Source organism: Coturnix japonica, chromosome 24 (genome assembly GCF_054131305.1).
Source record: "Coturnix japonica strain WE chromosome 24, WE-NBRP24, whole genome shotgun sequence".
NCBI lineage: Eukaryota > Metazoa > Chordata > Aves > Galliformes > Phasianidae > Coturnix > Coturnix japonica.
This window is the reverse complement of record NC_140686.1, coordinates 4,464,743-4,595,000: the sequence shown is the minus strand read 5'-3', so window position 1 is coordinate 4,595,000 and position 130,258 is coordinate 4,464,743. Positions and strand designations below refer to the sequence as shown.

General features: G+C 45.4%; 5 protein-coding genes, 2 long non-coding RNA genes and 2 pseudogenes across 16 annotated transcripts in view; 7 read left to right on the top strand and 2 right to left on the bottom strand.

The window, feature by feature from the left end:
• The window catches only part of LOC146757107 (uncharacterized), a 12,751-nt gene extending 12,349 nt beyond the window's left edge, over nucleotides 1–402 (top strand). Inside the window, exon 9 of the mRNA XM_085523459.1 lies at nucleotides 271–402. The gene's annotated coding sequence lies outside the window, so the exon portion shown is untranslated. The remainder of the gene's footprint in view (nucleotides 1–270) is intronic.
• An 8,452-nt stretch (nucleotides 403–8,854) lies between these two features.
• Nucleotides 8,855–9,963, top strand: LOC146757106 (zinc finger CCCH domain-containing protein 11A-like). The gene is made up of 2 exons (XM_085523323.1): nucleotides 8,855–9,125; nucleotides 9,718–9,963. Exons 1-2 carry the CDS (start codon nucleotides 8,855–8,857, stop codon nucleotides 9,804–9,806), a joined length of 360 nt encoding a protein of 119 aa, XP_085379449.1. The 3' UTR covers nucleotides 9,807–9,963.
• A 4,904-nt stretch (nucleotides 9,964–14,867) lies between these two features.
• On the top strand, nucleotides 14,868–28,736 carry LOC146757105 (class I histocompatibility antigen, F10 alpha chain-like; annotated as a pseudogene).
• An 864-nt stretch (nucleotides 28,737–29,600) lies between these two features.
• Nucleotides 29,601–31,433, top strand: LOC146757104 (uncharacterized). Of its 2 annotated transcripts, XR_014937030.1 has the most exons (4): nucleotides 29,601–29,736; nucleotides 29,923–30,019; nucleotides 30,478–30,550; nucleotides 31,226–31,433. It is a non-coding gene; the product is annotated as an uncharacterized LOC146757104 (long non-coding RNA). The 2 variants fall into 2 exon arrangements; XR_014937031.1 differs by lacking the exon at nucleotides 29,923–30,019 and having other exon boundaries at nucleotides 29,629–29,736.
• A 7,873-nt stretch (nucleotides 31,434–39,306) lies between these two features.
• On the bottom strand, nucleotides 39,307–53,553 carry LOC146757103 (protein MANBAL-like). Of its 7 annotated transcripts, XM_085523455.1 has the most exons (8): nucleotides 52,659–53,553; nucleotides 50,457–51,776; nucleotides 47,419–47,526; nucleotides 46,985–47,044; nucleotides 40,837–40,935; nucleotides 40,681–40,720; nucleotides 40,104–40,297; nucleotides 39,307–39,664 (listed from the first exon to the last, which is right to left on the bottom strand). In XM_085523455.1, exons 5-8 carry the CDS (start codon nucleotides 40,900–40,902, stop codon nucleotides 39,563–39,565), a joined length of 402 nt encoding a protein of 133 aa, XP_085379581.1. In that variant the 5' UTR covers nucleotides 40,903–40,935; nucleotides 46,985–47,044; nucleotides 47,419–47,526; nucleotides 50,457–51,776; nucleotides 52,659–53,553; the 3' UTR covers nucleotides 39,307–39,562. The 7 variants fall into 7 exon arrangements, 5 of the variants coding, with proteins under 5 accessions (XP_085379581.1, XP_085379584.1, XP_085379582.1 ...); XM_085523458.1 differs by lacking the exon at nucleotides 40,681–40,720; XM_085523456.1 differs by lacking the exons at nucleotides 47,419–47,526; nucleotides 50,457–51,776; nucleotides 52,659–53,553 and having other exon boundaries at nucleotides 46,985–47,412.
• On the top strand, nucleotides 52,039–58,284 carry LOC146757102 (uncharacterized). The gene is made up of 12 exons (XM_085523322.1): nucleotides 52,039–52,240; nucleotides 52,473–52,492; nucleotides 52,569–52,727; nucleotides 53,504–53,583; nucleotides 53,655–53,707; nucleotides 54,301–54,369; nucleotides 54,709–54,768; nucleotides 55,559–55,630; nucleotides 55,990–56,082; nucleotides 56,216–56,326; nucleotides 56,634–56,781; nucleotides 57,071–58,284. Exons 1-12 carry the CDS (start codon nucleotides 52,039–52,041, stop codon nucleotides 57,291–57,293), a joined length of 1,290 nt encoding a protein of 429 aa, XP_085379448.1. The 3' UTR covers nucleotides 57,294–58,284.
• Nucleotides 58,285–60,861: 2,577 nt separating this feature from the next.
• Nucleotides 60,862–62,753, top strand: LOC146757101 (uncharacterized). 2 transcript variants are annotated; one of them, XM_085523453.1, is made up of 4 exons: nucleotides 60,862–61,036; nucleotides 61,111–61,192; nucleotides 61,579–61,773; nucleotides 62,154–62,753. In XM_085523453.1, the coding sequence occupies exons 1-4, from the start codon at nucleotides 60,956–60,958 to the stop codon at nucleotides 62,174–62,176; spliced, it is 381 nt and encodes a 126-aa protein (XP_085379579.1). In that variant the 5' UTR covers nucleotides 60,862–60,955; the 3' UTR covers nucleotides 62,177–62,753. The 2 variants fall into 2 exon arrangements, with proteins under 2 accessions (XP_085379579.1, XP_085379578.1); XM_085523452.1 differs by having other exon boundaries at nucleotides 61,579–62,187.
• Nucleotides 62,754–63,506: 753 nt separating this feature from the next.
• LOC146757100 (uncharacterized) lies at nucleotides 63,507–65,703 on the top strand. Its single transcript, XR_014937108.1, has 2 exons — nucleotides 63,507–64,256; nucleotides 65,441–65,703. It is a non-coding gene; the product is annotated as an uncharacterized LOC146757100 (long non-coding RNA).
• A 4,889-nt stretch (nucleotides 65,704–70,592) lies between these two features.
• LOC146757099 (uncharacterized) lies at nucleotides 70,593–118,067 on the bottom strand (annotated as a pseudogene). Its single transcript, XR_014936947.1, has 41 exons — nucleotides 117,816–118,067; nucleotides 116,753–116,867; nucleotides 116,320–116,493; nucleotides 116,102–116,208; nucleotides 115,544–115,681; nucleotides 114,624–114,772; nucleotides 111,733–111,783; nucleotides 109,373–109,406; nucleotides 109,223–109,292; nucleotides 107,930–107,990; nucleotides 107,380–107,564; nucleotides 106,454–106,601; nucleotides 105,511–105,572; nucleotides 104,670–104,772; nucleotides 102,927–102,988; nucleotides 101,805–101,907; nucleotides 100,001–100,119; nucleotides 98,937–99,087; nucleotides 97,190–97,251; nucleotides 96,069–96,171; nucleotides 94,462–94,490; nucleotides 94,297–94,360; nucleotides 94,173–94,208; nucleotides 91,269–91,354; nucleotides 89,012–90,020; nucleotides 88,596–88,599; nucleotides 88,032–88,249; nucleotides 86,264–86,447; nucleotides 84,496–84,642; nucleotides 82,955–83,911; nucleotides 82,563–82,715; nucleotides 81,119–81,294; nucleotides 80,857–80,923; nucleotides 79,252–79,386; nucleotides 78,220–78,332; nucleotides 77,671–77,812; nucleotides 76,629–76,922; nucleotides 75,709–75,941; nucleotides 75,075–75,321; nucleotides 73,100–73,145; nucleotides 70,593–71,584 (listed from the first exon to the last, which is right to left on the bottom strand). The product of XR_014936947.1 is annotated as an uncharacterized LOC146757099 (transcript).
• Nucleotides 118,068–130,258: the final 12,191 nt, after the last annotated feature.

Here is a 130,258-nt window from a genome sequence, read left to right as displayed (position 1 = left end):
GGAATTTCACCTTTTGAAATGCTGTATGGTATGCCCTATAATCTTGAAATACCTCTTGGTCACCCCCATTTACAAGATGATCAATTAAAATCTTATACAATTAATGAGTGGGTGCAAGGAACTACAAGAAGGATCTGATTGCACAGCAGTCCCCATTGGAGATAGCAATCCATAGGATACAGCCGGGGGATGGGGTCCTAATAAAAACTTGGAAAGAAGCTACACTAACACCACAAGGGGAAGGTCCCTATGTTGTTTTATTTACTGCAGAAACAGCTATTCGAACCGCAGAGAGAGGATGGACTCATGCCAGCCGTGTTAAAGGACCCATCGGTGACGAGAAGTGGGAGGTAGCTCCCGGGAGTGACGACCTGAAACTCACAATGCGACAAGCCCAATGGGTATTCCAGGTAAAGGCTTCCCCTGAAGAACACTACTGCTGCTGAGAAGAACTAAAAAAACCCCTCGTAGCTGGTTGCAACCCAGTTGACGAGTGAGGCAGAGGAGTGAATTGTGGGGAAAGACGGGCCTTAGGGGTATCCATTGGTACTTGGGATTCTCACAGTGATCACATTTTGTATAGCAGCACAACGCCACCCACACCAAGCTTCCTTACATCCCTGTGTGACCTGGTACCTATACAGCCCAGTCTAAACCAAAAGGGTTACTATTTTTGCCTAAGCTCAAACCTAGGGAGGGGATACTGTAACCACCCAGGCTCATATTACTGTGCCTATTAGGGATGTGCAACTATTGCCTCAAATTGGGCACCTGGGGCTGGGCAGGATAAAAATCTACAAGTAGGGCATGGACCCTATGGGTGCATACCTCCTAACCGAAACCCACAGTTGGGAAGATGGGCTGTGTGGGGATTAAAGACAGAGAGAGAGAGAGAAACATCTGCCAGCAACAATGGATAAATGTAACGAATCCAGATAACCCAGTGTGGCTGTTAGGGAAAATATGGGGTGTAAGTGACTTGCGGAATCAAACTCTATATCACATAGATGGGTTATAAAGCAGGTATGTTTATTCCAGTGCTGGGTGCAAGGGGGATAGCTCCACCAAACTTGCACATGGACTTGTAAAATCGTGACACAGATATAGGTACATCTCATACATAGTCAATGATTTCTCGGAATTCTGATACATATTCAATAGTTGTTTAGCATGCAGACCCCCTCTTGTTCTTATCAGGGGGATGCAACTCCTCTTCTGGTATTTACAACATCTATTCTCCTCCTTGCCTGATGACTTCCGTGAGGTCTCACTCCTTATCTGCATCCTTCCTGCTCTCCCAGGCCCCTTGTTTCCCTGTGCGGAAGGGAGAGAATAGTGTTGTGAAGGAATCCCTGGCTTTAATTGCATCCTGCGACCTTGTGGCTGAAGGGATGCTCAGTAGCAGTTGCTTTGTCCTGTGTTCATTTGCAGATTTGACTAGAGGAGTTGATCCAGCTTCCTCTCTGAGATCTGGAACTGAAACTCTGTCGGATCGCGCAGGTACGTCATAGCTTTGAAATTCTTTAGAGAGCTTTTGCTGCCCGTTTCAGTGCCATTTCATGGCACAGTCCCCTGTATGCTCTGCTACTCAGTTGATGCTGTAGTGTGTGGCTGAAACTTTTCATGGGTCTTTGGTTGCAGAAGTGCCCCCAGTGTGGGCCCTGCCCGGTCATCGGTTTCCTCCTGTGCTGGAGCCCAGCTGGAATCCCAGCAGTGAGTACTCTGTCTTCACTGACTTGGCTGATTCGCCGCTGATCTTCAAAACTTCATGCACGTGATATTTAACTTCATACATTCTGTTAAGGTCCGGAAAGAGAAGAGGATGAATACAAACAAGGAAAATACTCTCAGGGCTCATCCCGTCTCCTGAAGCGACTGCTGAAGGAAATGGAGAAGGCAGAGCGTGGTGGGTATACTTCAGTCTGTTCACTGTGGGACCTGGGAAGCTGAGGTGTGATATGCAGGTGTGGGCAGGCTGTAGCCTGCACAGCAGGAAGGAATGGGTCAGAGCCGTGCTGCAGCCGTGTTCCATGTATCACCTTGCAGGTGCTGTCAAGCACCAGAGCTGGTCTGCTGCCAGATGGTCTGCATCCAGCCAAGACCCAGAGGCAGCTGCTCCCCCAGCACAACCATTACTTGTCAGAGCTGCTTTGTGCAGTCATTGGCACCCAGATGGCAGCAAGTGGCAAAGTGGCAAGCGCTGTGCTTCTGTTCATCCAAAGCCCTCCGTGCAGCTGAGCAAGTTCAAGGCAGGAGAAGCATCCCGAGCAGGGTTGGCTGTCTTTGCTAATGCTGGAAATGAGGTGGAGATGCTAATTCTGAAGGCTTGGACTGTGTGTTAGAGCTTGGATTTCAGCCTGCAGCTACCTGGCTGTGATGGGCTGGTGACAGCACAGAATGTGAGGGCCTTGCACAGGAGCTGATTCCTCAAGAGGTGTGAGGGAGTCAGCATTGTCCAATAGCTGGGAGGGCCCAAATGCCTTTGGGTAACAGAGGGGCTCACAGTGTACTTGGGGGTGGGGGGCCTGGACTTTACCTGAGCTCGGGATTGGTGAAGCTCAGTTTTTGATGAGGGCACGTGACATCCCACTCCTACTGCCCTGCTTTCTTTCTAAAGGAACGGACCAACAAAGTGAGCGGGATGCACTCCAGGAAGGTGGATATCCCACACTGCCGGTCCCGGATGCACTCCAGGAAGGTGGATATCCCACACTGCCCATCCCGGACAGAGGAATGCAGGCAGCACCAACCGGCATGCCAGGTAATTTCTGTCCCATGATCATACGGTGTCACAAACCAGAGTCACTGCGTGCCTGCAGGCTCTTGCTGCCAGCTCTTGCACACCAGGTCAGCAGCCAGACCTGAGCGTGTGAGCATAGAGCACATGTAAAAGAAGCAGGAGTGTTTCTCCCCTGGGCTGGCTCTGGCTGTGCCCTGTGCTGGCTGAAGCCTGACCTTCAGCCTGGGGGGCGTCCCACAGGAGAGCTCAGGACACGCATGCCGGGAAAAGCATGAGGGATTCTGCTCTGTAGCTCTCCCCACAGACCAAGCCCAGACCCCAGAGTACAGCCCCAGCTCTCGGCCCAGAGGAGGACACGGGTAGTGCCTGTGCAGCCTCTTCGTACCCAACGAGAGGTGGAAGCAATCCTTCTTGTCCTCCGGTGCTTCGGCACCAGAGACGGAGGCACCCACTGACAAAATGACCTCTTGGGTCCATGAAGCACACTGAGAGATTATCTGTAGCGCAGCTGAAGGTAACGTGGGACATTGTCTCATTTCTTCCAGGGATGAACACAGGCAAAAGCACAGAGGCTGCTGCTCACACATCTGTGCGGAAGCGCCGCATTCTGGTGACGGTCTCAGCAATGCTGCTGCCTGCGCTGGTGCTGGCCGTTGGTACTGTGATATGGGTGCTCAAAAACTACCTGTGAGTTGGCCTTTCCCCAGAACACCTTATTGCTGCATTTGGCAATGAAGCATTTGTGGTGCCAGGATCCTGGACGGCCAAATCAGCCGCTGGCAGTACACTGCCAGGACTCAGGTTGCAAAGTCTTTCAAGTTTCCCCTTATTTCCTGTCAGTGAGTAGTGCTTTCTGAAACTCATTCTCACAGAGCGCGCAAGAGGGAAAAGAGAGCAGCAGAAGCAGCAGATAGAGCTGGGGAAGGCAACGAGACAGACTCTGACCCAGTCAAACAAGAGTCTCCGTAATAGCTCCAGTCCGTTCCATTCTGCCATTGAAGAGGCCAGAAGTCTTCAAGGTCATCTGGAAGACCTGGAGCTTGAACTCAAAGCCATGAAAGAGATCCTTGGAAACAGTCCTGAGTGCTGCCTTCTGTCAGAGGATGGCCCTGAATGTGAGAGCAGAGCTTTTGTCCTTCATCCTGCATTCTCCAGGACAGGTATCACCAGCAGTTTGAAGATTCTTAGCTCGACACAGCTACATTCCTGTTGAGGGTCCTAATGAGGACCCAGAAAACGAGCTTCCTCTGACTGCCGGACAATGCGTAATGTCTTTGGAGATGTGGGTGAGAATGGCTGGTTTCAGGGAGAGCTGACAGATGGCACAAGAGGACTGGTCCCTTCCAATTTGGTTGCGGAGCTTTCAGATGATGAACTGGATACACCTGGAGATCCTGTCAGAATTCCTGCATTGCTCCATCTGCAAGACTACCATTGTTCCACTCAATGGAACAACTCTTTGGTATGTTATTATGACAGTTTCATTGTTTTTCGCATATGTTTAATGATTGATTCATTTGCGGAATAGCCTTAAATGTGCAAATCACCTTTGGGGTAACAGGGAGTACGTGGGGGAACCTTTACAGGGGCTGGAGATGATAAAGAGGGGGGAGATGTTGGGTATTGGGCAGGTGGTGCCTGCGTGCACCAGGGCTGGAGTCATGGAGGTCACGGGTATCTGATAGGGGCGGTCACCTGCACCACTATATAGGGTTTGTGGCGCGGCATTAAACTGGTACTTTCAGCGTTACACACTGTGTGTTCTGGTTAGCATTTGGGCTGCTGTGCTAACAGATGTGTCTGGGCTTATCTTGTTTTAAAATGGAAGGGCTTGTAAGGAGCAGAGGGATGTGAGGTATTTCTAGTCCGCTTCATGCTCCCAATTCCAGAACCCTTCCAATTGTGAGGAAACAGAAGTGCTGAGCTCTGTGCGTGTTCCACGGTGCAGAGTCCAGTGACAGTTGGTGCCCGGTGTCTGTGCTGAGCAGCATTGAGGTCTTTAGGAACGTAGGAATCTGCCAATCCGTTGTGAAGGTACTAAAGGTAAAAAGGCAGCATTTCTATCAGTATTGGAGGAGGGAAGGGAACTTTGTCCTTAAGTGCTGTTTTTGTTCCCTTTGTCATGCAGTCAATCCAGCAACTAACTTGAGAACCCGAAAAAAAAAATTTTCCTCGAAAATTCACTAGTGTCTGTGTGAGTAAAAGGTTCCAACCTTTATTGACTATCGGAAATGCTTAGCTCAGAAATGTGCAGCACTTTAATGAAAGAGTTCTGAATCACTTGAATTTGATCTTCTGTCTGGCCTGGTTGCAGGTTTTACTGCATTTGGTACCTTAAAAAATAGAACAACAAAACAAATCTAAAATATCAAAATATTTGATTTTTACATCAGAAAAGAAAAAAAAAAATGAACCAACCCAAACCCTTGTTGTGGCTGAGCAGATCGTGCTGCAGCTCCATGCAGTGCTGAGTTACAGTATACAGGCACATGTGTGTGGATTTGTGTATTGATACGCACTGTCATGCTTTTGCTGTACAGGTAATAAAGACGGAGGATGGTTTTTGTGGATTCTTCAAAGGTGAAGAATCCTTGAAGACCAGAAATTCCAACTTACAGAATTTGACATAGGCAAAGTGAGGAGGAAAATTCTTCCTAACCTGTTATAATTAATTAATTCACGGATTCAGTGTTGGTTCGGCCTACAGGAGAAGTGAACTGCAAAGCTTTGAAGATCACTGTATTTGCTGAGGTTGTCCAGGTGGTTGAGCTTGAAGACCTGCAGCGGTCAGACAAATGTGTTGGGGTTACTCACTGCTGTCACTCGTGATGTTGAAGGAGGGGCTCCATTGGAGGGCTTGCAGCCGTGCAGCCCAGGGACTCCGTGCTGAGTCAGGGTGATGTTACTAGAGTTTGACCAGTGTTGAGGAGGGCAATGTTTTGAAACAACTGCTCCTGAGAGACTGATTGAATGAAGAGAACAAAGCTGGGAAGACGGGTGGGCATTCCTCATCCTTTTCTGCTTTTTGGTGTTTTGCTTAGGGTTCCTTTTCAAAAGAAGATTTCACTGATCAAGACTGTAGAAGACTTTCAGTCCAAGGAAGCACGAGCCAGCTCTTTGAGAAGCACAGGAAGAGCTGCACAGAGATCCCCGAGACCAGAACTGCTTCTGTGCGCTGGTCCAGCATGTCGATTAAAGGAAATGATTGCTATTTCTACTTCTATTCCACTTGTAAAAAGGTCTGCTTGGGTTTTTTCCTTCATTTTTTCTTTCTTTCAGTTCTGAAGTTAAGAGGAATGGGTAGAATAAGTAGAAGTATTACTGGTCTTCAGCAAACTTCATAACTAATTGCATTGTACAATAGAGCAACTCGCTAAAAATGAGCTCAAAGCATGGCCAGTTCTCAGGCTGTACTATTTCATTTTCCTCTCTTGGTTTCCATTGGGTTACAGGGAGACAACTGTCCCTTCAGGCACTGTGAAGCCGCTTTGGGCAATGAAACCATCTGCACGCTGTGGAAGGAGGGCCGCTGCTTCAGGAATGTCTGCAGGTTCAGGCACATGGAGATCACTGTGAGTGTTGGCTCCTCAGAGTTTATCACCAAACCCACTTCTCATTTCTTTAGGTGGGCTGAATGTGCTTTTGCAGATTAGGTTCATTTGCTTTGAAATGATGATGGTTCCTACGGTTAAGAATAGGGGAGGAAGCAGAGGGAAGAGAGCTCAATGGCATTGGTATATCATAGCAGAATATTCTTGTAGTTGATACCAACAGTGTTCTATCAACAGATACTAAAGAACCACATCATTCAGACAAGCATTCTGCAAGGTGTGTTAGTTTAACCCCTTCTAAACTGGTTTCCTCACCCACAGAATGCTAGGAAAGCTCAGTGAGCCTGGTGCTCCCAGCCTGCGCACTCTTCAGAGTGGTGTTTGAGTGCTGCTTTGTGGCAGTCTGCTCACTGGCACCATCTGGAGCTCAGACTCCCTTTGCAGATCTTAGGTCCACGTTACCATCAGCTCTTCTTCCTTTCTGTCTTCAGAAAAAACGCAGCATGATTTCCTGCTACTGGGAGAACCAGCCAGGAGGCTGCCAGAAATCCAACTGTGCCTTCCATCACACCAAGGGACGTTACCTCAATGGGGTTTTCTTTCCACCAAGCCAAAGTGAGTTTGTCTTTTTTAGGTACGAAAGATTAACTCTATTACTCACAGGTGGGTATAGTGTCATAAAGAACGCCAGGTAACGTTCACTTGTGAGCTGATAGATAGGTTCAGAGCTGAACTTTGTGTGCTTCTGATACCTCAGTTTTATCTTGCATGCTCAGCTTCTCTCTGCTCCTGTGGCCTTTGCCTTGCAGGTTGTTCTCCTGCTTTTAAGCTTTTACTGGGTGTCAGGGAGATGAATGTTGTGTAGGGGGGGATTTCTTTGTTCACAGAGAAGCCATTTGGATGGGCAAGTGGAGACTCAGCATTTATCTGTGTGGGTTTTCAGCCTTGCCTGCCATCTTTGTGCAGTGGATAATCTGATTGAATTCCTACCGCATAACTGAAGAGACTGATTTTTTCTTTGCTTGTACAGACCAGCTTTCTAAGGAGGGAGAAGAAACAAAAACACCTGTCCAGCAATCAGCTGAAGAAAACCATCTTGGATTGCAGATAATTTCCACTACAAAATCTGATGCTGATACAAAACAAGGTATTCCAGGATTAATCAGAAGCACTTGCCAATTAACTCCAAAGCAATTCATTGTACAAACACAACAGAACATAGGGTTGCTGAATGGAATCAGCTATTTCCATGATCTTGTTCCTACCTTGTAACTTCATGTGCCTTTCAGATTAGGAAGGTAAACTCCTTTGTTTACATCATTAGAGCAAGACGAGGCCACAGCATGGAGTTTAAGTGCCTGTATGTGCATCTTTTCAACCAGTGGTGAAAGCCACATTTGCTGATAGAGGAATCTAATGTCATATGGATGGGATAAAGTAAGGGATAAAGCCTACTTTTAATATCCAGAAGGATGAAAGGAGGGCAGCAGACAGACATCAGGTCCATGGTGCTCTTAGCTGTGGGGAGAGCTGACAGGGTTTGTTCTGCATGCTTCTGAGCAGGAGGCAGTTTGCAGAGCTGTGGTCCTCAGCGTGTGCCTCTGTCCTTCAGTCTCATTTACTGCTCTGTGTTCCCAGATGACAGTTTGAATGCTGGAATAAAAACACTTGGATCAGAAGGACCTTCAGGAGCTCCTGCTCATCGGCTCAAATCTCAGATTGTTCGTGTGCCTAAGAAGGAGAATGTGCGGACACTGGTCAGCACTGTGATGCTGCCTGCAAAGCAGGGTAATGATGAGTACCTTTGCTTCCATTTGGTGGCTCCTAAGTGGAATGGAGAAATTACAATTGGGACTTACCCTGAGTGCATTACAGTTGCAATATTATTTTGTGTCAGGGCTGTCAAAGTGGTGTCTTTTGGTTGTATTTGTTTTGGGTGGGAAATGGGCTCACAAGACAGTAATTCTGTTGGTTTCTGTCAAATAAGCACTTTGTTTTTCTTTGTTTTAGGGGAGGTGCCTGTGATTCAACCGAATACTGCTGATAAACCTGGAAAACGGAAATCCTCTGTAGGTAAGGGCTGCTTGTGAGCTGCTGTTTGGCTGCCTCCACGTAAATGGGAGGGCACTGCTGAAGCAGGAGGGAGGAAAGTGTGTCGTGGGTCTGTGATGACTCCAAGTGGCACACAAGTGTAGCAGCTGAAAGGTGAATTTGAGAACATACACTTGGAGAAACCAAAGTTTGTGGTTGACTTGTAAAAATCTTTCTCCAAAGGAATTATCTTAGGAATGTTGTTGTTTTCTCTCTGTAGCTGATGTCAGTGGCCTTCCACTGAAGCGCAGCCTCGTAGAAAGGCTGGGGAAGAAGATCGAGGTTGACAGAGCACCAAGGAGAGGTAAATGGTCATCGGTGTTTGCTGCACAGATTCTCTAGGCTTTCTGCTTATTCTTTCTCAGGAGCGTTGTTGTTGGGAACACGTATATTCTGTAATATTATGACAAATCTGGAAACTTGAGCTCTCGTTGGAATTTCTTGTAATCCTTGTGCTTCTCCTTTCTTGATGATGACAGAGAAGGGTGCCAAGCCAGCAGGGGAGATCTGGAAGAAGAGACGACTGGAAGAAGAGAAGCAAAAAGTAGAAGAGGTTCTTACTGAGAAGAGATCTAAGGATAAGCGCAAGAAGAAGAGAATTTTCCCTCCACCTGAGCCTGGTAACGTGAAACTGGAAGAGCCACCGCGTAAAATCAAGCGATTGGAAGAATTGCATATTAAAAGCTTGGAAGAAATCAAGCAGGAGAAAGCCCTGCGGATGCAGCAGATCGCAAAGCCAGCAGGTAACGAGGTGTTTCACTGTCTGCTCTGCTGAAGTGCTTCCCCTGTCAAGCAAATGGAGTTTGCTTAGAATTTCCTGGGCTGTTTCTTACCAAATGCAAAGGCAGGAAGTGCCAGGATGTCCATCCATGTGTTTTTCCATTGAATCCGTGGTGTCTGCCTGCTTCATTCTGGAGAATTCATTCGCTGTGAGGTTTTGTAATTCAGTTTCTCCTGTACTTTCTTTCTGCCGTGTTTTTGGTGTGGCATGTTCTGTGTGTTGACACCAAGGTTATCTTCATCTTTGGCGTGTTGCTTGTTTTAATATGTAAATGTGTTTGTAAAGCATGGATTGAGTTTTTAACATGGGGGCCAACCTCTGTCAGAAAGGTCAGGGGGGTGAGTTATTCATTGGGCAGGTGAGAGAGGCTTTGTGAAGAGACAGCATGTGAAGGAGGGAAGAGCTTGGATACTGTATGGACTGCGAGATGTCGCCTCTCTCGTGTTCTTTGTTATTGAATGTGAGGAAATAAGCACATGGAGGAAACGCTGGCACTCAGGTTTCTTTCTATGCTTGCTGTTGACCAAGTGATTTTCTTTTTCCTTGTTTTAAAGCACCTGGAAGAGAAGAGGAAAAGACTGTGGAATGGAACAGGGCTGCTCCCAAAGCTGTCTCTGCACCCGCAGAGGTGAGTCCCTTCTGAAGATGGACACAGTGACACAATTTCTTCACATGTTCTCATGTCTCACTGCTCACCATGTGCCACCATCATGAGTGCATTCCTACCTTCCTGCCTTTGGTGAAGAGCTGCAGCCATGTTTCACAATCCTGGTACTTTCAATGGCTTTCCCAGACAGCTTTGCACTCCTCAAACTCAGAATTGATCTGATTGTATCTGGCAGTGAGGCAGTAACCCTGCTGGCACCAGGTACAACTTGTGAGGTTAACGTGGGAGCACTGGATACAAAAAGGTCACGATGGCTTCGTGTTCAATGAAATCAGACTGTGGGTGGATGTTGTGTAGGGGAACAGGAATGACTTTCTGTTGCTCAAATAGAATGTGGTATGTAACAGCTCTAGCACTGTGCTGATTTAAACGAGCACTGAAGAAGAGGAGCCTCCAGCTAAAAAAGCAGCTTTGGTAAGGAGGGGAAGAAGTGTCAGTGCTGTCCTCGTCAGGCTGATACTGAGATACAACTGCTGCAGAAAGTGTGGAGAACTGAAATGTTCTGCAGGTTTCCTTTCAAAGTAGTCACTGTGTGCAGGATGCTGGATGAATGGCAGTGTGTGCACAATGCTCTGCAGCCCTGTGATTCCTCTGTAGTGTGAAGGAATTTGTCCATTACTGCTGCATTGTTAAAAAGACCTGAGGTGCTCTGCAGCCTTCACGTGGTTGTTAACATCCTTCAGGAGCCCCTTAGCCCGCGTGTTGGGTTAAGGCTCAGCAGTGCTGAAGGAGAAGCGCTGCAGAGGAAGGATCTCCTGAGCAATCATTGACTTTGTCTTCCTTCTTCCCAGACTGCTGCTCCAGCCCTGCCGGAGGTCAGCCTGCTCACCAAGGCTGTAGAAGATGACACTGAAAAGTTCATCTCGGAAATCTCAGGAGGGGAAATGGAAGCAGAAATTGACTTGGACCTGGAGAAGGATGAGGATGATTTCCTTCGTGAACTTTCTGAGATGACTGACTGTTGAACTGCGTAGTAGTTATTATAGTATGTTAAAAAAAAAAAACAAAAAACACAAACAAACAAACAAAAAACCAAAAAAACAACAAAACAACAACAACAAAAAAAAACCCTTTAATTTAATAAAAACCTTTTCTTTTTGGTTGGATACCCCAGGGTGATACTTTACTAAAGGAGGCTTCACAATAATGAGTCTTAAAGCACAGCTGAACTGGTAAAAGATTGGCAGACTACATTCCATTGTCCTGAGTTTTCCTGCTGGTCAGAGTTGAGGCCCTGTGCAGCCATTCCCTGATCCTGGTTGGCTCCTTTCAGCAGCAAGAGGACAAAGCAGTTCTGTGACAGCCCAGAAGGACGTCCATCTGTGTGCTGCAGTGCCTGGCAATTGATCTCCTGATTCAGTGACGCTCTGAAGGCTTCAACCTCAAGCTCCTTCCTCCTCCCTTGGCCATGCTCAGCGTTGGGTGCAGCTGGAAGCTTCTTCGGTGCTTCTCGGGCAGTCCCCATGTCTAGCCTGGAGTTCTGCCAGCTCTTGAGTATTTTTGGTGTATGCTTTTGTTTATGACTTGAATCCTTTAAGGCAACTTAATGACAATGTGGGGGTGGGAGGGAGCAGAATTATTCTTTTGTTTTGGACCAAATGTGCCACCAAGGCGGGGGGTGCTCCCTGCCTTCCAGTTATCAGCAGTGATGCAGCAGCAGTGTGAGAAGCGGGAGCTGCATGCCACTGCTGCGTTATTCCCTCCTTTCCCTTTTGCTGGATTTCCAGTGCTGTTTGCTGGCAGAGCTTGATGCTGTGCTGATGATTTCTGGAAGCCAACACGTGTGCGCTTCGCTTGTATCAGTTCAGAGTGCAGCCATCCCAGCCCTGCTGTGGGCACAGTGCAGCCCTGGCCCTGCTGGAGGACGCCGTGGTGACTCTGTGCTTCAGCAGGGCATTGAGTGGTTTTCTGCTGACTCTGGGTGGGACTGTGCCCATGTCGTGTCTGCCACTGTTACTGTAAATATTTTATCTTTTCCTTTTGTATTTGCCTTCTATTTAAGATATTGTATGAACGTAGTCAGGCTCCTCTGTTTATGCCAGCGGCTCTCAGCTGTGTTTTTAAATAAACCTGGCACAGGACAGCAGTGCTGTACGTCTGCCTGCAGCTCTTGGAGGGAGCAGGAGGGGAGCCAGGAGTGCTGCTCCAGCAACATCCTGGTGCTGCTGCCACCAGGGTTACTGCTGTGCTGCTGTTATGAGCTCCATGGAAGAGATGAGCTCCAGCACGGCCTCCTCACACTTATTTGGCTCTGAAGCCTTCAGTTGCTATTGGCCGTGGCACATTCCATGCAGTGTGAATCTCTCTAACAGACATAACTGTATCAGTGGAATTGTGGGGGCTGGGAGGGAGGACACAGTGCTGCTGAGAGCAGGGCCAGGCAGCCCAGCATGCTCAGCACCACAGCCAGGTGAGGCTGGCAGTTCAGTTACAGGTGTGTGTGCAGCTGGTCACCACTCAGCCTCCCCCATTGCAGCTCCCCATGTCCCACAGTTCCCCCATCCCCGTTCTCCCGCTGTCCCATTGTCACCCTGCCACACCACTGCTGTGTGCACTAAACCTTTATTGCCCCCCGAAGAGGTCCTCATTGTACACCACCTGCGCCCGCTTGTCGCGGTGTGAGCCCTTGGCACTGTTCTTTACGGCTGTTGGGGCACAGGATGGGGGCAGGGACTCAGCACTGCTGGCACCCCCACACCGTCCCTGTGCCCCCCCAGTGCCCCCCAGCTCACCCAGGGATCCCCAGAGCCTGGTCAGCTGATTCCATCTTCTTGTAGGTGACAAAGGCACAGCTGTGGGGGGGTGAGGTCAGCACAGCTTCCACCCCATTCAGCACCACCCCACAACAGATGCACCCATACATCACTGACTCACCCACAGCTTTGCCCACGCCCCCTGCCCCTCTGCCCATCCTGCTCTCGCCTCCCCCGCTCCTCAGCCTCCGGCTCCTGCTCCCAGTCCAAGCGGCTGTCGTGCTCTCCCCTCTCAGGGGGGTCCCCACGTCCCCCACCAGCTTCAGGGTCCCGCAGGTGCTTGCTGGTGCAGATGAAGCTGGTTTGAAAAAATTGCGGGGGCGGAGGGGGGGTGAGCAAAATAAACACAGAGTGAGGGCACAAATATGGGGGAGAGAACAAAATAAAGGGATAGGAACCACAAATAATGAGGTGGGGGCAATAAAGAACTGTGGGGGGGGGGGGGGATGGCACTCACCTCTCATCGGGGTACCATCCCGTTCTCTGCCATCCACGATGTTGTGGGAAGCTGTGGAGGAACTGCTCAAATGTATTCTCTCTAAGACAGGGGAGCAGGTATCTCCTAAATGCATATCCGAGCTGGTAAAATGGGCTCATATGAATGGACACCTTCAGGAGGTGGCACTGATGTTCACTGTAGCCGAATGTCGAGAAATAGTCGACCATATGTAGGACTTTGTTATCTCCAAAAATAAGGAATACAAAATATATACACTGAAGAATATGCAAGCCGAGCGGCAGATTGCTGCTGCTGTGGTACAAGCTCTATCCGGACCTAGTGCTCAGTCAAGGTCAGAGCTTGACTCCCTGTTACCAGGAGCTTCGTACTCTGTTTGCTCATCAGCCTCACAAGTCAGGGCTGCCGCAGAAGCCCCGAATAATCCCCCGTCCTCGACCTCTTCAACGTCTCTGGCAGATCCGGTTTTGGCTGGTGAGGAAGGTGCGGTGGGGGGGGGCTGAGGGGTGTGCAGAGCAGCAAGAAGCTCCTGAGAGTGAAAGCGACTCGGATAATGGTGGGAATGAGAAAGCGTTGGAGGAACATAATAAAACATTAACTGAGGAGCTGCAGGACTTAGAACTGCGTACGAAGGAGGCATCAGTCTCTTCGAGCGTTTCACCGATGTCTTTACAGCCCCTGTCTATGCGATTCCCCCCCACACGTAGCGATCCTCCACCTTTGCGTTGGTCTGGAGTCATTAGAGACATGATATTGGAGGGACCGTGTCAAGCTGTGTTTCAGCTCGCTTGCCCGCTGATAGACGATCAGCAGGGAGCTGCTCGGTGGGAAGTGCATCATTGGAAATTGTTACAGCAGGCTGGTAAGACTGTGACTGACTATGGGAAACGATCTGAAGCTTCTAAGCAAATCATTCAATGGATTTTCACTGAGGATACTCATATGACACTAGACACTTCTAATCTTGTGCGGTTGTTACTAACACCACCAGAATACGTTGTTGGTCTCATCTCAAGGCAGAAAATAGCATCCAGCCTTTATAGTAACTGTGTTTGTGTGTTTCTTTCCTAGTGGAATTGCTTTGTAACTTGCGGTGTTATAAATAATATTAGTAATGGTTTGACATAGTGTGTGATTTTCAGTGTTACCAATGCAGTCTCAAGAATTAGAATTTTAGGCATTATCCATAGATCAAATGTGTGTTAAAGAAAGGATTTGATGTAATCAGTGCTGTAATCTATGGGAATAGCTCTTTTAGTATGTTAGTACTGCTCACTCATGATGTTATTAGCCTATTAATTAGCTTTTCTTAATTTGCAAAGACAAAACCTGGAAAGGAATCCCAGGCAAAGGGATGACCCTGTATCGTAGAATGGATACGTCTCTTACACCCAACTAATTGGGATTTTAAAAATATGACCATGCATCACTTGAGACAAAAGTGCATACTAATAGAACTAAATTTGATAGTTTATTCTGTTTTCCAGGCAGCTGTTCCACTTGGGCTCTGTATCACGCACTGGCCATGCGGATATGGTGTACAACTGGAAGAAATCCTTCAGACCCTGAATGCAGGAGAGAATCTGTGATGGGTGAGAGAGGAAAGGTGCACTTTGAAGCAGGGAAGGCCCTGCTGGCACCGCCTGTCGCAACCACCACCAACACGGTTTGCTGTTTCTCAAGGGTCAATAAGTAATAATGCCCCTAGTGATACTCCAGCACATTTGTCCTCTAAAACTGGTTCTATCTGACATGCAACTTCATAAAGTTCAATTATCAATTATTAGCTCAAAGGCATGGTTATGAGCATCCTAAAAGCATTTGTTGCACAATAGTTAGTGGCCATTAAAAATCAATATATCAGAGTATATGAAAGTTGAAGACTTTTCCTAACTAGTTACATGTGAACACAATGGGACCCTCATGGATTTATTTCCAGGTTGCAGAAACTTAGGTTGCAGAGCAAACGTGTTTGTTCTTTTTAGTAGGTTTAACAGTAATGTTGTTATGCTGTGTTTGACTTGTCTCTTTTTTCACATCTAGAGTATTGTCAATCGAGGCCTTGATTGAGTTATAATGGTTATGTTATTAATATAAGTAGTGTTGTTATTCTATAGGCAGTAGCTTGCTAATTAATAAAAAAGGGGGGGTCGCCGCGCTCCGACCCCGCAGAGCTCCACTCCATGCGGTACTTGGAAATAGGGATGACGGATTCCGGCCCCGAGCAGCCCTGGTTCTTTGAAGTGGGGTACGTGGATGGCGAAATCTTCGTGCACTACAACAGCTCTGGTCGGAGCTACGTGCCCTGCACCGAGTGGATGAAGGCACCTGGAGCTGTGGATCCCGAGTACTGGGACAGGAACACCCAGAGAGCACTGAGCAATGAGCAGAATAGCCGCGTGAGCCTGGTCAATGCGGCACGGCGCCACAAGCAGAGCGGCGGTGAGCACAGCTGGCACCGCGGCTCCATGCTGTGGGATGGGGCTCCATGGTGCATTGCCGCCCGCACCCCCCAGGGCTGGTCCTGCCCGGCGGCACCGTCCCGGGGCTGCCCGTCACAGCCCCACCGAGCTCGACCCTGGGGGACCCCAACCCCATCCCCAGTACAGTGGGTCCCCTGGAGCTGGAGGGGCCCATCAACCCCTGCCTGGCTGTGTTTCAGGGTCTCACACATGGCAGCGGATGTTGGGCTGTGACATCCTCGAGGACGGCACCACCCGGGGCTATCATCAGTATGGCTATGATGGGAGAGACTTCATTGCCTTCGACAAAGACACGATGATGTTTACTGCAGCGGTTCCAGAGGCAGTTCCTACCAAGAGAGCGTGGGAGGAACCTGGTTATGCTGAGAGACGGAAACATTACCTGGAGCAAACCTGTGTGCAGTGGCTGCAGAGACATGTAGAGAACGGGAAGGCAGAGCTGGGGAGGACAGGTGAGGGGGGGCCTGCGGTGTGAGACTGCAGGTGGGGCGGGGGCTCAGCGTGGGGAGCTCAGCCCGGCCCTCACTGCCGCCCACCTTCAGAGCAACCCGAAGTGTGAGTGTGGGGGAAGAAGGCCGACGGGATCCTGACCTTGTCCTGCCACGCTCACGGCTTCTACCCACAGCCTATCGCCGTCAGTTGGATGAAGGACAGCATGGTGCTGGGCCAGGACACCCACTCGGGGGGCATCGTGCCCAACAGCTACGGCACCTACCACACCTTGGTCACCATCGACACGGTGCCTGGGGACGGGGACAAGTACCAGTGCTGCGTGGAGCACGCCAGCCTGCCCCAACCCAGCCTCTACTCATAGGGTGAGTGAGGGGATGTGGGGCTGGGGGGCTCTGGGCTGCCCCTTCCCCTGCTGACAGCTCTGCCTTCCCCCAGAGCGGTCACAGTCCAGCCTGGTGCCCAACGTGGTGGGGGTGGTTGTCGCCGTTGTGGCCATTGCCATCATGGCTGGCGTTGGATTCATCATCTACAGACGCCATGCAGGTAAAAGTGGAGGGGTGTAGGAGGACAGTGGGGGCTGTGGGGGGATTTGAGGCTCCCTCAGGAGCCCTCAGCCTGGCTGTGATGTGAACCTGTGCTGATGCATCTCTCTGTCTGCAGGGAAGAAGGAGAAAGGCTACAACACGGCACCCAGTGAGTGATGAGGGCAGCGCTGTCCCCCACCTCTGCCCAGTGCCAGGGCAGCATTGAGGTCCCCGATTTCTCCCAGGGTTCCCCTTCCTGGTGCTCAAAGCTGCTCCATGCCCCACAGCATGAACAGGGCTGGGGCTCATGGCTGTGAGAGTCCTTCCTTGTTTTCTGGCTCCAAGCTTGCTTCCTGAGGTGTTTCTTGTGAGAAGACTCTCAATGATTTATTGAAGTGGCAAGTAATGGGTGCTACCGTGTGACAATCAATATCGCTTTTTGGGTATTTGAATATTTGAAAGCACCTTCCTTGAGAGCTGTTTGCCTCCAGAAGAGTGCTCAGGACTGTTTATGAGTGGAAGATCTGGCCCGGGACTAAATAGCTCCAGCTTGGTGTGGGAAAACTGGGTAATGAAGCCATCGTGCCCTGTGAAAAACAGGATGTGGATGGGTATCCCTGCTCCCTCTTATCTGCTGGCAAGGCTCAGAAGATGGGAACAAAGGAATTTCTGCTAAGATCCCAGAGCCAGAAGCTTCCATTCCAAGGAGTGCTGACTCAACTACTTTGGATTCGAGCTGTCACTCCAAAGAGAGCTGACTTGACCACTTTGGACATATAAATAAGTTGGTGCTACCATTGGAAATTGTCATCGTGGTCACCATTAACAGAACAACGCCTGACGACCCACCACGACTGAAGACCAATGACTGAACTACAAACCTCGATGGATCCATGGTGGTGAATATCTCCCTCTTGCTTCCTACAGAGACTCCTTGCTTCTATTTCATATTTTTACTGCATTCCCTTCCCCATCACCCTACACCATAATAGTGTCCGTCCTCCCCTTCCCCATCTCCCTGATAAAGTCTTGTAATAAACTGGTCGGACCAATGTTTGAACCGTTGTTTCTTAATCCCGCACCAGGTATACGTATATCAAAGAACCTTGCCTCCCTCCTACAAACTGGGCTGAGACAATGGCTCTTCTTACCTTACAGGCCAGGAAGGTGGAACCAGCAACTCGAGCACAGCTGCGGTGTGGGGCTGGGGGTTGGAAGGGGTCCCTGTGCTCCTTGTGCTCCTTGTGGTGCTGCACCAGGGCTGGGCTGGGACTCTGCAGGGAGCTGAGGGTTGGGATGTGAACGTGGCCCTATGGGACACCATCTCTTCTTCTTCACACAGGAAGTAACCAAACCGTCTGAGTGCTGTGCTTCAGCCTGCAAGGGGCCAACTGGCCACATGAGCATTTGGGGTCGGTGATGAACACAGCCCCATCCCCTCTACCTCTCACATCTCCCTCTGCTTCCTATGCTGTTATGCTTTTCCTGTGCTGCTTCTTGTGAAATAAAGTGTTGGGCTGTTCTGTGCTCAGCCTGCCTGCATTCTGCTCTGTGCCGTGCTCAGGGTTGGGGTGGATGAGGGGACCTCTCCTCATCCCTCCTCCCCCCACCCCACACTCTTTGCCCATTGCTCCATTTCACACTGCTGCTCTCCTCCTCCCCTTTGCACTCCCTGTGCTGTCTGCAACGCTTTGGCATGAAGACGTGACTGGAAAGTTCATCCAGTATTGGGCTGAGCTGTGCTTCCCCCCCATAACCCACAGTGCTGCCACAGCCACATTCTGAGGGCAGACACCCAGCTTCCATAACCAACCATGCACTGAGGCTGAGCTGCCCACCCCCCACATCCCAACCTGCTCCTCTACAAAACATCTCCACTTTATTCCATACAAATCCCAGAGCATCCCACTCTTCCCATCCTGCAGCGGGGAGCGGAGACAGCCACAGCTCCCCATGTCCCATCGCATCCCACTCCAGCTGCCCTGTGGTCCTCAGTGCTGCAGCAGCCGGCTGTAGGGTCCACCGCGGGTCCTCAGTTCGGTGGGTGTCCCCATCTCAGCCATGGTGTCATGCTCCAGCACCACAACATGGTCTGCCTTCTCCAGCATCCGGGGTTGATGGCGGATGAGCAGCATTGACTGGTCCCCCCTGTTGGGCATTGGGTAGGTTTGTGGCGTGGCATTAAGCTGGTACATTCGGTGTTACACACTGTGTGTGAGTCCCGTCCGTTCCCGTGTGCGGAGGCACGGTACTTTCACACAGCAGCCTTGATTTGTCGCCAGATTGGGAGGCGACAGCCTTCATGTCAGAAATGTGGACAAATGCTTCTGTTGTCTGAATCGTCTCTTGGCCCTCAGCACAATGATGCGCTGCCTTTCCAACCCTTCACAGCACTGCTAGGTGCCAAGTGCTGTGCTTTAAGTCTGTTGTACGATGAGTGGCAGCAGAGACTTTCCAAGGGAAATGCTTTACGCTGTAGATAAACAACAACAACAAATACAGCTGGGTTAATGTGGTCGTCTTCCTGTGGCATATTAGTTGAAGCAAAAAAGAGAATCCCCATCCCTTCTGGCTGGTGCTCTTGGCCACCCCCAGGATGTGCTGAAAAGCTCTTCCAGATCCTTTCCTTTGAGCCTTTGCTGCAGAGGGTCCCCACAGATTCCATTCCAAGATCTCCCTAAGCCTCCCTGTTTCCTACAGCTGTAGGAACTGATCCTAAAACAGCTGGGCTCTGTTTCCAGCCTGTGGGACCCCAGGAGTTCCTCACACCATCTTCTGCAAAGACAGAGCTGCTCACAGTCCCCCACAGCCACTCTTTCCACTACATACATCAGGGTGCGGATGCAGCGCGCTGAGTCCCGGATGTCCCAAACTTTGATGTACGACGTGGTGAACACCAACCCCGTGTGGCTGCAGTATTTGATGGAAACAACATTATTTGGGTGGTTGCTGAGAGCAGAGCACCCATCAGCACCAGAGGTGCTCCTAAAGGGCAAAGAGAAGGTTGTCCTTGCACTGGGACAAACTCAGGAGCACATTCACCCCGAGGCTGAGCTCTGCACAGCAGTGACTTGGCTTCTGGGGCAGAGAACTCTGCTCACACAGGACCCAGCACTGCAGAGATACAGCCAAGAGTGGGGAACGCCTGCACGTATTTCCCTGGAAGATGCTTGCAAGAAAAACACACTGACAGTGCCCAGTGTTGCTCACCCCAGCATTACAGTCCTGCTGGAGAGCCAGGGATGCGACAGGACATGCTGACAAGAAATGACACAGAGTGTGTGATGAGGACCTCAATCTGCTTATTATGTGGATAATGCGGAGAGGTCTGGCTGACGGAGCTTCTCACTGTGTGAGTTGGTCAGCATTAGAGAAAGCCAACATGGAGTTCTGTGAGCTTTTGCAGGGGACGAAGAGGCACAGAAGCTGCTACCCACCCTTGGCACCCTTGGTGCTCTTAGAAAGTTAACTGAATCGGCCAAGGAGGAGCGGGAGTTACGGCTAACCTGTTTCCTGCAGGGGTGAACCCCAGAGGTTTGAGACCAAATGAGGTTTGGCAGATGAATGTCACAGACTTCCCAGAGTTTGGGTGTTTCCGTCACTTGCATGTCACAACTGACACATGCAGTGGTTTTCTCTGGGCTGTGGCACAATCTGGACAGACCGCCATGCATTACATAAAAGCGTTGTGCACGGCCATCGCTGTCATGGGTGCACCTCATTAGTTAAAGACTGACAATGACCCAGCATATAGAAATGCATGTTTTGGACGCTGGTGCACAGCTTGGGGCATTAAGCATATCTTCAGCATTCTCGGCAGCAGCACCTGCCAGGCTATTATGGAGTGTGCACATCAGACCTTGAAGGGGCGTCTTTGTGCGCTTAAAGAGGGGGGAGGGCTGGAGGGGCCTGAGCTGTGCCCACACGCTCTCCTCCTGCGTAAGAGAATCGGATGGGAGACCATCAGCTGACCAAATGGACACCAATAGGTCAGGTCCTGATCAGACCCGACGGAGGGCCATGGCTCCCAGACCCTATGCCACTCCTTGTCAAGGGCAGGAAACACGTCTGTGTCGGGACCCCAAGTGGGCCCTGCTGGCTGCCGGCACGTTGGGTTAAGCCGGCACCAAACAACGAGCCATCCTGTGCACCGTGAGGATCTGAACATCTCAGCACCAGTTTTGGTCAACAACTCCTTGGTTAATGTCTCCAGTGCAGCCAGTGATTTGACGTCAGCACTGGGCAGCGGCTGCTGGTAACGGCACATGAGACAGCGTTGCTCCCAATGTGCCTGAAGGTCCAAACTGGGAATCCAGCCTTCATGCCGGACTGATAGTTCGTGAGCGGGGGAGACCTTGTTCCTGGATAATCCCCCAGTGGTGGACATTCAGAACGATTCTGCACAGCCAATATGTTTTTGTCTTCTTATTTGGTTATGGAGTATGACATTATAATGCACACTGGACAGAACTGGATTGCCATGAAGATTCTGTACAATAGTGTTACATTGAACTTGGAGAAGTTGTAACTCCATTGTGTACTGTGCTGTTATCTTGAACTTGAATGCACCGTTCTCTACAAGTTGACTAAGTGTTGCCATACAGCATTTCACAATTTTTAGGCAGATTGCTGTTGTGTGCTTTCAGGTTTGTAGTCACTGCAGCTGCATCTCTTTGGTATGTTATTATGACAGTTTCATTGTTTTTTGCATATGTTCAATGATTGATTCATTTGCGGAATAGCCTTAAATGTGCAAATCACCTTTGGGGTAACAGGGAGTACGTGGGGGAACCTTTACAGGGGCTGGAGATGATAAAGAGGGGGGAGATGTTGGGTATTGGGCAGGTGGTGCCTGCGTGCACCAGGGCTGGAGTCAGGGAGGTCACGGGTATCTGATAGGGGCGGTCACCTGCACCACTATATAGGGTTTGTGGCGCGGCATTAAACTGGTACTTTCAGCGTTACACACTGTGTGTTCTGGTTAGCATTTGGGCTGCTGTGCTAACAGATGTGTCTGGGCTTATCTTGTTTTAAAATGGAAGGGCTTGTAAGGAGCAGAGGGATGTGAGGTATTTCTAGTCCGCTTCATGCTCCCAATTCCAGAACCCTTCCAATTGTGAGGAAACAGAAGTGCTGAGCTGTGTGCGTGTTCCACGGTGCAGAGTCCAGTGACAGTTGGTGCCCGGTGTCTGTGCTGAGCAGCATTGAGGTCTTTAGGAACGTAGGAATCTGCCAATCCGTTGTGAAGGTACTAAAGGTAAAAAGGCAGCATTTCTATCAGTATTGGAGGAGGGAAGGGAACTTTGTCCTTAAGTGCTGTTTTTGTTCCCTTTGTCATGCAGTCAATCCAGCAACTAACTTGAGAACCCGAAAAAAAAATTTCCTCGAAAATTCACTAGTGTCTGTGTGAGTAAAAGGTTCCAACTTTTATTGACTATCGGAAATGCTTAGCTCAGAAACGTGCAGCACTTTAATGAAAGAGTTCTGAATCACTTGAATTTGATCTTCTGTCTGGCCTGGTTGCAGGTTTTACTGCATTTGGTACCTTAAAAAATACAACAACAAAACAAATCTAAAATATCAAAATATTTGATTTTTACATCAGAAAAGAAAAAAAAAAAATGAACCAACCCAAACCCTTGTTGTGGCTGAGCAGATCGTGCTGCAGCTCCATGCAGTGCTGAGTTACAGTATACAGGCACATGTGTGTGGATTTGTGTATTGATACGCACTGTCATGCTTTTGCTGTACAGGTAATAAAGACGGAGGATGGTTTTTGTGGATTCTTCAAAGGTGAAGAATCCTTGAAGACCAGAAATTCCAACTTACAGAATTTGACATAGGCAAAGTGAGGAGGAAAATTCTTCCTAACCTGTTATAATTAATTAATTCACGGATTCAGTGTTGGTTCGGCCTACAGGAGAAGTGAACTGCAAAGCTTTGAAGATCACTGTATTTGCTGAGGTTGTCCAGGTGGTTGAGCTTGAAGACCTGCAGCGGTCAGACAAATGTGTTGGGGTTACTCACTGCTGTCACTCGTGATGCTGAAGGAGGGGCTCCATTGGAGGGCTTGCAGCCGTGCAGCCCAGGGACTCCGTGCTGAGTCAGGGTGATGTTACTAGAGTTTGACCAGTGTTGAGGAGGGCAATGTTTTGAAACAACTGCTCCTGAGAGACTGATTGAATGAAGAGAACAAAGCTGGGAAGACGGGTGGGCATTCCTCATCCTTTTCTGCTTTTTGGTGTTTTGCTTAGGGTTCCTTTTCAAAAGATTTCACTGATCAAGACTGTAGAAGACTTTCAGTCCAAGGAAGCACGAGCCAGCTCTTTGAGAAGCACAGTAAGAGCTGCACAGAGATCCTCGAGACCAGAACTGCTTCTGTGCGCTGGTCCAGCATGTCGATTAAAGGAAATGATTGCTATTTCTACTTCTATTCCACTTGTAAAAAGGTCTGCTTGGGTTTTTTCCTTCATTTTTTCTTTCTTTCAGTTCTGAAGTTAAGAGGAATGGGTAGAATAAGTAGAAGTATTACTGGTCTTCAGCAAACTTCATAACTAATTGCATTGTACAATAGAGCAACTCGCTAAAAATGAGCTCAAAGCATGGCCAGTTCTCAGGCTGTACTATTTCATTTTCCTCTCTTGGTTTCCATTGGGTTACAGGGAGACAACTGTCCCTTCAGGCACTGTGAAGCCGCTTTGGGCAATGAAACCATCTGCACGCTGTGGAAGGAGGGCCGCTGCTTCAGGAATGTCTGCAGGTTCAGGCACATGGAGATCACTGTGAGTGTTGGCTCCTCAGAGTTTATCACCAAACCCACTTCTCATTTCTTTAGGTGGGCTGAATGTGCTTTTGCAGATTAGGTTCATTTGCTTTGAAATGATGATGGTTCCTACGGTTAAGAATAGGGGAGGAAGCAGAGGGAAGAGAGCTCAATGGCATTGGTATATCATAGCAGAATATTCTTGTAGTTGATACCAACAGTGTTCTATCAACAGATACTAAAGAACCACATCATTCAGACAAGCATTCTGCAAGGTGTGTTAGTTTAACCCCTTCTAAACTGGTGTCCTCACCCACAGAATGCTAGGAAAGCTCAGTGAGCCTGGTGCTCCCAGCCTGCGCACTCTTCAGAGTGGTGTTTGAGTGCTGCTTTGTGGCAGTCTGCTCACTGGCACCATCTGGAGCTCAGTCTCCCTTTGCAGATCTTAGGTCCACGTTACCATCAGCTCTTCTTCCTTTCTGTCTTCAGAAAAAACGCAGCATGATTTCCTGCTACTGGGAGAACCAGCCAGGAGGCTGCCAGAAATCCAACTGTGCCTTCCATCACACCAAGGGACGTTACCTCAATGGGGTTTTCTTTCCACCAAGCCAAAGTGAGTTTGTCTTTTTTAGGTACGAAAGATTAACTCTATTACTCACAGGTGGGTATAGTGTCATAAAGAACGCCAGGTAACGTTCACTTGTGTACTGATAGATAGGTGCACAGCTGAACTTTGTGCGCTTCTGATACCTCAGTTTTATCTTGCATGCTCAGCTTCTCTCTGCTCCTGTGGCCTTTGCCTTGCAGGTTGTTCTCCTGCATTTAAGCTTTTACTGGGTGTCAGGGAGATGAATGTTGTGTAGGGGGGGATTTCTTTGTTCACAGAGAAGCCATTTGGATGGGCAAGTGGAGACTCAGCATTTATCTGTGTGGGTTTTCAGCCTTGCCTGCCATCTTTGTGCAGTGGATAATCTGATTGAATTCCTACCGCATAACTAAAGAGACTGATTTTTTCTTTGCTTGTACAGACCAGCTTTCTAAGGAGGGAGAAGAAACAAAAACACCTGTCCAGCAACCAGCTGAAGAAAACCATCTTGGATTGCAGATAATTTCCACTACAAAATCTGATGCTGATACAAAACAAGGTATTCCAGGATTAATCAGAAGCACTTGCCAATTAACTCCAAAGCAATTCATTGTACAAACACAACAGAACATAGGGTTGCTGAATGGAATCAGCTATTTCCATGATCTTGTTCCTACCTTGTAACTTCATGTGACTTTCAGATTAGGAAGGTAAACTCCTTTGTTTACATCATTAGAGCAAGACGAGGCCACAGCATGGAGTTTAAGTGCCTGTATGTGCATCTTTTCAACCAGTGGTGAAAGCCACATTTGCTGATAGAGGAATCTAATGTCATATGGATGGGATAAAGTAAGGGATAAAGCCTACTTTTAATATCCAGAAGGATGAAAGGAGGGCAGCAGACAGACATCAGGTCCATGGTGCTCTTAGCTGTGGGGAGAGCTGACAGGGTTTGTTCTGCATGCTTCTGAGCAGGAGGCAGTTTGCAGAGCTGTGGTCCTCAGCGTGTGCCTCTGTCCCTCAGTCTCATTTACTGCTCTGTGTTCCCAGATGACAGTTTGAATGCTGGAATAAAAACACTTGGATCAGAAGGACCTTCAGGAGCTCCTGCTCATCGGCTCAAATCTCAGATTGTTCGTGTGCCTAAGAAGGAGAATGTGCGGACACTGGTCAGCACTGTGATGCTGCCTGCAAAGCAGGGTAATGATGAGTACCTTTGCTTCCATTTGGTGGCTCCTAAGTGGAATGGATAAATTACAATTGGGACTTACCCTGAGTGCATTACAGTTGCAATATTATTTTGTGTCAGGGCTGTCAAAGTGGTGTCTTTTGGTTGTATTTGTTTTGGGTGGGAAATGGGCTCACAAGACAGTAATTCTGTTGGTTTCTGTCAAATAAGCACTTTGTTTTTCTTTGTTTTAGGGGAGGTGCCTGTGAGTCAACCGAATACTGCTAATAAACCTGGAAAACGGAAATCCTCTGTAGGTAAGGGCTGCTTGTGAGCTGCTGTTTGGCTGCCTCCACGTAAATGGGAGGGCACTGCTGAAGCAGGAGGGAGGAAAGTGTGTCGTGGGTCTGTGATGACTCCAAGTGGCACACAAGTGTAGCAGCTGAAAGGTGAATTTGAGAACATACACTTGGAGAAACCAAAGTTTGTGGTTGACTTGTAAAAATCTTTCTCCAAAGGAATTATCTTAGGAATGTTGTTGTTTTCTCTCTGTAGCTGATGTCAGTGGCCTTCCGCTGAAGCGCAGCCTCGTAGAAAGGCTGGGGAAGAAGATCGAGGTTGACAGAGCACCAAGGAGAGGTAAATGGTCATCGGTGTTTGCTGCACAGATTCTCTAGGCTTTCTGCTTATTCTTTCTCAGGAGCGTTGTTGTTGGGAACACGTATATTCTGTAATATTATGACAAATCTGGAAACTTGAGCTCTCGTTGGAATTTCTTGTAATCCTTACGCTTCTCCTTTCTTGATGATGACAGAGAAGGGTGCCAAGCCAGCAGGGGAGATCTGGAAGAAGAGACGACTGGAAGAAGAGAAGCAAAAAGTAGAAGAGGTTCTTACTGAGAAGAGATCTAAGGATAAGCTCAAGAAGAAGAGAATTTTCCCTCCACCTGAGCCTGGTAACGAGAAACTGGAAGAGCCACCGCGTAAAATCAAGCGATTGGAAGAAATGCATATTAAAAGCTTGGAAGAAATCAAGCAGGAGAAAGCCCTGCGGATGCAGCAGATGGCAAAGCCAGCAGGTAACGAGGTGTTTCACTGTCTGCTCTGCTGAAGTGCTTCCCCTGTCAAGCAAATGGAGTTTGCTTAGAATTGCCTGGGCTATTTCTTACCAAATGCAAAGGCAGGTAGTGCCAGATGTCCATCCATGTGTTTTTCCATTGAATCCGTGGTGTCTGCCTGCTTCATTCTGGAAAATTCATTCGCTGTGAGGTTTTGTAATTCAGTTTCTCCTGTACTTTCTTTCTGCCATGTTTTTGGTGTGGCATGTTCTGTGTGTTGACGCCAAGGTTATCTTCATCTTTGGCGTGTTGCTTGTTTTAATATGTAAACGTGTTTGTAAAGCCTGGATTGAGTTTTTAACATGGGGGCCAACCTCTGTCAGAAAGGTCAGGGGGGTGAGTTATTCATTGGGCAGGTGAGAGAGGCTTTGTGAAGAGACAGCATGTGAAGGAGGGAAGAGCTTGGATACTGTATGGACTGCGAGATGTCGCCTCTCTCGTGTTCTTTGTTATTGAATGTGAGGAAATAAGCACATGGAGGAAACACTGGCACTCAGGTTTCTTTCTATGCTTGCTGTTGACCAAGTGATTTTCTTTTTCCTTGTTTTAAAGCACCTGGAAGAGAAGAGGAAAAGACTGTGGAATGGAGTAGGGCTGCTCCCAAAGCTGTCTCTGCACCCGCAGAGGTGAGTCCCTTCTGAAGATGGACACAGTGACACAATTTCTTCACATGTTCTCATGTCTCACTGCTCACCATGTGCCACCATCATGAGTGCATTCCTACCTTCCTGCCTTTGGTGAAGAGCTGCAGCCATGTTTCACAATCCTGGTACTTTCAATGGCTTTCCCAGACAGCTTTGCACTCCTCAAACTCAGAATTGATCTGATTGTATCTGGCAGTGAGGCAGTAACCCTGCTGGCACCAGGTACAACTTGTGAGGTTAACGTGGGAGCACTGGATACAAAAAGGTCACGATGGCTTCGTGTTCAGTGAAATCAGACTGTGGGTGGATGTTGTGTAGGGGAACAGGAATGACTTTCTGTTGCTCAAATAGAATGTGGTATGTAACAGCTCTAGCACTGTGCTGATTTAAACGAGCACTGAAGAAGAGGAGCCTCCAGCTAAAAAAGCAGCTTTGGTAAGGAGGGGAAGAAGTGTCAGTGCTGTCCTCGTCAGGCTGATACTGAGATACAACTGCTGCAGAAAGTGTGGAGAACTGAAATGTTCTGCAGGTTTCCTTTCAAAGTAGTCACTGTGTGCAGGATGCTGGATGAATGACAGTGTGTACACAATGCTCTGCAGCCCTGTGATTCCTCTGTAGTGTGAAGGAATTTGTCCATTATTGCTGCATTGTTAAAAAGACCTGAGGTGCTCTGCAGACTTCCCGTGGTTGTTAACATCCTTCAGGAGCCCCTTAGCCCCCATGTTGGGTTCAGGATCAGCAGTGCTGAAGGAGAAGCACTGCAGAGGAAGGATCTCCTGAGCAATCATTGACTTTGTCTTCCTTCTTCCCAGACTGCTGCTCCAGCCCTGCCGGAGGTCAGCCTGCTCACCAAGGCTGTAGAAGATGACACTGAAAAGTTCATCTTGGAAATCTCAGGAGGGGAAATGGAAGCAGAAATTGACTTGGACCTGGAGAAGGATGAGGATGATCTCCTTCGTGAACTTTCTGGGATGATTGACAGTTGAACTTCATAGTAGTTATTATAGTATGTTTAAAAAAACAAAAAAAAAAAAAAAAAAAAAAAACAAACAAAAAAAACCCCTTTAATTTAATAAAAACCTTTTCTTTTTGGTTGGATACCCCAGGGTGGTACTTTACTAAAAGAGTCTTTGCAATAATGAGTCATAAAGCACAGCTGAACTGGTAAAAGATTGGCAGACTGCATTCCATTGTCCTGAGTTTTCCTGCTGGTCAGAGTTGAGGTCCTGTCCCTGATCCTGGTTGGCTCCTTTCAGCAGCAAGAGAAGAAAGCAGTGGGGATCTGTGCCCTGGGATGTGCCCAAGCCTCCAGCCTGGCACCCACCTGCCTGGTGCTGCCCCTGGCACGTGTGGTGCTGGGATGAGGGGGGAGCCCAGCGGGTTCTCCCTGCTGCTCCCTTCAAACCAGTGTGCGAGGTATGACCCACTGACGCCATCACCCCGGAGTGGGGCACAACGCGGTGCCAGCATCATCATCTCTGCGGGCACTGCAGCGCAGTCAGCGCGGCTCGGGGGGGGGGGGGGGCAGAAAGGAGTTGGGAGGGAGGGAGGAACCTCACAACATCCCGCAAACGGCCCCGGTGCCAACACCGCCCACCGCCCGCCGTCCCCGCACCGCAGCCCGCGCTGCCACCTGGCGGCTGTCCCCGCAGCGCTGCCGGGGGTTCCAGCAGCCGGGCCGCCCCCAGGATGGGACAAATGCGGGGGCAATTAAATTGGATGGAGGAGCCGGAAGGGACCGAGCGGGTCCTGAGCGCTTCAGGGCTGCCCTGAAGTTAAGCACCACATTCGGGGCATTGTCCAAACGCCACTCGGTCAGTGACGGGCTCGGGGCATCCACCACCCCCCAGAAGGGCCCGTGCCTGCGTTGGACCACCCCCACGGCAAAGACGCGTTTCTCAGCCCTCCCCCGCTTCCTTCATCAGTTACGGGCAGCTCTGTGCCATTCCCCTGCTTAGGAAGCCACAACGAGCAACGGGACGGATTCTCAGCCCCATCTCCTGCAGCTCGGACGAGCCGGGGGTCCTCAGCCTCTCCTACAGGATGAACCTCGTAGCCCTTACCAGCTTTGTCGCCTCCTTGCGATGCTTTCAAGGACCTTTTTGTAGGGTGGAGTGCCCCAAAATGCACTTTGCTCCCTGAGCTGGCTCACTGAGCCCAGGCAGCTGCTCAGGTACATCCCAGAGCCACGGGGACATCCCTGCAGTCCCTGAGGACCCTGTTCCCATGTGCTCACTTCCTCACAGCACCCACGGCACAGAAGGACAGGATGCACATCAGGACGGGCGGCTCCCAGCTCTGTTCTTCCCCATAACAGTCAGCACTGCTTTGTCTCTTCCTTTCAGTAACGCTTTATTTGTGAAGACAAATTTACAGGAGAGATGAAATTAAACAGGATAATGCAAGATTAAGCTAAGACAACTAGTTTGTGTTCTGCATAATGATTTATGATTCACGTAGGGAAGAGTGAGTGACTGGAAAGCAAGGGAGATAAGAACCAAATATCAGCGGATGGTCAAATTACAGAGTGGAGCAGGTTTTAGCTGCTTTTGGTCTCTCCAAATTATACTCTGCAGCAGAACATCGTATTTCTAGCACAGAATGGTATGGTTAGGCAATGAGAAAGTATGGTTTATAAGTCTAAATGCATTCGTTTTCATGACTGGTGTATCTTCTTTGTTGCCACGGATGTTATTATTTGCTGTGGAAGTTTAAGAGTTTAATATTAAAACCAAGCGTACTGTGATTGTGGGTGCTTTGAAGTACAGTAGTATTTCAGTACAATAGTCTTGCTGTAGAAGCAAAGTAGTAGCTCGTAGTTTCCATGTTTATGAAATTTTTCTTCCCTAAAGGTGCTCCTGTGTGGAATTCAAGAAATTGATCTGAATGACTGGCAGAGGCAATACCATCTACCGGCATGATAGCAGAACCTGCAGACAGATATTGTGGTTCTGGCAGGTTTGTAGACTTCTTTTTTCCACACAAGAACACAGCAACAGCTTAGTGAGCAATAGTCAGAATTACTCAACAGATACATTGCATGTAAATGTACATGATAACTGCTAATCCAGCTGTCCCATGGGGGATGGGGAAGTGAACATTTCAATATTAAACTTGACATCAGTGTTAATTATTATTTTTCAGTTTGGGAAATAAATAGATAATGAGAAGAGAATGAGATTTCTACAGTTCGTTACTGGAACGTGCAGATTACCAGTGGGAGGATTTGCTGACCTCACGGGTAACGAGCCCTCTTTAATGCATTTTATGCTCAAGTTATTTCCTTTTTTCTTAATAAGGACCAAGCTGTGTGTTTAAGGGTATTTTTTAATGAATTTATATGGAATCTGAGTCTTGCATATTGGTAGAGCGGTGATAGAAAAAGGGATGGATGGAATGTGAACACGCCTTGCATCAGTGACTTGATCCATGGTTTGGACATGGCAGGACTAGGTAAACTCCAGAGATCCCTTCCAGTACCAAACCAACGATGTCATTCAGTGGTTGAGTTTCTTTGAAAACCGCTTCATATTTATGCATTTCACTACGTGGATTTCTTCAGAGGGATGTAGTGAGAGACAAATGTCTTTGTGCTCTGCAAGTAGTTATAGTCTTGTTTTCACGCGCTGTTGTCACGTATTACCTACTGGTATACACAGGCAGTTAGACCTAAGAATTCATTGTTTGATTTTTGTACAGGGAGCAACAGACCCCAAAAATTTTGCATTGAGAAAGTTGGAAAGGAAAACTGGTTACCTGGAAGTCACACCTGGTAAGTACGAAGGATCAAACTCTGCTGTGGTTCTGTTCTTATGGATGGAAATCTACTTTGAGATTTTAGGAAGTGGGTGTGATATGGAAGTGTCTGAGACTGTGTGAAAGCAAAGCACTGGGCTATGGCAGTAAGCTCTGCTGAGTAATAGTTGAACTTCTGAAAAGCAGTTTTGTTGTGGAGCTGATTCCATTGTAAACGCCATGGATCTGCACATCACTAAAAACATAAAGCTACTTTTAGTACTTAAGGTTGTCCTTTTTTTAAAGAGTTTGGGATTGATCTTTCATTATCACCACGCTCGATCTTGGCAATGAAAATAAATAGCCATGCTCATGCTCCCTCTTGGCTGGAGAAAATGTAGCTTCTGCTCAGTTTCTCAGTTACGCTGGTGCTTTGTGAAGATGCTCAGATTTTAAGTTTCCGATACAGAAGAGAGATTAGGTGAGACTTGTTACTAAATACATTGCCAGTTCTGGAAAGTTATCGCTGCTCAGGTGCTTGTTGTGCTTTAACTCTCACTTTCATAGACAAGTGCATGTCAAGATACAGGTGTTTTAGAGGGTACAAATGCAGTTTTCCTTCTGAACAGGACAGTTCATATGCCTGTGTTCCTAATGGATATTTGGTGGTTTAAACTGTTGTTCAATACTTAAGGTTTCTCTTTGTTTTCAGTTTCAATCGCTTGGACCTTCCAGCCTATAAGAATTATGAGCAGCTGAAGGAAAAGCTGTTATTTGCAACTGAAGAAACAGAAGGTTTTGGGCAGGAATAGCTGGGATTTGCACCTTGAAGAATGTGAACTCAGCGTGATGTTCTTCGCTTCTTCTGCTTGTTGCACACTTCATAGTAAAGTAGACTTGACTTGGATTATTTAACAATAGTTGCGTGTAAGTAAATGGATGTTATCCTGAGGTTTTATCCACGTAAACTCTGGATTTCTACCGAGCACTTTCAGAAACCTTCTCGCTGGCGGTGAAAGCTATCCTTGCTTCACAGTTTTACTAGGAGGAAGATCTGCCTATTCCAAAGCACTGGATGGGTATTTTACCGTATACAGCTCAGAAGGAGAAGAAAAAAGCCTTATGAATATTCTGTTTATGTTAATTCTGACAGTGAAATCTAGTTATCTAACATATTTACAGGAGAGATGAAATTAAACAGGATAATGCAAGATTAAGCTAAGACAACTAGTTTGTGTTCTGCATAATGATTTATGATTCACGTAGGGAACCTAGACATGCCGTGGATGTATAAGTATCACCCAAAAGGCTTTCAGCCCTATATTTTTAAAACACAAAGCAGTTCTAATTGAAATAGCCTTAGCCCTAGTTCTATAGGGTACAGCTGTTGAATATTTTTATGGCTGAAATGTTTAGTTCAGGAAAAAGATAAATGCTTGTATATATTTTTGCAGTCTCGGATTCCACTTACTCCATGTTTTCTTTCTTTAATTTAAGTGGCGTGTTTGTGTCTTTCCTGCTGTATTGGATGAGGAAAGTGGGCTGGATATCCCAAGCACCAGAACTTACTTTAATGTACCGCAAACAAAGAGTCAGCTGGGAAAAGCAGTCTGTGAAATGCTGCATTTGGCCAAAGAGGAAAGTAAAACTGCCAGTGTGTTCAATTGGCGACGTTCTTGAAGTCTGAAATAATGTTTACTTAAACGTTTTGCTTTGTAAGCCAACAAGTCTGTTGGTTTTTCTATAGCATGTTCTGTAGAAATAAAACGTTGTTCCTATGAACCATTGGTGCACTTTGCTGTTCCTTATGGGGATGCGGAGGAAACATCCCGTGGATGCTGTGGATAACCCCACAGCATCTGCTACCGCAGGTAATATTGGACTTCCAGCTGAGATGAATGACTTTACTGCTCCCAGCACTGCTTGAGCAACCTGGTCTGTGTGAATTCATACTGCATAACAAATACATACTCGTATGTAGCTGCCAACTAATCCCAATTCTCAAACATGAAAGTAACTTCTGTTTCGTTGTTTGCCTTATGAAAATGACATGAAAAACTGAATGAGATGCTGAGCTGCTGATGGATGAATTAACAAAGCCTTATTGCTCCAGGTAGCTCAGGTGTTCCTATATGAAGCTGCACAGTAAATGCGTCATGTCTTCGTCTGATCAAGCAGCGGGAGCTGATATTTTAATGTGTTTCTATTCCAGAAAAAGAAAAAAAACTTGAAAAAGAAAAGCCTGTTAAAGTTGTCTTGTTTGCATCATTCTGACATGCTGTGCTCTGTCTGTGAATTCAGCTCATGGTTCTGTTGGTATCTCCAGCCCCTGATTCTTGTGGTGTCTTCATTTTCTTCCAGCATCACTGTTTGTGTATTGCTCCATTGAACAAGGACATGAACAGGGATCAGCAGCACTGGATGGTAAAATACTGTATGAAGTTAATTGTGGAAATTTCCTTGTATTGTAATTTCCAGTACTCAGGAAACTGTAACAATATCTCTGTAAGTCAAATACTTTTATAAAATGACTCAAAGAGATGCTCATCCTGTCGTTATTGGTTTGGTGTTACAAAGCACAAGTGTAGAAATGAAGGATTGAACTGCTGCTGGGGGTTGCAGGTAGGCTGGGTTTCTGTCGTGTGCTATTTCTGCCTGCTGGGGATGTGAGCGGGCGTTGGGCCCGAGCCCCGCTCATGTTGGTCACAGCACAGGGGCTGCGGGAAACACTGGGAGAGCAGAGCAGGGAGAGCCGGGCTGTGTGCAGGCCGGGGCATGACATGGAACCTCGGCAGCTGCGCAGCTGCTGAGCTTTTCCCCCAAGTCTGCAGACTCTCAGGTGATAAGGCTGTGCAGCAAAGCCAGCTGGGCACTGCTGATACTGCGGGCTTAGGGGATGAAGCCCCGCAGCACCTGCATGGCACTCCCTGTAGTCTGCCATCTTTATGTGCACAGCTGCTGTAGGTGTTGTTGGAGCAGTGGAGCGGCAGTGCGGTGCTGCAGGGCAGCTACACACCCCAGGGGCTCTCCATAGGCTGCAGTGATGTGACCCAAGTCCCACACTCACTTTCTTTCCCATTCCCAAGAATGACATACCAGTAGCAAAATGTTTTCCCCTTTTCCCAGTGTCCAAAGACAAAGATGAGGTGTCTTAGCAAGTGCACCAGCAATGTGTGGAGCAGAACCGCCTTGGGAGCCACTGTCACACCTGAGTTGATCCGTTTTAGGCTTCCCATGGAAATGTAGCATTTTGACTCTTCGTTAGTAAATCTTTGAGGTTGCATTTGACCTGCTGTTGCAATGTCTGCTGCTTGCTCTTCATGCAGCTAGTCCATGTATTTGTTTATGTAGTCAGTGCTAGGGTTTGATTTAGACAGCTCCGTCATCTTTTCAAGAGCTGCACCATGGTCGGCTGTGGAGAGAGGGTGAGTGGGAGGGGACACCTGTGTCCCACAGTGGCTCCTCCAGTCAGTGAAGGTCCTGAAATTGGTCTCTTCAGCTAATAGGGAGCTTTCCTCAGCTACCGTGTGTTTGGAGAGAAGAAGAGCAGTCCCAGGACCTTCAGCTGTGAGACTCTTCAGACGGACCTTGTGGAGACATCTGTAGGTGTAGTCTGGGATGGAACGGCTCCTGTTTGGCTCTTGTTACCCACATGCAGCATGTGGTTATTGAGCTTATAAGGGAGCAACATAGGAAAGAATCCTGTTCTCATCTACTACCTAATGCTAAGTCATTCCTCCTCACGGGGAAGTGACTAAGCATTGGTCCTGGGTGCTAGGAGAGGAATGTCAGATCTGAAAGCAGTGTGAATGATGGACAGCCTTGTTAAACACAGGGCTGCTCTGCAGTGCAGAGGTGCTTGTGAGTTCAGAAGATACCTGCTGAAGGAGAACTGCTTTGCTGTTGGATGTCATCAAGCTGCAATCTGCCCGGGCAACAGCAAAACAGGCAGAGGTGTGTGCTCCAGACTGTGCCAGCCTTTGATTCAGTTCCTGAGGTGAGCTGTGCTTTGCTCGCTGCAAATTCCAACTATATTTGTAGGAATTATTATTATGAATAACACAGTGGTGGTGTTTGAGTCGCAGACAGATGCAGCAGAGCCTTTGCTCTGATCTTTTCAGGAACTCAAGCAGCTTTTTGCCATCCCCACCTGGAGCCATTGAAGCGTGCAGCCAGGAGCTGGACTCAGTGGTCCTCGCAGGGACCCTCCAGCTCAGGAATTCTATCATTTTACAATCACTGAGCTTGGCAGACATGCAAAGAGTGTGGGTGTGACAGCAAGCAATTAGCATGGCCAGCATCAGGAACCCATGGTTATGAGCTTAGGGCTGGTTAAGGTTTGCCAAGCGGGGGGACTAATGCTGGGATCCTTCTCTCCGGCCTGGAGGCTCTCACACAGCAGCATGGTTCTGTGTTTGGCAGGTGGGTTGGACCCAGGCTGTGCAGGAATCAACTGGGCTCTGCTTCAGCTGCAGTCTGAGGGCCTTTGGCTGCAGCCAGCTGCTGTTCACACAGGGTACAGAAAGCTCCAGAGCCACACAAGGGCCTTCAGGCTCCGAGTGAAACCCCACAAGCTGAGGGGAAGGAAGTGAACATCACCAGAGGTGGGGACTGCACAGCACTGATGTGTGGTGACAGACCGGGGTGGGCGGTGAAGTTGGGAGACCAAGAATGAAAGATGAGAAAAGCAGCTGAATTTAAAGGAAGAGATGTGAAACCAGCAGGATCATCACCCTGTAATTGCCAGCCCAAACAAGGGACGTTTTGACCAGCGACTGCTCTGATCCACTTAACAAAAGCCACAAAACCACTCCATAAACTTAGAAGAACTGCTCAAAGCCACAAGCTACAGGTACTGGAGGAGAGCAGGACCTTTGCCCTGCAGTCAGCAGCAGTTTCAGACACACCAAAGCCGACACTGGTTTGCTTCCGTATCTCTTGTGGGACGGCCCCAGCCAAATCATCCCTTCTGGTCTGAGGATGAGGAGGGTCAGATCCTTTCAGAGCACCAAACCTGGCAGCCAACCTCATCACCAAACAAGCAGCCAGGATCCAAACGCCAGCACTCTCCATTCATCATCCCACTTCCTTGCTGCAGTCAGTCCAATGCTTCATGAGATTCAGAAGCAAACAAAATCAATACAGCCATCTTGATCCCTGCAGGAACACGCTGTGAGCAACAGAACACCTTCCTGGAAGAACTACCTCCATGAACAGAGGCAGCGACCACCTCCTCCCCTCCTACAGCCTCATTGCTTTCTCCTTAAGTATCACCACACGGAGCCTTGACACTCCCTGGCACCCAGACAACAAAGGGCTCTTTTCATGTTTTTTACACCAGGCTGGGAAAGAATCTTGGCTTCAAAACTTCCAGAGCAGCAAGAAGGAAGTATTGGTTCTCTTCACAGACAGCCTTGGCTCTTCCGCTGCTGCCAGTGGGGAACATCAGCAGAGAGCATCTCTAAAGCAGAGAGAAGCACATGTATGAGAATGAAAGTCAATTAGGTCTGAGCAGGATTAATAGGGATTTAATTGAACGATGTGAACTGGAACTCGGGTCATGAGCTGCTTATTAACCTGCCTCAAGGGATCATGCAGCTTGCACTGGAAGAGCACAAGGATGCACTGTGAGCGGGACAGCATGTGGTCAGAGAGGGAGACCTGCTTGAACAGTCAAAAATGGAAGAGAAAAACTGCTTGAGATAGATGCCTGGGAATTTGAGGACTTACCGCACAGTCTTTCCTTCCTTTCCTCTTCTGGGGAGGGAACCAAGTAACACCAGCCAGAGCTCACCCAGCTCACCGCTCCTCCTGCAGTCCAAGTGGCTGCCAGGCAGCTCCCTGCTACAGCTACACTTGCCATGGGGCCTACAGAAATCCCCATTATCAATTGACTGAATCCCCATCTAATCCCCCGATCCTATTAACAAACACTGCCTTTATTTTGCTACCTCCGTGGGGGCTCTTGGAGCCAACATCCCTCATGAGAGGCAAATTAATTAAGACATTGCACCGTTTCCTCTTTCCAGGAAGGTGGAGGTGTTCTGGCAGACATTTTGCTGCTTCCAAGTCAAGCACAGACTCACGCATGCCTGAAAGTTTGAGCCAACCACCCTCACACAGATCGAAGGAGCTGAAAGGCCTCCCCTAAACGCGTCACTCTCGTGAACAGGCCATGGATGTCCCTGTGTTTCTACAGAGCTCAAGAAGCTTTCATAGTAAACAGAAAGAGGCAGCATGACTTTTAAAAAGTTACTTTTGTTTTAATTTGAAACAAAGATTATATGTAATTGGTGTCAGATATTTTTGTCATGTTTCTTTGTCCTGAGATCTCCAAGCAACTTCGGAGTGCTTTTGTCTCGCATGCTTTGTTCTGTTCTCCTCATGCTGCCCACCTGACTCATCCACCAACAGCAAGGGAGAGAAGCAAACGCGGTCCTTTTCACACTGATGGTTCCAGCAAATGTGCTGCTAGTCTTCTGGTAGAGAACAGACACAGCACAGCACTGCTGCTGGACCTGGGCTCACAATGCTTTTGTCAATTGAGGATGGCAGTCTGTGTATGCAAAAGGATGGCAGACTTGCAGCCCCACCACAGAACCCTTTTCTTCAAAGCCACTGTAAGCTCTGGGGCACCTAACACATCAGGTTCTCCTCCCGTTGACTCATTTGTGATCAAACAAAGCAAGCAGTGAGCTGGCATCAGGAAGCTCCAGATGCCTTACAGAGACTCTGTGGCTACGACACCACCTCTCTCCAGACCCTTCTAGCCATATTTCAGGCTAACACTAGACCGTCCCTGGCCCTGAAGAGACAGACCCTAAAGGAATGCAGTGTCTTCAGCTCTTGCCATATATCAAGTCCCAAATAGGTGAAGTCCTCTTTGCTGCTAATTCATTGGAAGCCCTTCCCTTCCAGCTTCCTTAGTTCCAATCCGCAGTCCGCGAAAGGGAAATCACAGCCATGCCTGAAAAACAGACCACGCAGTCCGTTGCCTTTGGTGCACTTCTGAGGAAGCATTCCAGGCGATTCTGCTGTCCTTTGTGCCTTCCTGCTCAAGCCCTTATCGCTTCTTTTTGCTTTCCTTGGCTTTCTTGCTCAGCTGAGCAGCACTTGACTTGGGTTTCTTCACCATCTCCCAGGTCTTAGACTCAAAGCCCTCCAAGTCCTACAAGAATCAATTGGGAAACAGTCAGGGAGCTTTCTAACAACGTGCTGATGCCCAGCTCATTTCGGGCATTTATGTGAAAGCAAAAGTACGTAAGTGCTGGGTATCTCCGCTGGAATGCATCTACATCAGGCTGAGCCTACATTTAGTAAGACCTGAGCAGCACCATCCCTGCTTCCTCTGCATGTGTTTCTGGATGAGTGTGAATCCACACACAGCCTGTTACCACAGAGGTTGTTCTAAGCTTAAGTGCCTAAATCAGGCTTTGTAGAGAAAAAACACCCCCATTTTAACAGCAGGACAAAAACCAACACTAAACAACAATTACTCACACCAGAAAAAGATATCACAGAATCACCAGCATGTATTGAACCACTGAAAAGGTATTTCTGCTAAATTTTCATCCTTATCACGTGCGAGACAAAAGGTAAGCCTCAAAACAGCAGTCAGAATGTCACAATCAGAGCCTTTACACCAAGACCAAAATCCAGGCAGGGCACCGAAGGCAAAGCTTTCTTCACCTGGACAGATGACAGATCATATTTCAGCCATGGGAAATAAAGTCTAGTTATCTGGTAAAGACACGAGGGAACAGTGCCAGTCTCATTGGAGAAAGCGCACACACACAGATTGCCTCCTTTCATTAAATGCATTTGAGTCTAAATATTGCTTTAGCATCTTGGGTTCTAGCAGTCAGAGCTTGCCAACTGGAAAAGGACACACAGAAAACAGCAGAGCAAGATGTGCTAGCTTCAAGCTTCCAACACAGAGCACCAGATAATAGAGGGGCAGACACGCATCTGACAGTATCCTTTAATCAAAGAGTCCTGTTCAATCATCTCTAAAGTCAATGGGCTATTACGGTTCACATCTGTGTGGCTTCCCAAGGAAAGTGAGTTGGCTGCCTTTCCAAAGGCTGTAATCAGTGCATGGGGAGCTGCGAGGCTCTGCAGAAACAGAGCAACAAGCAGCTATTACTCAGGTTTGTAGATTGGTGCTGCTGAGAAGTGAACACTGATGCCTTCTGCTGTTCAAACCAAGGTAGTCTCCAAAGCCTGAAGCCTCTAAAACTAAGAAGCTCATCTGTTCGTGAACCTAAGCATCATTCCTAAGAAATGGAGAGTGTCTCTTCTGTTTATTGTCATGTGAATAAATCACATGCACAGGAAATCGTGGGGACAGTGCATATACGGAGAAAATAAGAAATAGAGCATACAAACAACCTAAACACAAACATGTTTGTCAGTTCTATCGCATTAATAGGACGAATGAGGGCCAGAAACTACACATCAAACAAAGCAGTCATCATTCTCAAAGAACAAGCTCTAGATATACAGTATCTACAGAAGTACAGAATAGAGACAAGCTCAAGGCGCAGGGACACCTTTCTTCCTCCCACGCTGCTTTTGTTTCTCTCAGCCCTCAGAGAACAAGGGATGCTCACAGTTCATCGCCAGCAGTTCCAGATGGGCTGAAAGGCCACCAGTTGGGAACACCAACACGGAAACGTGGGACAAGCAGCTCCATTTCCAGGAGGGACGTGAAGCCGACCACATCAGGACCCTGCGATTGCCAGCCTGAGCCAGGCACATTTTGAGCAGCTAATGAAAGAGGCAGCACCACCATTCAAATGTTTGTTTCACTTTTATTTGCAATAGAGAGATGCAAAATGCATCAAAAATACATTTCAATATGAAATCAAATAGGCGGGATACTGGTAATGACTAAAGACAAAGCTTCCTTAGTTCCTCTCCGCAGTCCATGAAAGGGAAAGCACGACCAGGCCTGAAAACCAGACCATGCAGTGTGTGTCCTTTGGTGCACCTCTGAGGAAGCATTCCAGGTGATTCTGCTGTCCTTTGTGCCTTCCTGCTCAAGCCCTTATTGTTTCTTTTTGCTTTCCTTCTTGCTTCTCAGCTGAGCAGCACTTGCCTTGGGTTTCTTCACCATCTCCCACATCTTAGACTCAAAACCCTCTGAGTCCTGCAAGAAGCAATTGGGAAACAGTCAGGGAACTTTCTAACAACTGGCTGACAGCTGCTTTGGGAGCTCAAGTCACCTGACCGAGCAGCTTTGGGAGACCAGCACAGGAAATTGCCTTCCTGACCTCAGGGCACATTAGAAACTCCACATCTGTCAAGTTCCCAAAAATCCCATGCAAACCAGAGCCTAAAGTCCTCTCTAGCAAGGCGGTCCGTGCTGGGAGGGTGGACCCTCTGCCTGGCAGCTCATAGGGCGCAGCAGCAGCTGCAGGATAGGATGAACTGGCAGCTCAAGGCTGCTGGCGTGCGGAAGGAAGGACAGAACCAAGTGCGGCACTCTCAGCAGTGCCGGGGCACACTGCCATAGGCAACAGCTACAGACAGTTCCCTCCCAGCCGACTGCCTGAGCATTCCTATCAGTCTCACACAGCGCTACTTACTGCCTTTGGGGACTTGAAAGCTGGCAGGATGATGGCCAGCACACACAGGAGCTGGAAAAGGGCTCCAAACAAGAGTCCGTAGCGCAGCATGTTCTCCAATATCGTGGGCTCAGGGATCTCAGGTGGTGAGAAATGCAGTTCAGCAGCCATAGCGCAGACAGCTGCTGCTCCACTGCTCTCACAGAGGCTGCGTGCTGTAAGGGGGGAAAAAGGCATCATTAGTCTCAGGCACTGCAATGGGGTTACTTCCTGCGAGCAAACACTTCCAGGCTGACATAGAGAGGTGCTGGGAAGATATCCAGGGCCTACTGACCCGAGAACAAAGAGGGACAGCAAACTTGCATTTCAGTTGCCTTTGCCCGCCTGCCTAGGAAAAGAGCCCTCAGCTTTCAGTACTGCTGCACTTGCAGGTGGGGGGAAGAGAAGCAAGAGAGGACGGGTGGACGTCAAATAAGGGAAGAGCTTAACAAACAAGAATAAACCTATCCCTGAGCTCCATCACACATGCGTGACCACTGCCTTATTAATATTAATACCAGTATTATTCACAGAATTAAAGTTTCCCATGTTCACGTACCTGGTTGTGGACGTGTTTGCTGTCTTGCTGCTGCTGTGCTCTACAACGCCAGACACAGAAATAAAGTGCGCAGAAAGCTGATCTGTTGAAGACAGAGGAGTGAGCTGTGCTTAACCAACACTGCTTCAGCACACGCTTACAGTAAGGCACACCTACCTTACAATGGCCACGCAGGAAGCTCCAGACACAGCTCCGGACTGTTTCCATGAAGCCCAATTGCATTTCACAGCCACTCACGCTCTGCTCCTCGACAATCTGCAACAGAGAAGTCACAAGATGCAAATCCCATCCATCGGAGATGTCACAGACCTCTGCACTCATGAAGCAGCACTCATGTCATTGGGTGAGAAAGCAGACGAGTGCTTACCGAGTGAGCGCTGTTTGCTGCCATCTGCTGGTAGGACCCCACCTAACTCTAAGTACGAACAGTAACCTATGCCTAACTCTAAAACAGGAACAGAAACCTACACCTAACACTAAAACATGAACAGTAACCTACAACTAGCTCTTGTTGTCCCACAGCGGCTGCCCCAGCCCCACAGCCCCGCAGCCTCCTGCAGGCAGCACAGCCCAGGGCACCGGGCTCGGCCCCAGCCCCGAGGTGCTGCTGCACGGGCTGAGCCCAGACCCACAGCTGAGATGCAATGACCACTCATCAATCTTTGGTTTCCCTCCTTCACATCCAGGTCCTTTGCTGCACACAGCCCAACAATCCTCTCTTTCACCTCCGGCAGCGCAGGCAGCAGGAGGCAGTGCCTTGTAGCTCATTGTACCGAGTCCACTGTGCAGGCTGGTGGAAGAAGGAAGACGCCAAGGCGCCAATTGAAAATGGCCACCAGACACTCCTGGCATCCAGCCTCTCCTCTTTGGGCTCTGGCTCAGCAACGTGCCCTCGCAGCACCCTGGCACTAAACACGCAGCGCTGCCCATCGCGTGCTTGAAGCCATTGGAGCTGAAGCAGCGCCGCGCGGCTCAGGGCCCTCCCGGCTCCCGGCTCAGCTCTGTGCCCGAGGCGCGTTCACCTGCAGCCCTCCAGCTGCCCTGTCCTCCTCCATGCGTGCAGCTGGGCTTCCCGGGGCAAACAGCAACACACGGTGCATCAGAAGGCTGAAAGAGCCAGCCGGGAAGACAGACAAGCTCAAGAGGCTGAGTGCAGGGACACCCTTCTTCCTCCCGCCCTGCTTCCTCTCCCTTGCTTTCCTCTCAGCCCTCGCAGAGCAAGGGGATGCTCACAGTCTGTTGCTAGCAGTTCCAGTTGGGCTGAAAGGCCACAGGTGCAGAACACCAACAGGGAAACGGGGGAAAAGCAGCTGCATTTCCATGGAGGGACCTGAAGCCGACCGCTTCATCGCCCTACGATGGCCAGCCCAAGCCAGGCACATTTTGCGCAGCTACTGAAAGAGACAGCACCAGTTTTAAAAAGTTTGGTTGGCTTTTATTTGAAATGAAGAGATGCAAAATGCAACTAAAATACATTTCAACACAAAATTAAGTAGGTAAGATACTAACAATGACTAAAGACATGCTATAAGGTCAGCTAATAATCAATATGTTGAAACAGGGATCGAGCTGAAGCACCCTGAAGGAATGCAGCGTCTCCAGCTCTTGCCATACATCAAGTCCTGCACAGGTGAAGCCCTCTTCTAATGCAGCACAAGCCCTTCCCTTCCAGCTTCCTTCCTTCCTCTCCATTGTCCACAAAAGGGAAACACGGCCGTGCCTGCAATCCGGACCATACTGACCGTTGACTTTGGTGCCACCTCCGAGGAAGCGTTGCAGGTGGTTCTGCTGTCCTTTGTGGCTTCTTGCTCAAGCCCTCATCGTTGCTTTCTGCTTTCCATCTCGGCCTTCTTCCCCAGCTGAGCAGCGCTTCCCTTGCCTCAGGTTTCTTCACTCTCTCCTAAGTCTCAGTCCCCAAACTCTCCGAGTCCTGTGCCCTGTGCCCTTTCCTGTGCCCTGGCTTGTGTCTCTGAACATTGGGAGAGGGCTCCTAAGCTCTGTCCCTACGCTGGATCAACTCCAGCTCTTCCTCCAGCCAGCCCATAACCCTTCCATGCCTCATTTTTCTTTCACTTGCAGGGAGTCTGGATTCCCACCATGGGAATGAATGGAAGAAAGTACGCTTGAGGAGCAGAAGTTTGTGTTTGGCTGTGCTCAGATCTTCCTCCCAAGAGATGCTCTTCACGTCTTTCTTGTTTCCTTTCTGCTAGAAGCTGAAGCAAACAGGCTTGCAGTGAAGCATGGCCTTGCAGGAAGGCAGGACACTGGTGTGGAGTGTGGCCCAGCTGTGAAGAGAGCTACAGACACACAGCAGGCATCTGGGTTCTGGGTCCTGTCTTTCTAGTCAGGCTTGCTGTCTGTCCTTTCTTGCGACTGTTGTCATTGCATGTTGCTTGAGGTCTTGCAGTTGGAGGGATTGACAGTGCCCTTTCCTGTCCAGGATTGGAAAATCAAGCCCACAGTTCACCCAAGAGCCTAAGATCCATTGCAGTCAACACTGGAGATGAGATTTCTCCGTATTGTGGCCCAGTTGGGCCTTTGGTCTTGATGAGGGGGGTTGGTCTCGATGATCTCTGGATGTCCCTTCCAACACCTCTAATTCTGTGATTCTGTGCCAGTTTGCAGACTGAAGGTAGTGCTGGACTCATTAAATCTTGCAGCTTCCCCTTTCTTGGTTCTAACAGGGAGAGGTGCTGAGCCAAATGGCAAGATCTATGTGAAAGCTGCTCTCCAGGCTGGAGGGCTTCCTGGAACAGCAGGTCCCAGGACAGGGGGACGACCTTCCCCTGCAGTTGACAACCACTCCTTCTGCAGGACGGTGGCTGCAAGAAAGCGCAAGGGAGTGGAGGAAGAGGAGCAAAAAGCAGAGCTGTGGCCTGCCAAAAAACACGCGAAGGTGGAGCGCAGTGTGGCAAAGGCCCAGAGCCCACATCAGAGCAGAGGCAGTGTGCCAGCTCCAGAAGCACATCCTGGGCTAGAAGTAAGAAGATGCTGTTGTAGCTGCCTTGGTGAAGCACTTCCCTTATCAAGTGCATGGAGTTTGCTTGGGGTTTGCTTTGCTTTTTCCTTCTCTGGACAGAGAAGGGAAAAGAGTTGAAGGCTACCCAGTCCATGTCCTTGACCATGACCATGCCACAGTGCGTGACCCCCTCTTTTCCCTTTAACTCCACGTCCCACTAGAAACCTCCTTCCCTGAGAGGCTTCCTGGCCTGTTTTCATGGTACCCATGTTTCCGCAGTTTTGCTGTTGACAAAATGAATTTCTCTTTTCTTGCACTACACCCAGGGTTCATTCCTTCTGATATCTTTTCCTATAGAGCCCGTTTCTCAAATAAAGGCTCTTTCATTTGCCCATCGGGGGGGAACAGACCCTTTTGTCTGAAGTGGAACTACTTAATCTATCCCATGCTCTCTGTTACTTTTGGTACTGCATGTGTTTCCCAGGCAGCATTTCACCACGTGCAGACTGGTGTACGTTTATGTGCCTGAGTGATTCATCCACAGCGTAACTGGGGAGGTGAAAGTCAGTGTGAGAAAGTGAATGTGATTCACACTCTCTCAAGTATTGCTTTAAGATGTTTTAAGATGATCTTTACTTGTGAGGTACAAAGTGCTCTCTGAGGCCTCTTCTAAAATGGTCCAGCTAGCAGTTACAGGTTATTGTCTTGTGTTTTTAATTCAGCGCTGCTTTTCTTAGATGCCTGTTTCTGCCCTGGTATCCTTTGCAGAAGCTCTGGAGGTTGGATACAGCAAATACAAGAGTCCTTATCACCAGCAAATGCGAGCAACAGGTGTGACACAGGCAGTCCGTTGCCTCCTTTTCAGTACAGGCGCAGTGGTAGGTCCAGGAGTTGGCATCCTTAATACACAGTGGGATTACAGCCATCTTTGTTCAGTAAGGAGGTTATCATTACCTACAATAGAGCCCATCTGTACTACAGGAATGTTTATGTGGAATGACTGTGCTGATGAAGGTAAGATTTTCGCTTTTGGATTCTCAGTCCAGCCCACAAAGCAAAATGAAATGGAGGAGGGAGAAAATGTGCTCATAGTTCTTGCTTAGTTCTAATTGCAAAGCAAATGACTGCCTGCTGGTCAGAGCAGGATGGTGCCTGCTGTCTGGGAAACCTCCTGCAGAAGCACTGGAGCTTTTGCATCATGTGCAAAACCTGCCTGAGACGGGCCATAGGGCACCCACAGCCTCTGGGCAGCCTGGGCCAGGGCCTCACTGCCTCTGGGGGAGGAATTTCCTCCACCCATCTACCTCCATTTCCACTATTGGAGTTTAAAGCCATTCCCACTCGTATGATCGCTGTCTGCCAATGCCAAGTGACATGCAAGGTCTGGTAGTGGGTCAGGTAATGACACGACAACAGTACACGGACAACTGTGCTATTACTGTCAATTTCTTGGTAGTGTGGGGCCTGGAAAACTCTGGTTGATGACAGCAGTGGTTCTGTGGATGTCAGATGGTGCCCCAAACCAACCCACTGGGGGTGCTCCCACCTCCTGATGGATGGTGGAGAGGAGCAGGAGGGCAGAGGTGGTGCTGGGGAAGGGCTGGGGGCTGCTGGGCCTGGTCTGTTTCCCCCTGGCAGTGGTTTTCCAGGTGTCTGATGCCCCTAAGCTGACACGGTGGGGGGGGGCGCTTCTACCTAATAAAGGATGGTGGAGATATATAAATAAAGGAGAGGGAGGGTGGTGACGGTGCCTGGGGAGGTGGGGGGCTGCTGGGCTGGTTGTGCTTCCCCCAGGCAGTGGTTGTCTGTCTCTTGGACTGTTTCCCCACCTCTGCACTCTGCGTCCCCTGATGGATGCTGGAGGGGAGGAAGAGGGCAGAGTTGGTGCCGGGGAGGAGGGGGCTGGGGGCTGCCGGGCCTCTCAGGCTTCCCCAAGGCAGCAGTTGTCCGGGTGCTGGGTGATGCTCCGGAGCTGAGGGGACCGCTCCCGCCCCCTGAAGGATGGCGGTGGGGGGGCAGGGGGGGGGCAGCATTGATGCCCGATGGGGCCGGGGGCTGATGGGCCTGTTGCTCATCTGCCAGTCAGACGTTGTTTCAGTGCTGGCCGATGACCCCACCCCAGGTGGCTTCTTTCTGTCCCCCGAAGGATGGTGGTGGGGAACAGGGGGGGGGCGGCATTGATGCCCGTTGGGACCGGGGGCTGCTGGGCTTGTCAGAAACCCCCAGTTAGGAAGCTTGACTGTGAGCTGTAGATGCTGGTATTGTCCTGGACTTGTTTAGCCCATTTTTTAGCTTCAGCGCGGCGCCTGCAAAGAGAGGAACGTGCTGAGGGCACAGGAGAGCCCCTGCTCTGCTTTCTCACAGCGCATGGCAAAGAGCCACCCTCAGCTCCCAGCCTGTCTCTGGCCCAGCAGTAAGGATAGGCTGAAGCCAATGACAACATCTAACTGCGTCAATCACAGACCGTGTGAGCCAACAATTAACTGGTCTCTTTACGCTGCTTTAACTAGAAACGCCTCCTGGCCCACAGCAGCCCTACAGAAAAGAGTTGGGCAGGATGGGGATGGGGGTCAACAACTCACTTTCTGTTCCTGTACCAGTAAATAAGAAGCCAGCACAGAAGCATCCCCAGCAATAGGGAACCCAAGGAAGCTCCAGCAAGTATCAGGTAGAACTTCCAACCAACTTTAACTTGCTCGGCGTTTGCACGCCCTGCACCAGGCACACCTGGAGGAACAACATGGTTATTGCTTTGTCTCGTGCCCTAATGGAAATCTCAAGGAGGTCTGACATTGCTACACAATTGTTTTCCATTTTGTTGGCCTCCTGGAACAAGTGAAAATCCTCAGGCTGCAATGCTTCCCCGATTCCAGGGGATGCAAAGGGAACTCCCAAAGGCACCACGCATCGAGGCACTCTGGAGCCTCTATTTTGCCTCTCAGCTTTGGGTACGCTCTGGCTCTGCCAGATTTGCTCCTTCTTCTCCTACCCTTGCCTTGTGAGGCTGGGTAGTGCTGCCGCAGGCCGGCACACCGTGACCCTTTGGGACACGTCGTCTGACTAAACAAAACTCATTAGAGCAGAAGGAGAGTGTGTGCATCTGTTTAATCAGTTGCTGCTAAGAGTGATGTGGACAAGAACCACTGTCGTGTTGTGCAGGGAGTGCTGCCCTGAGCTCTCCCCTCCCACTCAGACCCCACTCCTCAGGGGCAGAGTCAGGGCCCCTCAGCAGCACCTGAACCTGTTTCTCCCCTTTTCCTTCCCCCTGGCATGGGCACAACTTGCACGCTCCTGGTTTTCAGGATGTTTCTCCTGCTTATAAACTCCTGCCAGATCGCTGCTTACCTGGATTCCTCAGAAAACGATAGACCCAGTTGTGGTGGGCTTCCCCAGGATTGGACAGCGCTGTGAAGAATGAGAGAAAGGCAAAGTCTGGGCATGGTGCAGGCACAGAGGAGGCAGAAGGACGAGGAGGCTCCCTCTATGCCATTGCACCATCTGTGAGTCAGTGCATCTCTCTGGACCTCAGTTTGCAGGAGGGACCCCGCTCCAGGCTGCTGGTGTGCCTGGAGCCTCAAGGGAGGCACAGCAAGCTCCGGAATGCAGGGACTGTGGGAGGGAGGTACGTTGAAGGGTTCTATTCCATCCCATCTCTGCTGAATTTGGTTTTGGTGGCCTTGTTCCCAAAAGGACAAAGTTCCTAAGTCCCTGGGAACTGGGTGCAGTGGGAGGGGAGCAACCTCTAACCACAGCCACGGAGCTCTACCGCCGGCCCTTACCTGGCGTGCCAGCTGCTTGCCAAGCCTCTCTTTCTCCCAGAGGGATGGGCAGTGTGCGACGGATGCCTTGCTGAAATGCATCCCTGTGAGCAGACTCTGCGTCAGTCCCTTTAGAAAGGAGGTAAAAGAGTAGGGCTGTAAGTAACTGCTTCTCATCAGGAAGATGGTATCTTCAGGAGGAAGGTGATGCCGCAAGCCAGTGCAGACACAGGGGCATCACCACAGCAAGGCTCTGATCCGTCTTTTCCTGCTGTGCACACTGCAGATGCTCCATGGATATACATCTAGAAACTCAGCTTCCCAAGACTTTCACGGTTCCCACGGAAGGGGCCTCTCCTGTGCTCCTGCCCCCAGGCACAGCAGTGGGGCAGTGCTGGCAGGCGGCTGAGTGCCACCACGTTGGATTTGTTGGAAATCAGTCTGGACTGTCATCGGGAGTCGCTGTCAAACAACAAACCTCTGATGGCCCATCAGACTGAAGATCCGCACCCAACAGCAGAACGTGAATGGATCTACCAGCGCTGAACCGCCTCGCTTTGCTGCCTCTCTGTCCCTCCTTCCCTTTCTTCTGTCTTTACTCTTGGTCGTCTTTCATTCTATGGCTCATCAGAGCAGCCATGGCCTATAAGAACGGCCTCTAATTGTAATTAGCCCATATTAACCCATTAACCAATGTTACCCCCAATTGGTTGTTGTTAGTTGTTAAGAAAGCCCTCAGTAAAATCCATATCTATTATTCCCCTCACTTTGGAGTTTGGGACCCTTTGCATTGGAGATGGGGAAAGATTTCCCCCTTGAAAAGCACAGAGTGAGAGCAGACGTAGATAGGAAGAGAGATGGGATGGGCAGCATCCATTCTGCACTCAGACGCTGCTTGGTCTGCATGCTTCTCTTCTGCTTTTATATGAAGTTCATACATGAAGATTATATATGAAGTTTATATATGAAGGCTGCAGCAAAGTGTCTCTGCTATGGAGCCCTGGAGGGGGATAGAGATGGAAAACGGGGGAGAAAGGGCAACTAAAAGCAGAACCCTGATGCCAAATGGGTCAGAAAAGTGTATAACCCCAAGGAATAAAAGGGTGAACCCCTTTCAAAGGCCTGAACCCAAGGACCAAAGATTGAAGCCCTTTTAGATGCACCCCAATGCCCAATGATGCATCCCTGTCACCAAGCCCTGAGCCCAGGGCTGGTAGTTGTGGCTTTAAGGCTCCTTCCAGCAGTGTATGGGGAGAGCAGCTTCAGGGAAGCAAAGGCTGCAGTGGGTAAGGGATGTGAAGGGAAAATGGGGGACAAAAAAGCTCTTGATGGGTTCTCTGCTCTCTGACTTGGCTGTCTGGGATGGGGAGCAGAGCAAACCCCCACGATTCAAGAGGAAACAGAGTCCTGCTGTTCCACCTGGAGTACCACGAGTCCATGGGGCCGGATGGGATCCATCCATGAGTGCTGGGGGAGGTGACAGCTGAGGCTATTGGTGTCTGTTGGTCTGCACTGACTTCAGCAAAGCCTTCCACACCATCCGCCATGGGTTTCTCCTGCGGAAGCTGCAGCCCATTTGGGGGCACTTATGGAATCATTTTACGGTCATTTGGGGGGACTTGGGGGGATTTCGGATCATTTGGGGTCATTGGCATGCATTGGTGCACTCTGTGCTGGGTGAGGAACTGGCTGGGGGATGGGCCCAGACAGTGGTGGTTGAATGGAGCAAGAGCCAGCCAGCAAACAGCCATCAGATAACAGCAAGTGGGGGCATGGATTGATCTGCTATGGGGTAGTGAGGGTCTTATTGCTCCCTATAATTCACAAAGGGAGGCTGTGGTGAGCTGGGGGTCGGTCATTGGGAGTACACTGGGGTGATGTCGGGAGTGATGCTGTTGGGGTGACATTGGGGTGACGTAGGGATGACATTGGGGTGACATTGGGGTGGTATTGGGGTGACCTTGGGGCTGTGTTGGGGTGACACTGGTGTGATGCTGTTGGGATAACGTTGGAGTAATGTTGGGGAGCGATGTTAGGAGCGATGTTGGGGTATCACTGGGGTTGCTATCAGGGAGGGAGGGATGTTTTTGTTGCTGGGGGGCGACGCTGGGGGGTCATGTTGGGGTTATGTTGGAGTTATGTTGGGGTATCCCTTAGGGGGCGACATCGCTGGGGTGGCGATGGGGGGTCAGTTTGGAGTGACACCGGGGTGCAGTTCCGCTCTTTGGCCACGCGGTGGCAGCAGAGAGCTCTCCGCTCTCTTGACCACAACGAAACGAAGTCGGGTCAGCAGAACCGGACCGGAACCGCGCATCCGAATCCTTACGGAACACAAAACTCAACACTCCAATCTGCATCGTTCCCATTTACAGAGAAAACCTCATGAGAAACACCCCTCCTTTCCCCACCCCCCAGAACCGACCCAGACCCATAGATACCTTCCCGAACCACCCGTGTGCTGCCCTCAAGCCTCCCCCCTCAATAGGCGACCCAAAGGCACCAGAGCCCCCCAGCGCTGACACCGCACGTCCACTCCCCCCTCCCTCCCCCAAATTAGGGCCAGACCGCGGGGGGGGCAACGAGGCGGCCGCCACCCACCCCCCATCTCCGTCCCCTTCATCCAACACGAAGGGGGTGATGGCGGCGGGGGGTTCGAGCCCCTTCCCACACCAACCGGCTTTCGGGTCCCCCCCCAGCGTTTCCCACATGGCGTCGAACATGCGGCGTCGCCTGGAGGCGTCCCAAGGGGCGGGGGGAGACGGCCAATGGTCGCAATTGAGCCGCTACGGGTAAAGGAAGGGGGGGCAAAGAGGAGACGGAGACACGTGGAGGCGATGAGGGGGGGTCGCGTCGTCGGGCTCCAAACGGAGGCAAAGCCGTAACCCCCCCCCCCGGGGCTCCCCATCGTGCCAAAGCCCTCCTGTAACCACGGGGATCCCGGGGGGCACCGAAAGGGGGGGGGAGCAGCGGGAAGAGGGGGGGGTCGGGGAGGTGATGGAGGCGGAAAGAAGGGGGGACAGAGCGGAGGCTGAGAGCCGACCCCCCCCTTCCGTGCTTACCCGAGGGGGGGGAAGGCGGAGCGGGGGGGCGGCCAACACGGTGCCCAGCTTGGGGGGTCCCAAAGCGGAAGTCGTGAAGCGCAGCCCGGTCGCCGACGTCGATGTCGCCCCCGCCCGACGCTGTGTGGGCTTAACGGAGGAGCTCCGTGGGGCAGCAGGGGGGCGGCAGCGCTCAGCACCCCCTGCCTCAAAGCGGCGCCCAGAGCCCCCCCCAACTCCCCGCACCCCTCCCCCGCAGCCTCTAAGATCTGGGGGGCGAAATGGGGACAGCGCAGCAGCAAAGAGGTGGCGGCTGTGACCAACTCGACGGGGGGGGGGGGGTCCCGAGCCCCCCAAGTGTTTAGATAAGGCCACCAGAGCCCGGCAGAAAACACCGGGAGGACCCCCCCGAGCTGCCAACCCCACCACCAAAGCCCGGAGCCAACAACTGCCCCGCTGACCTTCATCCCCTCCCCCGGAACAAGCAGAGGCTGCCAGCTCTAAGTGGGGCAGGAGAAGCTCGGGGGGGTCGGAGAACGTGGGGAAGAGGCTGGCGGCAAAATGGGGGGGTAAGGGGGGCGAGGGGGGGGTCCCGAGGCAGAGGAGGAAGAAGAGGCGCAGGGAGGGGGGCAGAGCTGGGTGCTGGGCTAAGGAAGCCAAGCGGTGTTGGAAGGACGCAGGGATGGGGCAAAGACCCCCCCGGGACCCCCAGAGAGCAGCATGGAGCAATGCCAGCTCCGCAGTGGGCAGCAGTTGGGTTAGAATAGGGGAAGAGCTCGGGGGGGCTTCTTGGAGTCCCTCAGCACCCACAGCAGCTGGGCCTGGGCTGCGGAGTCAGGAGGAAGGAGTGGGCAAGGAGGTGGCGTGGAAGTGGGGGGATGGGATCCACCAAGGGGCTGCTACGGGGGTCCCCCCTGGGATCCTGAGGTGCTCCATCATTGGGAGCCCTGGAAGTGGTGCCATGGGGGGGTCCTTGGGGTCTGGATCCCACAGTGCTGTGCCAAGGGGATCCTTGGGATCCAGCAGTGCTTTGCCAAGGGGTCCTTTGGGATCCAGCAGTGTGATGCGGAGGAGATCCCCAGCATCCAGTGATGTGACAACACCGGGACCCCCGGGGTCTGTAAGGGCTGCATGGCAGGGAGGTGCATTAGAAGGGGAAGGAGAGCACTGGGATCCAGAGGAGCTCAGCCCCACGGTGACACGAGGCTGCCCAGGGCTGTTGGGACCCAGTGGATCACAGTGTGAGGCCGGGATCTGGCAGCAGGTTGTGGAAGGAGCCACCTGCAGACATAGGAGAAGCTCCAGGATCTGGTCCATCAGCACGGCAGGATTCAACAGGATCTGATGAGAAAGAAAAGAGATGGGGGTGAGATCCTCCATCCATACAAAGGTCCCCTGGATTCCCCCCACCCCCATAATGGGATTCCAATGGATCCCTTGATCCCTTCCAGTACCAAGGTGATGATCCCTGGGATTCCATCACCCAAATTCAGCCCCCAGACCCTCCCCAGTAACAATGCAGAGCCCTCCCCCCCACCCCCCCCATAAGATTCATCCCCCCCAAAGCTTCTCGCCTTCCACCAGCAGCAGCACCAGGGGCTGAATGGCAGAGGCTACAGCCAAGCGACCCAGCAGGGACCTCCGAGCCCCACAAGGCAACATCCTGGGGGGCTCCCCCGGCCCCTCAGCAGCTCCCGCAGACACTCAGCTGCTGCCGCCGGGCCCCCCCCTGCTTCACCCCCTCGGCTTCCTGCAGCAGGAGGGTCACAAAGGGGGCAACGACACCCACGGACCCCCCCGTGCCGGTGGCCAATAGGACGGTGACGGTGGCCAGAAGGAGCAGAGCCCGGGGGTGACCCGGAGGGTTGTGGGGCAGAGTCAGCAGCTCCAGTAGAGCCTCGTATACCGCCGGGACCCCCCCGGGACCCCGCATGCTTCACGGGGGTACTCGAGCAGCAGCAGCAGCAGCTCCACCTGTAGGGGGGGGGACACACAGCCCTCCGTGGAGACACAGCTGACACCCCCCCCCCTCCCCAGGATCGCCTTCCTCCGGCTCTGTAGGCCGTAGGAACCAAAGCGAGGGCGAACGCCAGTGAAGCGGATCGCGTTTCCCAGGGGGACCCATTTCCGCAGAGCACGCGTTCCCTCCGGGGGAGCGGATTACGGCACGGACCCATTGCGGATAATGGTGGGAAGGGGGAGTGGAAACCGGAGCGGCCTGACCTGGTGGCGTGGGGCGGAGGGGGGGGAACGGCGGAGGGAGCGGAGCGAAGCGCCGGGGGAGCGGAAGAGGTTTGTGGGCTGAGGGCCGCCAACAGCCGCCCCCAAGGCCCCAACATGGCGCTGCGGGCCGCACCCGAAGTGGATTACCCCGCCCCCTCGGTGCCCTATGGCTCCTATAGGGCCGATACAGCCCTTCGCAGCCTCCCTATGTCTGCCCTATAGCCCCCACAGAGCCCCCTTCAGCCCGCCCGTAGATCCCTCGTGTCCCTCATAGAGTCTCTACAGCCCCATAGAGCCCGCAGAGCTCCTATGGAACCTATACAGCTCCCTCTGTAGGCTCCTATAGAGCCCCCATATCCCCTCGGAGCCCCCTGTAGCCCCTGTGGGAACCTGAACAGTGAAGCAAGAAGCAGAGGCTCTGCTGGAATTTAGAACAAAGGGGAGCTAGAAGGGGGATAGTTAAAGGTAGTTTACAGAAAATGATTTAGTTAGTTAGAATAGCAAGGAATGGAGACAGTGGGTCTGGGAGAGCAGGAAGGATGCAGATAAGGAGTGAGAACTCCCTGAGACCTGTCCAGAAAGGGATTAGAGGTTGTAAATATCAGAAGAGGAGTTGCATCTCCCTGACAAGATGGGCGATAACAAGAGGGGGTCTGCATGATAAAGAATTATTGAATATGTATCAGAATTACGGGAAATCATTGACTATGCATAAGGTGTACCTATATCTGTATCACGGTTTTACAAGTCGGTGTGCAAGTTTGGAGGAGCTATCCCCCTTGCACCCGGCGCTGCGCAACGCTGGAATAAACATACCTGCTTTATAACCCATCTCTGCATTATAGAGTTTGATTCCACAGCTCAATAGGACCAGATGGAATGGCTTCAAGCTGCGACAGGGGAGATTCAGGCTGGACACCAGGAGGTATTACTGGTCAGAAAGGGTGGCCAGGCACTGGAATGGACACTGAATCGATTTTCTTTATCTTTTGACAGTGTCTCTGGGTCTTTAATGTCCCTTCTCCCTCTGTGGCGAGCAGCAGGAGCAGGTGGGTGGGCAGAGATGGGGTAAAAAATAAGTGGAACTGAGGGTGAGAAGCCCAGGTTCTGGTTGCAGTGGCTCTGTGCCGTGTTGCCCTAGGGCTGCCTTCGATTGGGGGGGGAGGGGTACTGGACAGGGGGGACAGGCAGCACCACAGGAGCTGGGCAAGGGCATGAGGAAGCCCTGTGCTCCCACGGCTCTGCCGCCGGCTGGCTGGAGCATGCTCTTCATCCTGGGGGTGTCCTAGGGGAGAACTCGGAAGATGTGTGCTGGGAAAAGCATGAACATTTCTGCTCCAGCTGCCTGATGCTCCCCATAGAAAAATCCTGGTTCCCAACAGAGACCCCCAGCTGTAGCCCAGATGGGTTCAGGCACCTTTTCTTTGTATGCTCTTCCACGCGGTCCCGGAGGGGTGCTGCACATGGCAAGGAGGGAGCAATTTTAAAGCTGCTGAGTGCCAGGCTCCAGGTCACCCTGGCCACTCTATATCTTTGGCAATCAAGGCCTGAGTCTCCCATCCTGTTACCTGGCCCCTTCCCTGTCACTAAGGGAGAGGAAGATCACAGCATGCAATGGGAACATCCCTCTTCTTTCTTGTAGATGATGACATTGGTACTCCTTCAGATGACCCGAAGGAGACTGCTTTTGTGCCTCAGGGGAAACTCCGAGGTAAGTTGTGAGTGTCTGTTTCCTTGGAAGTCGAAAAATTAGTGCTGTAATAGCTTATTTGGGTATGTAAGGACCTCCAAAGGTCTTTCAAGTCTCTTTGTGCTTTGAAGGTCGTACACAGATCAGTCATTAGTATTTTTTTTACTTGGAGAATTGTAACATTTCAGTGAGAAGGCGGCCCTTGCCAGTCTTTGCTCCTATTCCTTTGCTGTTTGGGCCATGTCATTCCCTGACCTGCAGCCAGTCCTCACAGGTCACTGCAGGAAAAAAAAACAAAGCAGACTCCAGTGCGCAGTGGAAGCTCTCCTCACCTGTGTCTGATCACTCTTGTGCCTGCAGGCCCCTTTGGTGCATTTCCAGAGCAAAGTCGTGTCCCTGAGCCTGGGGTGGATGCCAGAGGTAAGTCACCAGTCTTCATCTCATGATCTCTGCTCATATTTGGCTGTGGAAGTTCAGGAGGGGTTCATCTTTTCACTGCCTGGTGATTTCTTCTCCATGAGAAGCTTGGGTAGTCACTGTTTCTTGGGTGCTGCATGCTCCCAGCATCCCGTTGACTTTGTCTCCGTACATCAGAGATCTCCCCACTAAGAAAACCTTGAGGGGCCAAATGTTCTTCTATGCCTTCTCTGAAGATTGTTTTACTTGGCCTGGAGAGTATCTGGAAAGCTGCTGAGTGCCAGCCAACTGCCCACCTGGCCTCTCTGCAGCTTTGCAACTTTTGACCCAGGCCTGGGTGCCATGTCATCACCTGAGCCCCTTCCAGTCACTGCAGGTCCCTAAGGAAGAGAGAAATCACAGCATACCATGGCACCCAAACAGCAGCACCCTGGCACATGAGTGGCAGGCCCGGCTGCCCCCAGGCATCAACACCAGGAGATGTTTCTCATCAATGCTGTGCCTATAAGCAACGCCTTGCCAAAGCCTCAGCATAATCCAGCCTGTGAGCCTCAGGGCAATCCCAAGGGAAAGGGCCTTTAGATCTTGCCCTTCCTCTTCCACCCCCTTCCCTTCTCCAGGCAGTTCTGCACACGGTTCCTTTTTGGACTGTCACGGTGCCACTGCAGGCACCCAACAACTATTTGCCAGATGCTTCTGTGTGGCAGGGAGAGGAGAGTGCTGTGGAGCAGTGCTGTCATTCCAGTCTAAACAGGTGTCTGACAGGAGCTGCTCTGTCTGTGTTTGTTGACAGCTCCTAGTGGAGTTGAATGGCATCCAGTTTCCCATCTGAGCTCCAGGACAGAAGCCCCAGGGATTCGAATGGGTACGTCATGAGATTTTACTTCCTTTGAGAGATGCCAGCTCACAGTCCTAATGTCAGCCAGGCATGTCTGCAGGTGTGAGTGAGAATGCACACCTGTGTGTATGTGCCCTGCCCTCGCACAATGCCCTGGTCCCATTCAGTGATGCCGTTATGCGTTTAGGTAAGCTGCAGTGTGTGGTGAAAAGTTCTCATTCTTTGGTTGCAGAAGTGCCTCCAGGGAAGGCCGTGCTAAATCCTTAGTTGTGCTGGAACCCCACAGGCATCCCAGGGGTGGCTGTTGTCGTTACTGGCTTCACTGAAAAGACCCTTCAGTTTAATACCTTGTTTGTCTGAAAGTTATCTTAATGCTTTCTGTTTAGGTCCTGAGAAACAGAAAGAGACCCTGGAAACAGGAAAATATTTGCAGACACTGCCCCCTCTGCTAATGAAAATCATGAAGGACAAAGCACGTGGTAGGTGTATTTCCGTCTGTTCCCTGAAAGACTTGTGAAGCTGAATTTCTAGAAATACATGTGGAGAAACTGTACCATCTTCCTGATGAGAAGCAGTTACTTACAGTCCCACTCTCTTACCTCCTTTCTAAAGAGACAGGTGGAGCACCTATGCGCTGGCTTGCATTTCAAAACGGCAGAGTTCGCACACTGACTGTCCCCCAGAGAGTAAAAGAGGCCATGCAGACAGCAACTGTCACTCCAGGTAAGGGCTGCTCATAGTGGCTTCGTGGTTAGAGGTTGCTCCCCTCCCACTGCAGCCAGTTCCCAGGGACTTAGGAACTTTGTCCTTTTGGGAACTAGGCCACCAGAACCACATTCAGCAGATAAGGAGAGGAAACAGGACCCTCCATAGTACCTCCTGTGCACAGACCCCGCATTCCAGAGCTTGCTGTGCTTCCCCTGAGCCACCAGGCACAACAGCAGCCCGGAGCGGGATCCTTCCTGTGGTTGTTCTTGTCCATGTCACTCAAAGCAGCAGCTGGTGAAACAGATCCACATTGTTTTTCCAGGTGCGGATGGTGAGGAACATGCAAATGCCGCAGTAGATAATTTTATCAAGAAGTACTGTCTGGGATTCGGTGCAGCTATCTTCGTTACCACGCTGATGGCAATGTTTTCATGCTATCGTCTTATCCGGCAACGGAGGCAGATAAACCAGTGAGTTCTTGTTCACCCCCACCCCTACCCTGCCCCCCTCTTTACTATAGGGCTCCTGTGAGCCAGGAGGCATTTCTAGTTAAAGCAGCATAGAGAAGCCAGTTAGTTGTTGCCTAACACTGTCTGAGATTGATGCTGTCAGATGTTTTAACTGGCCGAGCCATTCCTGCTGCATGTTCTTACTGCTGGGCCTGAGACAGGCCGGGAGCTGAGGGTGGCTCTACCATGCACTGTGAGGAAGGAGAGCAGGGGGTTCTCCTGTGCCCTCAGCATGTTTCTTTCTCTGCAGGCGCCTTGCTGCAGCTGCTGCAGCCGAGAATACTGCCCGCAGCACCTCGCGCTTGGAAAGATGGCTTGCTCGCCTCAACGGACAGCTTGCTTGCCTCAAGGCGCTGGACAGAAAGACAGGGCACCAACAACGACCAGCCCAGCAGCTGCAGAGCACCACCAGAGCGGCCCCTGCCAGGCCTGACGGCTGTCGGGCTCAACTGCCCCCCCTGCGGCCCCTGTAGCTCACCAGCCCAGGCTCCGTGGCCCCCGGGAAGTACATCAGGCCCAGCAGCCCCTATCCACCTTGGGCATCAACACCTCTTTCAGGGGACAGGAGGGACCCACCTGGTTTGGAAGCTTGCAGTCATTGGCTGGCACCCAAACAGCAGCACCCTGGCAGATGAGTGGCAGGCCCAGCTGCCCCCAGGCATCAACACCATCCTCCTGTCCCCCACCACCATCCTTCAGGGGTTGGCAGTGGCTCCCTCGGAGCATCACCTGGGGGCAGCCACCGCCTGGGGGAAGCTTGAGAGGCCCGTCAGCCCCCAGCACCATCTCTGCCCTCACCCTCCCCTCCACCATCCATCAGGGGATGGAAGCAACCCCAGCAGAGTATAGACCTGGGGACATCATCCAACAGACGGACGACCATTGCCTGGGGGAAGCCAACTGGCCCAGCAGCCCCCTGTCCCCCCCAGGAACTGTCACCAACTTTCCTTCACCATCCTTCAGGAGGTTGGAGCAGCCCCCGCAGGGTGTCAGTTTGAGGGCATCATCTGACACCCAGAAAACTACAGCCAGGGGAAAGCATACCAGGCCCCACAGCTCCCAGCCCCCCACAGCACCAACTCTGCCCTCCCGCTCCTCTCCACCATCCTTCAGGATGTGGGAGTGCCCCCCCCCCCACGGGGTCAGCTTGGGGGCATCATGCAACACCTGTAAAACCTCTGCCTGGGAGAAGTATGACAGGCCCAGCAGCCCCAGCTGGATCCCCCAGCACCACCTCTCTCTTCATGCTCCTCTCCACCATTGGTCAGGGGGTGGGAGCATCATCACTGGTCAACACAACAGGGGGTTCTTTCTTTAACATCCTTATTACACCTTCTGAACTGAGTATAGCTTTTCTACAAAAAATCTCAGCACCACAAATGATCATATTCAAAACATCTGTAACTATATGGAATATAGATATTGTAAATTAATTCAATAAAGTTCAACAACAAAACAAAATAACCAAGAAGCTGCTTCCTTCAAAAGGCAGAGTATTCTGACGAGGAGAAAACAGCAATACTAACATCACGTCACGGCGTTGCCATCAGGGCTCAAGCTAAGGCAGCCAGCTGACCAGGGCAGAACTTGTGTTAGATGCTGCTCAGTGACAACACCCAGAACAAAGTAGCAAGGATGTGAAGTGCAGGAGACTACTTGCGCTTATCACATTCTGTCTGCTGTAACAGCACTACTCAAAGATTTCTAATCAGGCCAAGATCTTTGTGAAGCAGCAGTTTGTTCATTACTGCCATCATGGCCGCACACCCCTACTGACTGTTGGGCAGGGCTGCAGTGGAGAACGCCCTCCACACGCAGTCCTGGGCAGGCAAGGGCTGTCGGTGCACAGTGCCACACGCTCCTTGCCATCTGCACACACGTGGGCTGGCTTTGCACTGCCAGGCACATCGTCTCGCCTGGGCATTGCAGGTCCTCGCTTGGTGGTATGCAGAGACAGCGGGGCCAGCAGATGAAGTTATCTGTGTTGTGTGCAATACTTGTATGACTTGGGAGCTGACAATCCTTGTGGTTCTCTGTCCTGCTACAATTTATAGGAAGGAGAGGAGGTCCATACGTGTATGCCTGAGCATGGTTCAAATGTTGGAGGATGGACGCTATTACGATTTAGGGTGATTAGGAAGGGAAGGTGGGCAATAGAAAAGATAGGAAATAGAATCAAGGAGTCTTTATAGGAAGCAAGAGGGAGAGAGAGTCACCACCATGGATCTGGCGTGTTTTGTAGTTCAGTCATTGATCTTCAGTAGTGGTGGGTCATCAGGAGTTGTTGTTCCGCTGACGATGACTGTGACCACGGCAACAGTTTCCAATGATAGTATAAACTTACAAATAAGTCTAACGTGGTTCAGTCAGCTCTCCTTGGTGTGACAGCTCAAATCCAAAATGGTTGAGTCAGCTCTCCTTGGAATGGCAGCTTCTGGCTCTGGGATCTCATCTTCTGGGCCTTGCCAGCAGACAAGAGGGAGCAGGGATGCCCACCTGCATCCTGTTCTTCACAGGACACGATGGTATCATTCCCCAGTTTTCCCATACCAATCTGGAGCCAGATCTTCTGCCAGTAAACACTTCTGAGCACCCTCTTCTGGAGGTGAACAGCTCTGGAGGAAGGTGCTTTCAAATGTCCACAAAGTGATGTTGATTGTCACACAGTAGCACCCATCACTTGCCTCCTCCATAAATCAGTTACAGTCTTGTTGGTGAACCTGAAGACAAAAGGTCAGCGCGCTGGGACAAGCAGCCACACACCGGTATCACAGCATCACAGAATGACCCAGGTTGGAAGGGACCTCATGGATCATGAAGAACAAACCCCCCTGCCTGGCAGGGCCACCAAACATACACCTTTACTAGATCAGGTTGCCCAGGGCCCTGTCCAACCTGGCCCTGAACACCTCCAAGGACGGGGCATCCACAACCTCCCTGGGCAGCCTGTTCCAGGGCCTAACCACTCTCCTAGTAAACAACTTTCCCCCTAACATCCAACCTAAATCTTCCCTCTTTCAACTTAAATCAGTTTCCCCTTGTCCTGCTATTACCAGCCCCCTCCTCATCCTATGTGGAACACCAGTGCCAGCAGTGCGGCCGCCATTTTAGAACCCTCTCCACGTCACCTTGGTCACCGCTGCCGCGCGCAACACACTCGCCTCTGAAAGCTGTGTCAAATAATAGCCATGTCGGCAGCTAAGAGGGCGAGGATAGACGTTTGCCCAGGTTCAGGCGGGAGGATGGAGCTGGGGGCCCTAGGAGTGAGAAGGAGGAGGGGGCCCGCCATGACCACCAGGCAGAGGATGGGTAAGAGAGCCATTTTCCATCGTGCCTGGACCAGCCCTGTGACCACCACCCATGTGGAGCCAATGGAGGTGGATCCACCTCCAGATGAGCCAATGGAGGTGGATCCACCTGCAGAGGAGCCCATGGAGGTGGATCCGCCCGCGGCATAGCTGGCCTGGCACCACACCACCGTGCCAGGCCCCGCACTGGCATGGTCACAGCTCCACCGTGGCTGGTCCAGGCGCTGAGCTCCTTACCTGCTGCACGGCCCCCACCCCCAGCATTAGCTGGGTGGTATTTTTGTAACATCTGTTCCTCCTTTGGGCCTATTCTGCAGCCACATTCTGTGGGCCCCCAGTCCCATCTTTACCCTGTTTGTTCCAGTCCCTGTTTCTGTAGTTGTTTTTTGGGTTTAGTTTAGTTTTAGAGTTAGGTGTAGGTTGTTGTTAGTGTTTTTGAGTTAGGCATAGGTTATTTTTCATGTTTTCGAGTTAGGCATTGCTTATTGTTCACTTTAGTGTTAAGAGTAGGTTAGGAGTAGGTTTAGTGTTAGGAGTTGGTGTTTTCCTGTTAGGAGTTTGTTCCTCTTCATTCTTTAGTGTTAGGAGTAGTTGATTGTTCCCATAGTAGAGTTAGGCATAGGTTACTGTTGGTACTGTAGGGTTAGGCGTGGGTTCCTACCAGCAGCTGGCAGCAAACAGCGCTCGCTCGCTCGGTAAGCACACGTCTGCTTTCTCCCCCGGAGCCGTGAGTGCGACTGCCATGAGAGCGGAGGTCTGATACCATCTGCGAGGGATGGGATTTGCATCCGGTGGCTTTTCTGTTGCAGAATGTCCAGCAGCAGAGCATGAGTGGCCGTGAAATGAAGCTGGGCCTCAGGAGAGCAGTCTGGAGCTGCGTCATGAGCTTCCTGCATGGCCAGCGCAAGGTAGGTGTGCCTTACTGTAAGCGTGCGCTGAAGCAGTGTTGGTTAAGCACGGCTCATTCCTCTGTCTGCAACAGATGGGCTTTCTGCGCGCTTTATTGCTGTGGCCGGCATTGAACAGCACAGCAGCAGCGAGGCCTCGAACATGTCCACAACCAGGTACGTGAATGTGAGTAAATTTAGCTGTGTGAATGATGTTATTGTTCATATTAGTAAGGCAGTATTCACATGTGTGTGATGGTTCTCAGGGGTAGGTTTATTCTTGCCTGGTAAATTTTCCCTTCTTTGACACCCACCCGTCCTCTTGCTTCTCTTCCCCTCACCTGTATGTGCAGCAATACTGAAGGCTGAGGGCTCTTCTCCGAGGCAGGCGCTAAAGGGCAACTGAAATGCAAGTTTGATGTCCCTCTTTCTTCTTGGGTCGGTAGCCCAAGGTGACCAAGCTTCACAGCACTTCTCTAAGTCAGCCTGGAAATGTTTCTAGCAGGAAGTAACTCCATCACAGTGCCTGAGAGTAATGATGCCTCTATTTTCCCCCCTCACAGCAGGCAGCCTCCATAAGAGAGCAGTAGAGCAGCAGGCTGTCTGTGCTATGGCTGCTGAACTGCATTTCTGGCCACCTGAGATCCCTGAGCCCATGCTAATGAAGAACATGCTGAGCCACGGACTCTTCTATGGAGCCGTTTTGCAGCTTCTCTGTGCTGGCCATCATGCTGCCAGTTTCCAGGTCCCCAAAGGCAGTAAGTGGTGCTCTCATGGGCTGGGAGAAAGGCACGGGCAACCGGCAGGGAGGGAACCATCTGTAGCTGTTGCCAGCAGCCTGGAGGTGCCAGCTCAGTCTTATCCTGCGGCTGCTGCTGCACACTATGAGCTGCCAGGCAGAGGGTCCACCTGCCCGTGCAGGGACCACCTTGCAGGAAAGGGCTTTAGGCTCTGGTTTGTGCGGGATTTGGGGAACGAGACAGGGGTGGAGATTCTTGTGTGCCCGACTGTCAGGAAGGCGGTTCCCAGTTCTGGCAGCCCAACGTGCCCAGCAGGGTGACTTGAGCTCCCAAAGCGAGCCGCCAACCAGTTGTTAGCTGAGAAGGTTCCCTGAGCGTTTCTGAATTGATTCTTGTAGGACTCGGAGAGTTTGGGGACTGAGACTTGGGAGAGAGTGAAGAAAGCAGAGGCAAGGCAAGCGCTGCTCAGCTGAGGAAGAAAGCCGAGAAGGAAAGCAGAAAGCAACGAGGATGGCTTGAGCGAGAAGCTACAAAGGACAGCAGAACCACCTGCAACTCTTCCTCGGAGGTGGCACCAAAGGCAGCTGACTGAACAGCCCAGTTTACCGGCACAGCCGTGCTTTCCCTGTCATGGACGGTGGAGATGATGGAAGTGAACTGGACAGGAAGGGCTTGTGCTGCGTTAGAAGGAAAGAGGGCTTCACCTGTGCAGGACTTGGTGTATGGCAAGAGCTGGAGATGCTGTGTTCCTTCAGGGTGTGTCTCTTGAGGTCCAGGGCCAGTGTAGGCTTAGGTTGAATTAGGGCTGGCTGGGACTGGAGAGGGAGGAGGTGATGTAGCCCCATGGTCAGGCTTCTCCTTGGGTCTGACTGGAGGCTGAGTGACTGATTGCTAAGCGGAAATCGTGGGCACTGGGGTTTCATTTTGGGGTGTGGGCGGGGTAATAAATAGAAGCCGAGTCCTTTTGTACGCAATAAAATTGAAGCGAACTTTCTAAACCTGGTGCTGCCTCTTTCAGTAGCTGGTCAGAACGTCCCTCGCTCGGGCTGGCAATCGCAGGGCGATGAAGCGGTCGGCTTCACGTCTCTCCCTTGACATGGTGCAGGTTTTCCTACGTTTCCTTGTTGGTCTTCCCAACCTGTGGCCTTTCAGCCAACCCGTAAGTGCTGGTGACAGGCTGTGAGCATCTCCTTACTCTCTGAGGTCCGACAGAAAGAAACCAGAGGAGGGGAAGCAGCCCGCGAGGAAGAAGGGTGTCCCGTGCTCAGCCCGTTGAGTTGGCCTCTCTTCCCTGAGGGTTCTTTCAGCTTCTGATGCACCGTGTGTTGCTGTTTGCCCTGGAAAGCCCAGCTGCACGCTGGCAGCCGTGGCCTGTGCATCAGCCTCCCCTTGAGGCCCAAGGAGTTGTTTGTTTTTATGTATTCAGTATTGGTGTGGCATTTTGTTGTTTTGTTCAGCTTTGAGATCAAGGGGTAATTTAACACCGTTGGAAGTAATTGGGGTTCAGGAGTAGCACATGTAGAATTTTGATCATGCAGCAAGTTGTGATTCCTACTGTGTTAAAGAACTGGCACACACATATACGCCTGCAGCCGGAGCTTGATTGACTCTCGTCAATACGGCCTTCCAAAGCCCGGCCCTGGGGAGCTGTCCAAAAATTTTCCAACATTTTGTATTACCTAAGTTTATTTTAAACAGCCAAGGAGGAGTAATCTCTTAAAGGCTTTTTTAAAGGCATTGGACAAGGTTTTGATTATCACGTCTCAGGAAGCTTCTGCATTCCACCTAGTGCTAATGGGATAAATCAAGAGCAGATTACACAAGAGATTCAGGCCTTGCTGCCAGTCTTTTATGAATCAGAACTTTGTTTCATGTTGCCAGATATTGTGGTTTCCTTTTCAGGAGATTCCTTTGCTGTATAATAAGAAGGCCAACTGCATCCTGGCCTGCATCAGAAACAGTGTTGCCAGCAGGAGCAGAGAGGTGATTGTCCCCCTGTTCTCAGCACTGATGAGGCCGCAGCTCGAGTGCTGTGTTCAGTTTTGGGCCCCTCAGGGCAAGGAAGACATGGAGGCCCTGGAACGTGTTCAGAGGAGGGCAACAAAGCTGGTGAGGGGTCTGGAGCACAGGCCGTATGAGGAGCGGCTGAGGGAGCTGGGATTGTTCAGCCTGGAGAAGAGAGTTTCACTCTCCCATCTTCTACAACAGGAGTCCATTCTTCTTTCTTATCGTTGATGGGCGGCAAGTTTCCGTGGACTCTGCATTCTGTTCTTGAGCTTACGTGCCCGCAAGCGTCTTGTCCTTCAGCGTGGACCCACTCCAGCTCTGTGAAAAGGCTGTTCTCACAATTTGGAAAGGCTGTTCTCATGGTTCGGGAGACAGCCAGAGCTGGGGAATGGATGCATGGCACCCTAACTCTGACCAGCAAGGGAACGAGAATGGAAATGCAGACACTGCCAACTTCTACCAGTTTAAATCTGCTTCCAAACTGTTGTGGTTTGGTAATTTGCTTGGTGTTGCTATTCCACATCAGAACATCATGTGGGATAACGGGAGTAAAGGACACAAGATTTTTATTTCTTTCTTTTCTTTTTCTGTGGACAGCCTTAAATGGGCATGGGGGGAGGGAAGCGGCAGCGGAGGGGAGGCCACCCTGCCCCATACATGCCCCCCCACCCCATAACTCCCCCCACCCCACATATGGCCACCCCTCCACCCCATAGAAGCTCCCCCTGCCCCACAGAAGGCCCCCTGCCCCATATAAGCCCACCTCCACCCCACATATGGCTGCCACCCCGCCCCACAGAATAGCTCATGAAGCTTCTTTAGAGCAATACAGTTTATTCAGTCTAAATGAACATGTGAACTTAATTACTCCACCATACAGTAAGCCTAGGATGAGGAATTAAATAGATCCCTTTATGGGTTTTGACATGAGTGAGGTTTTGGCAAGTTGTGCAATTTTTTATGATCTTTAGTGGGTTTTGTTGTTTCTTTTTTCCTTCCTAAATTAAAAACAAGAGCATCTTTCCTTCTGATACAGATTATGCCTCAATCTGTAAGTGTAAATCAGAGGCAGACTTCAGGCACAGGAAGGCAGTAAACATACACAGTTATAAATTCAAGTACATTTGGACTTGATAAAAGCACAGTAATCCACTGTTAACTGAGAAAGCCGCTTGGCATTCTGATCTGCTCATCATCATGGGAATCTTGCTACCCTTGTGGAGATGTCTTACTTTTGAACTCAGTCCTGTCCTGTTTCTGTCTAGTTCTTCGTAAATACTGATGCATCAGGAAGGAGAAATACTAGGGATTACTAGGAAGAACAATAGAACAGCAGGCATCATTGTGTCATTGCGTAAATACCTGGTATGCCTTGAATTTCAGAGGGTTGCAGTAGGAAAATGCACAATGAGCAGAAGTTAGAATAACGAGAGGTATGAAATGTTATATGTCAAGGAAAACCTGAATAGACAAAGGCTTCTCAGTGTGGAAAAGGCACAGCTGTAGAGTCAGCTGATTGCTGAAATGGTACAATGAGGTGGGAGAATACCACGAGAATTTGGCATTTAAGTGATAGAGCTCAACAGTTAAATTTAAGCAATAAAAACAAAACTAAGTCTTCACTTTCTAGGTTTGCATCAGAGGATTTTAACAATTGGTAACTTGTTTTTTATTACAGTGCTGTCATTGGTGAGATCGATGAAGAGACAGATTCAGCTCTTGACTTAGGGAATATTCGAGCAGAACCCTTAAGTTCAGTTGTGCATTGAAAAGAAGAGAATGCACAAGGACTTTGTAAATCTTTGGTTGTACAGACCTATTTAACAATGTTCAACAGTTTTTACAAATTGTGCGTAACTTGTCTAGTCACCAGTTGTTTTTTTTTTTATTATGAATATGTTGTAGTTTCGCTTGTAAATTAAAGTTTCTACATTTTACTAAGTATGTTTTTGTTGGATTTACTTTGGACATTTCATGCTGTGTAATTTCACTATGAATAATGGGAAACTCGAGCAATATCAGGACAGGGGGCTCTGGTATAGAGTTCAAAGAAGGTAATGCATCTCTATTCACAGGCTGACAAAGATGTAGGTGCTAGAGCATTCTTGGAGAAGCTGAGAAAGGTGATTTCAGACTCTTTCAGAAAAGACTGCTGACAAAAACTGGCAGCACAAAGCCCTATTAGGTTGATAGGCTGTGCATTGTTGAACTCTTCTTCAACAAGGTAGGCAAAGGATGGTCTGCTCACGGGTCTGGTTAGAATTTCAGACTGCAATTCAGTGCTGCCAGGAGGGAGACTACTCAGAAGCAAAGTTCTGTGTGACAGCTTAAACTGTCAGCTGTGAAGTTTGGTTACCTACACATGTAGACATCAGCAAAGTTAAGATTATTTTTTACTTTTGGATTGCATTCAAATTTTCTGTTTCAACAGCAGATTTTATTTCAGTTTTGATGCCATTGGTTTTGGTCTGGATTTGACCAAAGACTGTGCTGGTTACACTGGTGAAGAAATCGGAGAGAGAAGAACTGGTAACAAAGGGGTTCTTTAAATCAAACAGAAGGCCCACTACCCTTCTAAAAACTACAAAGGTGAAATCATAGCCTAATAAAGTTACACTCTACAGTGGATTGTTAGGTCTTAATTAGAGCTTAATTTTGAGAGAAGTTTCATTCTCAGATGTTGGAAGAAGTCTGGGAGAGGAAAAAGGGAACCACAAGCCGTTATTGTTTTGGACAGGGCTGTGCCAGTTGCTGTGTGCCATTTGGCTGGCTGCTAAGATTCCTGTGGTTTCCCACTCTGTACGGATGTAGAAAAGAAAGTGTTTCCTAGGAGATAAGTGGTAATTTCTGCAAAAGAAGTCCTTTCTCTCACTGAAGGAAAGAAAAAAGTACTCAACAAAGAAGAACAATTCTCAGGCTTGAAGGTACTCTCAGTACGGACTGCTGGTCTTAAGACTGACAGATGGTTCCTCAGTACATGGAGAGTCCTACTGAAATACATATAAGGTGTCAGTTCACAGTGTTCTTGAAAAGCGGCTTTTCCTGCCAAGAGCCAAAATCAAGAGTATGATAAATAACAAGAAACTGAGTAAAATTCAATGTGTCCTTGCAAATTAGCAAACTGATTTTACAAAAATGAGCAGGGAAGAGAAAGATGATGTTGAGGACAAAAGGAAGTAACACTGAATTGGAGGTAATCGTCATAATCCACTACATTTCCTGTGTTGCCTGATGTTGGTCGCTTCCTCCTTTTGTTTATTTAAAAGACATCTTGGAGTTAAGGGACAAATCTTAGCTAACACTGGAAAAGGATGTCTCCAGTGAAAGGACTGAGCTGGCTTATAAAAAGATGTGTTGAATTCATTTGGTGTGCTTGAAGCAAAACAAAAGCCACCTTTGTAGTCAAAGAGCAAGTTCCTTAATTGCAATCCGTGTGCAGAGCCTCCGTGTCCACACGTCTGCAAAATTCTTCAAACATTAGTTGGTCAACCCATAGGCTGAAGGAATGTGATTCTGTTTTGAGGACTTAGTCTGATAAGGGAGGCTTTCTGTCCAGCTCATCCCTTGCTATCAGCTACAGCCTGTTATCCTTAGGCCTTGGACTTGGTGAGTATCAAACATGCTGAGCTAGATCTGGAGACTCATCAGGTAGTGTGATGTATCTAGTACGATTCCATCAGTATACTACCTTCCCAACAAACATACCAGTTCTGTATGTGTGAATAGATGCTTTTCCACCTATTAGCTTCCGATGGGTGAAGCTGTGCTCCACTGAGAATTTTACTCTGCAGGTAAAATGATCCTAAATACCTGGCTGGTGTTCTCAATGCCTTGCTGAGAGGTGATTTAGTTGATTCCATGGCTGACAGTTCATGGCTTGGTATTTGGTCATGTTCCTTTAGGAACTGAATGACCTTGAAGGCACTTCTCAGCACAATGAAAGCCTCTCAGAAGAGACTCAAACTCCAAATGGGAGTAATGCCGCTGTAACTACATGGTTTATGCTTTCAAGGTTTATTTGGTCTATAGTATTTGTGAACACATCTGCCTCTTTCGCATCCTTCAGGCTGTGGGTTTAAGGAGTGACAGTGACAACCAAAGGAAGTGTGAGCCATGGAGCCAGACATAGCAGCTCTGCCTTCATGTCTGGCAGCACTGTATGCAACTTGGCTAATTTTTAGTAATTGTATTTTCATTCCTACCTTCCAGCTGTGTGTTCTGCTTAGTGATTAGAACCATGAAAGTCCATGAGTTTTCTTTGAGTGGAAGAGGGTTCTTCAGTCTCAATTGCTGTCCAGTCAATGAGGGGAAACTTGTACCAGGTTTAGTTTAACTACATGTGGCAGAAGGTAATGAGTCAGGTGTTTGCCTTGAAAATCCCACACTTGCCTCTAATATTCTTTTAAGGATTTATTTATTTATTTATTTATTTACAGTAATTTTTACAGCATTTACAGAAACTGTGACATTTCTTCCAGTAGTAGAATCTTCCCTGAAGAAAATAAAAGCTCTGCTGACGAAGGTAGAAATCAAAGGTGAAAACAATAGCAGTCAGACTCCTGCCAAGAGCCACTTGCCTGCACTGTGATCCTGACCTTATCCAGGCAGTAATATCTTCCTTCCTGGACCTTGCAGCACGTTCCAGGAACTCGGGGACTTGTGCTGAACAATGTGTTGCTGCTGTTAGTCTGACATCAGTAACGCTGGCCCTGAATGGGTGCCAAGAAATGTCACTCCACAATGAACTCCTCCACTTGCACTGTTATATAAACGGTGTTGGTTTCTCCTGGGGACACGAGGGCAGGAGGAGGGCAGTCCCTGTACGATTTTTGTTCTCTGAAACATCAGTAGTGGTTGTTCCCCACACCTCCTTGTCATCATTGTGTCATGGTTTTGTAATTTTGTAATTTTGCTATCAGTATTCCACATCACAACATCATGTAAAGTATGGATACTTCTATTGAATGTGCAGTCCACAGAAGACTACTACATATCCCAGAGAACAACAGGGGTAACGATAAGTCATGGGACCAGGACGCTGTATAATCTCGTTCCCAGGCTGGAGTGCCCTCCTCCTTCTCTCGGACTTCTCGGAGAGTGGGAAGCGTTCCAGCCGTGTCGCATAGAGTTCACAGTCGGCCTCTCTGTTTTCGGGGACTCTCTCTCTGTTTGTTCGATTTGTTAGCCTCAATTATATTATATTGTGTTATCTTGTATTTCGATATCATATCCGCAGGCACCGAACCCCAAGGGGCCGCACGCACTCCGCCTCACTGCTCCGGCAGCCCAACTCTAACTCGGTCCGGTCCCAGGCTCGGCGCAGCTGCTAGTCCGATGGCAATGGAAATTATAATAATTGATCACAGTCTGTTACAGATTTCTTTGTTCTTTCTCCACACCCACTGCTGCATTTGACTAGTCTTTAAAAAATCTGTCATGGGTTACTTAGATTTACCTATGCCCGTGACAGGGGAAGCCACCCTGTGGGCCCCTCCCCGGGGCCCAGAAAGGAGGGGGAAAAAGGGGAATGGGATAAAAACAGCGGCAATCTAAGGAGGAAAAACTTATTTTACTAAATATGATATCGAAATACAAGACTCCTCACAAATTGAGGATTTCCCCTGCAGTTTCCTTAAATGACAGCATTCCCTGTCCCTTCTCTATCACAAGGAACTATCCACTCCCTGCACTGAATCTAGTTTAAAGTGCTGGTAATCAATCCAACCAGCTTTCTCCCAGGCATGCTTTTGCCCCACCTGCTCTGTCACATTCTGTCTGATGTCCACATACCTGGTCTCTCAAAGGCCTGCCCAAGATCACAGAAACCAAAACCTTGATCTGACACCATTACCTGAGCCAGTAATTTACCTGGCCCATTCTCCCCCTTCATTTCTCAGCCCCCAATCAGCAGTACAAAGAAGACTACTTGTGTTCCTGATCCCTTCAACATCTTCCCAAGGGATTCAAAGTCCCTTTTAATGTTCTGTAATTTCCTTTTTGCAGCCTCCTGGGACCCTACTTGAATGAGACCTTGAGTGGGTAGTAGCCTTCTATTTTATCAGAGGCAGTAGAGTCTTCTTAACATCTGTGACATGTGCCCCCAGATAACAGCAAACTGCTCTGGAGAGGTTATTTTTGGTGACAAATTCGAGGCCTCAGTGCCTCCCAGCAAGGAGTCCCAATTACCAAGGCTCGTCAGCTGTTTTTGGTGGCACTAGTTTTAATAGGACTCCTTGGTTGGCCCTGCCCTGCATGCTTGTTGTATGCAGTGGAAGCAGGGACAGGTAGCTGGGAAGGGGCCAGGGATGCTGTCTGGACATGCATGGGATCAGGAAGGCTGAGGCACAGATGGAACTGAACTTGGCGAGGGATGTAAAAATAACCAGAAGGGAGCCTACAGGTGCACTGGGCAGAAGTGACAGACCTGGGAGAGTGCACTCCCTCTGATAAATGAGGAGGGAGAACTGGCTTTAACCAACATGGAGAAGTGCAAGGTACTCTATGAGTGCTTTGCTGTCTGGATTCTGCTGGAGATATTCTTCCACCTGGCTCCTGGCTTGTACCAGCTGGAGAGAGCACAAAGGGCCACCAGAAGTTATCTCATAAAGGAATGGCCAACCTGCAGAAAAGGCTCCAAAGATCCCCCTCCCAAGCATGGCCAGGTTTACAACAGAGACTTTACCCTCGGCTTCCTGTTAATGAATCACCACCGAAGACCTGAAAGTGGTTCAGCACACCCATTGAAATAATTAAAGGGCTGTAGCAAGTCATAGAGGCAAGGAATGAGGTGGAAAGCAAGTCAAGAAGGCCAACAGAATAAAACAAAGATGTACCAGATATGAAAGTTTATTAAATACCAAGTTGGAACATAAATATCTGGAATTAAATATAGCATATTAGTGTCACAAAATACATTCATATAAAAAGGTGCAGTACCAATTGGACAGAAGGTTGAAACATTAATTTTCCTTCTTCCCACTATGAACCGCTTCAGGTTCATCATGTGTTCATCTACCAACTGTGAATGTCTTAAGATGAGTCAAATTCTAATGCAAAATCCAACAAGGATATCAAGTCAGAAATATCAAAAAGGTCACATTAAAGCTTTCTTGGCACTGCTACACACGCACAGTATTTTTAAACCCTAGGTGCGTGAAAGTGACAGCAATGTAAAGTGCATTCTTCTCCAGCTTAATCACTGCTAAAACTTCCACTTAACCAGCAGAAATATTCACAGCATCAGGACGGAAACAGCTGGCAGGAATCCAATCAAAATCTCCTATGCGTTAAAATAACACTGGAGACTCTACCACAAACAGTGGAAGGGTTAACTAGAACCAAAGGAATGCTTCTGGTAAAACCTTTAACAAAAAACATGGAGCAAAATAATGTGTCAAAAACATTTTGACAGTTCCATCAAGTTCAAGAACCAACCTTACTCAGTCTGACAGTAATTAAAAATAGATATGGTTCTTATCCTGAGTGCAAAATAAACTGACTACCCCTCGGTGACCAACAGGTAAGTGCAGAGTGTCAACCTATTTAATATATTTAAAATTTATATTCAAACCGCAGTAAAGATGTTTCCACACTAAGCTGCAGGATGGGAAGTCACAGACCTCCTATGTAAACAAATGATCTCCAGTACTTTTCCCTTTACATTTTAAATAAAAATATATTTAGATCAGGTAATTTTGGTTTAAAACATCCCGGTACTCCTGTACCGCTCTGCAAAGGGGATCCTGGTCAACATTGAGATTTTTTGAAGATCCATAAGTAGATTTCATTGGAGAAGCTCTAGCAGTTTCAAGCTCAGCGGTGGCTGGAAAGAAAAGAAACAAGATTGACGATGTTACTTTTACAGTAGATTGAGTCAAATCAGTCACTGTAAAAACATTACTGATAACTGATCAGGCTACGCTCTACAGAGATATTTAAAAACTTCCAAGGAAAACACAAATCAAAAAGGACAGGCATAAAGGAAGAAACATTTTTTCACATTCAATGATCAGCCAATACAATTTTTAAAGCTAGTTAAAGAAATTCCAGGTTTTAGAAACACAGAATGGTTTGGGCTGGAAGGGACCTTTTAAGATCACCCAGTTCCAATCTCCCTTCTATAGGCAGGGACAGCTCCCTCTAGACCAGGTTCCTCAGAGCCCCATCCGGACTGGCTCTGAATGCCTGCAAGATGGGGGCTATGCACAACATCTCTAAGCAACCTGTTCCAGAGTCTCACCACCCTTACATTAGGAAGTAAAGAGTTTCTTCCTAATATCTAGTCTAAATCTACCTACTTTCAAGTTTACAGCCATTTCTCCGCATCCTGTTATTACATGCCCATATATATATATGAAAGTTTTAGCCTTAACTTTAACTGCCAGGGATGTCTTAACTTTCCCTGGCTAAACCCTCTTTCGTTCATGGAAACACATCTTCGATGGAAGCAGAAAAGGATTTTCAGTACTTCCATCCATCAGCCTTTTCCAGACAAGATCCCCAGACCAAGCAAATACTACGGCTCCTACTACACATGCAATTATGTTTGAATATGCAAATGAGCACATGGCAATGGGCTTCTGTCTATTCAGGGAAATTGGAAGAGCTGTGAAGCAACAGCTGGATTCTCAAGGGCTCCCTGCTTCAAAATAACTCTAGGAACAGCAGCAGTGACTCTGGCAGAATGCTAATTGTGAAACAGTATGAATTCTTCTCTGAAGACCTGGCCTTTTATTATAGAACAGGCTTTACACTGCATATTAAAAGCAATCAGTTCATGCTGTGTTTGCCTATATACTGCTGAATGATTTTTACCTAAAGAAAGGCTATCTTTTCCACTGATTCTTCTTTATCCAAAGACAAGTATGACAACATGTCAGGTACAAAAAAAAAAGCAATGAAAAAGAGCGAGCAAAAATTAAGAACACCAGAAAATGTATATGGTATATTTGAAGTGCTGAATGCAATGAATGTATGCAGAAAGAGAAGTAGTGACAGAAGTCCATAAAAATCTTATTTCTGGGCTTTTTTTTTTTTTTTTTTACATTTGATGTTTGTGCCTGAGGATGAAAGGTGACTTCAGCTTAAGCCAAGTGTATCTGTGCGGGGGAGATGGTTTGCTCTCCATGCTTTTTCTCAAAAGTAGCTGCAGAACATTCTGAAGAGTATATTGGTTAGCAGGAAGTTTTCCATTAAAACTCTTTAAGTTAGAGTTAAAAACAGCCCCACACTGTGCTTCAAACAGCACAAATCTTGACAACTTTTGAAAATAATTACATAGAAGTTACGAACAGTCATCACCTTCCTTAAAAACACTGATATCAGAGTAGCATATTACCTTGCTGAAGTTCCTTATTGATTTTTTCCTCCAATTCCTTCTGTACCTAGAATTATAAATAACACATGCATTATAAATAACACTGCACATTTTATTAAGTAACAGAAACCAGCTTGGATCACTAGAAAGGAGCATTTGCCCCTCGCTCTCCCAGGAGATGTTTATTTACTGTCATTTATTCTGAATGCAAAGTTTTCATAAGGAGAAATTAGACCTTTTAAGGGGCCACAGTCCAAACACCGTATGCGATCATTTACATTTGAAGATATTTGCGACTCCTGTGTTATTTTCCATCAGGTCTTTAACGCATAGAAGTAATTGTCAAAACAGACAGCATATAGCTTCCAGACTCATGTCATTAGCAAATACAGTTAAGTGCTTGGAGCATGTGGCTTACGTGGAGAGGCTGAGAGCATCAGGACTGTTAAGTCTGGAGAACAGAAGGCTTGTGGTCTCACCTACAGATGTAATTATCTGACTGTGGGATGCAGCATAAAGAAGACAGAGCAAGAAATTTCTCGGTGGTGCCAAGTAAAAGAACAAGAGGAACAGGCAGAAGTCAAAAGAGTGGAAATTTATAAGACTGCTAAAAATCAGGAGTGCAGACAGGAAATAAAATCAGAAAGGAAACAGAAACTGAGAGACGGAATGGGAAGTAGGTGTTCCCTTTCTTATGCTACCAGTAGGAAAACTGGTTTCATGAATCCATGCACTCACGCTGGTTGCAGCTAGCAGAAGTCACTATTATTTCCTGCACCCACTTTTCAGAGCTGCATTTCTTTCTCTTGTTTGTAATCAGTGCAATTTGTTTCTTCAAACAGTTGCATGGACAAAGTAATTGATACCAGCATTTTGAATAACGGCGGCGTAAAGTATTTTCAGCTTCTTATCCTTGAAGCTTTATCAAAGCTTTTGCAAAATCAAAGCCAAAATCTACACGAGCTTCCTCATCCCAGGAGATGCTCACACTCTACTTCAGATAACCTCCCTTACTTTGAAAAACACCAAATGTGCACTGAGAGCTTTACATAAAAACAAAAGTGCAAGATGACTACACGAGGCAAACTCCAATTTAAGTTCCTTAGTTTCCAGTTATTATGAACTTTACTGTCAGGAGAACTTGTAATCTCCTCCATCCAAGAAGGCAGCACTTAGTTTGAATTTAATGGCAATACAGAGGTGTTTTTTTTTGTTGTTGTTTTTTTTTTTCCCAATAGAAGGAAACAGATTACTGGAAAAATCTGAGGTATAACTGAAGCAAAGACAAGGCTCAGAGTCAGGTAAACTCTTGTCTTTTTAAGTAGCCTGGTGAACAGGCCAAGTACTAAGCAGCACAACTGGCAAAGTACTTCAAAGCTATTGCAGAAGTTGCAATCATGTATAAATTGCTGCAAAATATTATAAAGCTGTCAAGACTTGAAGAGTAGGTTGTTGTTTTCTCAGGTAATGATACATAGCAAGAAGCACAAAAAGAAATGTTTACTAGGCACAGCATGCATCCCACAGCAAACTGTATAGGAAGAAGCAAAGCAATCATACTCATATCATCCTAGTTTTAAAGGATGTCTTTGTTAGTATTAATGTACTAAAAGAAACTAAAAATGAAGATCAGTAAGGAAAAAAACAACGTGGCTTGACCAGAGATGTCTGATGGGCTGAGCAAAGATGTCAAAGTTATCCATTTCAAGTACGTCATACACTTATGCACATTCTATACAGTAAAGTTTAATAAATAGCTTAGCTGGGAACTTCCAATGCCACAGCAGCTGCTTATTAAATTTTCTCTAGTTGAAAAAAAAGAAAAAAAAAAACAAAACACACAAAAACCTTACATAAGTACATAGTTATGTGTATATACAGTTAGATAGTTCATCATTTAGATGTCAGTATTTTTGGTGTCTGAGCACTCTAGGAATTCTGTACAATCTTAATGACCTAAAGTCTTCATCACTGAAGAGTATTTCACAATGCTTACCTTATCCATGTACACTTCAACTTTTTTTCTTGCCAATAATGCAATCCCAGCAGCATCTAGGAAGCATTCCTCTTGGCTGGAGCTTCTGTTTAGTGCGGAATTGTTTCTGAGATTTCCCAGTTCAGCTGAATATTTTCCTGGACTTGCAGGAGGACCTCCACTGACAGTGCTGCTCGCAATTAAAGATTTGTTTCTTTGGCGTTCCTCAAAGAGCTTACAATTGGCTTCTGCAAGTCTCTTGGTTGTTCTGAAATATTTAAAAACACACAAAGAATTATCTTTGATAATATTTTTGCAGAGTCACTTCTTCCAGGTCTTTGACTACTATTCAGCTTTTGAAAAGAGAAGGCATTAGAAGTCCAAAATGAGAGGGGCCCAAAGGCCATGTGTTAAAATGCTATCAACTTCAAACATGGGCCAGTGATGCCATAACTAGTGGTGTGACTGCTAGAACACTGAAGTGAAATGATGGTGGTTCCAAAAATAAAGGGGAAAGGTTTTAGAGGGTTACGCTTACATCCATAGTGCTGACAAGACACAGAAAAAGGATTTTAGGAGGAAACAGTACAAGGTTTTTCATGCAAGCTACTGCTACTTCACGTCTTGTTACCACTCCAAAAAAGCACGCACTTACCTTTCCAGCTTATTTGCTAGCCTTATTCTCATTTTCATTTCTTCACGATGCAGCTCTTTGTATTTTTCCACTTCCGCAAGCATAGATTCGTTTTGAAAAATATTGTCTTTGGTATTTTTTATTTTGTCCAACTCACATTCAACCTCTTTTATTCTGCACTTCAGCTGGTCTCTCAGCGAGGCATGATGATTTTCTCTGATTTGTTCTATCTTGTCTTGTGAGGCTGCCTGGACCTGAAGCAGATAATACAATTTCAACCATTGCAAAGAAAAAGTGAACTGCATCTCCCTATACGGTTGCCCATAACCAATTTAAAGGGCCCAGTTTTACTCAACTGAGTCAACTGGACCTTTTCACTACTATCAGCAATCAAGGCAAAACCCTGGAACCAACACGTTAAATAACTGTTTTCATCCAGACAGATCTGCTCTTAGCAATATTACTTATGGGAGCAGCTACTAAAAGAATGCTATGGCTGAAGGACAGGGCACACAAAAAGGATTCTACAAAGAAATTATGAGAATCCCATCCCCACTCTTTCTGCCCCACGGTAACTTCAGTGACTTCTTCCCTGAGCATTTTATCCTGTACAATGATAAAACATAACCTGTACGTATGGCCAAGCCATCTCTAAGTTATAGCATTCATGTGATGAACAGCAATAACAAGATGACCAGATGGCCATAGCTTCTTCTAAGAACTGCAAAACAGAAGTCTGTCAAGGGACGGCTATTAGCTTGGGGACCTGCAGGCAAATTACACACACAAAAGCACTTTCGCCAAACAATTTTCCATTCTTCCACTTCCCTTCAGGAAATATAGAAGTATGGCACTAACACAAAAAACCAAAGTACGAACAAGAAATGGCAAAAAGAAGTTACATAATAAAAACTATAGACATACACAACAAATTCACTTACCTGCAAAAACAAATTGACTTCTTGAAGTTTTTGATTTATTTCTTGTGCAGCTCGCTCTTCCACTTCTTTCTTGTATCGTTCGATTTGGTTGTAAGTCATCATGTGCACATTGTGGACAGCCTCCAGATGTTGTCTCAGGTTTGCCACCTCTTCTTTCAGCTGGCATCTGGTCTTCTCTAGTTTTTCATGTTTTTTCATGTTTAGAGCCAGCAGTTCTTGCAAATAATGGTTTTGTCCTTGTAGTTGGACGCATTTTTTACACTCTAAATCCAGCTGATGAGAAAGTTCAGTAACCTACAGACAGTAATAAAATGAACTTAGAGGGGTGTAAAATTATTCTCTGAAAATTTATGAAGGGGAAGACCATCAAGTCTGTAACTGTCATCTGCTGACTCAGTACCTGAGTCAAAGGAAAGACAAGATCATCTTTTAAGGGAAGAACAACTTTTAAGTTCTTGCCAATAGGGTTCCTTGACTTACAACCTTCCTCAGTTCTGCAGCAAGTAAAAGATCAACAAGTAGCAAACTAGCAGAATTTCACTTACGGGAGTGTGCTGAAAGGCACTAGGGCCATTCTTTTGTGCACTGCTCTACTGCTCGATGGAAATCAAACCACTCTACCCAGACAGCAGAAAGAATGCCTATCATGCTTCAGGGGGAATGTTCCAGTACAGAGTTAACTGGGCACAGGAAACAAGTACTCCTCCTGCCATTGCTCTTGAAAGCTTTGTAAACAGTGCTTCAAAAAGCAGCTTCCACAGCAGTGGTAAAGGAAGGTATTTTCTCTCTAGGTCAAATCCAGTGTCTGGTTGCAAGAATATGTACAAAATATGAGATGTTTCAGTAGTTTCCAAGGTCAACTGTGAAGCCAATTTTCTCTCCCAGAAATATAACTTTTCCATACCTACTGAAAAGAATATTACAAGTCTCTAGAAATTAACATGACCCAAACAAAACAACAACAAAAACAAACAAACAAACAAACAACAACAACAACAACAAAACCACCAAAAAAACCCAAAAAGAAACAACAAGAACTTGCCTTTGTTCTTGATTTTTCAACTTCATTCACCATTTCAGAATACCTGTTCTTCATTTCTCCCTGGAAATTGAACTGGGAGTCTCTTTCTTTGGCTTCATGCATCTTTAGTTTTTTCACAGCTTTCTTCAAAAGGCTCTTGAACCTGCACAACAAATCAGTCAAGAAAATAAGCAAAGGAACTAGGTATCTATTTGTCACGCTTGTACAAGAAAAGCATAGCTATGGCTTGCTTCATTTTTAACATGCTCAACAGGCCAAAAGTTAATAAGAAAAACCAGCATTTCAATGCAATAGATCACCTGGAGGGTCCACATTTCACCTCAACAGAGGAAAAAAAGACTTCCCTCCCAGAAGTGCAAGGCAGCCTACATTTGCTCTTTTTATGGCAGCTACAGAAAATCATAGGCTCATGTACCAGAACTGTCTTGCAAGAACTGATGTGAGATCTGAATTTGTTCAGAGTTAAACACACCTACTTTTACATGCAAGTTCCTTAAAGCCTGACTTCTAACCTACATGAGCTCTCTTTCAAGTACTAGTGAACCATACCTGTCACATTCCTTCTGCAGTTCAGTATTTCTTTCCCTTTCCTGGTCAAGACATGCTTCAAGTGGTCGTTTCAATTCTATCGGCTTCTTCACATTCTTTCTTTCATTCTCACACTTTCAAAAAACAAACAAACAAAAATACATGATACACTCAGCACAGGACAGTACACATAGCAACTGCAGATAGCACATATCCATCCTTTTGCCACATTCAGCAGAACACTGAGGCACAGGATTCTTGTAAACATTTAAATCACTTCAGGCTTCACACAAGCGGGCCAAGACCTAGGGATACCAATTAACGCCCCTGCTGAAGCAAATGCTCCTCTGCCCCCTTATTGGGCTTTGTCCCAAAAAGCTGGAAAAAAGATGCTAGAGAACAGCTTCCGCAGTTCCTCTGCTAATAGGTCAGCTTGCACAGGTAGCCACAGCCCTGGAGAACACTGCACACTCTACAGCATTCATTCCAATGACCAGCAGGCTCTTGTGGAAGAGTCTGCTTTTCTGGAATTCACCAGTGTCTTCTCAGTCATTACTTCCATATCTTATTTGTGGGTGTTTACTAATTTAGTTGCTGTTCCTCATGGTGTTTTTTCAGACAAACTACAGGAGAACTGGCAACTAGTTCTGTAGTTTGCATTTGCACCTTATTTATTCTGCAAGGTTTTTAAGCTCCTGTTATTCTGAAAACATGCAGCAGTTCCTCCGTACACTGCACTGAAAATAAGGGGTGTTTTAATCCTGCTTGGAAATCAAGGGGTCAGACAATAACCAGAAGGAAATCAAATAAAGAACACAGGAACTGCTGCCTTGCTCCATGTGCTCAACTGGTATCAAACCACACCGTCTTTCTGATAGCACAACTCCGAGATATTCTCTTGGCTTTTATTCAATTCCTTCATGACACCCAAATCACAATAGTACTCAGGGCCTGAGTAGCAGGGATATAAAATCAGAGTATGTAAGAACTCAAGAAAATGTCAGCATTGCTCTGGGTATTGGCTAGGTGTTAGGGACTGTTTTCTGGGCTCACTTCTTCTAAAAGCTCAGCATTTTCCCTACTCAGTTTAGCAATATGGTCTTCAAGGTGGGCTCTCGACTTTCGATCTTCCTCGCACATCATGCATGAGCCTCTGGATGTCATAGCCAACATATTCTGATTTTGTATCTATGGAAACAACAATGACAAAGGGAATGCCAAGATAACCAGAGAGACAACACTGCACATGAACTGCATTATAAACTATTAACTCAAATGGAGGCAGGGCTAAGCTCTCACCACTAAGGATCTATAGTGAATGTTACACTGAGTTTATAAAAGATGGCTTGAGAAGCACCGTCAAGAATAGCACTTAATGCTAGTGGAAAAATCTCTATGCAATAAAATGAGGTTACATCATTTGGAGATAAGAAGACACACATACAACATTAACTCACAGTTTTCTTCATAAAATTCTCCAGATTTCATAATGATACAAAAATGACTGCATTTATAATTGTGCCCACCACTTAAAATTCCCTACACTTACTGACTGTGAAATAACTGCAGATCTCCTCAGAGCAAGAAAATGTTTTCAGAACAGCAATGTTACTTATCCTTTTACACAAAGGAGCAAAGATTTGCATCACAGATGCATTTGTGTGTAAACAAGTTTGCTTATTCAGTTCCCTTTGTAAAGAATGAAAGTTGCCTACATGCTTTGAATAGCACATTTTAAGAAAAAGAGAGACATCCCTGACGTACAGAAGGACATAAAAACCTGAGCTTAAAGGCTTATATGACAAACTCATAAAACTTCCTCATGTGTCTTTACAGGATATGTTAAATGTCGGTTCTCCCTATGTGACAATGTATGGGTAAAATACAGAAGTGTTAAAAATGCTAAAAACCTTCTAATTGGTATATCACCAAAAGAAGATGACAGGAAAGGAACCTGGAAAAGAACTCAGACTTTTCTGGTGCAGATAATCAACAGCTTTTCCCTTCCACTAGATCCTTCTTATTCTCCCTATAGCAGCTTAATTTTCCAACAGCAAACTAATTAAAGAATATTCCAAGGTTACACAAGATGCTAAGCCATGCATGCGCACCAGCTACTTCCCAGCTGCCTGCCACTGACTGCACAGCATTACTTCACCTAGTTGTTCTTTCCTTACCTCAGCCCCCTGCGGGGCAGTAAAGTACCAACACATATTCACAAATGGAAAAAGAACCTAATGAGATCAGGTGGAAACTATGACAAAGCTCTGAAGATAAAATAGATTTCTCACATCCAGGTTTCCCCTCCCAGATCTCAACCACACATCTCCCTCCTGCTGACACTGTCCGTCCTATCCATCAAAAGAATCATGCTGATTAACACAAACATTTTCATACTATTGCAAAGACAGAAATGGCAGCAGTGAAAGGTGGAGATTCACAACCTTTACCTTATGGGAAAACTCTCAAAACTGGAGAATAGACCATCAGGATTTTCAGAGTACCCTACAGTCACACCACAGCTCAGATGACTCAGCTCCCCTATGATCCCCAGGAAAACCACATAACTTCCCCACGAAAAATATCTAAATAGGCTCAGAAGCTCACATAAAAAAATAAAAAATAAATAAATAAAAGGGAAGTTTATGACTGGCTCACTGAGGCTTCAGTTCTCTTGTCCTGGTGTTGCGCAGCAGCTTCCACTCTGGCATTTTCCATTTCAAGCCTTAAAGAGAAGCACAGATCTTATTAGACAAATCCATAATAGCGCACACTGCAAAAGAATGGTGTGAAAGAATGCTATTTAAAGCAAGAGCTTCTTTTAAAATCATGTTTTACCCTGATGATGCAACAAGGCAATTCTGATGTTTTCAGAGAATCCCAAAAAGCAAAACCTTGCTTCACTCTGTTATTTTCTTACCGTTGGACATGTTCTTCCAGCTGCTTTATTGTAGAACTGCTTCTGGAAGCTGCTAACAGAAGGTCTTTCATTTTTTGGTTAGAAGCTGATATTTGTCTTTCCTTATTATCTAGGTCAGTCTTCAAATCTTGAATGCAACGCTCATATTGAATACGCTGTTGTTCAGAGTCATGTAACTGTAAAGTAGCAATGAGAATCCTCAGCAGCCAGGTTAGGTTCAGTATAGAGAGCTCAGTGAGCACTGAAGAATTTGGATATTGCATGTATCTACATACACCCCCTACCCAAAGTACTGGAATCGTTTCCAATTCATTCAAGCCTTCATTTCTCTTAGCAAATGAACAATAACAGATGATATTTCATCATCTGTGACACTGGCATCTCCCATCTGTACAAAGGATTTTCTATAACACCATTATGAGCATTGACACTGCCAATCCTATCTTCCCAGTGACTTGTGACATCCTGAAATTACTTGTTTGCTATTCTATCGAAAATATTAACCAAAAAACCTCATCCTTTTCCTAAAGTGATTTCACAGCTCATTAGTACGTTATTATGGTAGATGTTTCAGAAAAAACCCACAACTCTCACAGAGAGCAAAAAAGAAAAACTCAAATTCAGCTGTCCAGTATTTCTACTTTTTCTCAGAAATCAGACACCAAACTTGGCCAAACCAAAAGCGATAACCTGCTGAGACACCAGGTCATTTTGCAAAGCAGCTTATCAAATACAGATCTTCTCCAGTTAAAGACATAATGACTTCGTGTCGAAGACCACCCAGTCATGGACACCAAGTGCACAGAACAATGCAGTTCATATACTTGTCTTTAAATCTATACCCCTGAATTTATTTCTAGGATAGGAGGACATTTGCTTATACTTTGAACTCTCTGCTCTGATTTGGCACAGGCATGACTGTGATCACAGATGACAAGGGGCAAGTTGAGAAGACTAAGGGGATAAAGACCACCTTATAGTGTTTACAACCAACCTTATAAGACACAGAAAAACAATTTGTAAATTCAGAGCACCTGTGTAATGTTGCTTCAGATAGTTGGTAGTTTGTACACATCCCATCCACAAATAAATTCTTAATTGTGTTTGACACCAGGAGAGGGAAGTAAGTTGGGAAAAGAAAGAACACTGCTACAACACCCTGGAGCCACAAGAAGAACTTTAGCTGTGGGGCTGAAGAACGGCTCCTACTTGCAAAAGAAACTAATTGGCTTTTTGATGATTCTAGTAACACTTATCTTTCACTACAGAGGAGGAGGCCAGCTGGCAAAGATTTCACCAGCTTCATGAATTATGACAGGGTATCACTGCTAACCTCCTTAGCTCTCTCTGGTACTTGCTCTCAGAACATTATTTTTCTCTTCTTCACCAGAAACAGGGAAAAATCACCCTCAGATTTTATGTGTAAGTTACAGCCTCTCTGTACCTTAGCTTTAATCCTGTCCAGTTCCTTCTGCAAGTGCAATTTGTCTTCCTCAAGGTCACTGCGGTAGCATGTAGTAACTACAAGGGAAGCTTCTGACATAGACTGCTTTTTAAGAGCATCAGCAAGCTCCTGCTGCAGCTGTCTGACCAAACCCTAAGGAAACAGATAAACATGAAGAAAAACATGAAACTTGACTTTACTCCTTTAAACTGACTGTATTATACAGTTCAGTCATTTACCGGTCCTCCTTAATTCTAAGAGAAAAAACAATGAACCACAACAAAACAACACAATTTGGTCCTATGTGTAAAACTTACACCTGATGCATTTTAGAAATACAAAATCATTTTATGAATTGAAACATTTTAATTTATTCTAATTGTATAGCTTACCTCTCTTTCTACTTTGTCAGTCTCATATTTAAAGACTTGTTCCTTTAAATCAGTACACTTGGTATTTAATTCCTTGTTTCTCTCTTCCATGAGGTAAACCTGCTTTTCACTGTCAGCTCTGAGTTTGTTGAACATATCATGAAATCTGTTCTGGACATCATTCACAACCTTTTCTTTGATGATCTCCTTGTTCTGCAAATCTTCCAGCTGCTGACGGAGTAAAAGGTTTTCACTTTGGAGCTGGGCCAATCGTTCCTGCATAGATTCATGCTTTATCATAAATTTACTGACTTGATCTTTCTCAAGTTGCCACGCATGCTCATTTTCTTTTGCTTGACACTGGGCTTGATTTAAGTCTTTTTGTGTCATTTCTAAAAGCAGTGTTTTTTCTCGAAGTGTTTGTTCCAACTGGTGAAGCTCGTTTTCTAGACTATTAACTTTGCTTTCCGTTTGACTCAGCTGCTGAGACAAGCTCTTGTTGCTCTCTCGCACCTCAGAGAGCTCACGATGGAGCTTGTCTTGTAAACGAAGCCATTCATCACGTTCTCTCTGAAATGTTCGTTCGGCATCACTTTTCAATGACTGATGACGTTCGAGATCTTGAACCACTGCATTCAAGCGGGAACACAATGATTCAATCTCTGTTTCCAGTCTGTCTTTGCTTTCTTTTTTCTGTTCAAGCTTGGAAGTTAGCATTGCAGATTCCGTCTTGAGTAAATTCAACTGTCCATTGTACTGAAATACTGTCTGTGTTAAGGTTTCCTCACTCAGTTTAAGTTCCTTCTGAAGAGAATCATTCTTTTCTTTCAAAGACTCATTTTCCTCTAAGTATTTTCCTTCATCCTCCTGGTGCTTAAGTTTTACTTGATTGAGTTCTAGTCTTAGCATAGCAATCTCTTCTTGCAGTAACTGATTTCTGTGTAGCAAATCCTTTTCTCTGTCATTAGTGTCAGATTTCTGTGTGATAAAGGACAATAATGAATAGTTAGTTGGGAAATAAATTCAGGTTTAACCCATCAGGCAGCTAGGCACCACACTCTCATCACTAAGTGGGATGAGGGAGAGAACAGGAAACAAAACAGAACTCATGGGCTGTGATAAAAATAATTTATTAAGCAAAAAGATGAAGGACATGGAAACAAGAAAGTGATGACAGTATAATAACGAATTCAAAAGCCAAGTAATAGGATCACAAACAGCCTCAGCCAGCTTCTTTCCTAGTGAATCTCCAGATATCTGGACATTTCACGGGTAGAAACCTTAGAAATGATTGTAACAACTATACAGTGAAGAACAGCAGGCAGTTTAAGAGACTGGGAACACAATGTCTTATTTTCCAGTGGCTTCCTACTTCCACATGCAATTCAGGTCTATGTGGGATTGATGATGCTATTCAGAGTTTTTAGACAACAGTAACAAAATTTGGTTATATTGATAAACTGTAGATAATCCACGAAAAGGCACAAAAGGTTATTTTTCTTAAGGTTTTAGAATGAGCACAGTGAAGTATAACCAAATTAATTAGGAATGGAACTGCTTACCTCTGAATTTTTCCCAATAGTTTTTCTTGTCTCTTCTTCCAGCTCCTTCTGTCTCCACAGGTGGTTGCTCAAAATTCCTTCTTGCAGAGCTCTAGCACTCCTTTCATTAGAGAGCTGTCTCTGTGTTTCATCACGCTCTTCTTCAACCTACAGTAATATAGTTGAACTTGTGAATCTTGAACAAAATCAGAATTAGCAATACCTTCCTATTTCATTCTTTTTATTCTTACATTCTATTAATTCTATTAAGAGTCATTTATCATAAAATCATAGAATGACCTGCATATCAATTTTCCATGTTTGCAAACAAACATCTTTAGATTTATCTGAATTGAAAGTTATAAGGATAGTGTGAGTCCTTTGCACAAATCAGCATCATAGAAGTTTTATACTTAATGAATCTCCCTCTATAACACAAGAAAAAAACAAACAAACTAGAACTACTATTCTTGGAAACATACAGAGTTTAAGTAGAAACCCAAGTTATCTTTCTAACAAACTATATATACATACTAAAACCAGAGATGGACACTCATATGCTTACAGTCAAAGATTTAAAAACATCTATTCATCAATATGAGCACTAACACTAAGAACTGCACAAAACAAATGACTAAGATTTCCAAAAGCACAATATCTACACTTACTTTACCCCACTGCAAGGTCTTAAGTCTACATCTCTTCTACTAATATTTAGAAATGCTTCAGAAAATGTGCCAATCCATTTTCAGTTTACCAAAATCTAGCAATACTGCTGGATAAATTGAGTTGTATGAGATTTCCAAAGGCTATTAATGAAGTGAGACACAGAAGAGGACTGACCAGCTGAACAGCAGACCAGGAGGTAAACTAATGCCAATGATGTCCCTGTTAAATCCAGGCAGACTGAAAGAGGTGATGCTAACTACTTACTGCTTCTGCCAGAGCAACGTGGCCACTGAGGATCCTTAATGACCACTTTCACATGTTCTTAATATGTTTGCAAATACAAGTTCTGAAAATTTGAGGCTTACTATTTATGGGGAAAAATACAACACAACAGACCGAATTTCCGAGGTATATTTCAAACTGCGTAGAACCATGACAGGAATGCTGAAAAGTAGGTAAAGGCCAGTGAAAAGACCCTCAAAACTGTATGTAAGAACTGAAGAATTCATGCAGGTTGTGTACAGTGAGAACATCATCATCTCAATTGCATTAAATAAGCCACTAAACTTGTAATAAAAATAAAGGTGAGAGTTTTTCTGGATTCAGTCTTGATTTTAAGCAACTGAGGCAATTTACAGATTATCAGGTAAACAGTAACATTTAGGCCTAAATTTAAATTCATGTAAGTATACTTGAAAGAATACTACAAACAGTAACTGTAATTTCCTTCTGAAGAAAAAAAACAATAATAAAAACATATATATAATATATAAAACATATATATAATATATATATATTTTATATATATATATATACACATATAATATATATATAGATATATAGATATAGACATACATATACACACACGCGCACAGAGTTCTGTAGTAATTAGGAAAAATAACTCAAAGAGAAGCTTTGCCTGAAGCACAAACCAAACTATAATTCTGAAAAATGTGAAAAGGTATCATGAACTTGTTTGTTCACGCTGGTTTCATGACAATGGTCCTCAAAATGCACCAAGATAATTACCTAATGTCTCTTTCACCAACAAGTTGAACATACTAGCATAAAATATCAGTTTGAAAGAAACAGAAAAACAGAAGATATATATTTAATATACCTGTTTCTTGAGCTGTTTCAGCGTTATTAACTCTGTTTCTAAATTCCTTACACGAAACTCAAGTTGTTGTTTTTCCTCTGTCTCTCTAGAATATTGATCCTTTTCCCTCTTTAGTTGCTTTCTTGTTTTTTCATATCGCATTTCAGCTCTATGTCTCTTTTCCTCTTCTTGTTTCACAGAAAATCTGGGATTTAAAAGAGAGTATTTGAGGAATTAAAGCACTGACAAAAAAGTAAATATGCCACATCATGAACCAGGAGAAACAACTTAAAACTGTAGAAATGTCACACCTTTTCAAATATAGAAGTTTTTCTGCAATTTGAAACTTTTAACATCACTCTAATTTCATTCCATTAGTGGTGGAAGACACCTTATACATGAGCTGCACAAGACTGACAAATAAGCCCTTAAGTGATGTACAAAATTCATCATGTATTTCCATGTCGACATAGGTAAACATGAACAGTAAACCATGAACTTTTACTAACAAAAATACACTGTTTTTAATAAGTTGATCATCACCTATATAGTACAGATTCATAATGACTGCAAGGAATACCGATAAAACATCACATCACTTATCTAAGACAATTCAAAAACTTTTAAGAAGCCTTCCTTAGACTATAACAACTGCTTACCATGTGCGGATGAACCTTTTCATTTCTTTTAATAAATTAAAGGATAAGGATAGTGTTCAAAAAAAGATTTGAATATCAGCAACCACTAACAAGTAGTTCAAAACATTGGCTGTAACATCAGTATTGAAGCAGCTTATTCTAAAGGAGAAAGATTTACATGTAGTCTTTAGCTTCCCAAAAAGTACAGCTTTTACTCATGTATAGCTAATACTGTTTTGAGATTTTACATAGAAGAAAAAATTAATTCCTTCTATTTACAGATGTTTGGGAATTCTGAAAAATGTTTAGAATCAAATCCAGGCCAAATCAGGAACGGCTTTGTCTTACTTACAATCCCCTTCCACGTACTGGGAGACTGCTGGCACATCCTGAAGTTTATTTCCCTCAGCTTGTTCTCACAGAGTTTCATGCTCTGTGATCAGCCTGGAAAGCCTCTACTGAACTCACACATGTTGACTACGATCTCTTGAAGGCCATAAAAAGAAATGCACACAAGTACTTGGAGGCCAAAAGTTGGACCCAGTGCTCCAGACACAGACCAACTAGATGCTAAGTAGGGATGGACTCCTCCCTTCAGCTTCTTGACTCTGCAACCCAGGATGCTGCTGGCCTTCTCAGCTGCAAGATCATTCTGACTCATGTTGCACTTAATCTCTGCCAAAGCCCCCAGAGGCTTCTCAGCGAATCAGCTCACCAGCCAGAGCATTTCACTGTGTACACAAGGGGTTCCTCCTTCCCACGTGCAAGGGCTTTGAATTCGTTCTTGATTAATTTATTAGGCATAGGAGGTAAGATTCTAAAGACACGATTAGAGTCAGTGTTAAGGAAGAAATTCTCTGGGAAGCCTGGTCTGGTGGTTGGTGACCCTGCACATAGCAGGGGGGTTGAAACTAGATGATCATTGTGGTCCTTTTGAACCTGGGCCATTCTATGATTCTGTGATTAAGACCTCTATCACCTCCAGCAAAATTAATCTGAACCTCCACTGTGCATTTAGTTCTTTGAAAAATATACTTTTAAAACAGTTTGGGGAGCAGGGGACTACTCAGCATAGCTTTCAATACCGAGGAAAGTGCTTCAATTACAAGATTTAAAACAATCTAATTCTACGGATTATTTTATTAGCTTACCCTTTTACTGGCATTTCAAGTAATTTTGGTCTCTCCTCAGATGACGAATTCTTTGTGTGTTTTTCTTCTATCATTTTTTCATTCTTCCTTAGAGCAAGCTTTTCTTTTACTGGTTGATGGGTAATATTGCCCACTGGTGTATTTGATTTATCAAGACTTTCCTGTTTCTCCACTGCTTGTATTTTGAAATGTTTCTGCTTCCTTTTTTCCTTCTCAACCTATGAAGAGAAAATTAAGCTTCATATATTTTTCTGATTCTAAAGGAGATCCAAGACCAAATAATCTAAGCTTGACTTTTAAAATAATGTAAAATAAAAAAGATTATCCCCCAAAATTACTCTACAAAATGTACCAAGTCAACAAATATACTCTGAATTCACTCTTGATTTGAAGTATAACAATCAAACAAAAACAAAAAAGCAAAGCAGCCCTAAGGAAACAAACAATAGAAGCATTACTGATGGAGAAGAAATCAGATGGACTACACAACAGTAGTTGTAGAAACACAAAGTATGAGTGGATGTATGATGTCGTACTTCCTTAATGATGAGGAAAAAAGCAAACTGAACTCAAAAGCAGAAACAGCTTCACAGCAATCAGGAATTTTAGTGAGAGGCAATGAAGGCACACCATGCACAAACCACAGCAAATGAAGAGATAAATCAAGACCCTGTTCAGAAGCTATTTTCATTCCTTGATCGACAATCAAAACTGGTGTACTTGTATGAATTTCTTTTTATGGTAATGAGGTGATAACTACTTACACTGGAAATGACTGCCACCTATTGTCAAACTGAAACAATACACTTTGCTTTCTCAAAACCTTCTGATTACATTATGGGGAAAAGCACAGTTCTCCACTGCTTTCCTTATTTATGAGTAACGTTCTTCTCTTAAGACAAAAAAACCAATTTGCACAAAGCACCTTCTTTTAATGATCAATAGCTAACATGAACAGGACCACCAATACTGAGAAAGACTAAAGAATAAGGAAAAGCAGGTGAACTTCTACCTCTTTTTGTAGCTCTACCTTCTCTTTTTCCAAAGCCAGGAATACCATTTGCAGCATTCCTACCTTACTCTTAAATCTTTCCACATCTTGTTTTAGTTCTTCATCCAGATTCCTTTTCAGCATGCCACAAGGTTGCTGAGCATGCGGGAAAAGATTTTCGATTTCTGTTTCTCCTATTTCCTTGTTTTTGATAAGGAAGTCTCTGGGAACACTGTCACTAAGACAGATGTCCTTGCCAATTTTCTTCTCACTTATAAAGCCAAGTGTACTTTCACCATTTGTGCAAACAGGTCTTATATTAGGAAGATTATTAGAAATGTCATCCCAAATATTTGTTTTTAAACAATGTCTCAGGGAATACTCAGGACTTCCCTCTACATCTCTACTAATCCCATTCTCATTCTCTTCCATTTCCTCTGCTTTTGATAGATGTACTTTTGTATTATCTGTGTAATTAGTGCAGCCTTCTTCATCTGGTATTCTCCAGGTATTTTCCATGCTCGCATTTAAGTTATTGTGATCAGGAAGGACACAGAGACTCAGAATAACTATTTCAGGTTTGGGTTCTTTTAGGTCTACATTAAGTTTCACATCTCCAAATTCACCTTTACTTTCTAACTTATCACTTGATTCTGTCACACAAGACGAAACACAAAGACTCTTCAATTCTTCAATGAGGTCATCTTCTGACACTTCTGCCACAAGGGATGGAGCTTTCTCAGATTCATTAATTTCACCAAACAGCTGCTTCAGCTCTGCTGTAATGTTTGTAAAATTTCTTTTCAACTCCCTTTTCTCTTTTTCAATCCACATTTTTTGTATCTTTCTTCCCACAGCTTTAGACTTAACTGCTTGTCAGCACTGTGGGATTCCTCATTTTCTGCTAGGGCTTCCTGATGAGAAATTTCTGCTTTGTCAGTCTGCTTTTCATGTGCTGTATTTTCTATCAAGTTGGTAGTTTCTAAAACATATTTATCCTTAAGTAAGCAGGTAAAGACAGAAAAATTACCAAGAAAAATGAAATTACCGTTAAGCCATATAATTTACATTGCAAACTCATCCCATCATACAACAACAAAACAAAGATACCTTATTTATTTTTTCCTCAAAACAGAAGGATCTAGTTTAGAAACATAAACCAATCAAACAGATCAAAACCAATCAGTAACAACAGAAAACACAACTGCCCAAATTTTCCCATACTCCATTACTTTCTACTGACTGTCCCTTTAAACCCCCTGCTGGTGAGCGTTCATAACAAGCGTGAGTGATCATAACAAGCTTTTTTACTAACCACCACAAGGGACTGGCTACATTACAATCACCTATGCTCCTCAGAGTCAGAATTATTAAATTCTATTCCAAGCTCCCAAGACAAATATTTACAAGGAATACCTGTTCATTCCTGCCCTCAGCCCAAAATCAAGAACTGAGACATCTATCCAAACGGTACCATGCCTCAAGCTCACTGACCAGCTCCTCTCTCCAGCCTTCTCACTATCTCTGACTTCACAGTCCCTGCAAAGTTGCCCTTGGTTTGTGTTCCCTTCTGAACAAGGTCTGCAGCCTTGGCATCCCAAGGAACCACAACTATTGTCCTTCTTACTCTGGTTATAGAGGCCCTTTTCTCCTTCCACATCGTAACTCCACAAAAATCTTTCACAATGGAGAGCATCTCAGTCACCACCTGTCTCAGCCACTTCATTTCCAAGCTCCATTCACTTTGCACATCCGCTACCACCTTCCAATACTTAAGTTCCGCTCTCTACCTGCTGAAATGAATCACATCCCTCTTCCACAGTGCCTTGGATGTATGATGATATTACTTCCTCCACTTCCCTTGAGGTATTACAGAAGACTCCAGACACTCAATGAAGATCCCTACCCAGTCCTGTATGCTCAATACAAACAGGACGCCTAGCCTATATTCCTCCATAATGACCTTCAAAAAATATTTTCGAACACTTACTAACTTGATCAGATAAGGAGATATTTTGCAGAGGCAGAGAAAGCACTGACAGATCATATTTCAGGTTTTTACTTAATCTTTCTAATACACAGAGGAAAATCTGGCGTGTTTTGTCAAAGAAATAATCACATGATATAAAATTTTGCTCCCAAATGAGTATGTATTTTGCATAGGAAAAAACAAAAAACCCACCACATGACTGCACTGTTTCTCAGAATTGCACGCAAGGAAAAACACAATATTTGGTTTCACATACCTGCCTCCCAAAGTTTTCAGTGGCATCCTTGACCATCTCTTTTTTAGCTGATGACGACACATGAACGGTAGATTGTGAGCGCTCACCTACAGTGAAAAAATTACATCTTTATAACAAACATGACTTATTACAAATTAATTATACCTAGAGTACATCCTGAATCATTGCATTTGTGAGAAAATAGCACAAACTAACACAGCCTCTCAAGCGTATGATTATTTACGATTTGAACATAATATTACAAAACAGTTTGAAGATGCCTCTGTGTGAACTAATCCCTCTCAGGGCATTTTCCCTTTCATTCCTAAGGGAAATTTGATGAAAATCAGTCAGAAATACACCTTTAAGAATCTCAAATGGTTTACATGTAGAACTATATTTATACATACATGACACACTGTATGCTAGACAGCAATCGGCTAGATTCCTCTAGCTACTTTCATTTCTCCTTTTTTTGTGCCACAAAGGGTCTCGTTTAACCCTTTTAGAGTTAGAAATACTTGTACCATAGGAATTATAACACTCTGCAGAAGAAATACAGCTTGCTGAAACCCAAACATAGGAGTTTGAGACAAACTTTCACATATATTTCTTAATACCTGATCTTTGAGCAAATACATGGATTATAGAAAAAAAACAGACACGAGGAAGGATGAACAGAAAATACATGAAATGATGACATAAAATGATCTATGAAACGACTGTTTTTCCTATCTAACTTTGCCACGTCCCACACCATCACTGGACTACATTTCACATGACTACATAAAACAGACAAAACAAGAACTCACAGAATCACAGAAACACAAAGGATGGAAAAGACCTCCAAGATCATGGGTAAATTAGGTTGCTAAGTCACTATCCACCATATTTAAAGAGTTGTGGCAGTCAGGTAAAACCCTTAGTGACAGGAGAAAGGGAAACATCACACTTGTTTTTAAAGAGTTTAAGAAAGGAGGTACTTTCCAAGGCCCAGACAACCTTCTATTATGGAGTGACTAGAGTGGAGGATAAAGAAATAGCAACTGATGTTAGCTACCTAGAGAGCTCATCTCTCTAAATTGGAGAAATATCATGGATGGATTCTTTGGTAGACAGGGAAGTGCTGCCAAGTGGTGTATCTGATATGTTAGTGAAAAGAGATCGCATTCAGACAGATACTGACAGCCTACAGAAGCAGGTCTTATGATGTTCAGCAAGGCCAAGCGCAAGATCCTGCACCTGGGTTGGGAAGTCATCAGCTTCAGCACAGGCTGGACAATGAACAGACTGAGAGCAGTCCTGTGGAAAAGGACTTGGGGATAATGCTGGATGAAGAATTACATATAAGCTGAGAATGCATGCTTGCAGTCCAAAAAGCCAATTGCACCCTGGGCCCCAAAAATGAAGCACTGCATGGCCAGCAGGCCAAGAGAGGTGGTGTCCCCTTCTACTCCACTCTTTCAAAACCCTACCAGGAGCACCGAGTTCATCTCCGGGGCCCCCAGCACAAAAAATCTCTGGCTAGAGCAGGTCCAGGGAAGGGTCTCAAAAAACAATTTGAGGACTGGAACACTTTTCCTATGAGGAAAGCTGACAGAGTTGGGGAATATAAGAGTTTGCAGAGACCGTATGATGGCCTTTCAATAATTAATGGGGGCTTACACGAAAGACTTTTAACTATGGCCTGTAGTGACAGAGCAAAGGGTAACAGTTTTAAACTAAAAGATCGTTCAGATTAGATATAAGGAATAAATTCTTGATGAGGGTGATGAGGCACTGCAACAGGTTACCCACAGCTGGGAAGTTTCAATTAGGTGATTTTTAAAGGTCCTTTCCAGCCCAATTCTATAATTCAATGATTCTAACCACCTTTTGTGCATCTTACAGAAACAATATCACTGCAGTAGAGAATCTCCTTTTCTTTATGCAAACACACGTACATTTTTTTTCTAGAAAGAAGTTTAACCTCTATTGTCATCAAAAGAAACAGTACCTTTTTTCCCAAGACATGGATGTCAAACAGCTTGGAGCAATTTCCATTCCATACTTAGAAGTTGCAATAGTTTTCTGAACTCTTATCTAATCATCTACTTCATATGCTTGCTTATATAGGTTTTCACCTGATTTGTAATTTTCAGGGCTCGTTGTAGAAATTCTAAGACCTTAATAGGGAACTGTTTTGTATCTCGCTAACAAATACTTAAATTCACATATATCAGAATTAAGAAACTAAGAACCCATTGAGGTTAGATATACTCTCTCCCATGTATAACAAATGATCTAGCTGCTTCACTTTTATTTATCTTTCCCAACCAAAAGGAATACCTGCCAACATACTTCCACTCACTACCTCCCACCTACACTCTCTTTCCCATGTCCTTCCACTAGCTCTAAACTCAGTGGCCAGTTTAAACAAAACATGAGAGGATGGCTTTGGAAGAGCATATGTAATACATGTTTTCATACAACTGCCAGAGAGGCAAAGAAAAAGCCAGGTAAATAATCAATCATGCTAATGAAGCATAAGCCTGTGAATCACCCATTCTGTCCCACCTGCAGCTCCTGGACAGCTCCATCTGCAGACCCTAGCCAGGAATCAGACACAGGACATGACCCCTATTGCTCCTCTGCAGATTGGTATATTTGGCAATGAGAAGGAAATGAGTAAATGTGGACTGCCTGACAAGGGGTGATGATAGCAGGTATGCTGGAGGAACCTTACACTGTAGAAGGATGTTTAGAAATGTTGAATGGAGCTGTAGTGGAGAAAACACCCAAAGATAGAGCCATATTTCATTAAATCTGCTGCTGAAATAACATCTTGCTAGCAAAACATTAATTTAATATGAAGAATTTACAACTACAATGTATCTGCCCACAAAGGGACATGACAAAAAAAAAACAACAACTATTTATAAATACCTTCAATATCATCTACACTCAATTTCTCCTGTGGATCTGCAAAACAAATGAATCAAATGCTTAATTAAATATGCTTATCAGAAAGATTTTGAAGCTAAAATCAGAATATAAAAGACATCATTACCTGATTTTTGCTTTTCTGTTTTTGAAGATGTTTCATTCATCTCTAAAACTGCAGAAACCTTTAACTATGAAAGACAAACCAATGAAAAATAAACACCCATACATTGAAAGTAACTACATATTCATTAATGAGCAGGACAAGTAGATTTCAATGAAAAGCATTTACCTGCAAATTACTGGGTTTCTCTGAAAAGCCTGGAGATGAAAAATGAAAGCGTTATTTTATTTAATTGAAGATATCTTTTATTCTTTACAACATTAGTAGGCTCTGTAATTGTTTCTTGCACAAATTACTTCATTGAGAGTGAAATAGCTAATATCCAATTATCTTATCACACAGAACTTGTAGTAGTATATAAGAAATACAGAGTAATTCCCATCATCCAACTTTTATTAAAAAAAAAAAAAAGAATCAAATCACAGAATGACAACAATTCATGTGAAGCATTAAGTCATGTCTATTAAGAGAACAAGATTAAAATATTTTGTTCCTTTTGGAAGCTGAATTCTGCTTTCTGGAAAAATTAATTAGAGCAGATAGCTTTGGCTTCTTAATGACCAATCAAGAAAGAACCCAGCAGAACTATGACTACTTCTATTCTAGCAGTGCATAATGTTGAGGCTACTTTCTCATTAACAGCTTATGGAGAGCAAGGGTACAGACACAGCAACCTCATACAAACATCATTCAATGAGGTAAAAACAATCTGGTTCTCAGCTGACCTCTCTGGATCAGTTTGCAAGGAAATAAATGATACAAACATTGCTTGGTTGTAATGCACAACATGTGCGTTATTCCAAATCTTTTTCAAGTTTAGTGTCAAATCTTATTTCCTAACTCACACAACCTACTGCCCTGTGCTGCAGTCATCTTATACTTTACGACTCCATTCATGAAACAAGCATACAAAATGCTTCTACGAATTGTTCCACAAAATAATTTTTAGATTTAAAAAATACTAAAAACAAATCATCAAGACTTGATTTTCGAACACTAGGTGGTCAAGTAACATGGAAATACATTAAAAAGACTACCACAGTCACCTCTTCCCCCCTCCCACACTGATTTCAAGCTTAGCAGAATCATATGAAGCAGACATTAAAGACAATTGGTAAGTTGATTTATGGATTCCAGAAGCTTGCTAAGATTTGGTGTCTGCTTACAAAAATAAAATTGGACTTGCCTTTTAGGCTATGTCATTGAATCCATATTATAAGCCACATTGCCAAAGCACTCTCAAAAAGATAAAAGATTTATTCCAATAGCAAAATTTTCCAGCACACTTATGATCAATCAGGATGGTCATAAAGCAACTGCCATGAGCTGCAGGTGGAAACCCGCAGAAACATAACAAGAATTTGCCCACATATTTTAGTTCTTAAAGAAAAATAGGAAACTAAAAAAAATTAAATAAACAAACAAAAAGATTAACCAAATGATATTTTTCTTCTGCTGATTATCCAGAAATATCCAAATCCTCAGACAGATAAATCTTAAACCAGATATCACTCCCACCACTTTAAGCAACCACTTAAAGCAAAGAAAAACACCCGAACAAACACATATCCAAAAAGTATACATAATGAACGCAAGAACCGCCTGGACTAATCAAGCAGGCCAGCAAGTTCAGTGTTCACTGCTGTTAATTAACATCAGCCAAGCACTTCATTGCTACAGCACATACTCACTGAACAACAGGACTAACAAGGAAAACAAAAGAAAAAGTTCACTTGTCTATAAACACAGACAAATCCAATCTATGAGATAGTTACCCTTGTTGTGCTCCCCTGAAACACTCTGCAAGCGTACTCCATGTTCAACTGCAGGTGGGAGAAACACAGGAGGAGATGCTTTCCTCGAACCTTCAGAACACGGCTGTACAATACAGTACATACGCGTAAGAATTTGTACAAAACAATTTTTTTAAAATAAAATCTAACAAAGGCTTTTGCATTTTAAATAAAAGGGCAAAAAAATCCTCACAATTCATCTAAACTATTCCATAATGTTGATTAAGGCTGGCAAATCACAGAGCCACACAAGAAATTAACACAGGAAATCAAGATGTTGATTGTGAACAAGAAGCTGCAGCTCTGTGTTGATTGAACATTGGCATCAAATTTGCACCTGGCATTCAAATATCAGCCTACATTGCTGGGGCACATGTCCCACAATGTTGAGTGAGTGCATCACTACGTTGCAAAAGCAAGATTTGATTTGCTTAAAGGCCAAAAAGGCAAAGCTGATAGCGATTAAGCTATCTAGAAAGTCTTGTATTTTTAAGAAAGGAGCGGGGAATTAGTTTTTTTCCCAACAACAAAGGCTAGAGGGGAAGTAGCTACAGACCCTGCTCACTCTCATCTTGAGAATTATCAGACAGAAAGGATAAACACAGCCAGCACACTTGGTGTCTGCTGAACATGATTTTCAAAATCGGATTAAGTCTATCTAGAGAAGACAGAGGTTCTATACAGAAAAATCTAAATGTCTGGGTTGCTCAGTGTATTGGCATCCATTAAACTCTGACTGGATCAGCAGAATAGATCTGAATAGTAGGAAAAAAAAAAATCCTCACAAAAATATGCCTGAGAAGTTCATAAGTTTAAAAGCAGCAATAAACTGCTGTATTAAAACTGTGCTAGAAAATCAACTCCAAAGCCTGCAGCCAGGAGGCCAACGTAAGTAGTCTGACATAACTTTGTCCCAGTACTATCTCAACAGAGAACCTACGCTACAGGTATTTCAATGACCCTCAGATACAGGACATCGAGCAGCAGCAACATGGGGTAAATAAGCCTCACCAGGGGCGGGGCTCAACTCAAAGGCAAGCTCTCACGTAGTTCTCATCTGGCTCTCCCACAGACCGGGGAGATGCACATATCACAGAAAGTACCTCAGAATCCCAGGGAGAATCAGACTCTTCCTTTTTCTCTGTTCCTACTGCTGGCAGAGCACCTACAAAAAAATGGACAAAGAGAGACACTGAGAATTTACTGCACTCCACTTTTATACCCCATCAGTCAAACAAAGGATCTGAAAGATGAGTAACAGTACTACAGCAAAGGACAAACCAAGAAATGAGTTACACTCAACGGTAGCTTTACACCCAGTCACATCACATTATTCTCTTTTCTCCTCTTCATTTCTTTTCCAGCAAAAGATGCATAAGAATGGTGGCTGACATGACAATGTCCCTCGTGTTGGGACAACGTTAAGGAAGAAACTCCAGCATGCTTCAGTCTCAGCATATGGACACCCTGAGTCATCTTCCCTCTTGCCTACACCTCCATCATCTGGCACTTACTATCACATTCCACTCTACAGGACATACCACAAAAGCACGATACAAAACAACCTCACACTAAGAGGAAGCTGCCAACACACACGGCTCCTTGCTTAGTGCTATCAAGGGATACCTCACCTGACCATGATTCATAATCCTGCAACTTCTGACCAGGTACATACATAAGAAACTGACATTTAGGAATGAAACAGAAGCTCACAGCTCCAATACAGTCCAGAACACTGCAAGCATTTTAAATCTTATCACTTCAAAGTCTAGTATCTTCTGACCACCAAACTCCCATCTAGAGCAGACCACAGTCAGTTCTCTCTTCTAAGCTACTCCATTATGTAAAACAAACTCAGGATTGACTCACACAGAAACGCAAGGAAAATTTACAGGAATGAGCCAGACAGGAGCAATGGCGTCCACTCTGGAAAACCATAACTGCTGATTCCAGCCTGAGTGCTGACTATTCACGCTTTTCCAAAATAAACTCTTTGCACATAAAATGCACTAAGAGAAAAGTGAATGCACCGTGAGTGCTGCTTCCACACCTTCTGAGCAGCAACCTACCAATAGCTACACGAGCTCTGAAAACATCTACAGCAACAAGATATCCTCTGGAGACGGACATACTATCTTCTGCTCTGAGACCCTGGGGTGAGTACCTAAGCACCCACCTCTCTCTGATCAGGTCATGCTCTCAAGCATACAAATGAGTAGCACAGGAGAGATCTCCTACATTTTACAACTGAACAAGGTGAGGCACTGGAAGAGTCTTCTCCGACTTTGAATCAGGTCAGCTCTTGGCTGAAGCCCTGAAAAACCACAGCTTTTCAATCTGATAGTACCCATTAGAAAGGGAATCAATAGTGTCACACACAAGGCACACTAGACTACCTACTTGTTTTGTGCAGATCAAGGAGAACACAGCAACAAAATTAATAAAGAAACTTGCATCATACATAAGCATTAGGAACCCAGCACCACCATTTGTGACCTTTAGGAAAGAACGAAAAGCAACAAAAGCTGCAGACCACCTCTACCACAGCAGGCTAGGGTTCACAGCTAAATCTTAAACCAGATACCACTCCCACCACTTTAAGCAACCACTTAAAGCAAAGAAAAACACCCGAACAAATACATATCCAAAATGTATACATAATGAACGCAAGAACCTCCTGGACTAATCAAGCAGGCCAGCAAGTTCAGTGTTCACTGCTGTTAATTAACATCAGCCAAGCACTTCATTGCTACAGCACATACTCACTGAACAACAGGACTAACAAGGAAAACAAAAGAAAAAGTTCACTTGTCTATAAACACAGACAAATCCAATCTATCAGATAGTTACCCTTGTTGTGCTCCCCTGAAACACTCTGCAAGCGTACTCCATGTTCAACTGCAGGTGGGAGAAACACAGGAGGAGATGCTTTCCTCGAACCTTCAGAACACGGCTGTACAATACAGTACATACGCGTAAGAATTTGTACAAAACAATTTTTTTAAAATAAAATCTAACAAAGGCTTTTGCATTTTAAATAAAAGGGCAAAAAAATCCTCACAATTCATCTAAACTATTCCATAATGTTGATTAAGGCTGGCAAATCACAGAGCCACACAAGAAATTAACACAGGAAATCAAGATGTTGATTGTGAACAAGAAGCTGCAGCTCTGTGTTGATTGAACATTGGCATCAAATTTGCACCTGGCATTCAAATATCAGCCTACATTGCTGGGGCACATGTCCCACAATGTTGAGTGAGTGCATCACTACGTTGCAAAAGCAAGATTTGATTTGCTTAAAGGCCAAAAAGGCAAAGCTGATAGCGATTAAGCTATTTAGAAAGTCTTGTATTTTTAAGAAAGGAGCGGGGAATTAGTTTTTTTCCCAACAACAAAGGCTAGAGGGGAAGTAGCTACAGGCCCTGCTCACTCTCATCTTGAGAATTATCAGACAGAAAGGATAAACACAGCCAGCACACTTGGTGTCTGCTGAACACGATTTTCAAAATCGGATTAAGTCTATCTAGAGAAGACAGAGGTTCTATACAGAAAAATCTAAATGTCTGGGTTGCTCAGTGTATTGGCATCCATTAAACTCTGACTGGATCAGCAGAATAGATCTGAATAGTAGGAAAAAAAAAAATCCTCACAAAAATATGCCTGAGAAGTTCATAAGTTTAAAAGCAGCAATAAACTGCTGTATTAAAACTGTGCTAGAAAATCAACTCCAAAGCCTGCAGCCAGGAGGCCAACGTAAGTAGTCTGACATAACTTTGTCCCAGTACTATCTCAACAGAGAACCTACGCTACAGGTATTTCAATGACCCTCAGATACAGGACATCGAGCAGCAGCAACATGGGGTAAATAAGCCTCACCAGGGGCGGGGCTCAACTCAAAGGCAAGCTCTCACGTAGTTCTCATCTGGCTCTCCCACAGACCGGGGAGATGCACATATCACAGAAAGTACCTCAGAATCCCAGGGAGAATCAGACTCTTCCTTTTTCTCTGTTCCTACTGCTGGCAGAGCACCTACAAAAAAATGGACAAAGAGAGACACTGAGAATTTACTGCACTCCACTTTTATACCCCATCAGTCAAACAAAGGATCTGAAAGATGAGTAACAGTACTACAGCAAAGGACAAACCAAGAAATGAGTTACACTCAACGGTAGCTTTACACCCAGTCACATCACATTATTCTCTTTTCTCCTCTTCATTTCTTTTCCAGCAAAAGATGCATAAGAATGGTGGCTGACATGACAATGTCCCTCGTGTTGGGACAACGTTAAGGAAGAAACTCCAGCATGCTTCAGTCTCAGCATATGGACACCCTGAGTCATCTTCCCTCTTGCCTACACCTCCATCATCTGGCACTTACTATCACATTCCACTCTACAGGACATACCACAAAAGCACGATACAAAACAACCTCACACTAAGAGGAAGCTGCCAACACACACGGCTCCTTGCTTAGTGCTATCAAGGGATACCTCACCTGACCATGATTCATAATCCTGCAACTTCTGACCAGGTACATACATAAGAAACTGACATTTAGGAATGAAACAGAAGCTCACAGCTCCAATACAGTCCAGAACACTGCAAGCATTTTAAATCTTATCACTTCAAAGTCTAGTATCTTCTGACCACCAAACTCCCATCTAGAGCAGACCACAGTCAGTTCTCTCTTCTAAGCTACTCCATTATGTAAAACAAACTCAGGATTGACTCACACAGAAACGCAAGGAAAATTTACAGGAATGAGCCAGACAGGAGCAATGGCGTCCACTCTGGAAAACCATAACTGCTGATTCCAGCCTGAGTGCTGACTATTCATGCTTTTCCAAAATAAACTCTTTGCACATAAAATGCACTAAGAGAAAAGTGAATGCACCGTGAGTGCTGCTTCCACACCTTCTGAGCAGCAACTGACCAATAGCTACACGAGCTCTGAAAACATCTACAGCAACAAGATATCCTCTGGAGACGGACATACTATCTTCTGCTCTGAGACCCTGGGGTGAGTACCTAAGCACCCACCTCTCTCTGATCAGGTCATGCTCTCAAGCATACAAACGAGTAGCACAGGAGAGATCTCCTACATTTTACAACTGAACAAGGTGAGGCACTGGAAGAGTCTTCTCCGACTTTGAATCAGGTCAGCTCTTGGCTGAAGCCCTGAAAAACCACAGCTTTTCAATCTGATAGTACCCATTAGAAAGTGAATCAATAGTGTCACACACAAGGCACACTAGACTACCTACTTGTTTTGTGCAGATCAAGGAGAACACAGCAACAAAATTAATAAAGAAACTTGCATCATACATAAGCATTAGGAACCCAGCACCACCATTTGTGACCTTTAGGAAAGAACGAAAAGCAACAAAAGCTGCAGACCACCTCTACCACAGCAGGCTAGGGTTCACAGCTAAATCTTAAACCAGATACCACTCCCACCACTTTAAGCAACCACTTAAAGCAAAGAAAAACACCCGAACAAACACATATCCAAAATGTATACATAATGAACGCAAGAACCTCCTGGACTAATCAAGCAGGCCAGCAAGTTCAGTGTTCACTGCTGTTAATTAACATCAGCCAAGCACTTCATTGCTACAGCACATACTCACTGAACAACAGGACTAACAAGGAAAACAAAAGAAAAAGTTCACTTGTCTATAAACACAGACAAATCCAATCTATCAGATAGTTACCCTTGTTGTGCTCCCCTGAAACACTCTGCAAGCGTACTCCATGTTCAACTGCAGGTGGGAGAAACACAGGAGGAGATGCTTTCCTCGAACCTTCAGAACACGGCTGTACAATACAGTACATACGCGTAAGAATTTGTACAAAACAATTTTTTTAAAATAAAATCTAACAAAGGCTTTTGCATTTTAAATAAAAGGGCAAAAAAATCCTCACAATTCATCTAAACTATTCCATAATGTTGATTAAGGCTGGCAAATCACAGAGCCACACAAGAAATTTACACAGGAAATCAAGATGTTGATTGTGAACAAGAAGCTGCAGCTCTGTGTTGATTGAACATTGGCATCAAATTTGCACCTGGCATTCAAATATCAGCCTACATTGCTGGGGCACATGTCCCACAATGTTGAGTGAGTGCATCACTACGTTGCAAAAGCAAGATTTGATTTGCTTAAAGGCCAAAAAGGCAAAGCTGATAGCGATTAAGCTATCTAGAAAGTCTTGTATTTTTAAGAAAGGAGTGGGGAATTAGTTTTTTTCCCAACAACAAAGGCTAGAGGGGAAGTAGCTACAGACCCTGCTCACTCTCATCTTGAGAATTATCAGACAGAAAGGATAAACACAGCCAGCACACTTGGTGTCTGCTGAACACGATTTTCAAAATCGGATTAAGTCTATCTAGAGAAGACAGAGGTTCTATACAGAAAAATCTAAATGTCTGGGTTGCTCAATGTATTGGCATCCATTAAACTCTGACTGGATCAGCAGAATAGATCTGAATAGTAGGAAAAAAAAAAAATCCTCACAAAAATATGCCTGAGAAGTTCATAAGTTTAAAAGCAGCAATAAACTGCTGTATTAAAACTGTGCTAGAAAATCAACTCCAAAGCCTGCAGCCAGGAGGCCAACGTAAGTAGTCTGACATAACTTTGTCCCAGTACTATCTCAACAGAGAACCTACGCTACAGGTATTTCAATGACCCTCAGATACAGGACATCGAGCAGCAGCAACATGGGGTAAATAAGCCTCACCAGGGGCGGGGCTCAACTCAAAGGCAAGCTCTCACGTAGTTCTCATCTGGCTCTCCCACAGACCGGGGAGATGCACATATCACAGAAAGTACCTCAGAATCCCAGGGAGAATCAGACTCTTCCTTTTTCTCTGTTCCTACTGCTGGCAGAGCACCTACAAAAAAATGGACAAAGAGAGACACTGAGAATTTACTGCACTCCACTTTTATACCCCATCAGTCAAACAAAGGATCTGAAAGATGAGTAACAGTACTACAGCAAAGGACAAACCAAGAAATGAGTTACACTCAACGGTAGCTTTACACCCAGTCACATCACATTATTCTCTTTTCTCCTTTTCATTTCTTTTCCAGCAAAAGATGCATAAGAATGGTGGCTGACATGACAATGTCCCTCGTGTTGGGACAACGTTAAGGAAGAAACTCCAGCATGCTTCAGTCTCAGCATATGGACACCCTGAGTCATCTTCCCTCTTGCCTACACCTCCATCATCTGGCACTTACTATCACATTCCACTCTACAGGACATACCACAAAAGCACGATACAAAACAACCTCACACTAAGAGGAAGCTGCCAACACACACGGCTCCTTGCTTAGTGCTATCAAGGGATACCTCACCTGACCATGATTCATAATCCTGCAACTTCTGACCAGGTACATACATAAGGACTGACATTTAGGAATGAAACAGAAGCTCACAGCTCCAATACAGTCCAGAACACTGCAAGCATTTTAAATCTTATCACTTCAAAGTCTAGTATCTTCTGACCACCAAACTCCCATCTAGAGCAGACCACAGTCAGTTCTCTCTTCTAAGCTACTCCATTATGTAAAACAAACTCAGGATTGACTCACACAGAAACGCAAGGAAAATTTACAGGAATGAGCCAGACAGGAGCAATGGCGTCCACTCTGGAAAACCATAACTGCTGATTCCAGCCTGAGTGCTGACTATTCATGCTTTTCCAAAATAAACTCTTTGCACATAAAATGCACTAAGAGAAAAGTGAATGCACCGTGAGTGCTGCTTCCACACCTTCTGAGCAGCAACTGACCAATAGCTACACGAGCTCTGAAAACATCTACAGCAACAAGATATCCTCTGGAGACGGACATACTATCTTCTGCTCTGAGACCCTGGGGTGAGTACCTAAGCACCCACCTCTCTCTGAGGTCATGCTCTCAAGCATACAAACGAGTAGCACAGGAGAGATCTCCTACATTTTACAACTGAACAAGGTGAGGCACTGGAAGAGTCTTCTCCGACTTTGAATCAGGTCAGCTCTTGGCTGAAGCCCTGAAAAACCACAGCTTTTCAATCTGATAGCACCCATTAGAAAGGGAATCAATAGTGTCACACACAAGGCACACTAGACTACCTACTTGTTTTGTGCAGATCAAGGAGAACACAGCAACAAAATTAATAAAGAAACTTGCATCATACATAATCATTAGGAACCCAGCACCACCATTTGTGACCTTTAGGAAAGAACGAAAAGCAACAAAAGCTGCAGACCTTCTCTACCACAGCAGGCTAGGGTTCACAGCTAAATCTTAAACCAGATACCACTCCCACCACTTTAAGCAACCACTTAAAGCAAAGAAAAACACCCGAACAAACACATATCCAAAAAGTATACATAATGAACGCAAGAACCGCCTGGACTAATCAAGCAGGCCAGCAAGTTCAGTGTTCACTGCTGTTAATTAACATCAGCCAAGAACTTCATTGCTACAGCACATACTCACTGAACAACAGGACTGACAAGGAAAACAAAAGAAAAAGTTCACTTGTCTATAAACACAGACAAATCCAATCTATCAGATAGTTACCCTTGTTGTGCTCCCCTGAAACACTCTGCAAGCGTACTCCATGTTCAACTGCAGGTGGGAGAAACACAGGAGGAGATGCTTTCCTCGAACCTTCAGAACACGGCTGTATAATACAGTACATACGGTAAGAATTGGTACAAAACAATTTTTTTAAAATAAAATCTAACAAAGGCTTTTGCATTTTAAATAAAAGGGCAAAAAAATCCTCACAATTCATCTAAACTATTCCATAATGTTGATTAAGGCTGGCAAATCACAGAGCCACACAAGAAATTAACACAGGAAATCAAGATGTTGATTGTGAACAAGAAGCTGCAGCTCTGTGTTGATTGAACATTGGCATCAAATTTGCACCTGGCATTCAAATATCAGCCTACATTGCTGGGGCACATGTCCCACAATGTTGAGTGAGTGCATCACTACGTTGCAAAAGCAAGATTTGATTTGCTTAAAGGCCAAAAAGGCAAAGCTGATAGCGATTAAGCTATCTAGAAAGTCTCGTATTTTTAAGAAAGGAGTGGGGAATTAGTTTTTTTCCCAACAACAAAGGCTAGAGGGGAAGTAGTTATTCTGTTTCACTACTGTGATAGAAAATCAACTCAAAAGCCTGCAAGCAAAGGGCCGATACAAGAAGCTTAATGTAACTTTGTCCCAGTAATATCTCCACACAGAACCTACACTACAAGTATTTCGTTGACCCTCAGATACAGGACATCGAGCAGCAGCAATATGGGGTAAATAAGCCTCACCAGGGGCAGGGCTCAACGCAAAGGCAAGCTCTCACGTAGTTCTCATCTGGCTCTCCCACAGACTGGGGAGATGCACATTTCACATAAAGTACCTCAGAATCCCAGGGAGAATCAGACTCTTCCTTTTTCTCTGCTCCTACTGTGGGTTGGGCTTCTACAAAAAAAAAGGAGAAATACAGACACTGAGAAATATACTGCACTACACTTTTATACCCCATCAGTCAAATAAAGGATCTGAAAGACGAGCAGTAATTCTACAGCAAAGAACAAACCAAACAGTGAGTCCCACTCAAGGGTAACTTTACATCCAGTCACATCACAGTATTCTCTTCACTCCTCTTCATCTGTTTTCCAGCAGAAGATGCCCAAGCAGGACAGCTGACATGGCTACGTTCACCATGTTTGGACAATGTTCTGTGCAGCATCTGACCAATAGCTACACATGCTCCGAAGAAGTCTACTGCAACAAGCAGTGCTCTGGAGTCAGACAATGGAAATAGTATCTTCTGCTTTCACACCCTGGGGTCTATGCCAAATTACCCAACTCTCTCTGAGCTGGTCATGCTCTCAAGCCCACAAAGGTTTAGCAAAGGAGAGATCTCCTACATTCTACAACTGAACAAGTCGAGGTACTGGAAGAGTCTTCTCTGAGTTTGAATCAGGTCTGCTTTTGGCTGAAGCCCTGAAAAACCACAGCTTTTCAATCTGACAGTACCCATTCGAAAGGGAATCAGCAGTGCCACACACAAGACACACTAGACTACCTACTTGTTTTGTTCAGATATAGGAGAATACAGCAAAAAAAATTAATAAAGAAACTTGCATCATACGTAATCATTAGGAATCCAGCACCACCATTTGTGACCGTTAGGTAAGAACGAAAAAAAACAAAAGCTGCAGACCTTCTCTACCACAGCAGGCTAGGGTTCACAGGTAACAGGAAAGTTTATCATCTTTGAAGATAATAATCATTTTACTTTATTTACTGAACATTAATACTTATAGAGGAGCAATCAGGATCATATTTAAACTCACTTCTCACATAAGCTGTGTCTTCTGAAACTTTACGGACTTGATGTTTATTACTAGAAACAGAATGTTTCACATCCCCCAAAACTGTCGTTTGCAGCTTCCTTCTTGTATCTTCCTTCTCCTGTTCTTCTTTCCATTTAGGTGACTCCTTCTAAAACAGATTGACCAAAACAGCTGAAAAGCACAGAAATCAATATCTACTTCACCACCCATTAACAACTTGGAAAACGGTTTTCTTGGGTAAGACTTAAATGAAGCAAAGTGCAACATGGTTTCTAAAGGCCTACAATTTTTAGTGGGAATCTGCACAATTAAACTGCAGTGCCTCATGTTGTAAACTTCATCTCTGGCTATGCAAAACCTCTGAGAAGCACTTCCTTGTGTCAATCTAAATGCAGTTTCATTGATATTATTCAGAAAGTCTTCTTTCTGCCTACATATCTCACAATTTCACTAGTTTCCTGCCCTCAATTTCATTCAAAACTTCCTTTTGTTTCTTCATTTCCAGTCATTACCTCATGAATTCTACTAAATGGCTACAACTTCTAATGGATATTATCCATTCCCTCAGTTTTACATAACAGAAAGTGCACAGATTCCAGAAAGAATGAAGTTTCCTGTCTTTCTCCTTCCAAAACTCTCCAATCTCATAATAAAAATATTGAAAATAATGTCTGAGTTTGGCTATGAACAAGATGTTTTCAGTATCAAAATACAATGATTGAATACAGATACGTGATTGAGTATTAACAGGAAAATAGTTTACTGTCGCTTACCTGTATTACCCTTAACAAACTCTTCCAATTGAATCATCCCTGTACACTTACTTTTGTGCTTGAGGGAAATGCTGCCCATAGATTTTCCTCATATCTATTTAGGCCCAGGTTTTCACTTTCTTGTTTTAGTGTTTCATGGAATTTATTATGTACCTCTTTGCACTGCCCTTCTTCCTCTTCCACCAATTCATCTTCCTCAAGGTTGCCTGAATCTGAGACATCTTGTTTCAACAACTCTCCACATTCTCCTCTGCTCAGATTTGCACCTGTTGGTTTTTTTTGTTTGAGGCTTTTCTTCTGTGACTTAGGAATTTCAATTCTAGAACTATCACCACCACCTTAAAGCATGAGAAAGGGAAAGAGGAATTTGAATCAAATGGGTTATATAAATAGCAGCAGGCATTTTACCCATTAAAAACACAGGAAAGTAGTCATCTGGGACTGTATGGAAAAGAAGCCAGGTAAGGGCAGGATGGGAGAAGGACACATCAGACACAAAGGCTTAGGAGGGGACTCAGTATGGTCATTTCCATTATCTTACTTATTTTATTCTGACATGACCATCAGTTCTGTTCTTATAACACTACTTTCCTCAATTACTACAGCCAAGTGAAAACAACAACAACAAAAACCGAAATGAAATTACTTAGTAAGTTTACTTTTGTATGTCATTGTATTATGAAGTACTTTCCAAATAACTTACCAGTATTTCTGAACTTTTGGGGAACATTCATTAACGATGTCAAGTTTGGCTTCTGTGGCTTCTGCAAATAAAAATACATTTTAAAAGAATTATTTGATCTGTTTTTGTTTGCTTTTTTGTTTTAAAGCAAATCCTTTACTTACATCAAATCCTGAACAGTAAATACAACCAGGCTGTCCCCTTTTGAAAGGACTCAGATACTTGCTAGATCCTTCAACTTTAATTACACAAACATTCCTCTCCTCTTGTGTACAAGTCAGTGACTATTCAAAACTATCTGTAAATGCGTAACAATTCTAAAAAGGTATTTTAATCCATTGGTAAAATACAACTACACTCGCGATTACTTACTTGTAAGTATGCACAACTCAAGTATCAATTAAAGTTCCTGAAGCTTGAAGAATAAATTAGTTAATATAACTCCACTTAGTGAAATATCTGTAAATTTCAAAATAATGCTAGAAATTTGAATCACTTCCCCTAAAATCAATGTAAGAAAATAGAAAAAATTTTAAAGTACACATGCTTACATCACCAGCATTACAGAGTGTGCTGAACTAACAAACTAAAGTTCCTAATCACTGCAGAATCCCAGTGCAACAGACTAAATACTCCAGACGCCATTGAAAAAACTGGTAATCCTTTGGAACATTCATAAAAACAGCAGGATAAGCACATGGAGCTTATAAAGAGAAAAATCCAAATATTCAAAAAATGAAGATAGTCATGCAGTGTGAGATTATATACAAGCACGGAATGTCATCCCACAGAAGGAAAAAAGAAAGAAAAAATAATTATTTGAGCAACTCAAGTATCGAACACTTGAGGAACCTAGTGAGGAAGGAAAGAGAACCAGGTGATGAACAATTTCACTAGATTTTGATAAATAAATGTTCTTTTTCATTATCGTGTTCTTTTTCATTAATCATCCTATCATGTAAATTAGGGGAAACAATTGTGAAGTTTGAAAGAGAACAGAACAGGTTATTTATTAACTTATCAATTCCTAGGGTTGGCAAATCTCACTCAATGAACAACTAATACAATGTGGTAGTTTATCTTAATATCTACTCTTTTGCCTCAAACCACAAATCTACTGCATGTTCTGCCAAAGCAACAATTTTTAGGAAAAACTTACAGCAGAAGAAAGGTTGGCAGATGAGAGACTCTTCTTAAGGAGGAAAAAAAAAAAAAAAAAAGAATTGGCTGGAAAAAGAGTTTCCTTCTATCTCATAGGAAATTGCCTTCAAATCACTTATTTTACACAACTGTTTTCCCATAAAGGCACCATACCTTGGCTGTAAAATCCAGTTCTTCTTCCTCAGAATTATTCCAGGCGCCATTACTGCCCTCTTTTTCAGAACTTCAAAAACAACGAAAAGTAAGTACTGGTCCTCTCAAATAATTCCTCAAATAAGCATTTGGTATTTTTATAAGACTCACCTTGTTGAGTATCCTTCGAAAAAGTCATCCATTGCTGTTCAAATATAAATCGACATGTTGAGATTAGATTTTGCATACTAAAAATTAACCAATACAGACATTTAACATGGAAACAGCTCATAAGAGTACAGAAGCTGAAGTGGCCAATTCAATAAGAACAGCATGAAGGAAAGTATTTACAAAACAAATGCTTTTTCAAATTATACTGAAAAACAAATCAGACATATCTACAATATCTACCATTTTTTGCTGCCGTACCTTGCTATGGATTATAAATAAATATAAAGTATATTTATAAATACAAAGAAAATCAAAAAGCATTCTCAGGAGCTATAGGTTATCCCTAGCTAGAAGAATCAGTGAATCAAAAAATGATATACTTGAGACAAAAGGAGCATTAGCAGGGCATGCTATACTACACCCCCAAGTTTTTATCAGTTCAGTGAAGGTAGTAACTCACACCTAAGACTATAGGATAGGTCAGGTCAAAAGGGATCTCTGGAAGTCTCTCAACCAACTACTTAAAGCCAGCTCAGCTTTGAGGTCAGGAAAAGTTGGTCAGGGTTTTATTCAGTCTAGTCTTGAACACCTCCAAGAGAAGGTTCACAACTTCTCTATTTTGCCATCCTTATCATGGCAACACTTTTCATCTCCAGCTAGAAACCATCTTGCTTCCATTTATACCTCTTGCCATCTTCGCTTCCTGTCAAGTATCACAGGGAAGCATCTGGCTTTGTCTTCTCATCTGCATTGGACGCTGCAGTTAGGGCCCTTCAAAGCTGCCTCTTCTTCAGGCTGAGTAAGTCCACTTTCTCAGCCCTCTCTCACAGGGCAAATACTCCTTCACAAATATGATGGCTCCCTAGAGAATTAGCTTGCTATTGATCCATCGACCTCTCACGTAGAAGGAACTCAAGGCACAGTCAAGTGAGTGCTAAACAGGGGCTGACAATCGCTTCTCTCAGTCTCCTGGCTTTGCTACTCTTAGCACAGTGCAAGCTGCAGCCCTTAGCTGCCAGAGCACCCTGCTGCCTCATGCTCAGCTTGCCTTCTGACAGGTCTGTGTCCTTTCTCAGCAGAGCTGCTCCCCTGCCGTGCAGTCCCATCATGTTTTGTAGGAAGGGGCTTTTTCACCCCAAATGGGTCTTGGTATTTGCCCCCGATGGATTTCTTAAGATGCCTGCCAGTCTATTGCCCTGGCTCATTGAAGTCCCTCTGAATGCCAGCTCTGTGCTGAAGCATATCCAACAATCGCTCTTACTTCAGATCATTAGCAACCCTGATGAGAGCGCCCTGCAGTAAATCCTTCAGGTCACCGTTCTAATGAAAACTGCAGTCTAGGAACACAATTTTTGAAGCGCTAACACCTCTTAACAACTAAAACATAATAGAAGGACTTTCTGATTCCCAGCACAGAAAGGAAAACAGACATATCTGATCTCCACATAGAAATCATAATTCCTGAAGTTTCTGAACTGTTAAATATTATAACAAAAAGAAGGTTTACTACTAACAACCTACAAATGAGTGTACAAATTTTGCCTTTCCTAAACACAGTATGCGAGAATATTCCCTGATCTGAACACAGCTTTCTGAGATGCAGTACAGTATAAATGTTCAAAGAAATCTCATGTAGAAAAAAGCTAGAGGCTGAAACTTCCCATCTGAGGGCATCTTAAATGGTTCAAATGCTAACAATCTGATTTTTGATGTTTTCCACTACAGAAAACACAGAATATTCTTAAATGCTAATGGAATCCTGCTGTATGTAAAGCTAAATAACTAACTCAGTACTATGACTCTATCTGCTAACTTTCCACGCAGAACAGAAAATTGCTGCTGTGTGGAACAGTTAAACTCTGGACGAACGACTTCAGTTACATCTTCAATGAGTACCACTAGAAGTAAGGAAAACAGCTCATTAAATTACCTACACTTTTGCTTTCAACATATAAATACTGCCAATGATCCTGCTATCCTTTAGAAGGTGAGACAGGAATTTGATGAGATAGCTTTCAGCTAGACCAAAACCACAGCCATGATGCACTGACACAGAAATGAGATCTAGTCTCCAGGGACCCGTTTCCACTTTAACTGAAGCCTATATCACCATTTCTGAGCAAGAGGAGAACAGATTACAAAACAAACAACCCCAAAACCAACACTATCACAAGTGATAAAAGCAAATGCTGAATTCAGTAATAAGGGACTCATGCAAAACATGCAAAGAAACAAAAGCTGCCCCAAATCCAGATCATCAAGATACAGATCTGCAAGATAATAAGCACCTATGATGAATAAGTATTTGTGTATCACAAGACATGTGTGGTATTTAAAATACTGCTGTGCAGAATGAATACCTTCACTCGATTCTCCTGTTCTCAGAGTCTGCTCAGGGGACCGTTGCATTTCTATATCCATTAAGGGAAAGGCATGGAAAGAACAGACAACAATGACATCAGAATAAATGCGGAATCTCACAAGTTTGGAAAATACAAAAAGCACACACACAAAGCTACAGCACTGGGAGAATGTGCTGTGACTATGACATGCATTTGTGTGCATGTGTACATCTGTGTGTCAAAAGAGAAACTGTGGAACACTACCTTGACATCAAATTCTTTCACAATAAATCTGTTACTTTTCTCTGGAGCAGAAGGTTGTCCTACTTACATGGATTTTATCACATACACATGCAGTGCTGTGGAAAAACAGCTACTATCAGAAACATACACTTAAGAGAAAGTTTAAAAGAATCATAGGATGGCTTGGGTTGAAAAGAACCTCAAGATGATTTCTCATCCCTTCTGGCTTTTCTCTGTTTCCTTAAGAGGGAATACAGGAAAAGTTTTATCTGACCTCAGGAGATAAAAATCACACAGAAGTGATAATTTACTTTTGTAAAGAGTTTTACAATGCTGAGACAATTCCTCTAATCATAGAAACACTAAGGTTGGAAAAGATTATCAAGTCCAATTGCAAATGACTCAGGGAAACACTGAACAATACACTAGTATGTGCTGCAGTGGCCAAACATACTGTCACTGCAAACATACTAGAAACAGAAATAGCACAACTACTGTTTTCCTCAAAAAGAAATTGTTACTTAAAATCTAAGAGATCGGTCATTCAATACGTTCTGGAAGCCAATCTGTACGTGATTAATAAAAGGGTTCATGTTCTGACATCCAAATAATCATGAGCAAACTTGTTGAAAAATGCTGACCTGTTCAACATTCTTCAGAATCTCCTCTTCTAATTAGAAAGTACAAAAGTAGCAGAAAGGATAAGGTCAAAATTTTAGATAGCAGAAAAATAAAACAGAAGAGCAAAAGACAATAAAAGAATTCCAAAGTGGGTATTTCTCTGGTCTCTCTCTCAACATCCCGGCTTCTCCTCTAAAGGACACTTTTAAGACTGTTACTGTGGCATATTAAAAGGACTCCCATGATTCAGGGTGTGGATGCAATCAGAGACTGCAGAATTAATTCCAATATTGTTTCTACTACGCTACTGAACTTTCTCTCTGCTCCCTCCTACTCCTCATGCTGGTGTCATCTTTAAGAGACTGAGCACAGGGAGAATCACAGAATGGTTTGAGTTGGAACAGACCTTTAATATCATCTAAATCCAACTCCCTGCTATAGGCAGGGACACCTCCCTCTAGACCAGGTTGCTCAAAGCCCCATCCACCTTTGGCTTTGAATGCTTGCAGGGAGGGAGCATTTACAACCTCTCTGGGCAACCTGTTCCAGTGTCTCATCCCCCTCACAGTAAAGAATTTCTTCCTGATATCTAGTCTAAATGTACCCTCTACTTGGAAGAAGAAACCCTCAAATCACATATTTTAAATTAACCCAGGCCTGTTAGTCCTTACAATGGGGTACCAGAGCAACTATCTACGTGCATGGAAGGTAGCAACTGAGTGGATTTGGATAAAAAAAAGTATTTCAATGATTAAACCAACTGTATCGAGCCCCACTGAAAAACAAGCAAACAAAACTTCAAAACCAAGCTACGAAGAAACTTTTTCAACCACTCTCTAGTTCAAAGTAACTGCTCCTAAGTCAAAGGAAACATCACTTGGGTCTAAAATCTATACTTCCATCTGGGATAAGTCCAGGAAGAAAAAATATGCCATGTATTCTTTGATCATATTTCTCAGTCTTTATAATAAAAAAGTAATGACTTGTGTTTGAACAGTCTGCTGCCCATCTGACACATGATTCTCACAAAACCCTTAAAAATAAGGAACAAATAAAACCTCGTACGTTGGGGCTTGAAACGTAAACTGCAAGGCAATCTCATTCATACTAAAATAGCAACTTTCTAAGATTCATTTAGGGCAATTTGAGCTTATAAACGCTGCCTGGATTTTACAAATTCATTGAAGGAATGTATTTCTTTTATTTACAAGGCAATGAGAAAATGTAACAGTTTTTCTGGATCACAAAGTCTTTCTCAGTTGTTTTTTTTTTTCTTTTTTAAATAAAAGTAATTGAAAAAAACATTATTTGATTATAAATCAAACCATGTCCAAAAAGATACGGTGTATACAAACAATGTACTGTGTACAAATGTACAAACAATGTACTGTGTACAATTGCTTATGAAGTTATTTTTCCAAGACAATTTTTGTTACGTCTCCACAACACAAACAAAAGCAATTGTAATTGAAGGTGAGAAATTATGTCTCCCAAAAAAGGAGCTTTATGCAGGTGAAACTATTAAAATTAAAACAAAGTGACAGAAATCCAGTGGTAATCAACAAAAGATGCATCTTCTTGCAATTCATCTGCTGCTTCGCTGCTACAGAAGATAAAACTACTATTTGGGATGAAACTACAGCTTTTGCAATTGGATTTTCTGAACAACAATCTAAATGAGCATCTCTAAGAAAAATTGCACACCCATAAAACAAGGCTACTTTAACCTATTTTGTTTCTTCTCTTCCCTCCTCCCCCTTGCTAAAGGGACAATTTAAATAAATGGGCAACTTGATGTGCTGAAAGTGACAACTGTATGAGCAGATGGATGTAGTGCACACAAATCACAACTGTCCCCACAGCCTGTGGAGATGCAGTGTAAACTAGCAGCAAGCAAACACATTCATAACACTTCTTATTACAGTCCACCTGATGCTTCCACTGAAGTCCACACTGAGCACGGTGAATTTAAAAGATGCAAACCAACCTAAGGAAGGGGCCACCACGATTCTGCCCATTAGCTCTACCACAGTGAAGTATCCTACCTCCTCTGCTCGAAGCAGCTGCACCCAACGTAAAGCCAGCAGCTCTTGCCTGGTGAGGAGTCACTGGCACAGGGATGCCTCCTTTAGCACCTGCAGAAGCTTCCCCTGCGTTCTCATGGTCTGCATATTCTGCCAGTGTTTTACTAAGACTATGGAGAGCAAAAAAGGAAATGAATTTGGGAAAAATAATCCCATAGCTACATAAACACTTAATGGGATAATAAGAGCCTTACACTATCCATCCTAAACATAACCATTATACTATCCATCCTAAACATAACCATAGCCAAAACAATTATCATATTCAGTAAGTGTAACATACTCTACTTTTTGCAAACCGTAACATACTCAAATATAATGGACACATCTATTTTATAGATGCACATCCAGATCTATGAAGTTATTTACTTCTGCTCGGTACCCTTTGCAGTCCAGTTTTTACAAATACAACCACTCTTATGAATGAACACCCATGGGTAAAATACTTATGTGTAGGAGGAGTTAAACTGCTTAGTAATTTAACAAAAGAAATAACAGCTAGATCTCCTCTGAAACAAAACAGGTGGTTCCTGCTCAGTGGAACTGAAGACAGTAATAACAAGGGTTCTGTTTTGAGAAGAATTTACAAACATTTCAGTTTTTCAAGTTGAACTTCTGCGTCTGTGGGCTACAGACACATTTTAATAGTGTATAGCAGGCAGACATCAGCTTAGAAACAAACACTTGAAATCTTACAGAGAATTTTGAGCAGAAGCCCTTTTCTCAATTTTCAAATTAACACCAGACACATGAACAGTATACGTGAGAAGATGTCAATGAACACATCTTCAAAATAGCACCGTTAAACTTGGTGCTGTTACCAAAAAGGTTCAAACTCAACACTGATAACTAAAAACCTAGCAATAAATTTAAAAGTTTACCTAGCATTTCCATGAATGATAGCATAGTCCTCAGCTGTCCATCCATTAACGTCTTTATGGAAAATTTCAGCACCATAGCGAAGAAGCATTTCTACCAACTTAAGCTCCCCACCGGCCGCTGCAGTCATAAGTGGGGTTCTACAGCATCCAAAATACAAGACAAACCATACAATTTAGTCAGACATTGTAATTATTTTAATTCCCATTTGCTCAATCTCAAAGAAAATCACTTTATGAAAAAAAAGCTTCTATATTAACAACACTTGCATACAAACTTGGCATCAATTTGAAAAACTCTCTCTGGCATAACAGCAATGTTGCTGGCACAATAGCAATTTTCCTGCCACAGCGGCTACCAGAAACAATGTTTTCTTGCAGTTCTCAATGCAGAAAACATGCAATAATGCATGTCACCTGCCAAGCTGAGACCTGCTTTCGCCAGTCACTCAACGAGCTCTTTCTCTGTGTCTTTCTACTTCAATGCTCATTCCCATCCCTCCCATCAGTCCAACCTGAAGACAACTAAGGTGACCTGCAGAGTTTAGACCATCTCCTCACCTTTCACACAGATCTCGAGTGTGAACATCAGCTCCTTTTTTAAGAAGGAGCTCTACCATTTCTTTGTGATTTTCAGAGATAGCAAGAGTAAGAGGAGTACATCCGTCCTGAAAGAACAGAAATAATTCAAGTTAAAAATCAAAAGAAACAAACAAAAAATCTACAATAAAAATATCAATGCAACTTTTTGAACTTCTCTATTGAATATCGAAATGTACCTTATTCTGAGCATTGATACGGGCACTGTGCTCAATTAACATCCCTGCTAGAAATGTGTTAGGAGTTACAGCAGCCAAGTGAAGGGCAGTGTTGCCACCAGCATCTGCCAGGTTCGGATCAGCACCATGCTCTAGCAGGATCACTGCACATCTTTCTTTCTGGCATTGTACTGCCTGGAAACAACACACACACACACACAAAAAAAAAAAAAAGGTAAAATTTCCAGCAGTCATATTTCACTGTGTCACTACTACTACAACTTCCCATTCCTGGAATATAAAAGCATCTGCCAAGATTAGCTAGCACATGCCAAAGCCACACTGATTACAGCATGCATGCTTCTACACAGACTTACTTAAAGAATCTGGAAAGACATCATTTAATACATAATCAATAATTCCTACTTGCAGCAACATAGTATGTTCTACTTACCTTCATCAGTGGAGATCTGTTATCACTGTCAAAAAGATTTAGCTTACACTTGTTTTCTACTAGAAACGTAACGACATCCTCACGTCCATTTGCACAAGCAAGATGCAGTGGTGTCCTAAAAGTGAAACGTGTAAATTGAAACAGACAGCTAAATAAATATTTTCACTCTGTGGTACATGAACAGGGCAAATTGCATTTCTTTATCCCAATTACCTCCCAAAATAAACAAAATAAAATAAAAACAAGCTTATTCCATTACCAGCGTGCACCAAACCATGTCCCTTAGTACAACATCTACATGTTTCTTGAACACCTCCAGGGACGGTGACTTTACCACCAACCTGGGCAGCCCATTCCAGTGCACAACCACTCTCTGGAGAGGCTTATCCTAGCATCCAACGTGAACCTCCCCTGGTGCAAGCTGAGGCTGTTCCCTCTTGTCCTAACAGCTCCCATCACGGGCAGGCTGATGAGTACCCTCCATAAGACCAGCTTCCTCCAAGGCAGAGAAGATGAGGACGAAATAACAGGCAGAACGTCAAATAACTCATCATGCCTTGTCACAGACATGGAACAACTCGAGGGTGACTGTCCCCACTGAGAAATTCCCAAATAAGTATACAAGATCCTTCACCTCCGAACAGAAGCCTGACAATATTGATCTGAGCACTGTATTTATTATTTATTTAGCACAGTGTACCGCAAAGAGCTCGAATGAGTAATTTAACTGTAACAAACACAACTTTGTGCAGGAGCCCCTCCTCACCCAAAAGCAGCCGTTACCAAGCACTGGGGAATATGACAACCTAAAGGAACCACCATCAGCTTCGCAAGCAAGAAAGCCTTCATGAAGCCAGCAGCCTTATCGCTGCCTTTTCTCACCAGCCCCCAACAGAGCTCCCAGCTCGGAGGAATGCCGAGCAGCCCTACGAGGGATCCAGGCCGGGAGGGCACATCGGAGCGGCCTCTACCGGCCGTCCCAGCCACGCACGGCCCCCGTTAACAGCAGCCCTCTGTGCCCAGGTCATGCAGCGGGGATCCCGGCCCGGCCCGCCGCCCTTACCGCTGCGCCTTGTCGCGCTCGTCGATGTCGTGCTTCTTCAGTCCTTGCTGCACCAGGGCCAGGTCTCCGGCGGCGGCCCCTCGGTGCAGCTTGGTCAGCTCCTTCCGGCGGATCTCGTACGCACCGGCGGAGCACGCCGAGGCGGCGCTGCCGGGCGGCGGATCCCGTTTTTTCTTCTTTACGAAGCTGAGTATCTTCTTCATGTCGTCTTAAAACACTGCCGGGCCGAGCCCCGAGCAGGACGCGGAAACACGGCGCACGCTCAGGAAGCCGCGGCCCAACCCACAGGCTGCAGGGCAGCCTCAGGCTCCCAGCCGGAGCCGGGAGCCCCACGTATGCGTTATACGTGCGATATTAAGCGATGCTAAGCGATATGAAGCGATACTAAGCGATACCAAGAGGATACACACCCGCGGAGAGCAGGAGTGTGCGCGTCTGTAGGCTCGGCTGCCTCAGAAAGCGGTTGGCAACGGTGTGTCCTGGGGCCGTTGCCTTTGGAATAGTCACGGGGATAACCGTCTGCAGGGTTATTTCTTGCCCTACTTGTGGGTATTATTTAATAGGGATCTCAAAGCACGCGTTTTTAACCTGTTACTAAACCAGTTGTCAGCTTTCTGTCTTCAGTTTTCCCATCTTCCCCTCCCCCCCTCCACCTTTGTTCATACTGTTTATTAAATCTTTAATATGGGTGATTTTGAATAATATTTTAAATTCATTCCTGTTAAAAACAAATAGTTCCATTTAATTTTTATTTTTCTTCAGAAATTGGTATTTCCTGTCACAGTTCCTCATATTCTCAGTGTGTTCTCTTTGGTAATCTGGAGCTTTCTCTAAGAACCATTGAGCAATTGCTATTCCTGTTGCTGTCTGCGTGAGGTGATTCCTCTTCTCTTACCCAGTACTAGATCCACGTAGCACAGTAAGATTTTCAAGTAAGGGCTTAAGTGTGGCTTAAGTGTTGCGTAAGCATTGGCATTTGGGTTAGTCTGCTAAAGACTCACCTTTCCTTTGACATAACAATACGGCTGGATAATTTAGCTCACAATCCTTGCAGCTCTGGGGTACAAAATGGCAGTCTGAAGCTCTCTTTTTGCAGTCTTTATTTTTCCCCTATTAAATCACTGTGTGTATTTTGCTTATTGAAGAGTAACAATGGCAGTAAAGGCTTGTGTGCTGCGTGTTGTCTGGTCATAGAATCTTTTAATCATAGAATGGAATGGCCTGGATTGAAAAGGCCCACAATGACCATCTAGTTTCAACCCCCCTGGATATAGCCACATCCAGCCTGGCCTTGAATGTCTCCAGGGATGGGGCATCCTCAACCCCCTTGGGCAACCTGTTTCAGTGAGTTACCACCCTCTGTGTGAAAAACTTCCTCCTAATATCTAACCTAAACCTCCCCTGCCTTAGTTTCAAACCATTCCCCTTGTCCTATCAGTATCCACAGGTGATTTACTACGCCTGATTTGCAGCTGATGTGTTTACAAGCTGGGAAATCTGGCTGGGCAGATAGCATGTTTCTGCATTGCTTGCTCCAGGGCTTTGAAGAGAACTGGGCAGTTGCAGGTAGAGACTATAGCAGCTCCAGCTCTGTCTAGGTTGGAGAGCTGGAGCTGAGGTGGTGCTTTTGATGTTACACTCTTGCTTCCCTATGCAGCCAATGTGTATGCTTAAATACAGTTTTGCTTGTTCCTGGTCCAGTCTGAAGCTCTCACACTGTATCTCATGCACATGGTCTGTTAATCCTCAGCTGGATTAACAGCTAGTTTCTATTGATAATGCTGAAAGAATTCCTTTTGGCTTACTCTAAATGAAAAAGATGCAGCTATGCTTCCCATTTTAACAATGAAAATTAAGAATAGGTTTCAAGATTGAAAAAAGAAATATATCATTTATTTGCTTTCTTTATGACTTCATTTTCAGTTGACATAAATACATGACTTGCAGATTTTCAAATGGAATATATGGAGTTGCAACTAAAAGTTTGATCATGTCTCTCTACCAGACCTCTACAAGTCTCATTTTACCAGAGAGAAATATCCTCCTTCTTACTTGTGTCACCGCTTCTGGCAGTAAATACATTTGTGAGTGACTGTTTTTCAAGGCTGAAGCACAGGAAGAGTAAAATTTCATCAAAACTGTGATCAAAACCTGGAGTTCTCACTGAGAATGGCAATCACTGCCATTAAAGCAGCCTCATGTGGTTGTTTCACAGAAACAAGATCACATATCCCACTAGTTTTGTGGGTTTTTTGGTCTCTTTTTTACATGCTTTAATAATAAAGACTAAAAATTAAGTTTTGTTATTTTGTATATGCAGTGTTTCTTCCTGAAGTTCACACCTTATTGCCACTCTTGCCAGTATCAGTACAGCACAGGGCCTGCAGTCACCTCCCTACCTCCCCAGACCAAATCCATGAATCATTTGCTTCTCATAGGCCTCAGATGAAAATACTATTTTATAACAACTCTAACCACGTTAAGGACAGTGAGACACTTTAAGTCAGTGCTGTGCAGTTCTACAAACTTGGCAAATACCTCTAATGCAGGAGGAATGTCTAACGTGCAGCCTGAGGTCTTCGATACCACAACTAAAGCAGATCTAAACCTGAAAATACTTACACCAGCATGTTAGTGTAAACCCTTACCTTCTCTAGTGTTAACTACGGCTTGCCATAGCATCGTGGCAAGTCTCAAAACCACAAACGTGGGGAAATAACGAATGGCAGGATTTTCAGAGTAGCCTATGGTCAGCACAGCTTGGGAATTCAGCTCTCCTAGGCCCTCCAGGAAAATGTCATCATGCATTTTCCTCACAGAATTACTTAACTAGTCTCAGGAGCTTGCAAAACCCACAGAGGTTTTTAACTAGCTTACTGAAGCAAAGGCTTGAAGGTTGTCCTGAGGGGCTTCATTCGTTTTGCTTTGTTGCTGAGCTGTGGTTTCCAGTCTGTCACTTCCAGCCTTGAGCCTGAAAGAGAGACAGGCCTTGCTGTGGACATTCACAAGAGCACAACTTCTGAAAGAGCAGTCTTTATGGAGGGAAACTGACAACTTCTACTTTCAAAAACTCACGTTACTTAATTGCATTCCCTTCTATTAGAATTCAAAAAATAGCTTTTGAAAGGAACATGCACACAATTCTCCCAGCATGGAAAAAGCAACTTCTTGATTGGCAGCCCTCCTAATTACAGGTTAGTAAAACAAGGCAACCAACTTTCATATCACTGAATCTACCCTGCTGAAACGATGCTCAGTGTGCTACAGCAACCTGAGCTCATGCCCCCACTGTAACCTTAAGCTGCTCATAGGAGCAGACACGGAATGCAGCAGCCCCATTCCTTCCCAGTCACTGTCATAGCTGAGTGCACGCTGAAGCATCCTGAGCTACAGAAATGTCCCAGAGAAGGAATCAGCTCTCCACTCTGGGTTGTTACAGCAAAGACCTGAGCACCACTCTCTGGGAACTACGTGGAAACTTAGGACGGACATGGAGAAACCTCAGAGTCCAGAGCTTTGATGTGAGTATATGGCTTGTGTTGTCGTGTAATTTGGTGCCTGTTTACATTAAACATCCCCAATATGGCTGCAGTCTTTCATGTGGCACAAGCTTAGCAAACGGGCCAATTCACAGTTGGGCATCGAAGGCAGGAGCTTGGGCTCCTCCTAGAATCAGGGATGGGGAGAATTCAGAAATACCCATTGCTCATCCACTGTTAGGTTCATGTCAGCTTCAGTGCAGAAACCTGCAGGGGGAGCAAAGTGTTTCTGTGTATCCACTAGAAGGCTGTTTCTAACACACTGCTTTGCCCCTCCAGCTTGTGAAAAGCACCCAGGCCTGCTAGCAGCATTATGTACCTTGAACAGCTGGCCTAGAGCTTAAGTATTTCAAGGTGTCATTGTTCAGAAGCATAAGGCAGAGGCAGCAGCAGAGGGAAGTGGGTCCAGAGGTGACAAGCCTAGAAGTAAGCAAGCCAAGAAGTAAGCAAGCCAACAGGGGTCCCTGCACATCCTTCAGAGAAAGTACCTCAGAGTACTGGGGAGATTCAGTCTTCCTCTTGCTCTGCTCCTGCTGCGGGCAGGGCACCTATGAAGAATGGACAAAGTGAGACACATTCAGTCTCTTGCAGTGAGTTTTCCTAAGTCTGTTAAGCCCTGTCATCAAAGCTTTGCCATGCTCTCTGTGGGGAAGTGCAGCTGCAAGCTTTGTTAAAAATTGTTGGTATCTAGCTTTACAACGTGAGTTTTCCATTTATCATGTTCTGTGTTTTTTTCCAAGATTGTAATAGGACCCTCTGTCAAAAGAAGCCCAACTCTATGCAGAGAGATGTGCATAATCAGGCAGAGCTTTCTAAAGAACAGCACCTGTTGCAGAACGGCGGGAGAAAAGCAAACGATCACACCTGTCATTGACATATGATCAGCTAATCTCGTTTATTCCTTGGCTGCGTGTACATTTATAATATGGATAATTAGCTCATACATATTGCAAAAGTGGAGCTCATCATTGGTTCCCAATTACATACCATCCCCAAGTATCTTTGCAGCTTCTTGTTATCATCCTGAAAGCTACTCCCTTGCTGAGTTCACAGAACCATGGCTAGTTTCTCACCATCCCAGGGCATCCTGTTGTTCTCACTGTCCTTGCAGGTGTTATGGCTGCTTGATTAACTGCACCGTGTTTATGACCCTTCTCAGCTAACTAGCTGTAAAAAACACTCTCTACATTTCCCCCGTTTTCTTTTAGGCTGAAAAGGCTCAGTTTACCGACCGACTAACCATATTTAACAAACAATTCAGTTCATTTGTTCAATTAGTTCTCATGTAGTTTTATCCTGCTCTGTAGCTGCTGCTCTGTGAACTCCTTATCTTGATCCATGGCTGCTGCTCCATAAAATTCTTCTTGTATTACAACAATTTCAAGATACTGCCTATAGAATAACAACACTACTTATATTAATAACATAACTATGATAACTCAATCAAGGCCTTGATTGACAATACTCTAAAAGTGAAAAAAGAGACAAGTCAAATACAACATAACAACATTACTGTTAAACCCACTAAAAAGAACAAATATGTTTGTACTGCAACCTAAGTTTCTGCAACCTGAAAATAAATCTGTGAGGGTCCCATTGTGTTAATCTGTAACTGATTTGGAAAAGTCTTCAATTTTCATATACTCTGATACATTGATTTTTTAATGACCACTAAAATTTGTGCAATAAATGCTTTTAAGATGCTCATAACCATGCTCTACTGACTGAGTTATCCGGGCTAATAATTGATTAATGATCATGCAATTTAATGGAATAGCATGTCAAATAGAACCAATTTTAGAGGAAAAATGTACTAGAGTATCACTAGGGGCATTATTACTTACTGACCCTTGAGAAACAGCAAACCATGTTGGTGGTGGATGCGACAGGTAGTGCCAGCAGGGCGTCCCCTGCTTCAAGGTGCACCTTTCCTCTCTCACCCATCACAGATTCTCTCCTGCATTCAGGGTCTGAAGGATTTCTTCCAGTTGTACACCATATCCGCATGGCCAGTGCATGATATAGAGCCCAAGTGGAACACCTGCTTGGAAAACAGAATAAACTATCAAATTTAGTTCTATTAGCGTGCACTTTTGTCTAAAATGATGCATGGTTATATTTTCAAGTCCCAATTAGTTGGATGTAAGAGAGGTATCTATTCTATGATACAGGGTCATCTCTTTGTCTGGGATTCCTATCCAGGTTTTGTCTTTGCAAATTAAGAAAAGCTAATTAATAGGATAATAACATCGTAACCAAACAGTACTAAAACACCGAGAGAGCTGTTCCTGTACATTCTAGCATGGATTACATCAAATCCTGTTTAATACACATCTGATCTATTACTAAAATAGAAGAAGCACACAACATCCTAGCTAATGCCTAAAACTCTAATTCTTGAGACTGCATTGGTAAAACAGAAAATCACACACTATGTCAAACTATTACTAATATTATCTATAACAAAGAGTTACATATAACTCTTTGTTATATATATATATAACTCTTTGTTATATATATACTATAACTCTATACAAAGAGGCTGTTAAGATGTGTAGAGGGAAAATCAGAGAGGCAAAAGCCCAGTTTGAAACTAAGCTGGCCACTGGGGTAAAAACAAACAAGAAACCCTTTTACAAGTACATCAGCTGTAAGAGGAGGACAAAGGGGAATCTCCATTCTTTACTGGACGAGGCTGGGAATGTGATTACAGAGGGTAAGGAAAAGGCAGAGGTTCTGAATGCCTTCTTTACGTCTGTCTTTAAAAGTCGTCTCGGTCCTTCCCAGGGCTCCCCACGCTCTGACCTGGTAGTCTCGGCTGGGGAGCAGACTGAACCCCCTGTGATTCTTGAAGAAGCGGTCAGGGAATTACTACTCCAACTGGACTGCCACAAGTCCATGGGTCTGGATGAGATTCACCCGAGAGTGCTGAAGGAACTGGCGGAGGTGATCGCTGAGCCGCTTTCTGTTATCTTTCAGCGCTCCCTATTAACGGGTGAGGTGCCGGAAGACTGGAGGCTTGCCAACGTGACTCCCATTTACAAGAAAGGTTGTAAGTGTTAGCCTGACCTCGGTGCCAGGGAAGGGAATGGAACAAATTGTCTTGAGGGAGATCACAAGGCAGGTGTGGGATGACCAGGAGATCAAACCTAGCCAGCATGGGTTCATGACGGGCAGGTCCTGCTTGACCAATCTGATCTCCTTCTATGATCCTGTGACTCGTCTAATAGATGAAGGAAAGGCTGTTGATGTGGTCTACTTAGACCTCATCAAAGCCTTTGACACTGTCTCCCATGCTGTTCTCCTACAAAAGCTGGCAGCCCGTGGCTTGGATGAGTACACTCTTGGCTGGGTAAGGAGCTGGCTGGAGGGCTGGGCCCAGAGAGTGGTGGTAAATGGAGTTAAATCCAGTTGGAGACCAGTCATGAGTGGTGTTCCCCAGGGGTCAGTGCTGGGACCTGTCCTCTTCAACATCTTTATTGATGACTTGGATGAGGGCATTGAGTGCACCCTCAGTAAGATCGTGAATGACACCAAATTGGCAGGGAGTGTCAATCTGCCTGAGGGTAGCGAGGCCCTGCAGAGGGATCTGGATAGTCTGGAGAGCTGGGCGAAAGCCAACAGGATGAGGTTCAACAAGACCGAATGCCGAGTTCTGCACTTTGGCCACAACAACCCTGGGCAGCGCTATAGGCTTGGGGCAGAATGGCTAGAGGATTGTGTTGAGGAAACGGACCTGGGGGTACTGATTGATGCTCGGCTGAACATGAGCCGACAGTGTGCCCGGGTGGCCAAGAAGGCCAACGGCACCCTGGCTTGCATCAAAAAGAGTGTTACTAGCAGGAACAGAGAGGTAATTGTCCCCCTGTACTCAGCATTGGTGCGGCTGCACCTTGAGTACTGTGTTCAGTTTTGGGCCCCACACTGCAAGAAAGACATTGCGGCCCTGGAACGCGTTCAGAGGAGGGCTACAAAGCTGGTGAGGGGTCTGGAGCACAGGCCGTATGAGGAGCAGCTGAGGGAGCTGGGATTGTTCATCCTGGAGAAGAGGAGGCTCAGGGGAGACCTTATAGCTCTCTATAACTTCCTGAAGGGGGGTTGTAGTGAGCTGGGGGTTGGCCTCTTCTCTTGTGTAATCAGTGATAGAACTAGAGGGAATGGTTTTAAGCTGCGTCAGGGGAGATTCAGGCTGGACATTAGGAAGTATTACTTTTCGGAAAGAGTAGTCAGGCATTGGAATGCACTGCCCAGGGAGGTGGTGGAGTCACCAACCATGGGAGTGTTCAAGAAACACTTGGATGTGGTGCTGAGGAATATGATTTAGCCAGGAAGTATTGGTAATGGTTGGACTAGATGATCTTCTAGGTCTTTTCCAACCTTGATAATTCTGTGATTCTGTGATTCTATAACACAGCAAGTTTCAAAGCAATACCACTAAGTAAGAAACACACAATTACAATTACTATGAAGGCTGGATGCTATTTTCTGCCTTCAGATGAGACCAAACATATCATGCTGGAACCCACGTAGGGCCAGTCCCTGTGGAAATACGAGCATATTCATGACCCCAAGTTGTCAGTGGTAGGGGACTGTCCCAAAGTCCCCTAGGCAAACGTCCCCAGTCTTGTTGAACTAAGTGTACCTTATGGGACAGGAAACGTGTTCTGCTGCAGGAAAGGGCTGTACCTGCTATGGTGGTTCTGTTAGAGTTTTAAGCATTCAGAAGTTACGTTGATGAAAAGCAAGATGAAAAGGGGTAGTGAAAGATGCAGCATTTTCCAAATTGCATTATGTTTCCCCAAAATATTTTTCAGAGATCAGTGCTGAGAGCTTGAGCAGCAATGGTGCAGCCTGTTAATTCTTTCTATATGATGGATCAATTCTTTTTGCTACTGTTACCCCTATACAAGGATTGTCAGGTGTTAGAAAGAAAGGGAAAGAGAAAGTCTTGTAGCATAATTTGGTTATAATTGTTCCTGGCCATTTGTTTTTCCTGTACTTCTGGGCTTTCAGAGTTCATCTCTGTTATGGCTGCGTTTGAGCAGTTGAAGGTCTTCGGGGAAACAAATACAACCCTGCCACCCTACACAAAGGATGTTCATCTGAGACATGAATTGTCTGCGTCCCAAGGAGATGAATGGATTTTTATTGAGTATCACTGCTGAGGAATGCAAGGCTTGATCTATTCTCTTGGAAGGTTTCTGCAGTAGTTTGGCTGCAGTCCATTTGTTGGAAGGAGATGATATGGCTCTCTGGGATGGAAAGGCTTTTCCAGGTTATAAATAGCAGTACTGTAACAGAGAGCAACTGATGCTCTTTGGAGAGTGATGTTTCTAAAACCCTGAAGACCTCATTCAGCCACACAGCTTCTCTGCTTGGTTTGACTGAGTACTGCTGGGGGGCTGCTGCTGTTAGTAATATGGTCTCTCTGGGGCAAGGTAGAAATATTCTGGAGCTCCAGTCCTGGAAAGAAGCAACATAGGTTTTCAGGTACGTGTCTCTTGGCTGCAGGAGGACTTCTTTTTCATGTAGACTATGGAAAGGCACTTTAAAAGAGTAAGTGGAGGACCAGCATGGCATTTTTCACAGGAAAACATACTCAGAGCTGGCACATCTCCTTGTTGTAGTCCCAGGCCCATGAGCAGCTCTGCAGCTCCATGCCTTCTGTGTGCACAATTCAGGCACCACGGTGTAAACGTGTGTGTTGTGCTGAGGGCTGGTGCAGTCTGAGGTGTAAGAATCAAAATTCCTTTTAGGTGAAGTATTTGAACTATGTGAAGAATTTGGGGATTGTTTTCTTCAGTAGTTATTTAAACATTGTCTGCAGGGGGGGTGTGGGTGTAGGAAGCAAGTCTTTGGGGAGCAAGTGGAGTAATCAGGCACTTTGTAGCTGCTACTCAAAAAACGCCTTCACTTTTCTCTCTGTGGCTTCTTGTTCTAATGGTCTAATCTCCCTGCGATTGCTTCTTGTGTTCAGGAGTGTTTGAAGGCTCAGGACTCAGTGTCATGGTATGTCATGCACATCCTTATGTACATGGTGAGGCTTGAGGTCTGTGATACGGTGTGGGTAAGGGGCTGGTCTTTCAACACTCTGTGCCTTGCAATCCTAATCTCATTTCTTGCAATGAACTCTGAAATCCCTGCTGGTAGATAAAGCTTCACCTTTGTTTTAGCCCTGTTTTGTTTGTGGTGGGAGTCCAAGACAAGGAAGTCAGTGGCTTTTTTTGCTACTGCTGCACTGTGTAGGCCCTGGAAGCTGCTGATTTGTTTACAGTACTCAGAGGTCATTCATGGTGTTAATGAAAATAGGGCTAAAACTCATCTTGGTGCTGGGCATTGAAAGTTTAGCCAACAACTCTTCCTTACATCCTGTGTGTTATCTCTAACTCCAGCCACAGGGTTTCTTTCACTACATATGAATCATGCAAACCCATGTTGGCTGGTGGCCATTTAGTTTCTAGTTGAATGTCCACAGGGAATTAGGCATTGTGATTATGTGGCTGCTGTGGTTCTATCCATTCCTGCAGGAACTTACCTGCTCGTTAGCTCATTTCAGGTAAGCTGGAGAGAACAGCAGTGGCATTGGATCTACTTGATTTCCATCAGTATCATGTTAGTGCAGAAGGATTCCTTTACTGCTGCTTCATTGTAGAGAAGTCTGTACTGTGAGCTTAACCATTTGCAGACCTCAGAGAAGCCACCATAGGAAGCCATGCCAAAGACTTAGGTTTCTAGGCATAAAAATAGCTTTGATTGTGTTTTTATCGATACACAGTAAAAGCAATTTGTTCAACAAATCCATTCATCAAATTATCACCAAAATCTACATGTTAGCAGCTTTTTGAAGGACCTTAGTTGGACTCAGATATTGGTTTTGGAGTGCTATTGGGTCCATGGTTCCAAGGAGGATGCTGTGTGTTAAAAGGCATGGGCTGTAAAAGGGGGATTTTCAAGAGGAAGGTAGATAGAATTTCTTTTCAGTGTAGTTGTAACACAGCAATAAGGTTTGTGCTGTTGACTGTAAGGGCAAATAGGTGTGTTTCACTTTGAGACAAACCCAGAGCACCTCTGGATGTCTGAGAGGTGCAGGACTGAGTGCTGTGGTTGGACAGGCCTCAGCCCAGATGACTGCTCTCTTCCTCATCTGGATGGAGAAAGGTCCCTTTCAACACACACCGTTCTGTGATGATTTCAGGCCTTGGTATGCTGTGTTCAAGAGCCCTTGTGATGCTCTTCTGGCTCACATCATGTGGAAATCCACTGTTCTAACACTGAAGCTGTCAGCAGGGGCTGAGTACCTAAGAATCCCAAAGTGCATTGGTGACTGGCAATGTCAAAATACTAAATGTAGAATCTATGTAGCAACAATGTAGAAGGTGATCCAGTAATGGAAATTTTTATCAGTACCAGAAACACTTTCATATTAACAACGTGCAATGACATACAAATTAATGACTTTTCCTCTCTTCTAGAAAAACATCTTTGCAGCATTCCTCCTGTCTCTGTGTTATTGGGGACAAAAGCCCTGCAAAATTAAAGCAAATGATTGTCTTCTGGTAAAATGAGTTTGCTAACCCAAGACTCTCTGCGAGCGAGTTTCGTAAAAGATAAATGGTTTGTTCAAGTAAAAAAAAAAAAAAAAAAGTGGGAATTTTAATATATCCTTTCTGAACTGGGTGCAGTGCTAAAATAATTTATGCTGTGGGGGTACAGAATGAACTTGGGGTTTGTTTTTTGGGGTGGTGAGTGGGCTGAATAACCCTACAGTTTTGTACTTAGTATATTGGCTGATCCTTTTGATGATGCTAATTTAAGTGTGGCTTGATCTCTCAAAGAGCCTGGTTAAGAACTGGAAGTTGGCCTGTGCTACACTTATGTGGATGCACAGTGATCTCGATAGCCAACACCAGGACTGCTTGTATTTTGCTTGAGATTGGCTGTATAGTTTTTTCTTTGTGTCCTTGTCATTTTATTTTATTTACATACCTAAGGCCTTTGTTAATTTAGTCATTTTCTGTCCCTTGGCAGGTATGTGGCTGCTTTTGGAAACATGCCTAATCGTGCTGCTCTAAGTAGTTTAGATGATTTTTGGTCAGGTTGATTTAGAGTTATAGAATCATACAGATAGGAAAAGACCTCTAAGATCACAAAGTCCATCCCAGCCCCACCACGCTCACTGAACCATGTCCCTCAGTGTCACATTTTCACAGTTTTTGAACACCTCTGGGGATGGTGACTCCACATCCCTCGACTACTTGTTCTGGTGCCTTACCAATGCATCATTTGGTAGGATAGTGTGAGATTTCTTGTGTCCTTGAGAGTTTGCATCTCACTGATGGCCCAGACAGGCAAGAGTCCAGTCCTGCCCATCTGTAAGGCAGTTTTGCTTACCTTCCAAGGGTTATCTAGGGTGTGTGGAAATCGATCTCCATTTAATCTTGCTGATTAAATCTGCTAGTGAAGAAATTCCCATATACAAGAAGGGTCATAAGGAGAACCTGGGGGACTACAGATCTGAGGGAGCTGGGTCTCTTTAGGTTGGAGAATCATAGAATCATAGAATCACCCAGGTTGAAAAAGACCTTGAAGATCATCAAGTCCAACCACAGCCTAACCAGCACCCTAACTCTAACAACCCTCTGCTAACTCATATCCCTGAGCACCACATCCAAATGGCTCTTAAACACATCCAGGGACTGCAACTCAACCGTCTCCCTGGGGAGCCTATTCCAGTACTTAACTACCTTTTCTGTAAACAAGTGTTTCCTAACATCCAACCTAAACTTACCTTGGTGCAACTTGAGGCCGTTTCCCCTTGTCCTGTCACTTCTCACCAGTGAGAAGAGACCAGCCCCACTCTCACTGTAAGCACCCTTCAGATACTGGAAGAGAGCGATAAGGTCT

What these genes read in the sequence shown, in the direction of transcription:
- LOC146757101 (XM_085523452.1), top strand. Translation starts at nt 60,956, where the DNA reads ATGAGTGGCCGTGAAATGAAGCTGGGCCTCAGGAGAGCAGTCTGGAGC. An exon ending in TCCTGCATGGCCAGCGCAAG is followed by an intron (nt 61,037 to 61,110) that starts GTAGGTGTGCCT and finishes TGTCTGCAACAG; the next exon opens with ATGGGCTTTCTGCGCGCTTT. An exon ending in TCGAACATGTCCACAACCAG is followed by an intron (nt 61,193 to 61,578) that starts GTACGTGAATGT and finishes CCCCCCTCACAG; the next exon opens with CAGGCAGCCTCCATAAGAGA.
- LOC146757103 (XM_085523454.1), bottom strand. Translation starts at nt 41,071, where the DNA reads ATGGCAGCAAACAGCGCTCACTCG. An exon ending in TCCTGCGTGGCCATTGTAAG is followed by an intron (nt 40,721 to 40,836) that starts GTAGGTGTGCCT and finishes CTGGCGTTGTAG; the next exon opens with AGCACAGCAGCAGCAAGACA. An exon ending in GCAAACACGTCCACAACCAG is followed by an intron (nt 40,298 to 40,680) that starts GTACGTGAACAT and finishes CCCCCCTTACAG; the next exon opens with CACGCAGCCTCTGTGAGAGC.
- LOC146757106 (XM_085523323.1), top strand. Translation starts at nt 8,855, where the DNA reads ATGACAGAGAAGGGTGCCAAGCCAGCAGGGGAGATCTGGAAGAAGAGA. An exon ending in GCAGATCGCAAAGCCAGCAG is followed by an intron (nt 9,126 to 9,717) that starts GTAACGAGGTGT and finishes CTTGTTTTAAAG; the next exon opens with CACCTGGAAGAGAAGAGGAA.
- LOC146757102 (XM_085523322.1), top strand. Translation starts at nt 52,039, where the DNA reads ATGGCAGAGGCTACAGCCAAGCGACCCAGCAGGGACCTCCGAGCCCCA. An exon ending in CCACGGACCCCCCCGTGCCG is followed by an intron (nt 52,241 to 52,472) that starts GTGGCCAATAGG and finishes CCCCCTCCCCAG; the next exon opens with GATCGCCTTCCTCCGGCTCT. An exon ending in GCGCCGGGGGAGCGGAAGAG is followed by an intron (nt 52,728 to 53,503) that starts GTTTGTGGGCTG and finishes TCTGCATTATAG; the next exon opens with AGTTTGATTCCACAGCTCAA.